At 38.6% G+C, this 144,179-nt stretch overlaps 2 protein-coding genes across 2 annotated transcripts; one reads left to right on the forward strand and one right to left on the reverse strand.

The window, feature by feature from the left end:
• Positions 1–1,046: 1,046 nt before the first annotated feature.
• On the reverse strand, positions 1,047–26,644 carry LOC122449585 (APAF1 interacting protein). Its single transcript, XM_043481359.1, has 7 exons — positions 26,397–26,644; positions 13,819–13,919; positions 8,244–8,292; positions 7,015–7,132; positions 5,204–5,339; positions 1,914–2,081; positions 1,047–1,349 (listed from the first exon to the last, which is right to left on the reverse strand). The coding sequence occupies exons 1-7, from the start codon at positions 26,451–26,453 to the stop codon at positions 1,250–1,252; spliced, it is 729 nt and encodes a 242-aa protein (XP_043337294.1). The 5' UTR covers positions 26,454–26,644; the 3' UTR covers positions 1,047–1,249.
• Positions 26,645–26,756: 112 nt separating this feature from the next.
• PDHX (pyruvate dehydrogenase complex component X) lies at positions 26,757–98,651 on the forward strand. Its single transcript, XM_043481358.1, has 11 exons — positions 26,757–26,957; positions 46,598–46,678; positions 62,117–62,217; positions 72,584–72,783; positions 74,294–74,392; positions 82,091–82,265; positions 83,873–84,020; positions 88,427–88,485; positions 89,817–89,975; positions 94,911–94,975; positions 97,591–98,651. The coding sequence occupies exons 1-11, from the start codon at positions 26,798–26,800 to the stop codon at positions 97,847–97,849; spliced, it is 1,506 nt and encodes a 501-aa protein (XP_043337293.1). The 5' UTR covers positions 26,757–26,797; the 3' UTR covers positions 97,850–98,651.
• The last annotated feature ends 45,528 nt before the right edge of the window (positions 98,652–144,179 follow it).

Genomic DNA, 144,179 nt, shown 5'->3' on the forward strand with positions numbered 1-144,179 from the left:
GGCTACCATCCATGGGGTCGCAAAAGAGTCGAATACAACTCAGAAACTAAACTACCACCAGGGAATTAGCCTGTTTGGCAGCAGCAAGTGCCCACCTGAGAGGTGTGGTCAAAAATCTGAAGTCAGTCAACATACTTGTGCACTTCTTCCCACCAGGCCTTGCTGCTTGGGTAGAGGTGCCAAGAAAGTGGGTCTCAAAGACCGAGGGTTTTGAGAGGTATGATGGAGGGGACAAAATACACGGGTTAGGATGTTTCCAATAATGTGGTGCAAATGCCATCATCTATGCTTCATGAGGAAGGAAGCAAGGATATGAAAGGAGTCATGGACAATGATAAATGGTAGGATCAAGGGACTGGAAGTCTAGATGAGGCTAAAGACTTGCTGGAGAGAAAGAATTGGGGTAAATGAACTCAAATGGGTGAAGATGATTTTGGAGATGCTGCGTTATTTTCTCTCCCAATTAAAAGTATTAACCAAATAAAACCTTATGATCAAGATGATGTTGCTTTTGGCTACATTAAAAAAAGCATTTTCTGATTACATCTCTGGGTTGGTCACGGTTTATTTCATCAGGAGAGTTTGAGTTAATATCACTTGAACTTTACAACTAATATAACATGACTGCTCTACATCACAATATAGGGAAATCTGTACAGCATATAGAGGAAATCTATAAAAGTGATCTGACATCAGCATTGAGTGGTACATCTGGTCTTAACTTTTCATGTAAATTTATGTTACCAATATTAAAATTAAAAAATGCTTATTCTGTAATTTAGTGGAAATTTTTCCAATGGATTCTATTATCATCAACAACTTTAAAGAGTAATAGGAATTCTCTGGGAGTATATACCAAAAAAGATTAATTCAAAGGGAAATATTTTGCCATTAAGGGGTTTAGAAATAAACATAAAAAACATTCATGGGACTTCTTGTGTAAGTTCAGATTCCTCGCTTCCACTCTAGGGGGCACGGGTTTGATCCCTGATTGGTGAACTAGGACCCCATATGCAGGACAGCGCAGCCAAAAAACCCAAAACGCATTCATTATAAAAATTTTATTCCATTGCATTGTCATTTAAAATTATAAGAATGTAAGGAAATATCACCCAGTGTCAGAAAATCTGCAGTGTTTAGTGACAAATCAATAGTTTCATAGACATTTTCAATTCATTTAAAAAGTCATGTCATTTATGTAATAATTAAGATAAACTTTATCTCTTTATATAGTAAACTTCCACTTGACTTATACAAGTTCATTTTCTCCAGCGGGAAGCTGTGTAGGGTCCAGCCCTACTTGCTTCATTGATACGGCAACATCAAACAAATAGTCGTAACACTCACACCTGTTTAGAAAAATAAAAATCAAAAAGCATTTAAAGTGTTTAGTCAGAGTTCTCTACTTCTAATAATCGTATTTTTCCTCTGCATCAAGTGAACCCTGTCCCTGGTAATTTCCGCTCCCCCTCTCAATTATATGCAAAGGGTTTCTTATTTTGTCTCTAACATTATTAAAAAAAGGAATCATACCGTATTATGCCACTATACTATATACTTCTCAGGAAATAAAAGAGAGTTTAAAATATACTACTTACCTAAATTTAAATTTTTTATTATGTGCCATTTTTGTAAATAAATGTAGCAAACCATTCTAGCCCTCAACTGAGAGAACAAGAGCAGTTGCTCCTTCTTTATATCAAAGAGCACAGTGCCTTGCCAAATAACAGCTGATCTGAAAATTATTTTGTAACAAAATAATATATAATACAAATAAAATATCTGGAAATAATAATGATAAACTATCAAATTGGTTTAAATTCAGATTAAACCAATTTGACCAGTGACACCAAAGAAACCATACTTCTTTAAAGTGTGGTGTCTGGCCCTGATGTTCTCTGGTTTACACTTACATGGTTTTAGCCTTCTCCCACGTCTCTCCCCAGACGTAGACTCCATGCCGTCTGACTAGCACTGCGCAGGAGTCTGGGTAATCATTCATTGCCTCAGCCATGCGCTCTTTGAGGTCTTTCTCCTCAGGTGTATTCTCAATAATAGGTACTACTAACATATCATCATATCTGTAAGACAAAACATGCCATTTGTTCTCCTTTTTAAAACATGTATGGATGTGAGAGTTGGACTATAAAGAAAGCTGAGCGCCAAAGAATTGATGCTTTTGAACTGTGGTGTTGGAGAAGACTTTTGGAGAGAACCTTGGACTACAAGGAGATCCAACCAGTCCATCCTGAAGGAGATCAGTCCTGGGTGTTCATGGGAAGGACTGATGCTGAAGCTGAAACTCCAATACTTTGGCCACCTGATGCAAAGAGCTGACTCATTGGAAAAGACCCTGATGCTGGGAAAGCTTGAGGGCAGGAGGAGAAGGGGACGACAGAGGATGAGATGGTTGGATGGCATCACCGATTCAATGGACATGGGTTTGGGTAAACTCCAGGAGCTGGTGATGGACAGGGAGGCCTGGTGTGCTGCGGTTCATGGGGTCGCAAAGAGTCGGACATGACTGAGCAACTGAACAGAACTGAACTGATTCATATCTAAAACTCATAACTTTTTCAAATAATAAGTTAGACATTCTCTTTATATCAGAGAAGCCACTCCAAATTATGAACAAGATGTTGCATGTTAGTCTGTGTATCCTGCATGAACAACTATATCAAAAGACGCCTTGGGAATCTGGCAGGCATTGTTCTAATCCTAAGTAGAAGTGGCAGAAATTTGTACAGGATACCAAAACCTAACATAGAAATTATCAAGATCATACAAGTATTTCAGTGAAGCATAGAGAATCATAATGTTTTGAACATAGGAAGGATTAACAACTAAACTACTTAAAGCAGGAATTTCCCAACAGTACGAAATCATTTTATTCTACCTCTGCAGGACCCCCAAAGTGTCTTGGATAGGCAAATAAATAAATACATGTGTGGTTATATTCCTGGGATAGCAAAAACCTTTGGAGAGAACCATTAAGGGTATGGTAACATTTTTAGAATGTTCTCAAATCTGTGATGTTAGAACTTATTTTTTCCTTATTTTTAGTAAGTACATGTGATGAAATCAAAATATGCATTTTTCGTTTTTTGTTTCTGTAATAATACTTAAGCAAATAATTTGTCAATGGTAAAGTTACAACTATTTCTGAAGTCATTTACAACCAATCAAAACTCAGACATATTTTCCTTTAAACATGAACTTCTCTTGCCTTGTTAATGTATCATCTGCTTTTTCACCCCCTCTGTAATGGCTAAATTTAACCAAAATAAGTTCTATCAATAAACTATCAGAAATTACTACTTTAGGGAAGGTACAGAATAAATAGCAGTCATGTAATAAAGAACTTGGCCAATCATTATCATTAACAGAATGAGGTTGCCCATTATTTCACTTAAGTAAAACAGAGGTAATTATAAAATATCCTTAAATGTGGAAGGAAAAATTGCTAGTCCCAAGTCTTTCCTAGTATTGGCCATGAAAACCACAAACTTATATTTTCCTCTACCATACACCCAACAGTCAGAAATAGCTCCGGGTGCAAAATAATTCCACAATACAAGAAGACCTGAAAGCTAATCCAGTCCGATCTACTCCTTTTACAGGAGCAGAGCCGGGGGTAGTCCTCCAACCAAAGAGCTTTCTTTTCACCCTTCCATAGGCATTCGCCTTCAAAAGGGAGGACAGTTATATTTAACATGGTTACCTCCCCAATAAGAATTAGACATTTGAAAGTTATCATTATTTTTAAGATGCACTTAAAATTTTTTTAAAGTAGAGTAGAAAATGTAAAAACTCCCTCCTTTTTCCTACTTCATCCAGCTTTTTTTGCCACTTCTTTTGACCGGATACTTAGGATTCTACCCAAAACCCGATGAAGTACCACTGCCCAGGAGCTGTGATAATGACCGTTACTGATTTCCCAGCCAGGCTCAACCAGAATTGCAAAAACATCTCAAAAAACTTTGTACTCTTTAAGTTCCAAAACAGTCAACATAATATATAAAAAGTATATACACTGTGATGCATAACAAATTGCATCTTTGCATTTGCGTCATTCTTTTTTCCACAAATTCCAAAGGCTCTCTGCTGTGCTCTGCTCCTCTACCCACCGTTTCACACGTTCTTCTGACCTATTTTTATTTCTTCACTGAAGCAATCAAATGCCGATGAAATTGCTAACACACAAATGCCTCTCCTTCAAGACCCAGACGTGGAAAAGGCAGTATGCGGCTATGCTTTAGTATGTACACTTTCATAATTTAAATATTTAACTTCTGTAAGTAGGTGTTTCCCAGTGCTGAGGAATGCTTTAGGCACACAATAAATATGAACTAAAATCAAGTCAAACGAACTTCTCAGCACACTAGTTTACACACGTACTATCTACTACGTGCCATAACAGTAACATACTGCCATAAGGACACTTGGGTGAAACTGGCACCCTTTTCCGCTCAACAAGAAAAAGTGGATTCAGCCCCTCTAGGAAATTAAGAAAGGTGAAGGTCCAGGAACAAGAATGCCCAAACATTTAGATGAAATGCTGAGCCTGTCCCTCAGTCCCAGGAACATGCTTCTTCATGTCACTATATTCTAGATTGATGAATAATGGCTACATTTTTGTGGGCTGGTAGATTTAGCTAATTTTGTCTAAAGGGCCTCTGTTCTATATTATCTATGTCCCTTTCCACACTGAAAATTATAAGCATATAGAGATCTAAATTAAAATAATTATAAAAATTTTTTCGAATGAAAATTTTCCAGAAATGTATTTCCAGAAATACATGAAATCCAAACGAAGCATAAACTTGAGTCAGAGCTAAAACTTCCTGAAGACAAAGTGAAGGTGAGGAGTGCTTATTCTCGGGTTGTTTCAATAGAGGAACACAGTCTTTCCATCTCTACAGAAATCTCAGCCCAGCCTTTTCTTTTTACTCCAACAAACATTTCGTTATTCATGTTGGCAATTATTTACCAAGGCTGGTTTGGGAATGGGGAGAAGGAAGGGAGGCATCTGATTTGTGTCACCGAGAATAGATCTGGAAGTATAATATTAAGTGGGGTATTAACTAACACAGATCCATAACATCGCATTAAATACATACAAACATCAGGATCCCGTTTATCACAAGAAGGAGAAATACTGTTCAATTTATTTAAGCAAAAAAAAAGGGGGGGTTGGAAATACCTGTAATACCCTCCCGAGGTACATTTCTTTATTCCTTTGATCATCTCTTGATGTGTAATTTTAAACTCCTTTCCTGGGAAGACAAGGGTGGCCATGACAGCAGCTTTAGAGTGGGTATGGATCACAGCACCTGCTCCTGGGGTGGGGGTGGGGGGAAGAATATAGTCACATGCTCAGTGAAAAGTAAATTACCCTTTTTAAAGAGTTTATATATATATATACACACATATATTTATATATGGTTATGGACTTGTTTTTTTTTTAGCCTGGAATAATAAGTTGGCAGTGGGTAGGAGAGGAGGAAGGGAGGTAGGAAAGGGAAATACTAATAGAAGAGTCAGAAAGCGAAAAGAAGAAACATTAAACTGTATCCAGCAAGTGGACAACGCGCGCAATACTTTATACATGCTCAAAAACATTTTTTAGATGGTCTGAAGTACAGCTATTATAATAATGGAGATCATTATCATAATACTATGACCACTCAACTAGGGATTCCTATGTCTCCTTTAAAGATGTTTTCTCTTTGTATCATCACAACAACCATCTCTCCCATTTAACCGTCAAGGCTTTGAGGCTCAGAAATTGCTAAATAACTTGTCCATGGTTATTTAAATACACTGTCCAACTTTAGACAGTAGTTGAAAACTTGGATTTGAACCCAGGTCAGTCTGACCCTTGATCAAGATAGGCTTTGTGGTGTAGGCCACATCTTGGTGACATAAGGGATGACTGGGATTTTAAGATATAGATGCAATGGGTTTACCTAAAAAAGAATTTGTATGCTATAAAACTCAGTAATGTCTATTTTTGAAACTGGAAGTTTATTTATAACATTTTTGCTAGTAAAGATTCTTCAAGCTGGCAGAATGTGTTGCTGAAGTTTCATCCTGTCAATAGTAGCTGGTAATGTCTGGGAACAGACCATAGCATGATTATTCACTGTATACTGATTTCATCCAGGGGCTATACTAAAGCATGGTCTTTATGACTTCATTGCACTGACTAAGTACTTAGTACTGACTAAGTCAGTACTTCAGTTATACTTTCTTGTTTTTATATTGTCCTTTAGGTTCAACCTTTCTAGGTTAGTTTTCTACCACAATTTCTGGGAATTACTAATAAAATGAGTCATACTTTTGTCATATAGTAAATTTTTCAAAAAAGAGAGAACCACTCCCACTGAAGTGAAGAAAAGACCATGATTTTCCCTCCTTTGTAGTTTGATTAATCTCTACCACAAGTTCGCAGAGGTATAACTCTAAACTAAGAGTAGGAATTGGATTGTATATATAATAGTTAGTTGGTTAATTTGACAATCTAGTGGAGTCATACTCATCTAGATTGGAATTCTGGCCCCAATACTCACTAGCTGTTTATTTTGGGAAAATCTTCCCAGAGCCTCTGTCCTCTCATGTATAAAACGAAGTATTAATGGACCTTCCACAGAGGCTGATGTGAGGACTGAATCAATTAACATGTTTAGAATTCTTGCACATAGCAGGTATTTAAGAAATTTGGATTACAACAATAATTGCCATTATTTAGGGGGCAGTTCTATTGTTTAGTCACTAAGACATGTCTGACTCTTTTACAGTCCCATGGATTATAGCCTGCCAGGATTATAGTCCATGGGATTTTTCAGGGAAGAATATTAGAGTGGGTTGCCATTTCCCTCTCTAGGGGATCTTCCCTACCCATGTATCTCCTGCATAAGAGGAGGATTCTTTATCACTGAGCCAACCAGGGAAGCCCATTTAGGGGAGTCTACTCTGCAAATATTCTTTATGTTGAGTACATTCTCTACCAACCTCTCATTGTGTAAGCATTCATGAAAAGAGGAGTACACTGGCTTTTTTTAAGATTCTTAGATGGCGGAGGTCCACTTATGTCCTTTTCATTGATGTCACAAACAAACATGTCTTCAGGCTATTTAGAGAAGTGAAAAGAAAAAACTTCATAAAATATCAATGAGAAATATCTTCTTTCTTGTTTGTCAATAATGTACATATACAGTGTTGATATATGTGTAACTCACTTTAAATATTTATATAATTATAGATTCTCCCTCAAAAATATGTAGCCATTTTGAGAAATAAAAAAATGTTTTCTACTAGCCAAAATAATCTCAAAAGAGTTAAAAAAATCCACCTTTAGAATTTGAAGAAAAAAATTGATATGGAAAATTTAATATGCAAGTATGAGGTTATCATTTCATTGATTTAATTTCTCAGTTTTGCCATGTAATTTCACAACTATATTTCAGAGAGACTTATATAATCACTATTTTAGAATGGGTATTATATATTTTTTTCATATTTCATAATATAAGAGGAAAAATAGAGAATAAAATTTTCTTATTCCTTGAGAATCTTACCTGGTACTCAGAAATGCTAATCTCGATGAGGCACATTATTTTTTAAGTTCTAAGGAATTATGTAGATCCACAGGTTTTCCCTAGTAATACATGCATATTTCTGACTTGTAACTTTCATTTGCCAGGGTTTATTATAAACTACAATATAAATTATTTATTAATGAAGCATTATGCCTTAGAGAGAATTAAGTATTTGTACTTGTTTTAACTCTATTCTGGGCATTACTCGAGTGTTAATACAGAAGGGGTCCTCTCAAAATTTTGAAACAAAGTTTTATAACTTTGGAAGAGCTTTGCCATTATTAAATACGAGTCAATTTGGTCCATTTGGTCCAATCTGATTAACCTATTAGCCTGATAAAGATGGTGTTACAATGCTGCAGTTACAATCATTTTTTATTATGATTTAAGACTACACTATTCACTTTTGCCCTCTAGAGGCTGAAAGAAAATTTAGAACACCTGGTGACATGCAGGATCATTACCACCTCAAAAAAATTTAGTAGTTACTGAACAAATGTTTGTTGATTAGTTATTTAAATTATCACAATATAATTTCCCTTCAAAACTAATATTTCTTTTAATATTAATTCCATTTCACAAAACAATAATCAGGTAGAGAAGAGCAGACATTTAGTTTTAAGAAGGATCCCTTTACCATACCTGAATCCGTTCCTTTTGCACTCCTGAAGGAGCAATGTAGATTTCATTGCTGGTGGTACAAAATATAGAAATTGGTATTTATTTAACTCTATTGTTTTGCTTTTGCAAAAAGAAAAGTGTATCCTTGCAGTACACTCGTTAATCATCTTTATAAATCAAGTCATACAAATAGCAGCTTTATTCAATTAATGGAATAGGCTGTACAGAAAGAACAGCAAGCTACTTTAATGTCTTTATAACGCTGGTGACACAGTAAAATGTTGATAGTTGCTTCTGTCTTCTACATTTTCATGTAAAGTTCTTTATTTCTTTTTATGGTGCAAAATTAATGGTAACCAGGCTTTCATCTAGTTAGGATAAACACAAATCTGAAAACACAAGTCTTTAGCATCTTTAAAAATCAATAAGCAGAGCTGATCTTGCTAGACATGGAACACAGTATTTCTAAAATCCAATCAGAGGAAAATATGCTCACTCAAAGTCTTGCAAGGAATCAGGTTTAATTTTGTCGTCTGAAATGCTCTTACTACAAAACATGAAGTTCAGAGACCTCTGCTGGATGGCTGGTTAAATTACAGCTTTAACCCTGGGCTACTTTTTTGGGTGGAACAGTATGCTTCCTAGTTGAAAAACACTTCCATCTTGTGAAAATACATGGTAATAAAGCTAAAACAATTGCAGAAAGTTAAAAATGTAAAGGGCGTGCTTACATCTGGAGATCTCTGTTATACAGCACTTGTGCTAAGGGAGGGTGCATTACCACAACTTGCCTTCAAATTTGATTTGGAAATTAATTTCAAAATCTTCTCTGAATTCTCTCCACCCTCAACAAAGATCCTCTGGCTCATGTATCAGTTTCAGTTGCTGCTAGAGGGTGTTAATAATGCAAACGAAGGAAATATCAGCACCTGCATGCTCCAGCTTCTGCCACTGAGGCATGGACTAGGGACACTAAATCAGTGTTAACTGTTTCTGAAGGAGACTCCTAGGGCTTCCCAGGTGGCGCTAGTGGTAAAGAACCCACTTGCCAATGCAGGAGATGTATGAGCCACGGGTTCAATCCCTGGGTAGGGAAGATTCCCCTGGAGGAAGGCATGGCAACCCACTCCAGTATTCTTACCTAGAGAATCCCATGGATAGAGGAGCCTGGCGGGCTACAGCCCACAGGGTTGCAAAGGATCGGACAGGACTGAAGCAACTTGGCAGGAACACACACAAGAGACTCACAGACTTAGAGAACGAACTTACAGTTGCTGGGGGGAAGGGTGGGGGAAGGGACAGTTAGGGAGTTTGGACATGTACATACTACTGTATTTAAAATGGATAACCAACAAGAACCTACTGTATAGCACATGGAACTCTGCTCAGTGCTATGTGGCAGCCTGGATGGGAGGGGACTTTGAAGGAGACTGGATACATGTGTATGTATGGATGAGTCTATCTGCTGTCCACCTGAAACTATTTCAACACTGTTAACTGGCTATACTCCAATACAAAATAAAGAGTTAAAAAAATATCAACTGTTTCCCATAGAAAAGGAAGACTGGCTATACTGCATCAAGCTGCTGAAGCTGGGGTTACAAATAAACCTATAGACTTGGAACTGACAAAATGTATGGAAGTTCCTTTAAGGTCTACTCATAAATTAAGGTCTAGAAAATAAATGCTGGATAAGAAAGTGAAAGTGTTAGTCGTTCAGTTGTGTCCGACTCTTTGTGATCCCATGAAACTGTAGTCCACCAGGCTCCTCTGTCCATGTAATTTTCCAGACAAGAATACTGGAGTGGGTAGCCAATCCCTTCTCCAGGGGAATCTTCTCGACCCACGGATCAAACCCAGGTCTTCAGCATTGCAGGCTAACTCTTTACCATCTGAGTCACCAGGGAAGCCCAAAATGTCTGATAAAGAGAGTGAAATCCAAAACACAGTAAGCTTTGTTCAAGCATTCATTTTCACAAAGTAGTTACTGCTTTATAATTTTGTTGCCTAAGAAAATCATAGAGTGGCATTCCTCTAGAACCAGTGGCAATGCATAGGGATCATATTGTTAAAAAGGACCCCTTATAAATACCAGAGATCCAAATCTTCTGTCCTCATGTAACATGAAGAACATGATTGGTACATAGCCCAATCACCCCTGCTGGTAAGTGGACTTGTAGGTCTTCTTGTGCAGGAAAGTATTTATGCAGCCCCGGGAAGAGACCCAGATAAAGTTCACAACAGTCTGCTGTCAATAAGCCCTCAGTAGTGAAAGCATGGAATCCTAACCACTGGACCACCAGTGAATTCCCTGGTATGCTAAATCTGTTTTTATTACTACCTTTGTAAAAGAGACATCAGTTTAGAGTTTGGTCAATTTTGATTAAAAGATTAGCTGAATAGATTTTAGAAAAAAATATATTTACACCTACAAGGAAGGAGATATCCAGATAAAAATACAAAGATGATAGAGCTTTTATTTTGGGAAGGACACATGCTAAAGACTAAAAGTAAAGTATTTCTTGGGACTGTAAGCCACAAACGGAAAGCATGTTGAGTTTCAAGGTATCACGTTTGGGAATTTATTTTCTACACACTCCCTGCTCTTTCACTATGTGGTGAGCAGGGGGACAAAACGCAAGAGTTCATAATACATGTACATGTACTGCTTCTACTCTTATTTACTTAAAAAAATCCTTTAAATCTTATTATGCTTCAATTACCTTATCTACAATATGGGTTTATTAATTCTAATTCTAGTAGCTTACAACAGGATTAATGTTTCTGACACATAAAATCATTATGCTGTGAAAACAGGAAATGTGAAATGTGAAAGGCAGGAGGCCAACCTAAACACAATGGCTGCTGCGTATCCTGGGATAGCCTTGACTACTGTTATCTTCTTGGTCCTCCACTTCTTCTGATTTAACACTCATCTGTGTCTTAAGCTGTCTTTTCTCGTGTGGCACCACACATCAGGAGCATATAAACTGGACTGATAGCAGCCAAACCTTGGACATGTAAGTAATTTCTTTTTCTCCGAACGGCTTATTGCCACACTTACTATGGAAACATCATCTATTGGGTTTGTGCTTCATTCCAAATATATCTGCTCTGAAGCATCAGAAAAAAACTTTCACTAATGTGAAAATATTAATATCATTGATAAAATTATTGATATGGGTCTACAAAGTCATTTAAATATTAGGGATAAAATTCAACATTTTACTACAAATTACTCTATAAAGCACAAATTTAGTAAGATCCTAAATGCACTGACATACCATCGCGGCTGTTTTCACCTGTGACCTCCAGGCGGCACTCCTCACCAATTAAGAATCTAATAACAAGCATTTTACAAATACAATGCAACTTCCCTACAGATTGACTGCAATGCTACAAAGTCAATTCATTTTAAAATGCGCCCCCTCAGTGCTTTAGCATAACCACACACAATTTTAGTGACTGGTTCTACATTTTAAATACATAGTCTTTCATATTTTTATGATAAAAAAAATTTCCTCTTGAGATCTGCAATGGCCCCTTGCTATATTCTATTTTCAATTTTGCTATTTTTTTTAAGAGTCAATTGAAAAAAGTTATTTTAATTCAGTTTGGTAGAAATCTTTGTTTCTTACATATGTACGTGTGTGTGTATGTGTTTAGTTGTGCCTGACTCTTTGTGACCCCATGGACTGTAGCCCACCAGGCTCCTCTGTCCACGGAATTTTCCAGGCAAGAATACTGGAGTGGGTTGCCATTTCCTATTAGTGGGGATCTTCCTGACCCAGGGATCTAACCCGTATCTACTATGTCTCCTGAATTGGCAGGTGGATTTTTTTTTTACTACCGCACTGCCTGTGTATGTGTGTGCACGCTCAGTCACGTCCAACTCTTTGTGGGCCCATGGACTGCAGCCTGCCAGGCTCCTCTGTCCATGGAATTTGTGGACTGCAGTCTGCCAGGCTCTTCTGTCTATGAAATTTTCAGGCAAGAAATACTGGAGTGGGTTGCCATTTCCTACTCCAGGGGATCCTCTCGACCCAGGGATCGAACCTGAGTCTCATGCATTGGCAAGTGGATTCTTCACCACTGTGCCATCTGGGAAGCCCTTATTTGTACACGTACAAACTAGCGTTTCTGTCAACGCAATTAAAAAGCAGGTTACTAACAGCAAGGTTTAGAATATGATTTATTATAAATAATACAGCTCAAAAACAAAATTACTAGCACTCAACTCCTAAATGAAAAAATGAAACAACTATAGTAACAACAAGTGTTGTTGTAGGACTTTGTTGTGAACAGGTCAACCTGAAAGTTTTGGCAAAATACTCTGAAAACCTGTGAAATACTGACTGACACATGAGCACTGGGCTGATGGTAAGCAGACCCATGTAACGGAGGTACCACGTACTACGTGCAACAGGACCTTTGCAGACCAAGAGCCTCCCTACACATGAACTCTGACAGCTGTTGAGTAAGGCCTCTCCTGCCGTTTCCTACAGTTTTATATTTCTTGAGTTTCTTGGTAATTTGAAGCACATGAAGTTTTAGTGGCATCATCTTGTGGTATGCCATAAAGTCCCTTTTGTCCAAAATGTTCTGATTATGGAAACTCCCCTGGTGGTTCAGTGATTAAGAAGCCGTGCTTCCAATGCAAGGGGCGAGAGCTCAATTCCTAGCTGGGGAACTAAGATACTGCATGTTGCGAGGCCAAAAAAAAAAAAATCTTTACTGATTACATTTTACATTCCATTCTTTTCTAAACAATGCAGCCTCCTTGGAGGTGTTACTCTATATATTCAATATCACATAAATATTGTAGTAGTCCAATTTTGTTAAAGAAAGTGAATTAGGATAAAGAAATAAATCAAATTACTCAATTTAATATTCAGCCTCCAGACAATTAGTATTCCTAAAACATTTCAAGAGGAAAAATATTAATCCTGTTCTAGAAACACTTAAGGGAATGAGATTCTACAACCTTTGCTTTCATTGTAAGTAGGTTACTTATTTTTTCATCCTCTTAAAGGAATGACACTGAATAAATCTAATGAACAATTAAATACTATTTATTCCTTCTACTTCAAGTTAAATACCTTTTGTTTTGTCCTGTGAGCAACATGGACCTGCAGGTATTAAGTCCATTAATAACGATACATGTAGTTAGAAAGGCATATTGCCTTTTTTTACTCAAAATGTAACTTTTAGGATTTTTGGATGGTTAACAATCGGTATCTAAGTGACTCTGAAATTCGTTTCTGAACCTTTGAAACAAATCCTGTCTACCCAGAGGGGATCCTTCATAGTTCCAGACATGAACACATCCAGCAGCATGTTCGTTAACTTTGGTACTCCAAAGACTGAGGACCAAATTATCTGGATTACAAATTGTGATTCTGAAGTCCACAGGTGTTTACTATATATGCAACATCTAGAGCACACTTACTCCATTTGGTAATGCAAATACCTATTTCTCTATTTAGAAACTAAATACCTTGAGCACCATAAGAAACTGATCATCAGCTGTTCTTTGACATAATACACGTTAGGCTCTTGGTGGTCTGCTTATATGGAGAATCAGCCGGGAACTTACCCATGCTTCAAGCTAATTCCTCCTCCGGTCCCAGTGACCCAGCCCAAATGGTAGAACTGCTTGCAAAGCTCTGGGATCAGGTATCTTGGATGTTCCTTGTCCTTGAAAAGAAGATAATGACTTCTAAATAGACATTATTTTATTAAGTAACTATTACAATAAGTTACTTGATATCTTACTATAACATATATAACATATAATTATATACTTACTATAATATATACTATATAGTATATACTTACTATATAGTAGATATCTCTAGTAAAAAACCAATTTAAGGAAGTTTAAGAAAATCTACCATAAAGAGGGTACCATGAGAGAGAAAATTATTACAAAATATACTTTGTTTTTAATGTTTGGAAAGTGGATCTACCATATTGTTTGGCAACCTAGAATCATTCAGTTAAGGGCCACATAGTCCAGTACTAAGGAACAAGTTATAACAATGAGGTGGGGAAATGCCAGATTATATTACAAAGGGTCTTACTGGAATGGTTGAAATAAAATAGAATCTAGTGCTGAAAGAGGTACACTTCAGTCTACCCAGAAGATTTCTTTAAACAAAACGTCTTATTCAAAACACCTCATTAAGGCATGATGTACATGATATATACTATGATAGTTATTTGTTCATCTTCTCTGTGTTGGTTCAATTTTATTTATTTTTCTAAAAAAATGTCCTTTTCCCATAGTAATTATACTGTTTTCTATTATTACAAAATCAATGTATACTCATTACGGAATATAAGTCAAGAAAATGACATAAAAAGTACTCAGAAGCAATCATAATTAAGTTTCTAGGCCCCATTCTATGAAGATATATGTTGGGATAACATCTTACTGTTTAAGATGTTATATAAGTAATATATGAGATGTAATTGACATATAACATTATGTTTCAGATGTACAACATGATGATTCCACATTTATATAGATGGTGAAATAATCAGTACCATAAATCTAACTGAAATAAAAGCCCCACTTTTATATATGTCTGGTGATTATTTGTTTAGAAAAAGAAAATAAAGCATTCCCTCCTCTTTGGTAACGCTAAAATGAATGAAAACAAAAACAATAATAAAGAAATACCATGAATTCCATTTTGGCAGTAATGATTTACAATCCTTACCTTGAAAACAACTAAAACAGCTGAATAAATTATTTTGAATAATATTTCAAAATATGCTGCTTAGCTGGCTGGAAAATAAAGTTTCACAAGGGCCATTAAAGAAAAGAGTGAGTCTACCTGGGAGGGAAGTAGGCTCTTAAACTTCCTTGAAGGCATCTGCAAAACTCCGGTGACCTAGTGCTTCAATTTTGATAGCTACAAAAGTCACTAGATGCACAAGATAAAACCTAAGGTGTGCTCCAAGCGGGGCATCCAATAGAAAATTCCTACATACACATGGGACCCCAAGGGACTATACTCTCCAGATTAAAGTGAACAAGAAATAGATGCACTGTGCAACAAATCACAGTCAGAAAACCTGCCTATAGACATCTCAGCACTGGGTAAAGGGGAAAAAATATCTGAGTCCAATTTTAGTATATGTGCTGCCGAAGCGAGCACTATCTGAGTCCAAAGAGGGGTTATTATTGAACCGACAACATTTTCAGCTTCTTATATGAGTATCCGAAATTATGGTATTTTCCCATATTCACTGTTAATATTATACATACATATTTTAGATAAGTATTGCTAATGATAATTTGATGGAGCAGACTTAAGAATATAAAATTAAGGATATGGGAAAGTTGACATTTTTTAAAGTTCTGATTCAGCACAGGCTTCGGGGTCAATCGCTTACATGACCTCGGGCCTCGGTTTTGTTGCTGTTGTTGTTTAGTTGCTCAGTCGTGTCTGGCTCTTTTGTGACCCCCCTGCACTGTAGCCTACTAGGCTGCTCTGTCCATGGGATTCTCTAAGCAAGAATACTGGAGTAGGTTGCCATTTCCTTCTCCAGGGGATCGTCCCTACCCAGAGATCGAAACAGTGTCTCCTGCATTGGCAGATGGATTCTTTACCACTGAGCCAGCAGGGAAGCCCAGGCCTCAGTTTACTCATCCATTAAATAAAAACATGTTGAGGATTAAAATGACATATAATGGATATATCCAATCCCAAAGAAAGACAATGCCAAAGAATGTTCAAACCACCACACAACTGCACTCATCCCACATGCTAGCAAAGTAATGCTCAAAATTCTCCCAACCAGGTTTCAACAGTATGTGAACCGTGAACTTCCAGATGTTCAAGCTGGATTTAGAAAAGGCAGAGGAACCAGTGATCAAATTGCCAACATCTGTTGGATCATCGAAAAAGCAAGAGTTCCAGAAAAACATCTACTTCTGCTTTATTGACTATGCCAAAGCCTTTGACTGCACAGATCACAACAAACTATGGGAAATTCTTAAAGAGATGGGAATACCAGACCACCTGACGTGCCTCTTGAGAAATCTGTATGCAGGTTAAGAAGCAACAGTTAGAACTGGACATGGAACAACAGACTGGTTCCAAATTGGGAAAGGAATACGTCAAGGCTGTATATTGTCACCCTGCTTATTTAACTTATATGCAGAGTACATCATGCAAAATGTCGGGCTGGGTGAAGCACAAGCTGGAATCAAGATTACTGGGAGAATTATCAATAACCTTAGATATGCACCATCCTTATGGCAGAAAGCCAGGAGGAGCTAAAAGCCTCTTGATGAAAGTGAGAGAGAAGAGTGATAAAGTTGGCTTAAAACAACATTCAGAGAACTCAGATCATGGCATCCGGTCCCATCACTTCATGGCAAATAGATGGGGAAACAATGGAAACAGTGACAGACTTTATCTTCTTGGGCTCCACAATCACTGAAGATGGTGACTGCAGCCATGAAATCAACAGATGCTTGTTCCTTGGAAGAAAAGCTGACAAACCTAGACAGCATATTAAAAAGCAGAGACAATACTTTGCCAACAAAGGTCCATCTGGTCAAAACTGAGAGTCAATTCCTAGGCAGATTGATATGAAGTCCAAGGGTCCCTGAGGAGAGGGGTCTGGAATTCTCAAGGAGGAGGAAAGGACAAACTTTGGTGGTTGTTTTTTTTTTTCCTGTACTAGGGATTATATAACCACAATGTATCCTGCTTGAGGACAGTTTCTCCTTCCTGAAAACTTCCTGGCTAATCCTGTTATTTTAAAATGTAAATTATGGGAGTGGGTCTATTAAGATCTTTACAATCTTGAGACATTCTTTTGATTTATTGTAATGACTCATTAAAGTATATAACTCCCTTGCTAACACTAGCGAGGGGGGCACTCTCCATCCCCCTTCTGATGTCTGTGTCAGAAGCTTTCTCTGTCCCTTTTTATACTTTAATAAAACTCTGCTACACAAAAGCTCTTGAGTGATCAAGCCTGATCCCTGGTCCCGAAGCTAAATCTTCTTTGGAGATCACGAATCCAACATCGTTCACCATAAGCTATCAAAGCTATGGTTTTTCCAGTAGTCATGTATGGATGTGAGAGTTGGACTATAAAGTAAGCTGAGCACCAAAGAATGCTTTTGAACTGTGGCGTTGGAGAAGGCTCTTGAGAGTCTCTTGGACTGCAAGGAGATCCAACCAGTCCATCCTAAAGGAGATCAGTCCTGGGTATTCATTGGAAGGACTGATGCTGAAGCTGAAACTCCAATACTTTGGCCACCTGATGTGAAAAACTGACTCATTTGAAAAGACCCTGATGCTGGGAAAGATTGAAGGCGTGATGAGAAGGGGGTGACAGAGGATGAGATGGATGTCATCACCGACTCAATGGACATGAGTTTGAGTAAGCTCCGGGAGTTGGTGATGGACAGGGAAGCCTGGCGTGCTGCAACCCATGAGGTCGCAAAGAGTCAGACACGACTGAGTGACTGAACTGAACTGATAATGGATATAAGACAGGCAGCACAATGTGTATCTCAATGTTAATTTCCTCTCCACTTTAATAAATGAAAAATTTCTGAATTAAAGTGAATAATAAAGCTATGTTGGTTTTTATAATTTTTTCCTTTTTAAATCTAGTCAAAATTGCTGATGCCTTGTATAACTTGCTATTTCCTTTTTTTAGGAATATAAATGATATTTTAATTACATACTAAAATGCAGTCAATGAGAAGTCTCCTGCAGCTTTCAATCCTTAAAACCATCAATTTGGACAGCAAGTTGCAAACATTATAGGTAATAGCCTGTTATTAAGGGCCTCCTGTTTCTCTTTTGTCTTTCCAATACTGACGTATTAGAATCATTAGCCAGCTTCCTGTTACAGGAGTAACAATGATAAGGCAGCTGTTGTTAGTAAAGTTTCATTCAAACCCACAAAATTACAATTTCAAAAAAAATAATCACTTCGCAGCAAGAACCAAGAGAGGTATATTTACTAAAAATGCAGTCATTTAAGTTGCCCAGAATGGTGAGAAAAGTAAAAATCAGAATACCTACTTTGTAAGAATCGATAAGAAAGATTTAGTTAGTATTTACCTTTCCCCTGAATGTCAACAGTATTCAGTTCAGTTCAGTTCAGTCGCTCAGTCATCCGACTTTCTGTGACCCCATGAACTGTAGCACACCAGGCCTCCCTGTCCATCACCAACTCCCAGAGTCCACCTAAACGCATGTCCATCGAGTTGGTGATGCCATCCAGCCATCTCATCTTCTGTCGTCCCCTTCCCCTCCTGCCCTCAATCTTTCCCAGCATCAGGGTCTTTTCAAATGAGTCAGCTCTTCACATCTCGTGGCCAAAGTATTGGAGTTTCAGCTTCAACATCACTCCTTCCAATGAACACCCAGGACTGACCTCCTTTAGGATGGACTGGTTGGATCTCCTTGCAGTCCAAGGGACTCTCAAGAGTCTTTTCCAACACCACAGTTCAAAAGCATCAATTCTTTGGTGCTCAGCTTTCTTCATAGTCCAACTCTCACATCCATACATGACCACTGGAAAAACCATAGCCTTGACTAGATGGACTTTTGTTGGCAAAGTAATGTCTCTGATTTTTAATATACTGTCTAGGTTGGTCATAACTTTCCTTCCATGGAGTAAACATCTTTTAATTTCATGGCTGCAGTTACCATTTGAAGTGATTTTGGAGCCCCCAAAAATAAAGTCAGCCAGTTTCCCCATCTATTTGCCATGAAGTGATGGGACTGGATGCCATGATCTTAGTTTTCTGAATGTTGAGCTTTAAGCCAACTTTTTCATTCTCCTCTTACACTTTCATCAAGAGGCTCTTTAGTTCTTCTTCACTTTCTGCCCTAAGGGTGGTGTTATCTGCATATTTGAGGTTAATGATATTTTTCTTGGCAATCTTGATTCCAGCTTGTGCTTCCTCCAGCCCAGCATTTCTCATGATGTACACTCTGCATATAAGTTAAAACAAGCAGATGACAATATACAGCCTTGACGTACTCCTTTTCCTAATTGGAACCAGTCTGTTGTTCTGTGTCCAGTTCTAACTGTTGCTTCCTGACCTGCATGCAGGTTTCTCAAAGAGACAGGTCAGGTGGTCTGGTATTCCAATCTCTTTCAGAATTTTCCACAGTTAATTGTGATCCACACAGTCAAAGGCTTTGGCATAGTCAATAAAGCAGAAATAGATGTTTTTCTGGAACTCTCTTGCTTTTTCGATGATCCAATAGTATTATTTGTTTGTTATTGTTAAGTCTGATTTTTCACTTAGAATAAGGATTTTGAAAGATATATCTAAAGTTAGCATGCAATCAACTTCTTACAGTACAGGTTCCATACAATTGGGGGGAACATTTAACAGTATTTTGTATATATATGTACATGTTCTTCACTTCATGGCAAATAGATGGGGAAACAATGGAAACAGTGGCTGACTTCATTTTTCTGGGCTCCAAAATCACTGCAGATGGTAATTATAGCCATGACATTAAAAGACACTTGCTCCTTGGAAGGAAAGTTATGACCAACCTAGACAGTATATTAAAAAGCAGAGACATTACTTTGACAACAAAGGTCCATCTAGTCAAGGCTATGGTTTTCCAGTAGTCATGTATGGATGTGAGAGTTGGACTATAACGAAAGCTGAGCACTGAAGAATTGATGCTTTTGAACTGTGGTGTTGGAGAAGACTCTTGAGAGTCCCTTGGACTGCAAGGAGATCCAGCCAGTCCATCCTAAAGGAGATTAGTCCTGGATGTTCATTGGAGGGACTGATGTTGAAGCTGAAACTCCAATACTTTGGCCACGTGATGTGAAGAGCTGACTCATTTGAAAAGACCCTGATGCTGGGAAAGCTTGAGGGCAGGAGGAGAAGGGGACGACAGCAGATGAGATGGCTGGATGGCATCACCGACTCCATGGACATGGGTTTGGATGGACTCCGGGAGTTGGTGATGGACATGGAGGCCTGGTTTGCTGCAGTTCATGGGCTTGCAAGGAGTCGGACACAACTGAGCGACTGAACTGAACTGAATTGATACATGTTTTAATTTAATTGAAGGTTGTTTTACAATATTGTGGTGGTTTTTGCCACACATTGACATGAATCAGCCATGGGTGTACATGTGTCCCCCCTCCCCACCCTAAACTCCCCTCTCACCTCCCTCCCCACCCCATCCATCTGGGTTATTTGGTATATATTAAAAACTAAGGCCTAAACAGTTTTTGAATCTATATTTCATTTCCCCAAATTTTCAATCTAGTTATTGTTGTGACCCAAGAATGAAAGAGCAGATAAAATCATGGAGGGTCTTGAAATGCAGGAACAGAAAAACCAGACCCTTATCATACTTCCCTCCCCTGTGTTTTAACTATTAATGGATTTCAGGTCCTCCTGAGCAGTATAACCTGTCTCCCCTCTGACCCCATAGGAAGAAGGTATTTGCCTTACTTTTCTCCCCACCCAGTATATGTGCTTCATCCAATCAGCAAATGACCCACAAGACCCCTATCCCACTCCTTGTAACCTGGGTATAAAAGTGGACTAAGGACCCTGTTCAACGTCAGTTCTCCCTTGAGCTGGCCGGCTGTTCTAAACAGCATCTCCCACTCTAATAAACTTTATTTCCCTCTCATGCTGTCTCATGTCTGGAAATTCTTTTCTAACCCAAGCCCAGACCACGACAGTTATTTTAAGGAAACCAGCCTCGAATGTCACTGAGATACCTGCTCACAGCCAGCCATGGCTCTAATCTCCTCCACCCTTTCTTTCAATTTAAGCATAATAGAGGTATGTGTTTCTCAGAGGTTTTCCTGGCGGGGACTCTCTTACAATCATAAAATGAACACCTGTGTAAGGCTTTTTAGCCCATCAACTAATGAGGGAATCAAAAAGATCATACAACTTTGTTTACCAAAGAGAACTCAAAACACATACACATGAAAATAATCAGGATCCTGGATTTACAAATAAATAATAAAGAGAAACTGGACAATATCCACTACAGCAATAAATTGAATCTCTATCAGTTCAGTTCAGTCACTCAGTCGTGTCCCGACTCTGAGACCCCATGGACTGCAGCACGCCAGGCTTCGCTGTTCATCACCAACTCCTGGAGCTTACTCAAACTCATGTCCATTGAGTCGGTGATGCCATCCAACCATCTCATCCTCTATAGTCCCCTTCTCCTCCTGCCCTCAATCTTTCCCAGCATCAGGGTCTTTTCAAATCAGTCAGTTCTTCATATCAGGTGGCCAAAGTATTGGAGTTTCAGCTTTAGCATCAGTCCTTCCAATGAATAATCAGGACTGGTTTCCTTTTAGGATGGACTGGTTGGATCTCCTTGCAGTCCAAGAGACTCTCAAGAGTCTTCTCCAACACCACAGTTCAAAAGCATCAATTCTTCAGTGCTCAGCCTTCTTTATGGTCCAACACTCATATCCACACATGACTAGTGAAAAAACCATAGCTTTGATTAGACAGATCTTTGTTGGCAAAGTAATTTCTCTGCTTTTTAATATGCTGTCTAGGTTGGTCATAGCTTTTCTTCCAAGGAGCAAGTGTCTTTTAATTTCACGGCTGCAATCACCATCTGCAGTGATTTTGGAGCCAAAGAAAATAAAGGATCTCACTGTTTCCACTGTTTCCCCATCTATTTGCCATGAAGTGATGGAACTGGATGTCATGATCTTTGTTTTTCGAATGTTGAGTTTTAAGTCAACTTTGTCACTTTCCTCTTTTACTTTCATTAAGAGGCTTTTTAGTTCCCCTTCGCTTCCTGCCATAAGGGTGGTTATCATATGCGTATCTGAGGTTATTGATATTTCTCCTGGCAACCTACATTCCAGCTTGTGCTTTATCCAGCTTGGCATTTCGCATGATGTACTCTAAATATAAGTTAAATAAGCAAGGTGACAATATACAGCCTTGACATACTCCTTTCCCAATTTGGAGCCAGTTCACTGTTCCATGTCCAGTTCTAACTGTTGCTTCTTGACTTGCATAGATTTCTCAGGAGGCAGATAAGGCTGTCTGTTATTTCTATCTCTTGAAGAATTTTCCACACTTTGTTGTGATCCACACAGTCAAATGCTTTGACATAGTCAATAAAGGAGAAATAGATGTTTTTCTGGAACTCTCTTGCCTTTTGATTCAACAGATGTTGGCAATTTGATTTCCCATTCCTCTGCCTTTTCCATGTCCAGCTTGAACATCTGGAAGGTATCGGTTCACTTACTGTTGAAGCATCTCATTGAAGAGATTAACACACTCCTTCTGAAGGCTGGACATTTCTTTGGAGATTTTTGCAAGACTGAAGACCCGTTCACTTTACGTCCCCACTGCATCTCCCTCTCCATTCTGCCTTTCGACTTTAGTTCTTCCTTGCTTCTTTCTCTCTAAACTATAAAAGAACCTGGCATCCAGACCCCAATAAGATGGTTATTTTGAGGTGCTAGCATGCCATCTTCTCAGTCTGTTGGCTCCCCAATTAAAGTTTCTTCCTTGCCTCAACACCTTGTCTCTCGATCCATTGGCCTATTGTGCAGGGAACAGAGCAAGCTTGGACTTGATGACACAAGGAGCCTGGCTTTAATTCTGATATCCACTAGCCAAGTGCCCTATGGCAAGTCAGTGACTCGTTCTGGGTATCGAGTTCCTTCTATTAATAATCTGGATGAGTGATTCCTAGACTTCTGAATTTCACTATCAGTAGCTTTTGATGCTGTTGTTCTTTAAATTTTAGGGACTGACATAAGATTGCCAAGTTATGACATAATATGTAATCGTCTACTATCACATTCTTCAAAAAACAAAGTGCACGTTTAACATAAAAAAGAGTAGGATGTATAATGTCAGAATAAAAGGTAGTCCTTTAAATTGAATGCAGTTAATTTTGTGGAATTCACTTTCCCATCATCCTAGCTTTTCTTACTTTATAATAGTAGAGTGTAAAGCTCTCACAGACTTATATTTGGTGAGGATGAACGTTATCTTATTTGCCCTCTTTGCTACCACTTCTCCATTTCCTGCCAGCTTACCCTTCACTCTATTTTTAGTACTAATATAATACACTACTTTGATCACTTAAACTTTCCTCAAGTCATTTAATGCTCAGATACCATGTCCTGGATCTGTTATTTAAGTCCTTCTGCTTTTTTGCTCCAATTTAACTTTCAAATATTTTCATTTTTACACATGACTCTCTCAGTTCTAGTCCACCTATGTAGTTATCAACCTCCAGGATGGCCCTTAATGATGACCCCAGTTTCCTGGTTTCCACATCCTGGTGTAGAGTTCCATCCCAAATTGTATGGGGCTAGTCTGTGTTAAGACAGACTGAGAAGTGATAGTATGTCACTTCCGATATCAGGTTACTAAAGACTACAGCTTCTGTCTTCTGTGCTCTCCTTTGGATCACCAGCTGCCATGTTACAGGGTATTACCTATGCAGAAGACCATACAGGGAAGAACTGAGGCTTCGGCCAATAAAATGGGAGGAACAGAGGGCTGCCAGTAACTTTGTGAGCTTGGAAGCACATCCCAGCTGCAGTCAAGGTTTGAATATCTGAAGCTCTAGTTGACAGCTTCACTGCCATCTCACGAGAAACTTTAAGACAGAACCCTGAGCTAAATTCTCTTGCATTCCTAATTGTCAGAAACTGTGTGAGACAATGATTGTGTGTTATGCCTAAGTTTTGGAATACTTGCTATGCAGCAACAGATGACTAAGACACATTATCTTGACAGCCAAGAATACAACTTTTTCTCTTTGCACTCTTATTGCTCATGCTGGATCTCCAATTATCCCAATTCTAGCTGTCAAATTCTTGCTTATCAGCCTTCACACCCACTTCCCACGATTCCTTCTCTCATCTTCTCAGACAGAAGTGATTCTTCCTCAAACTCTGTGTCATGGCAATTGCCCTTTATACCTTTTTTGTGTACCTATTGAATAGCCTTCTCATTCACTTAACAAACCTTTACTGAAGACCCTGAAGAAATAAAAATGAGTAAGATGAAATCCTTACCTTGGGGGCTCAAACTCTAGTAAAAGTTGTGAAATCACAAAACAATATATAACAAGATGGTCCAGTGCATTATGGGAGTAGAAGCTACTGGTGGGAGGGAGCAGGAGTTGGGAAAGACCACAGAGGAAGGGATACTGGGCTAAGTTTTAATAAAGGATGTGGTGGAGTACGCAGGTATGTGAAGAGGAGAAAGGGCATTTCAGTCAGAGAGAACTTAAGTACCCGCAACCAGAATTAGGTTCTGTGGGATGGAGGCAGGTAGGGATAAAGACTGTAAGGATCTTTCATGCCATGCACTGGAGTTTGGACTTTATGTTACAGATGGTTGATAACTGCTGAGTCGTTTTAAGTAGAAGATGGTTGGATCACATCTTGTTTTTGAAACATTTCTATAGGGGTAGTAAAGAGAAAAGGCTGAAGGAGGACCAAGGAAGCAAAAGACCAGACCAGACAGCTGTGCAAAACAGTTTCAAAAATAAATCTTAAAGTGTGATGGTGGAGATGGATTTGAAAGGTAAATAAGTTAAAAAGGATAGGCTTTGGGTAAGAAAACCTAAAAAACACAGGCTTCAAGAAATTCTAAGTTTTCAGTTGGCTGAGTTGCTAAGTGGATAGTGGTACCAGTTTTAAGTATTCCTTGCCTGTCTACCATGCATGAAGCACTTCTGGGAATTCAGCCATGAACAAAACAAAGTCACTGCATTAACGGAATTTTTACTCCAGGGGATAGTTTTTAAAAAGCCATGTTGACTGAAAAAAATAAAAGGCACAACCTCAAAGTTAAGTTTAATTGGGGGCAAAATGAGGACTATAGGCAGGGAGACAGGCTCTCAGTACTGAGGAACTGATCCAAAGTGGTGAGAAGGGAGGTTAGTAGGTAAATTATTTTAGTGAAGGGGAGTTACATGGAATCAAGCCCACATTTTGGCCAAAGGTTGATGTTAATCACCAGAAGATTGATGCTAGTCACGAGGAACAGACGTCTCCGTTAATTCTTTTAGTGCTTTTCTAGATAGGAGAAAAATGCAAAAAATTAAGACTCATAAAATAGTCTCTTGAAAACAACTGTCGGACAGCCTGCTCTGCCAGTTTTTCCTAGAGTATCTCATTCCTGATCTCCTCTCTCAACTCCTTTCAGGGTGTGTTGAAAGTCAGTAACTCCAGCAGGTACTGACCTAACCCTTGCAGAGGCAGACAGTGGGCGAGTTTTTAAATGGTGGTGAAATGAGGAATAAACAAACTGTAGTACGTGGGAAGAGGAAAACAAATAAGAGACTTTGCTAATCTGTTATGTCACTTATTCACACAATAATAGTGGCTGCCAAGAATTTCCCAATAAAACCTGCCACATTACTACTTTTTAATTGAGACCTTCAGCCCCAAGAGATAATAACAGGAGAAATAAAGAAGTGAGTTTCGGGGGGGCTTTCCCTCTCTGCCTCTTAATTAAGGAAGGCTTCTCACGTTGTAACTGTTTATTCCTCTAGTTCTCCTCCATACCCAAGGCCAAGCCCTTAATCATCACTCTGAGCACGTGGGTGTTCCAGAATGAAACGGTATGCGAAGCCCAAGGGTGGATTTTCCTTTTCTGCTTAAGGAAAAATCCTTTTAAAGATCATTCCATAATCAATCTAAACCGAGGTAGTCACAGAACAACTGCACAGAGTAAAACTGCTGGCTACAGTCAGGAGAGATGGCTCCGCGGATGTTCCCACTGCCTACTGAGCGGCAAACGAAGGGATGGATGGTCGCCAGGGCGCAGGAAAACAGCAGCAGAGCACAGTCCTAGCTCCAATTCCACTCCAGAGCTTCGCGTTTCCCCGAAGGCCTGTCTTTATGTTAAATGGTTTTGAAACACACTTTAAAGACGCCCAATGCTCCCCCTCAGTTATTTTTCCCTTTTCAACGTTTGGTGCCCAGCCCTCGCCGCCGAAAAACCCCAGCACTGGAAGCACAGCTCGCCGCGTAGGCCGGGGCCTCAGGTCCACACGCGGGGCAAGAGGCGGCGCACGGTGGTCGCGTCCAGTCTGGCGCAAAGCCCCACCCGGCCGGCGCCTCGCTTCCGCCGCCGCCTCGCCTCCTGGGAATAGAGGGCACCGGCGGCCCCGCCCCTACCTGCGCGCGGCACTGCCGTGAGCAACAGTCTCCCTCTGGAGCGTGAGAGCCAGACATGGCCGGGACTAGCGGTACCCGCGCCTTGCAACCTTCGCACGGCTCTGCTCCTGGAGCTCCGCGTGGACCCACGCGACGAGGCCCGAGCTGCAATCAGGCGGCTCTGAGGGCAGCCTGGAGGCGGAGCGAACAAGATGAAAGGCGGGTCTGCGAGGGCCTCTCTGACCCAACCGCGCAGCCGCCTGGCCGGGAGGCCAACCCGGTTGGAGGCGGGGCTAGAACTTGACTCAGAGGCGCGCAGGCCTCTAAGGGGCGTGTCCCCGACTGGGAGGCGGGGCATGGGCGGGCTTTGATGACTGGGCGATCAGGCTGTGCTGAGGACAGCCCAGGAGAAGGCCGGGAAGATGGCGGCCTCCTGGAGGCTAGGCTGTGACCCTCGGCTGCTGCGTTGCCTTCTGGGCTTTGGTAGTCGCAGAAGCTCAGAGCTGGTTAAGGGGGCTGCTAGGTGGTCTGTCGGCCGTGGAGCTAGTTGGAGATGGTTTCACAGTACGCAGTGGCTGCGGGGTGAGTGGCCGGGGCTTGCTCAGCTTCTCTGTACCTGAGCAATGGGCCTGGGGCAGGGGCTTTTTGATCGAGGGCCTGAATCTGGGTGTGGCGACGCCCGGAGCTCACCGTTCCCTAATCCTTTTTTCTGGGAGAGGGTCTGCTGACGCGGTCTAGTGCATGCCGCAAAGGGCTTTTTTGGAAGCTAGGAGAACTTGACTCCATCCCTGGCCGCCTGGCTTCTTCGTGACCTTGCCTTGGAATTTGGGTTCTGAGGCCTGTCTCAGGCCGCTTCCCAGTCATATTTCAGGTGTCTTTAGAGTTGGCTACTTGCCCAAGTTTGCTGACATTCAGACGTCATCGTTAGCTGCTTTTATTCATTCTCCTGGCCCGTCTCAGGAGAACTTCGAGGCCACTGGGATTGCTCTAGGCAAGGACTGGTGAAGGATCCCATTTGTAAATGTCAAGACATCATCAGACATAGGTCCGGAAAAATGTTTTAAGCAAAACATGAGCTTGAAAGAGTGAAAATTTAGGAGGGGAGTCTTAGGAAGGTGTCGACTTAAAGACACAACATAAGAGCTGTGAGTTTAAGTTTTATTCGAGGTCTTACTGAGTTTTATAGCCCGGGAGACAGCGACTCAGCTCTGAGCAGCTACTCTGCAGGGGTGGGGGCGGGGGGTAAGCCAGATTGCATATGAATTTTTTTGGCTAGGAAACATGCAGTCAAGCGTATATCTTAGCAAAGATTACTGCCGACCATAACAGATATGTCATGTTAATGAGTTTAATATTTATTATCTTAGTGTTTTTCTATGGATGGGGAGATGTAAGAATCTAGGGTTATTTAAATAATTCCTGAGATGTCCTTTGAACTATCTTACAGCCTGTTTATCCAAAGCAGAGTGCTTCATCTTGAATTCCTCTCAGGTCTCACTTTTGCTTGGCAACTGCTGTGAGTTGTGAATTAACCCTTGTGGAACTGGGCAGTCCTTGAAATTCCTTTTTCTTCACAAAATTTATTATAGAAAGTTGTCATTAAACACAACACGATTCTCCCAGTATTTAATAGTTTGCAATGTAGTGTGCCAGCCATTATTTTCCTTTACAAGAGGGGCGAGTGCATATGTGTGATGTATCATTATTACCTGCCGATCATTCAGTCCCTCCATGTGATGAATTGTAATATAAAAAGTTTGGCGTGGGCATCGCCTATGCTAAAGTTTTTATATTACAATTCATCATACTCTGAGCTACTTGAGGCCTGGGGCGGGGATGTTACATGAAGTTAATGGCATGGTGAGTGCACTGAGATTTTAAGATTTAAGGGAACAATTTAACTTCTTCAGCCTAATGTTTCATAGCATTCCCTGTCTTCTCTTCCCCCAGTTTGTTAAATAATGAACTTTCCTACAGCTGCCAGAGATTCTGTCTGGGGTGGAACTCAGCAATCTACATTTTACAAACAACCTTTGGTGAATTTTCATGTACAAAATATCAACATTTGGTGTTTGATGGGCTACACTTTGAGATTTGCTCTCTTAGAAAATCATGGAACTTTAAAAGCTTACTGTTAGGAATAACTGAGAAAGAATGTTCTTATTAAACAGATACTTTTGAGAATCTTTGAACATTTTAAACCCTCTCTACTGAGAAAGGGGGCAAGTGTTGCATACTCAAAAATGTGCATGCCATTTCAGGGGTTTTGCTTAGACTCAACTTGACAGTCCTTACCTGAGACATCATGACATTTTACCTACCCCTCAACACACTGCGAACAACTTCTCTGTCTGCTTGAACTTCATCTGTAAGGAATCCTAGGAAAGCTGTGTTAGCTTCCTGATGCTTCCCTCTTTGATGTATACAGGACGCTGGTGATTATATTGGGCCCGCCTCAGTGATCTAGGATTCTTTCCCTATTTCAAGATCAGTTTTTCAGTGGTGGTCCTCAGGAGTTTACCTGGTGAGCCGGTGGTTAAAGGACTTCGCTCATGGCTCAGTGGTAAAGAATCTACCTGCAGTGCAGGAGCTGCAGAAGACACAGGTTCGATCCCTGGGTTGGGAAGATCCTCTGGAGGAGGTCATGGCAACCCATTCCAGTATTCTTGCCTGGAGAATCCCACAGATAGAGGAGCCTGGTGGGCTACAGTCCATAGGGTCACAAAAAGTTGGACACGACTGAAGCGACTTAGCATCCACACACTCACACTAACCAGTAGTTTAGATCACACTTCCACTGCACAGGGTGTGGGTTCGATCCCTGGTCAGGGAACTAAGATCCCACATGCTGTGCAGTACGACCAAAAAATAAATGAATAAAAAAATATGCCAAAGTCATTTAAATTTTTTTGAATAAAGGTCAACTGTTTAGCAGTTCTAATCTCTTTTTCAACTTTTAATTCCCTCTTGCCATGTAACATAACATATTCATAGGTTCTGGGGTTAGGACATCTTGGGTGTGGTGGGACACAGGCATTAGTCTATCTACACGAAAGCTGATTATTGTATGTTATTGGATAGCTGTAGCTTATTTGGAAATCTTAGATTTTTTTCCTAATGCTAAGCCAAAATTTGTGTCTTGACTTTTCACATACAGGCTTTTGTTTTGCCATGATAAATATACATGACAATCCTTGAACTATTTGCTTTACAGAGCGTGGATTACGAGGTGTTTGTTGGTTTTTCTCAAGCTTGGTAGAAATTACAGTTTCATAAAACTAAACAACTATTTGGTAGTCTATAGACTATGAATTTGACACAATTACTGAATTATTTCATCTTTCACTTAACTGTCAAGGATTTAAAAATCAGTCAGTTGTGAAGTCACTTGGAATTTCGGTTTCTTTAAAAGGTGTTTGTTGGCAGCATAATTATGAACTTATAGCATATGCCATGTGCTTAGCCCTTCTTAGAATTCCTTATTCACTTCTCACAACCACCTAGTAAAGTTGGCATTATCTGCATTTTTATTGGGCAGAAGATACTAAGGCTCAGAGAAATTAAGTGGTACTTCCAAAGCCACACAACTATAATGGTAATGAACTGAAAAGGAGCCATGTATTTTTTACTCTGTGTTTAACAAATTCTTAATTGTTTCATTCTCTGAACTGCAATGCAGTGTGTATTGAGAGGGTAGAGACTTATTCACCATACTATTACTGAGTGAAGAAATGAGCCCTAGTTGCAAGGTACCTGGTAGCTGCTAAGAAAGTGGTTGGCCTGCTGAAGGAACAGGTTCTGTGTATTCAGGCACATGGCCCATCTAGTCATGCTTCTGGAGATGGAATGCTGTGTTCTGTCTAGGCTTTATCCTTAAAGTATGGGGAGGTAAACAACAGCAGTGTGGTTTCAGTAGTATGTGTAGTGAGCTCTGAGGGGCTAAGTTCAGGATGATAAGGGAGAACTTAAGAAGGCTTCCTGGAGGTGGCAGCCCTTTCAGGCTGAAAGAGTAGCAGACATAAAGGCCCAAAGGCTAGCTGTATCTTTACAGAAGTGCCAAAGCATTTGTAAACCATTTTTCATCACACCCTAGGCATTTAACTTTGAAGAGTTTCCATCGCTGCCCTTTCAGAGAAAATGGCTTAGTTTGGAATTAATTAATAATTAGTTATTGATTATTAATTAATTAGATGTTAATATTGTTGGTTTTAAGTTGTCTCTGAGGAATAACATGTTGAATGTGAAATAACATGAGAGGAGGAAAATAAATGAGGTTCAGTCTTTGTAGTGCTTTGCCCAGTATCTGACTATAGGCCTTGCATTTGTAGATGTTAAATAAACATATCTGGGGAAGCTAAAAATCTTGAAAGTTATTTTTAAAAAACGGGTCTACAGTATTGCATGTTTGCAGCCAGTGAACCAGTCTGTGTCATTTTAGGAGAAAATTTATTGACAACTTTAAAAACTAGGAACTGTTTATCTAAACAGTCTAAATTTTTGTCTTCCTTTGAAAATTTAAAGTTAGGACCTATATGGTGACAGACGATTGAGACTGAGTAATGACTGTTCTCTTCAGGTAGGAAATTACATACTTTCTAGTTGACCATTTTCTCTTTGTTACCTCTCAGCCAGCAAGACTGAATGTCCTTTGAAATTTGTCATCACCTCTAGTTGTTGTTCTTTTCTTGTACTCTTATCTCTATGGAAAGCAGAAAACGGGAGATAGGTTAGGAAAAATGGGAGAAAAGAGTGTGTGAGTGTGTGTATAAAGGAAGAAATTTATTATAGATTTAATATGAAAATGAAGCATGACTGAATCTGAAGAAACTCAAAAGGTGCTGCTAACCCACTTTCTCCTGTTTCCTCTAAGCGTCTGAGTTTTTGATGGTGCTTCTATAACAAGGAGAGGACGTCTTTGTTAAAGAGTCAATGGTGTGGCATGTTGACCTATAACAGACTTCCAGACATTTCTTGAGCAAAGATGGGTTTATTCGGGATCTGCGGAGAAGAGCAGTTTGGGGTCTGCAACCATGGGGAGCCACATGCTAATCCCCACAAGCTCGGGAAGGAGAACTCTTAATACAGAGGGGCAGAGGAAGGTGGGAGGCTACAGTAAGCAAAGCGTCCACGGCTTTCCACTGGCTGAGTCCTCACCAGGAAAGGAGAGGAATCAGTCTTCTTCCTGTTGGGCTTTGCAGTTATTACAGGGTGTGAGAGATCCCCCTTCTGGTCTCCCAACTCTATTTAATTGAAGTTTCTGTTTATTAATTTTCACAGTTATTTTTAATCAAAGCATAAATACTGTTTTAGGCCTGGCTCTAATTAAATCTTTCTACACTGATATTGTTGAGACTATTACTGTTCTTTGAGTTCTTTAACCATGGAAACAGAAACATACAGACTTGCTGAAATAAAGATATAGGATTTCTTAGAAGGGTAGAACACTAGAGTGTCTGGGCCATATCCATTTCTTGTAGGGCTCCCAAAAGTCTGCTGTCTTTTCTCTGATTTACGTTGGTTTTCTCCACACTCGCCAATCTACTCATGGTTTTTCTTTTTCTATCATGTCAACTTGCTTTGCCTTAATGCTGATGCAGGTCCTTACACTCGTTGCTCTTTCAGTTTAGTTCAAGCACACACCACCATTTTTGTGATCTAATTCCAGATTCCCTGGTCAGAGAAGCTGTAGGTCAGCTGTGGTATAGAACACAGGGTTGATTAAATCAAAGACTGCAGTTCGGACATTTCCTTTAAAAGGGAAGTGTGAGTTGGGAATCAATGACGTCTGTTATTCTGACCACTTGATTAGAGTAGAGTAGTGAAGTCCTTCGTTTTAATTGTTTTGGGGTTAAGTATTGACTAGAGAAAATGGATGATCAATTAAGCAAGTCAGAATAGGCTACTCAGTAGTTGAGATCTGTGGTCATCTAAGGAAAACAGAAAGGGGATGAATGAGATCTTAGAAAAAGCAGCAGGAGAATCTGGTAAGATTTGGATTATCAGGAAGTACTTAGTTCTACTCATTGCTTTAAAACTTTTCATTCGCAATACGTAAGTGGGATATTACAAGGAGCCATTACATACTGAACATTCCCTATTTGCCGGGCTTCATTTTAGATTCTTTTCGAACTTCCCTGGTGGTTTGGTGGTTAACGCTCTGCACACCAATGCAGGAAGCACAGGTTCGATCCCTGATTGGAGAACGAAGACCCTACAGGCCACACCGTGTGGCCTGAAAAAAAAAGATTCTTTACCTCTGTCACTTCTAATCATAAGAACCTTGCAAAGGTTAGTTGTGTTTTATGGGTGAAGAGATAGTCCGTGAGGTTTAGTGGTTTGTCCAAGGTTAGTAAGTGAATGACTACCTTGGAACTATGCACATGATACTATACAGAGGAAGAACAGAGGTCCTTGCTTGTTGGATATCTTGGAGTAGACTGACTGACTAATCATGAAGTTGGGAACTGTAGACTGAATATTTGTGTCCTCCCCAAATTCATACATTGTAACCTGATGGGCAATGAGAGGGTATTAGGTGGGGGCCTTTGGCAGGGGCCTGGGTCGGAGTGAGAGGAGCCCTCATGAGTGGGATTTAGTACCCTTATAAAAGAGACTCCAAAGAGCTGCCTCACCCCTTCCACCATGGGAAGACACCACAAGAAGATGTGCTCTGTGAACCAGGAAGTGGGCCCTCATCAGCCACCATACCAATTGGCCAGGATCATGATCTTGGACTCTCCGGCCTCCAGACCGTGAGAAATAAATGTTGTTTCTAAGCCGCCAGTCTCAGGTATTTTCTCATAGCAGTCCGCATGGACTCAGGCACTGGGCAGTGGGATCATCAACTCAGGGCCCGTGTTCACAAGAGAGGGTTACAGCCGAACAGAATCGGGTCTCTGCCAGCCAGAAAAAGTTGGAAAAGTGGGTTTGGGAACAACACATAGCATTTATTGAGAGCTTACCATGTACCATTCCCCTTTCTCAGCCCTTTGTGTGAATTCCCTCCGTGCTTATGACAACTAGTGCTATGCTTGGGTGATAGAAATCTAGTTTCAGCCCAGGCTGCTTGACACCAAAGCTGGTTCTTTCCCTAACCACAGCCTTCTTCATTGCCAAGTAATAACTTGACTGTAGACATCAGCAGAACAGTGTCAGCGTGCTGAAGGTTTGTTCACTCTGTATGTTTTAGCGAACACCTGCTTTTTTTTTTTTATAAGTGAGGCATTTGAGTAATATCTACATTGTGAAATGTTATTTCAGCAGCAGTTGTGATGTCTTAAGTTATTTTAAATAATGTAAGATACTAATCTTCTAGATTGAGTATAAAGGAATTAGGACCATTCAAAAGTTAAAGTATATGTCAGTGTCCTCTCTGTAAGTTTCTAAGATGATCCACTCTTGAACATACCTTATTGTTATCTTGAGCATCATTTGCCTTTTTGACAAAATGTGTAAATCCCCAAACTATTAGTCATATGTTCATTCTTCCACTACACTCTGGAGTGGTGATTTCTTTTTGCCTTTGTTCCAGGATTGCAAAATTAACTGGGATTCCTGTAGAACTTAAATTTTCTAGTTTAATACCAGGAAGACCAGTGCTGCAAGCTGAAACCTCTTCTGAAGTGTTTGGTTTATTTCGCTCAGGAAATAGTTCTGCAGCCATACTGACATACCGTCGGATCACTGAGTGGGTACTAAGTGTATGGAGGAACCAACAGGTTCTGTAAACACAGGGGGATGTATCCTGCCTCTTTATTTTTTGTATTTGGTAAGCAGTCCATTTAGTGTAGCTGGTGGTCTACTAGATATTTTCCTACAATCATGGTCTTTCTTGTATTAGCAAAACATTTCTAAGGAAGAATTAAGGTTGGTAAATTTATAATTCAGGAGCATTTCTTTGGGAATCTCTTAGCACTGATTTTTTTTTTAGAGGGGCATAAATCTATTTGAAAACTGAAAAACTCTTATCACTTCTTCAGAAAAATGCAAAATTTTGTATGTGATTCCAGGGAACTTGTAGATCTCCCTGTAATTTATCTATAATGCCACCTGGTCTCCGACCTGTTACCATGAACATTTTGGTTATTTCCTATAGAAAATAATTGTGCTACTTTGCAAGGGTATTTACCATATCTGAGAACAAGAAAGGTGTTAAGCAAGAATACTGGAGTGGGTTGCCATGCCCTTCTCCTGGGCATCTTCATGACCCAGGGATTGAACCCAGGTCCCCCACATTGCAAGTGGATTCCTTACTGACTGAGCCCCCACGGAAACCCAGAATACTGGAGTGGGTAGCCTATCCCTTCTCCAGGGGATCTTCCCAATCCAGGAATCAAACCAGGGTCTCCTGCATTGCAAGCAGATTCTTTACCAGCTGAGCTACCAGGAAAGCCCCTCTCTGCTCATGCTGTTCGTTCAAATGGAGTAACCTGCCTGTGGTTTGACAATTTTCTTGTTACTTAATGCCACCCTCCTAAATCTTCTTATACAGTCCTGTCAGGGAATGGATGACACTCCAAAAATGGGTAATTTGACTGGAGTTTAATAAGTGACCATTTTTGTGAACTTAGGGTATAGAGGTGGCACAGTACTAAGGGGCTTTTTGAGTAAGGTGCTGTGATCACCCTCAGCTTGAAGAGGCATGGACAAGGAGCACTTCCTGAACTGGGAAGTGGGGAGCCTTTGTGATCTCTGATGGAGCTGTGCCCTTCAGTTAAAGGATCCAGCCAGGTCAGGTGACCCCACAAGGAGGGAGCTGAGGAAATAATCTGAGCTCACTCTCCTCTCTCCTTTTCAGTCTCCTTATGCTTCCTGTTGGTGGAACCCAGCTGGAGGCCAAAGCAACGAAGCCTGTTAGTGTAGCCTGTTTAGTGGTGTTGCGGGGTTGACGAGTAGATCTGTGAGGGCAGATGGGAGACGCCTTGCAGGCCCACCTGACTTACACCCATTAGTCATTACACTTTATACCTCAGGTTTAACACTGATGCCATCAAGTACGGCTCATGTGTATGTGTATGGCAGGTCTCATGCTAAGAGGGGAAGAGAGTGAGTATAGTTTCTACACTTGGAAAAACCACACGAGGCTTCCTTGGACTGTTTCCCTGGGCCAATGCTTTGCCAAGAGCAAGCACAGGCTCTTCATAACTGACCTGATTTTTAATAGGATTTTTCTGTCTACATTTGAAGAACTGAATAGGAATCAAAGCTATGTAGGCTTTTAGGGCACTTTTTATAGGAAGAAGGATGTTGTTTTTGGAGCAGAGGCATCTAATTTGGATTTCTGTGTTGTTGTTTTTTTTTAACTGGTACGCCTAAATCAAGTCATCCTTGATTCCTAACTTTCGCATGCCACATCTGAACTACCAGAAATTCTCATTGGCTCTACCTTTTAAATGTAATCTGACCACTCCTCCCCACTTGTTCCACCAACTAGCCTGGCCCAGGCTACCACCACCTCTAATCCAGTTTATTGCAGGAGTGTCCCAGAAGATGTCCCCGCCACACCCTTGGCCCGGTACGGACTGTTCTCCCTGCAGCTTTCAGAGTGTCACTTTTAAATTATAAACCAGATCATGTTACTCTTCTGCTGAAAACCCTCCAAGAGCTTCTCATTAATCTCGGAAGAAAATCTGAAGTCCTGACTGTGGTTTCCAAGGCCCAATATGATACACACCCCCCACCTGTATGACTTCAGCTCTGGCCGTGCCTCTCCTCACGCTGAGTCCACTCTGGCACACGGCTCCCTCGGTGAATTCTGAACATACCAAGTATGCTCTCAGCTCATTCTTGTGCTTGCACTTTCCTCTGTCTAGAAGGCCCTTCCGTCAGAGATTTGCATGGCTTCTTCCATTCAGTTCCGCTCACTTTGTCAGAGGAAGGCTTCTCTGATGAACCAGGAAAATAGTTCCTCCCCTGCAACTGGTTCCCCTTACCTACCTTCCTTTTCTCGGAAGGAGCTGGTCCTTTACATGCCTTTTCAGTCTCAGGACAAGTATTCTAAGTCAGTAAAGGAGAACAGGTAACATGTTCATGGATATCTTCACTTTGTATTTAAAATCCCATTATTTTAGCTTTATAGTTGAGACCATCTCAAAGCATGTGCAGTTTTTCTTTTCTTTTTTGTCATTATATCCTTGTGAACATAGCTATGCCTTTGGCACTGCAAACAAGTTCAATTTTTTATTGTGTTTGTTTATTTTACTCACTTAAAATTTTTATTTTCATGCCTTTTCATTGTTATTTATATAATGTCAAACCCATTAACCATGTATTAAAGTGTACTGGAAGGTACTATGGCTATGTACTATTAGGTACTAGTCCCAGCATAGTTTTTTGAACTTACTTGACTCACTTTTCATTTTCATTATGTCCTACTCTTTAGCCAAACTAAGCTATGTTTTCTTCTTCTTGGTTTGCATATGATGTTTCCCTAACCTGGAATATCTCTGTTGGTCCCTCACCATGTTTTCTTTGCCTGGCAGATTTTTTAAAATTAAATGTTATTTTTTAATTGTAAAAAAATATATAAAATTTACTATTTTAACTATTTTTAAATGTATGTTTCCAGGGCATTGAGAGCGATCACACTGTTGAATGGCCATTACTGTGGTCTCCAAAACTTTTTCATCATCCCAAACTGAAACTCTGTACCCATTAAACAGTAACTCCCCATTCCCTCTCTACCCAGCCCTTGGTAACCACTGTTCTACCTCCTCTCTGAATTTGCCTGTTTAGGTAGGTATCTCATTAAAAATGGAATCATAAAATATTTGTCTTTTTGTATCTGGTTTATTTCACTTAGTATGTTTTCAAGTTTCATCCAGGTTATTTCAGGTATCTGAATTTCATCTGTTTGGAGGCCGAATCACATCTTATTGGCTGTATATACCACATTTTGTTTATCCATTCATGTATCAGTGGACACTTGGGTGATTTGCACTTTTTGGCCGCTGTGAATAGTGCTGCTATGAACATGGTTGTGCAAACACCTATTCCTGTTCCTGCTTTCATTTCTTTCGGGTATATAGCCAGAAGTGAGATTGCCTCATCTAATAAATGATCATTCAATGTTTAATGTTTTGAGGAACCATTGGGTTGTTTTTCCACAGAAACTGCATTGTTTTACCTTCCCTCTGGTAGTGCACAAGGGCTCTTAATTTCTCCACATCGTGCCAACACTTGTTTTCTGTGTTTTTGATAATAGCCATTCTAACGAGGATGAAGCGGTACTAGCACACAAATCAAGATTTCCTTTCCTGATCAGCTAGAATCTGGTCTCTCAGCCCTTTGGAGTTCTGACAGCACGGTTATCTGCTACCCTCTAGCACTTGTGTTTGTCTTGACTTCCCATTTAAACTATAATCCTTTGAGGTCAGGATTCTGGTCTTCCATGGGTTGAGGGCTAGGACAGCAGGAGCTCTGTAAGCATTTGTTGAATGCCTCATTTGCCTTTCGCTTTAGTAGGCAGTATTATGAGAGCACCACAGGAGGTACATTTGCCAGTGACGTTCATGAGAATTAGGGTTTCAAATGTGCAGTAGAGTTAAAGAGTGTGCTTTAGCAATGAGGACAAGGCCGGATAAGGTAAAGAGTAGAAAGGAAGCCTTCAAGTTTAGGTTGGGAAGGTGAGAGGAACCTGTGAATCTGTCTTTCCTTACCTGAATGAATTGTGAAGTAAGATTATGTGTGTGTGTGTGTGTGTGTGTGTGTGTGTGCGCGCGCGGGGGTCGCTTCAGTCATGTCGAACTCTTTGCAACTCTATGGACTATAGACCACCAGGCTCCTCTGTCCATGGGACTCTCCAGGCAAGAATACTGGAGTGGGTTGCCATGTCCTCCTCCCAACCCAGAGATCGAACCTGTGGCTCTCATGTCTCTGCATTGGCAGGCAGATTCTTTACCACTAACCACCTATGAAGCCCAGGACACCATCATATAGCTAGCCAACTGCATGCCTTCAGAGTTTATCCTCTTAACCATCACTGTGCTGCCTATTAACAGCTAACATTTTTTGAAACTTAACTTTTTGCCAGGCCCCATTGTAATGACTTGACATGTATAACCTCATTTAGACCTTTTTTTATTAAATAATAGCTTATTTTAATACAATAGTATGTGTGTATAATTTAAATAGGCAAATGGTACTAAAAAGCTTATGGCAACACAGTGGATCTCTGACCCATCTTTTCCTACTTCCCTAGTCATCTTCCTCCTTAGAAGCAACACTGTCCTGTGGCATTTGCTCATCTCTCTATGTTATATATTATCTATGGATGACTTCTGATCAGTCATCCCCCTGTTTTCTCCCCCATTCTCCCAATGTAGTTATTTTTCAATTCTTAATTAAATCTATATTTAGTGTTTACACCAGCCAAGTATGCTTAACTGAGAATTGGTGTGTATCATCCCATATTATGACTGTCACCTTTCTAACTTGGCGAGCGTGTGAGGTGAGTGCAATCGTGCTGCAGTTTGAGCATTCTTTGGCATTGCCTTTCTTTGGGATTGGAACGAAAGCTGACCTTTTCCAGCCCTGTGGTCCAAATTTGCTTCCATATTGAGTGCAGCACTTTCACAGCATCGTCTTTTAGGATTTGAAATAGCTCAACTGGAATTCCATCATCTCCGCTAGCTTTGTTCATAGTGATGCTTCCTAAGGCCCACTTGACTTCGCGTTCCAGGATGTCTGGCTCTAGGTGAGTGATCACACCATTGTGGTTATCTGGGTCATGAAGAACTTTTTTTGTATAGTTCTTCTGTGTATTCTTGCCAGCTCTTCTTAATATCTTCTACTTTTGTTCAGTCCATACCATTTCTGTCCTTTATTGAGCCCCTCTTTGCATGAAATGTTCCCTTGGTATCTCTAATTTTCTTGAAGAGATCTTTAGTCTTTCCCTTTCTATTATTTTCCCTATTTCTTTGCATTGATCACTGAGGAAGGCTTTCTTATCTCTCCTTGCTATTCTTTGGAACTCTCCTTTCAAATGGGTTTGTCTTTCCTTTTCTCCTTGCCTTTAGCTTCTCTTCTTTTCTCAGCTATTTGTAAGGCCTCATCAGAGAACCATTTAGCCTTTTTGCATTTCTTTTTCTTGGGGATGGTCTTAATCACTGCCTCTTGTACAATGTCATGAAACTCCTCCATCCATAGTTCTTCACGCACTCTATCAGATCTAATCCTTTGAATCTATTTGTCATTTCCACTGTATAATCATAGGGATTTGATTTAGGTCGTACCTGAGTGGTCTAGTGGTTTTCCCTACTTTCTTCAATATAAGTCTGAATTTGGCAATAAGGAGTTCATGATCTGAGCCACAGTCAGCTCCCGATCTTGTTTTTCCTGACTGTGTAGAGCTTCTCCATCTTTGGCTGCAAAGAATAAAATCAGTCTGATCTCAGTATTGACCATCTGGTGACGTCCGTGTGTAGAGTCTTCTCTTGTGTTGTTGGAAGAGGGTGTTTGCTGTGACCAGTGTGTTCTCTTGGCAAAACTCTAAGCCTTTGAGCTGCTTCGTTTTGTACTCAAAGGCCAAATATGCCTGTTACTCCAGGTATCTCTTGACTTCCTACTTTTGCATTCGAGTCCCCTATAATGAAAAGGACATCTTTTTTGGGTGTTAGTTCTAGAAGGTATTGTAGATCTTCATAGAACTGTTCAACTTCAGCTTCTTGCATTCCTGGTCAGAGTTATTGCAATGCTATTCAATAGCTATTGAGCTGTTTCAGTGCTAGCAAAGTAATGCTCACAATTCTCCAAGCCAGGCTTCAACAGTGTATGAACCGTGAACTTCCAGATGTTCAAGCTGGATTTACAAAAGGCAGAGGAACCAGAGATCAAATTGCCACATCCGTTGGGTCATTGAAAAAGCAAGAGTTCCAGAAAAACGTCTACTTCTGCTTTATTGACTATGCCAAAGCCTTTGAGTGGATCACAACAAACTGGAAAATTCTTTAAGAGATGAGAATACTAGACCACCTGACCTGCCTCCTGAGAAATCTGTATGCAGGTCAGGAAGCAACAGCTAGAACTGGACATGGAAGAACAGACTGGTTACAAATTGGGGAAGGAGTACATCAAGGCTGTATATTGTCACCTTGCTTATTTAACTTATATACAGAGTACATCATGCAAAATGCCAGGCTGGATAAAGCACAAGCTGGAATCAAGATTGCTGGGAGAAATATCAATAACCTCAGATATGTAGATGACACCTCTCTTATGGCAGAAAGTGAATAGGAACTAATGAGCCTCTTGATGAAAGTGAAAGAGGAGAGTGAAAAAGTTGGCTTAAAACTAAATATTCAGAAAACTAAGATCATGGCTTCCAGTCCCATAACTTCAAGGCAAATAGATGGGGAAACACTGGAAACAGTGAGAGACTTTAGTTTCTTTGGCTCCAAAATCACTGCAGATGGTGACGGCAGCCATGAAATTAAAAGACACTTGTTCCTTGGAAGAAAAGCTATGACCAACCTAGACAGCATATTAAAAAGCAGAGACATTACTTTGCCAACAAAGGTCTGTCTAGTTAAAGCTGTGATTTTTCCAGTAGTCATGTGTGAATGTGAGAGTTGGACTATAAAGAAAGCCAAAGACCAAAGAATTGGTGCTTTTGAACTGTGGTGTTGGAGAAGACTCTTGAGAGTCCCTTGGACTGCAAGGAGATCCAACCAGTCAATCCTAAAGGAAGTCAGTCCTGAATATTCATTGGAAGGACTGATGCTAAAGCTGAAACTCCAATACTTTGGCCACCTGATTCAAAGAACTGACTCATTTGAAAAGACCTTCATGTTGGTAAAGATTGAAGGCAGGAAGAGAAGGACAACAGAGGATGAGATGGTTGGATGACATCACAGACTTGATGGACATGAGTTTGTGTGAGCTCTGGGAGCTGGTGATAGACAGGGAGGCCTGGCGTGCGGCATTCCATGGGGTTGCAAAGAGTCTGACACTACTGAGGAACTGAACTGAACTGAGTTGAACTGACCTTTTTCTGCATTTTTTCAAATCTTTGCCTTTATACTTTTTTCTTTAACTTGCCTGTTTGTCCCACACCATCTAATACCTACCTGACACAGTTTCTGGCATTGTCAGTCACATCAGCTGTTTTCTCAGTTAATATACTTTTGTAGTTTCTGTATTTCTCTAGGTGTGTAGGTTCAACCTGTCTCCCAAAGGTCTTCTCTTTTACCTCTACAGAGGAAACAACCTCAAGTCTTCTGTTGAAGGATGGTGGTGTTACTCAGAACTTAAATAGCATTCACCCAAGTCTTCAAAGGGCCAGCATTTCCAAAGGTCTTCAGTACTGCCAGTTCTTGGACCTTTGGGAAATTCTCATATAAACCAGGTTGATTATCTCAGTTTTTTCCACTTCTGGTTTAGCATTCAGCTTTCTTAGACTCTCTTAGTCAATCATTTGTCTTCCTATCTACATTATTCACTTTTCTGCTTCCAGAGTGTGTTCTGGTGTTCTTTCTTTTCTCCCTGTTCTTATGGGTTTATGTCTGAAAGTAAAAAGAAACAAACAAAAAGCATGTATAAAAAAGCCATCAACTAAAGACAGGTACTGTTGTCATTTTGGAGTGAGTCCTTTCAGTCTTTGTGTACATACAAGCTAAATGGGTAGAACTTGGATTATGCCGTGTGTGTGTGTGTGTGCGCACGTGTGCGCGTGTGCGTGCAGTTGCTAAGTTGTGTCTGACTCTGCAGCCCCATGGCCTGCAGCACTGCTTCCCTGCCCTTTACTCTGCCATGTGTACGTGTACTGTTTGAGGGACATCTTTCATTATGTTTGTTACTTTAAATACTATATTCCCACAAACTATTATGCATATGTTTTCTGTTGTTGCTCATTGACATTTTCAATCTATTCTTATATCAAAATAAGTATTTGAACAAAGACCCATGTGACATCTTTACCTTTCTTTATTCAAAACTGCAGTGTTAATATTACTTTGTGCCGTGGTACTGATTTTGAAATTATTTGTACTTCATATGGCCTTTTTTCATCCAGCCTGCAGGTGGCAGAATTGCTTTATTTAAGCAGAAATTTTAAAGGTCAATTTTATTTAATGAGTTCTTGCGTTAGAAAGAGAAGTGATTAAATGAAAAGCTTTCTATTAGGAAATAAGCAAATTAATGTAAAGAACAGAGAGCTGTGCTAATGAAGTATTGGGTAATTTATTTCTTCAATTTGTCTATCTTCACTTCATGATTTTTGTGTTTGGATTATAGTCGTATTAATGGAACAGAGCATGACCCTCAAGCAGTACCATATGTAAATTGTGGAATTTCCTTAATTGTTAGAGTAATGGAGCTTAGATCTGCTTCATATTAGCCACCAAGCTATTTGTTCTGCCTTTGTATTTTAAGAGTTTGCTTATATTAATCTTTTTTTTTAAATCTAGAGACCTTTTAGAATTGATGTGTAGATCTTCAATTTAAAACTTTTTTTTAATAGGTTTTGCTGATCTGTGAGTGTTTTAAAATTAAAGACATGCTTTAGAGAATAAGAGATTAATGCACTATATTTGAAGTTGAAAACTGAATTATGCTTTAGAAAGATTGGAAGATCAGGTTTGAAGAAATTAGGAATTGTTTAGAAAAACTGCTATAGAGTCAGTGAGTGATTGATTGCTCGTAGGCTCGAATGCCTGATGAAGAGGGTAAAGCAGCAATATACTAAGAAGAAATGCGCTCTAAAAATATGAAATATACTAAGAAATGACAGTGCCATTCTATTGAGGCAGAAAAAGATTAAAACAATTGTGATGGCTTGATGAGACTCTAAAATCAGTATATTTAAATATAACCTGGAAATGTGCATTACTCTAGTTACCTTAAAATATTTTAAATATTGTCTTTAACTGCTACAGAAGGGCAGACTTATCAGCCAATAGATATAGTTTTCAGCTTGATAAAAAGAAATAACACTAAAATGACTACAAGAGGGTTAAAGTTAACAAAATATGGGGCATCTTTTGAGTACTAATTGAAATAACCTGTATGACCAGGGGAATAAAAAACCACATTTCCTTTATTATTGCTATAGTTGTGCCCGTTTATAAATAGGAACTGTAGTTGTTGCCCATTTCAAGGCCGCCTCAGTTTGCTAGGAGAAAGGTAGAATGTACTGCTTATTGAAATGAGAAGGGAAGTGATACATAGCTTCTAATGGAGTTAAGCAATGTTATGTATAGGTTAAAATTCAAGGAGTCTAGAAAAGCCCATACTGTCCTCAAAAGAATTGACGGCAGCCATCAGATATTAGTTATGTGCAGCCCTTCATTCAAAACTGGTATTTTGATTATATAATTACCTTCCCACTGAAAAAAATATATTTGGAAAAGATGTGTGTTATATTCAGGGAGAACGAGGATATACTAGAACGAAATATTCATTTTCATTAATAATACTTCCTTTTTAAAATGATTTTCTAGCATGAGAGTCTGAGGATAGATTGGTCAGATTAATCAGAAAACACATTGCACATTTTACGCTCCATAAGTTGGTATAATCAATCAGGAGATAGTACTGAATAATGGAAATGTCCAGAATGTCTTTGTTTTTTTCTCACCTTCATTTCAGAGAAGGATCATGATCTATTACAGAATTTTTATGTTTTATTGTCATTATTCAGAGAAGCAATTCCAGTTCACCCATGAAGGGTGGCTGTATGAGGAATGATGTTTTACTTTTAAAATATGAAAATTTTTGTGGTTCTTGATGTGGGAATTCATAAAATAATGTGAAATTTTCATAATAAAGTACTTAATGTCAGAAATAATGGAAAATGTGATAGTCTCATAGGTGAGAGATTATAATAGGAGAGAATCGTAAAATAAATATTAGTTGTGTCATGGCACCTAGAACCAAGGTATAAAAACATTGAAGAGAGACTTTGTTTTGAGAAAATCGAGTTCGTGTTTGTCATACATCAGAATCTGGACATAGAATCATTGCAGTTCATTTAGTTTGCCTCCTTGTATTGAAACTCTGTTTGATGTATAAATTTGCTATGTATGTGATTGTGAAGTATTCCATCACATAATGTCAGGCTTGAACTTTTAATAGAGAGGGATTGTTAGGCTATTTGATTAGACACATGAAGAATACTCACGTTTGAATTTCTGAGTGAATAGGCTATAAGTAACTGATGATTAATTAATTGGTGGTCCATATTGTTAAGGATCATCAATTATTGATGAGTGGTAATAGAGTGTAGGAGAGTACAGCCTTGAGAGTTAGGCAGAATTCAGATCCCTCGACCAGGGGCTGTATTTTCCTCATTGATGAAATGGGTGTGTTGACTTAGAATTTGGTTTGGGCTCTGTCGTTGTCGGGGTATTAAGAGTGATGATTCTACATTTGTTTCCTTATAGTTTAGTACCAGTTGAGAAAGAGGCAAAAAGTCAGACGGATGGAGATCAGCGTAACAGTTTTAATGCTGATGAGTTTGTTCAGTTGGAAAATGTGACTTAAGTCTGTGGCCTTCTACAGTTGGACTCCTCAGTACAGCCCCTGTGTAGACTTCGGGCTTTTGTTTGAGAGAGAGAGTTTGTGTATATAAACTACACATCCTGAGTAACTTCCTAGCGCCCACTGGGCCTGCTGACACGGACAGAGAGAGCTGGACTTCCTCTCTGCTTTGAAGGGCAGGTCCCTTTACGCCTAGTGCCTAGGAGAACTGAAGGGAAAATGAAGGCTCCCAGTAGGCAGGCAGGTCTTACAATGAGGAAGACTGAGGCAGGTGTCTGTTCAGATCCTTTCCCCAGTCCTGTAGAGGGGCGTGAATGAAAACTGGAGGGAGGACAGAGGCTTCCTTTCAAATATTTCAGAGACGGAACTCCTTTACCATGAAGCCATAGGAACTCCCCATTTGAAATTACATTAAAATTATTTGTTTCCCAAAGAAAATGTTTAACTTCATTTAACATTTAGTATTAAACCCCAAAACATCAATGGGGAGAAAAAGTCCTGTTCTACTCTTTGCCACATTTGAAATATGCTAGATGTGATATGTTTTGCTTTTTTATGTCAGCGAGTTGAATAATCTTAGGAAGAGAATAAGTTTTGTGGAAGATTTCAGGGAATGTAGTTTGTGAGTGTGGCTGCTGCTAAATAAGCACTGGAGTGGGTAACTATTTATTAGTATAAACTTCCTGTAGATTGTAATGTAACAACTGTGTGCCCTGGTCCTGGAAAGTGGAACTCTTGGGAAGCACACCTGGCAAATACATGAAGTGTCTTCTTTTTTGATACCTGAGGGAAAAGTAGCTCTGCTTTATTGAGAGGTCCCCCTGGCTTGAGTCCATCTTTTTGGATCCTTAATTGAATTCTGGTATAGAACACAATCTCAGATTAATCTAACTAAATAAGTTCTCTTGCCAGATCATCCACAATAAGGCAAACCTCTCCTTTTCACACTTAGCAGCAAGAACCCTTGATTCTTTTTTTTTTTTTTTGAACCCTTGATTCTTGAATAGTATATAATGTTGCTGCTACTGCTGCTGCTGAGTCACGTCAGTCATGTCCGACTCTGTGCGACCCCATAGACGGCAGCCCACCAGGCTCCCGTCCCTGGGATTCTCCAGGCAAGAATACTGGAGTGGGTTGCCGTTTCCTTCTCCAGTGCGTGAAAGTGAAGAGTGAAAGTGAAGTTGCTCAGTTGTGTCTGACTCTTAGCGACCCCATGGCTTACCAGGCTCCTCCGTCCCCGGGATTTCCCAGGCAAGAGTACTGGAGTGGGGTGCCATTGCCTTCTCCAGTATATAATGTTAGATGAAAGTAAAAACACAACCAGTTTCTTAAAGTTTAATCTTGATTATTCTCTTGTAAATCTAATCTTAATTATTGTGTTGTAGGTTATCAGAAACCAGTTTCTTTTCATTTGTCTTTTCCTTTGGTTGTTTTACCTGTAAATATTTTTTGGTAGTGACAAAAGGGGAAGGAGAAAAAGATGAAACAAAAGTCAACTTTTTTTTTTTTTTTAATCTTGTAAGCACATGGCTTGAAAATATGCATAGAGGACTTCGGGGAACGATGAAAAAGGAATCGAAAATATTCTGGAAAAGATTACTGAACACTTAGTTTGACCAGTTGGGTGTCTTTCAGACTGGAATATTTTTTTCCTCAGATTGAATTTCATATTAATTTACTTGAACTTTTTGCTGATGCCTCATGAGGTGTATTACTCTGTGTTTGATCTTTCCTTTTTTCAATTCCAGCTGACCCTATTAAGATCCTAATGCCGTCACTGTCTCCTACAATGGAGGAAGGGAACATTGTGAAGTGGCTGAAGAAGGAAGGTGAGTAAGTGCATCACTAATGCCTGTGTTACTGGATCGTTTTTGTTTTCCCTAATCTGCTGGTTTACACAGTACATGATGTACATAAAATGATCCGTTCTTATGCTTGTTAACCTCTACTGTTTAAATAAAAACTTCTTGTGGTAATGTAGCAGAGGTTTTATGGGGTTAGCCTGTATCTTTTCACAAGCAAGCAGAGAATGATCAGCTATTTTAAGGCTTTTTTGCAAGTTTTAGTTCTTAACACTTCCTTTAGTTTCAGCATCATAAAATTGTCAATTCCCTCAAGTTAGTTTGTTACTTTATAACAGCTCTGTGTATGTGTGTTTTCCTGTAGCTAGGCAATCTGATTACAAACTTCATTGGAAGGAACACATAAGTAAAAATACTAAAAAAAAAAACTTATAAGCAGCAGAGGAGAGTTGTAGACCTACTAGATTTTGAAACACATTATTAAGCCTTTGTAATTAAAACTGTAGTATTGGTGCATAAAAAGACGTACTACTAGAACTGAATAGAAAATGAGGAAATAGACACAGATGCACACCATTATTTAATGTTTAAATAGTGAAGGAAGATGATACTAGATTTAGTCCTTGTGCTGTGTCAGTGATAAATTACAAATGACTCAGTCACTTAATCTACAAAAATGAAACCAGACAAGTACTAGGAGAAAAAAGCTGGTGAATTCCTCTGGAAGTAGATAATTACCCTAACTACAACTCAAACTCCAGATGCAATAAAGGAGCTACAGATAATTTGATAGTGAAAATAATAACTTTAGTATAGCTGAAAACATAATAAATAGAGTAAAAAAGTGACAAATCGGAGAAGGGTGTTGCAGTTTTTAACCACAGAGGATTAATATTTCTAAAAAGTATAGAATAAGAAAACTATCAGCTCAGCAAGAAAATGGACAAGATATAGGAGTAGATGATTTTCAGAAAAAGAATTATAAATTGCCTTTAAAACACGTGAAAAGCTACTTAATATTTTGTGTTAATAAATACACAAACTAATACTACACTGATTTATTATTTCTTACCAATCACTTTTTTTAATAGAAATTTAAAAGTTTGATAAGTTATCCTGTTGATGAGACTAAAGGGAATGGGAGGAAGCAGGCACTCTCAAACACTGCTGGAGGAAATGCGAAACGGTATAAGTCCTTGTTCAGTTGCTCAGTCATGTCTGACTCTTTGCGACCCCCATGGACTGCAGCACACCAGGCTTCCCTGTCCTTCTCTGTCTCCTGGAGTTTGCTCAAACTCATGTCCATTAAGTCGATGATGCCAGGGAAGAAAATTTGTCAATACCTAGAAAAATCACATTTATATTTACCCTTTTGCCAGGCAGTTCTATTTCTAGGGACCCTATCTCAAGGCAAAACTAAGAAAAGACACACATGTGAGGCTATTTATTATAGCAGTGTTTGTAATAGCAAAAGGTAGAAACAGTCCAGCTGTGGTCAACACAGAGTTTGATGAATAACATATACTATATCCACAGCTATAAAAGGAATGAAGAGTATCTCTCTATACTATTGTAGCGTGATCTTCAGGGCAGAAAAGCAAGGTGGAAACTGGTAGATATAATATGTATCATTCACTAAAAAAAGAGATAGGAGTACTAATATTTGGAAATTTTAAAACAAAAAAAAATTAACAAAAAAAGTGGTTATCTGTAGTGCAGTTGAGGAAACAGTGTGGTGAGTGGAGAGAGAAAGTAGAAGCTAGATTTCTCTGAATGTATCTTGTTTGTCTTCTTAACTTTAGAATATACATGTATTTTGCATAATTTTAACACAATTTAATTTTAAAAGACTCCTAACCTTGGAAACCAGATGAAGCAGAAGGGCCTAATTATATACTGACTAACTGATACAACAACCGTGCAGAGAGGGGCTATTTCAAATGTCAGTAAATGTGACTATATATACCTACTGAATTGTAATTGAAAGACAATGACATCTCTAAAAATATAAACTGTTTAGAGTAATTGTATTATAGTGGTCATGTTGGTTATCTTTGCTACTCTAAGGTTTTTTAAAATGTGTTTTATGGGATAAAGCAGTTGAGTGATTAAGCTGATACTATTGGGAACCCAGCCTTTGGGTGTGTTTTAAAGGAAAACATAGGAAAGATAGGTAGGGTTAAGGAAAGATCCTGTGATAACTAATTTTCTAGCTCTTTTCCGTGGCAGGGCCTGGAAAAACGACAAACCTGCTAGCAATGAGCACCCCTAACAGTGAGACTATAGTCTCTAAATGCCATTTCCTACTAAAGTTAACCAGATCTTCTTGGAAAATAGCTGCTTCCAGGTCTGTGGCAGGCAGCGTACAAGATGGAACATGAAAGTGAAAGTCACTCAGTCATGTCCAACTCTTTGCGACCCCATGGACTCTACAGTCCATGGAATTCTCTAGGCCAGAGCACTAAAGTTCTCTTCTCCAGGGGATCTACCCAACCCAGGGATTGAACCCAGGTCTCCCGCATGGCAGGCAGATTCTTTACCAGCTGAGCCACCAGGGAAGCCTGAGAATACTGGAGTGGGTAGCCTATCCCTTCTCCAGTGAATCTTCCCTACCCAGGAATCGAACTGGGATCTCCTGCTTGAACTTACTGTCAATTTAGAAGGCAAAGCAGTCATCAAAAACTCCTGAAAGTGAAGTCACTCAGTCGTCTCTGACTCTTTGTGACCCCATGGACTGTAACCTCCCAGGCTCCTCTGTCCATGGAATTTTCCAGGGAAGAATACTGGAGTGGTTTGCCATTTCCTTCATCAGGGGATCTTCCCGACCCAAGGATTGAACTTTGTTCTCCCACACTGCAGACAGACTCTTTACTGTCTGAGCCACTGGGGAAACCTTTCAAGCTAAGTTCCCCAAAAACTCCTGAGGGCATCTTAATGGACTCAGGACTCAAAAATGGGCCAATTTGAGGATCAGTAAGAATAGTATCTATGGTGTATTTTGAAACACATTAAATATATTTGAATTCAAAGCTTTCAATAATACTAAAGAAAAACACTAGTAGTTGGTCTCCTGTAGGGAATGCCAATAAAGTAACTCATTTTGAAAAAGTGATGATAAGTGGAAAGACTCAAATATTGTCCTTGCCTTTCTTCTACGAATTGTAGCTCAAAGTAACCATGTAGTTGGTGCAAAGAAATTTCTAATTAGTGGCATATTTCCCAATTCTTAAAAGATGGAGGAATGATAGAATGTCACTGTATCACAGTTTTGCAAACTCTAATGAATTAAAGGATATTGCCAGTGATCATCAATGGTGTGCTATTATCACAAAAAGAGTGAAAACCAGCTAGTACACCCCACTAGCTCTAAGATTGTCTTGCAAGAAACTTGAGCCAAATGTGATCAAGCTTATAGTTCTAACACCAATTTCCAGGAGATACAGAGGATGTATTCAGTGGCACCATGAGGAGTATATCAGCATAATCCAGTTCCAATGTAGGGACCTTATTTTATTTATGATTAAAGTAACTAAAACATTTGGGGACATTTGAAAATTACATGTTTAATGAGATTAAGTCATTAATCATTTTAGAGGTTTAATGATACAGTAATAATCATTTTAAAAATTTTATGTCTAAGAGATACGAGTTGAAATATTTATGTATGAAATGACAGTATGTCTGGCATTAACTTCAAAATACCTCTGGTGGGAGGATGAGTAAAGTTGTTCATGAGTCAATTGACAGTTATAAAAGTTTCTAAGTTGGCTTATTAACTCTCTACATCACTTCTGAGATTTTTGTGCTAATCTTTTCTAAAGTTGTACAATCTGTAGCCTTTGGGATATAACTTGGAGTGAGAAACTACTCTTGCCTCAGCTTTTTATAAGCTCAGTGTGAATTTCAAATCTTGTTAGTAAGAGAATATTTGTTATAATACTACCGAAGCTGTATTAATCTTTTACTTATAGCAACCATTTTACCAGAATTTTTAAAATTTGTTTACTGAAGTAACACTGATTTATAACATTGTATATTTCATGCGTACAAACTCACATTTCTTCTCTATATGCTGCAGTGTGCTCACCACCAAAAACTTGTTTCCATCTGTCACCATGTGGTTGATCCTCTTTACCCATTTTGCCTTCTCCTCCTTCCCGTCCCCTTTCCCCTGATTACTAGGTAACCACTATTCTGTTGTCTGTGGCTGTGTGTTTGTTTTGATCTGTTGATTTATTTGTTTTGTTTGTTATATTTTGTGTATGAGTGAAATCATACAGTATTTATTTTTCTTTGAATTATTTCGTTTAGCATAATACCCTCAAGGTCCATCCATGCTGTTGCAAATAGCAAAATTTTCATCTTTTTTATGACTGAGTAGTATTCCATTAAATAATGTATTTAAGTATATATCTCACATCTTTATCCATTTATCTGTTGATGATCACATAGGTTGTTTTCATACAACTTAAGTATTACAATAATTATTGTAAATACTTATTTTGCCAGATTTTAAATACTTAGTATGGTGCTTAAAAAAAGAAGACTAAGTATATGAAGGCCAAAGAGATGAGGATGCTGCAGTGCTCATGGTACAAAAGAACAGAGGAGAAATTACTGTGGAGGAAGTTGGAGAAGGAGACTTTTTATTTTTCTGGCAGCTGGTCTCTTTCCTTTTTCCTTTCTGTTGTCATTGCCATGTACCAGGTACTGACTGTGGGATGGCTTCTTTTAGCCATCTCCCTGTGCTTGACTCCTGCAACATAGTAAACTTCTGGGGAGTTGAATTTCCACTAGGGTGTGTTGAACAGATGTATAGAGATATTGACCAAATGAGTTCCTCATGGCCATTATTATGCCTCAGATTGAGAAATGATAAACCAAGCATTAAACATGGAAAGAGAAGAGGAAAGAGTGAGCCGAGAATGAAGGACATGGTCTGGGAGGACTGACCCCAGAGAGTAGCCCTGAAACGACTTCTGGGGTCCCTGTGTGATTCAGTGGGCACAGATGTCACCCAGACAAATGCTGGTATTGAATGGTCCAGCCTAGTGCTTATGAAGTGGTATAGAGAGAGTTTAGGCGGTGGGCAGGAGTTCAGACTATGACAGGGCTGTGCTGCGATTCCAGGAAATGAGCCATTCATGGCAGTGATGGCAAGTGTTGGGGTTGGGAAGAAGGCTGCAAGTGGAAGTACAAGCTTGGAAGTACGAGAGAAAAGTACCCAGTTTTTGTGGGTAAGGGGCAGGACTGGGGTGCTAAAAAGGCAATAAGATAAATGATAGAATGGGCCTTGCAGCAGGAGTTTGGATCTGTGGATTGGGCCAGTATAGGAGATGGGAGGTATGACACAAGGAGGCTCTTTTGTGACCTCATGGACTGCAGCCTGCTAGGCTCCACTGTCCATGAGGTTTCCCATGCAAGCCTACTGGAGTAGATTGCCAGTTCCTTCTCCAGGGCATCTTCCCAACCCAGCGAGAGAACCCAGGTCTCCTGCAAATTCCTTACCACCGAGCCACCTGGGAAGCCCTTTAAAGCCATATGCTAACAGACAAATATATTTGTTTGACTTGGAATTAAAATGCCTACTCTGTTGAAAATGTTCTCTCATAGGCCTCTTCTCATGAGGCTTTGGGGGTTCAGATTTGTAGTATTTGCATTTTCTGGGAACACACAAGTAGAGGTGAAGCAATCCTGGACTGATAATCTTCCTGGGTTACTTAGCAGATGCCATTGTTCTGGAAAACATAGTCTCTAAGCCAGTTCACACAAGATTCCCAGATAAAGTCCCACTTTAACCACAAATTCACAATTCCAAATTTAGTAATTGACATGGAAGCTGCCTTTTAGGAGCAAAAATTATTAGACATAACAAGCAGCAGAATTAGACCTCCAAGAACTTCAGTTAATTGGAATTACTGCATATATCAAAACATATGTTTGAAATGATGAAACTTGTAAGAGAAGGAATTGAAACTATGAAAAAAGACAAACACAACCCAGACAGATTTGAAAAGGACAAGTAGAACTTCTAGGAATGAAAAATATTGTCTCCAAAATTAGAAAATGTAAAACTCAGGTTTGGGTTAAAGTGTAGACGTGATTGACCAAAGGTTTCATGAAGTCCAACCTGATGAAATTATTCTGCATGCAGCAATGAGATAAAGCAGTAGAAAATATAAAAGAGAAGCTGAGACATGAAGAATAGAATGAGAATCCTCTACTAACCCAATAGGAAGAATTCCACATGGACAAAAAGAGAAAGGAAGAGGTAATAACCAAAAAAAAACTGAGAGACTTTTCTGGAATTTGAGAAAGACAAATGTCATGTAAATGAAAGAACCAGTGCTTCATTAGGAAGTATTTTGAGCCATTGGCTCTGCAGGGTTGCTGCCACCTTTTAGAATAATTATCAGTGTCTAAGAAAGTTCCACCTTTATTAATAATGCAGTCAGTTGGAATCTATTTTTAACTTTCTTTTTTCCTGATGAATTACAGAGCTTTGGCTATTTCCATATTCAGCATGACAGAGTGTTGGTGTCATTAAATAATGATTCAGACACAGACCAGCCTTTTAAGATTATTATAAAAAGATTAAATTTCTTCACACTTGGAGACCTGAGGGGCAAGTATTAATAGATAAGAGGGTTCTTTGGACCACATTTATCTCTTGGTCTTTCAGCTGATTTCACAGCCATTAGAATATGGTGAGTATGATGAAGAGCCAGGAGACAATGGTTTCATCATTCTGTTCTTTTTTAATTTTGGTTACACGTGCTGTTTTCATATGGGACAAGCCAGGATGTACTTGAAGCCCTTGGAGGCTGTTTTCCTTGATGGTTGCTTTTAAAATTCTGTGTTCTGCCAACTGAGGAAAAATGTTTACCAGTACACATAAGTAATAGAAGTCTAAATCCTTGGTTCTCCGTAATTCACTGGCTTCTTTTTAAGTTCATCACCTTTGTGAATTTTTTTTGGTGTGTGTGAGCATAATTTAGTTCTTTATGTATTGTACACATGGGTAGGATTATATATGGCTTTTACATTATACATATGTATTGTACACATGGGTAGGATTATATATGGATTATATAACACTATATATAGTGTTTAGTGCTTGATACACAACTTGGTTCTATCATTATGTATTAAAAGCATTTATATTCTGTAAGAAAACTTTATATACTTTTTTCTTACTAGCTACCTTTAGAAAAATTTTTATATTGAGATCTTTATTGTATGACTACTGTTAATTAAAACATTTAAACTTTCAGACATTTAAGAGGATTGAATTTTTTTTTCATGAAAAAGAATAATGTATGTAATTTTGAATCTAGTTTATTTTTAAGCTAAGGCTAATGATCTGATAACCTTTTGTGGATGGCAGTTGGGTCTTACAAACTGGCATTTCTTGAAAATCGGAGACTCTGTCATTCACAACTGTTATGTGCGTGTGTGTGTGTGTGTGTGTGTGTGTGTGTGTGTGTGGTAAACCAAGGCAATAAGGGTGCAATGGAAAAAACTCTGGCCTGGATTTGTCCTTTTGTCCTTTGGGGTTCCCACTCTGCCATGAAATATCTGGGAGTGAGTTGAACTAGATGATATCTAAGATAAATCCTTGACTTCAGAGTTCTGTGATAACTCAGTTTCCTTTTCTTTTTTGAAGTCATAGTGTTTCATAACCTTTTCAGGAGTTTCCTGAATGCCATCTGAAATCAGCTTCATACATGGAGGGTAGGAAGAAATGGAAGAAAGAGGCTCCAGGTTGATAACGTGGCAAGTTTAATAAGCAAGGGGACTTTCATGAGAGGCCACAGGCTGGGTTGAATCCCACACCACCAGCAAGAATCTTAAAAGTATACAGAGGCCTTGACTGGGCTCAGTCACATACACTGTCCAGGTGATCTCAGCACCAGAATTCTATCTCATGGCTATGTCTGTGGGCACTTCTAGGGCTGGGAAGGCAAGCAGAGTGCACATTTCACGGACAGGGAGTGGGTGAGGGACTTCTGTTCACTCTTGTACAGCCAAGTGGTCACAGCCTCCTGATAACCACTATCATCACATGGAAACATGCAATAATACCGCATATAAATTATTCCCACTTTGTTGGTCTAATGAGTGTTAGAAAAGTAGTTTCATAATGAATATTACAATACTTAATTTCAGTCTGAGGATTAAGTAAAGAATATGCATCATTAAGTTAGTAGAGAAAACAGTTCAAAAGTGCTAGGTAACATGTACAATTTCAAAATCTGCTGAAAGGTGAATTGTACTGCAATTCCACATTTTTATTACAAGCTTGTTATTTGATGGGGGAAGTGTGCATCAGATATTTTTATTTAAAGTGTATGTAGATTATTTTTTCATCAATTTAAAGGTCAAAAATCTGCTGAAAGGTGAATTGTACTGCAATTCCACATTTTTATTACAAGCTTGTTATTTGATGGGGGAAGTGTGCATCAGATATTTTTATTTAAAGTGTATGTAGATTATTTTTTCATCAATTTAAAGGTCAAATCATGGGGTTGCAAAGAGTTGAACATGACTGAGCGACTGAATAGAACTGAACTGGTCAAGTCTGTTAAAACAGCAAAGGAGGAAAATCTTGTTCCCTCCTCTTGTGAGAGCATATTTAAGGGTATGAAAAGCATTGTTTTCTTTCTTGAGATATTTAAGAGCATATCCTGAAACACTGGAACAAAACTAGGCTGAGATACTAACACTTGGGTGAGATACTTGGCCGCATCTGGAACCCACGTAGAACTTGCTTCATCCGCCATGGTACTGCTGCCGCTCTTGGTGCTTGTTATCTGTCAGAAACTGTCATTTTATGTGGGCTTTCCTTCTGTCATGTGACTGGGAATCCTGAATATTTCAAACAATTTTTGAGCAGAACTTAGACTGTACCTAACTAATATAGTGTATAGAATTCAGAAATAAAACTGTCTTGGATGAGTTGATCACTGAATTGTTATTACCAGGTGCTACTGGAAAGTTAAATGGGTCTCTGGCTTTTATTGTAGATGGCTTTGGTTTCTGTTTTTTTCTGGGGATTTGTATACATGTTTGGATGCTAAAATGGAAAATTTTTAAAATATGTGTTTCACAAATAACTGCTGTTTCAATATACTACTATTTTAACAGCTTTTGAGGTATAATATACACATTGTAGTCTTCACCTATTTTAAATGCATAATTCAGTGATTTTTAGTGAATATATAGAGTTCTGAAACCGTCATCAAAATCCAGTTTTAGAGCATTTCTATCACCCCAAAAAACTCCCTAATGCTTGATTGCAGTCACTTCTTTCTCTTATCACTATCTTGATCTGCTTTTGTCTCTAAAAATTTGCCTTCTCTGGGCATTTAATGTAAATAGAATCATGTTTTATGAAGCCTTTTGTGACTGGCTTCTTCGATTTAGCGTGAATTTGCAGTTCATCCATGTTGTAGCATGTATCAGCAATTCATTCCTTTTATTGCTGAATCACATTTCATCATTATGAATAGCATTTCACATTTATAGTTAATATTTCTGTTATGTCAGACTTCTAGAGTTGGTGAGTGGAATTACAGATTATGTTATTCAACAGAGCTTTCTGTGGTGATGGAAGTGTTGTGTGTCTGCAGTGTCCAGTGTAATAGCCACTAGCCACATGTGTGATGGGCATTGCAGTACAATGGAAGAGCCAGGGGATGTAAGGGAGGTTAGCTTTGCCTAGCAGTTTCCTTCTCAAACAACTAGGCATGCCTTCAAGCCCTCAGAGTAGGACTTCAGATGGCCTAGGAGCTGAGTGGCCGGGGTCCTGGGGCATACAAATGGTGTCTTTTCACGTGTGATGGAAAGAGTTGGCAAACCCTGAGGAGGGGCCCCTTCTCCGTCCTCCTGCGCTGCCTGGGCACTGACTGGGTGGGACTTCGTGGCCTGCTTGTTAGTCTTCTTCCTCAGTCAGACTAGAAACTTCTTAAAGCAGGTCTGTTTTATTATTATTTACCATCAGGCCTTGCGCAGTGTCATTCCCATAGGGGCAGCTAGTAAATATTTGTGTTGATAAACAATTATTTTTGTCTCTCATCATAGTTGTCATCATGGTTCAATTTAACACTAAGGCGAGGTGTTTTCTTTAATGTTCATGTAGATGTGACTTACGCGGGCTCCCACCGCTACCACCACACACGCCTTTTCTTAACATTCGGCGAACAGCATTACGTTGCCAAAGTCACAGAATGTGCTTAGTTGATACAGATCACCGGTAACTGTCTGGTCTGGACACACCCAGAATCTGAGAGAGAAAGGGACGCCTGCGTGTACTCCAGTCCTCAGCCGCCCACCGGGACACAGGCTCAGCATGATGACCATGCTGGCGTCGGTGCTGGGGAGCGGCCCCCGGGCGGGCCTCTGCTCTGGCCCCTCCTGGGGCCCGCACTCTCGCTCCGGGCCCGCTCCACCTCGGCTGCTGACCCGCGCGGCGAGGCGATGGCGCAGGGACACGCAGGAACACGCGAGGCTGCCGGCTCCGTCCACAGTCAGCCTCCTCCTCGCGGCAGCTGAGGAGCCTCTGTCGCCTGGCGCCGGCCGTGATGCTCTGTACTAGCCTCTCAGGCTTCTCCAGACCCTGAACTCGTGTGGACAGAGCCACATCTTTCTGCTGCGTTTACACCCCTTGCTTACTGATGAATGCCTTATGTACTAAATGTGTGTTGAACGATCTGTCTGAAATGATAACAGTACGCACACAGTAGGGAGCTGGAATGAATTTTGGTTCCAATGGTCGTTCATAACATATCTAACTTCTTAATCTAAAGATGTTGTGAAGTGCTTTTTGAAGAGGTTATGTGAAGAGTTAACATTGGCAGTTTCATGACTTTTTTTTCCCTAATGGCTGTACATTCAAAATCTTCCTTAGAGTCAGAGAGAGATGAATAAGTAACTTGGTCAAAATTACCAGTAAGTGTCAGGGCTTGGAATAAACCTGTGTCTGTGTTGGAAGAGCTCTGTGTAACTCCTGTGCCTTGCCGGCTCTCGAGTTATAGCACTAAATTGTTGACCAAGGCTGAAACTGAGTATATTTGGAATCCTCATGGCTCAAAATCTTTCTTTGGCATTCACTTTATCTTTGATTATTGATGTGTATGTTGAACCTTAGTTGTGTGATATTAGGGGTAATGTGCCTTACATAATAATACAATGTTTTATACCTTGCTGTGGTTCCTGGGGAAAGTTCACCACATAATTAGATGCTTCTCTCTGTGTTTCTTTAAATTTTATCTCCCTCTCAGGACTCTCATAGAGCTAATATGTATGTCTGTTTTTTGTGAATGGGTGTACATTTAATTAAAATAAAAAGGAGACAGGGTACATAAGTTTTTAAATGTCAGAAACATGCTACAAATCAAATGTAGAACTGAAAGAAACTGTTCAGCTTTGTTTAAAGGACAGATTGATGAATACCTTATAAGGAAATGAGGAATTGTGATAATACTTCAATTTTTTCCTGACATGTTTTAATCTCACACTCATTATGTATGAGGCACTACCTGGAGTCCTAGGAAATGAGGCAGAGTATGAAACACCTGAGGTGCGTCCTATTCCTATTGTGAAGTTCATAGTTTGATAAATAGAGGAAAACCCATTTTTAAAAAATAATTAATAGCAGGAACATAACATTTCATAGTGCAACTTGTGATTAATTACAACTACTCTAGGGATTCAGGAATAGGAACAAAATGATCTAGGTTGATATATGGCTGAGATACAATTTGTGAACGATTTTCAAAGGGTGTTTGGAATTTGAAACAGGCAAGCGCAAATGACTAAACACTATTTCATAGTTTTCCTATGGGAAGAATTTCTTTCCTAGGTGTCTAAAAGAAGGATTTAACTGCTAGGTTGCTCTTTTAGTTGTTTTTTCCATGGTTACAACAGAAATGTATTAGGATGTGATTCCTTTCCTTTTGCAATGTAACCTGTCGTAACTACCCTGAAATGTGTCAGATAAAGAAGTAATGTGAGATTGTATAATCTGGCACAGTAGCTTTCTCTGAGTGACAGACAAGATTGCTTTTTGGGTCTGATTCCTGCTTACTTCACCAGCCTCACCTCTTGTTGCTTCTCTCAGGTACTGTTAGCCAGATCCTTAGAAGTTCCCTGTTCTCTTTTGCCTCAGGGGCTTTGGGTCTGCTGTGCCTTCTGCCAGGATCACTTGCCCCATTACTGGATTGCCTCCTCCTCATCTTTTCAGGCTCAGATTTTTTTTTTTTTTTTTAAAGAAAGCCTTCTCTCACCTACCAAAAACTGAATTAGATGCCCCTCTTGTTACCATAGCATCCTGACTTCCCCTAATCCCACTGTAATTTCCACTTAATTTGTCACAAGATAGTAAGGAAGCTTCATGAGGTCAGAAATCTTAACCATTTTGTTTTTTATTTTCCCCTCACTGTTGAATCCTCAGTGCCGTAATATGTTTTCAATAAATATTGGTTAAGTAGGAAAATCTCTCTGGGGTTAGACAAAGAGCGCCAATTAGGTGTTCAGTAAATACCTAACAGTTTATTTCATTAAAATAGTTTGTATTGGTTGTTCTGAACTATTTTAACTGAGTTATATTATAACCATCTATGTGAAAATCTTGGTATACAGTGAAGGAGTTTTAGTACAGTGAACTTCTAGAGCATATTTGTTATTTCAGCATTTTAGATTTTCCTTCATGTTCTTTTATTGAGAATGCCTATTCATATTGCTATGCCAGCTATTTTTGGTGTGTGTGCAAGGGGGTGTGTTTCTGTTTTATATTTTTCTTTCTCCTTTTATTCTATTTTTGTTTTAGGTCTGTTTCTTATAAGCAACATTTACACAGATTTTGTTTTTTTAATTTGTTTTGATAATCTCTTACTTTGAGTAGGTGGCTTTAATCCATTTGTATTAATTGCAATTACTGGTATGTTTGAACTTCTGCCATTTTTGTGTTTTCTATTTTTATTCTTTGCTTTTTTCTTTTCATGCATCTGCCTTTAATTAGATAATACATTCTGTTATTTTCTATATTTCCTGCTTTTATGAATGCTGTAGGTTGTATTTCCATTTTTATATTTTTTGGCATACACGTTTTTAGGATACATATTTAATTATATTTTGCCAGTGGAATGTAGAGTTATCCAGTATCTTTTTCTCCTGTCTATATCAAAGTTCTGTATGTTTTATCAAGCCAAAAATAACCTTATCCATCTTACTGTTTTTTTAGTGTTTGAATTGTAAACTTTTTTAACCCCTCAGAAATTACCTTTTAAATGATTAGTAGTTAACAGTTTATCCTCTCCTGTGCTAACTTGTTTTGCATAGACCATGAGTCCCCTCTGTCTACTTTTCTTTTTGATAAACTGCATTTTGTAGTAGCTCATCAATAAGTGGTAAATTTTCTTAGCCTCTGTGTATCTAAAGAATACTTTCCCTTCATTCTTGAATGGTGGTTTGGCTGCATATAAAATTCTAGACAGTTGTTTTTCCTCAGCTTTTTGAAGATATTACTCCATTGTGTTCCGACCTCTATTGCAGCTGCTGAGAAGTGTGCTCTCAGTCTGCCATTCCTTGAGGTAATCTCTTTTTTTTCCCTCTGATAGCTTTTAAGATTGTGTTTCTATTGTTGACTGTATGCAACTTCGATACAGTGTATCTACAATGTGGAGTCATGTGTATGCAGTAATTCTCTTTATCAAGGTATTACCTGCACAAAGTGTAAACTCAGTTAATTTTTATATGCACATGTATCCAGGTTACCAACACCTAGTCACAATGCAGAATATTTCCAGCAAGTTCCAAGACTCCCTGTGTCCCCTCCTAGTCAATACATCATAGATCACCACACTGTAAACTCATTCAGTATTCTTTCATTTTGAAGATACATGTCTCTTTTCAGTTCTAGGAAGTTCTCAGCAATTATCTCTTCAGTTACTGTTTCTCCACTATTCTCTTCCATCTCTTCCCTTGGAACTCCTTGGACAAACGTTGCAGCCTCAATTTATGTCCACAACTGCTCTTTTCTACTTAAGTTTTTGTCTGCTCATATTAAGGTCCAGGTAGTTCATTGAAGCTATCTTTAATTTACTAAATCATTCTTTCACTACCTCACCTGTAGAATATATCAATTAACTGTTTTTTTTTTTAATAAGATTTCATTCACTCTATTTTTCATACCTTAAATTTCCAGTTTAGTTTTTTTTCCCCTTTCAACCTGATAATGTTTTGTTTCTGTACATTAATTTTCTTTTTTAATCTCTTGTTCATGTGATGGATCTTATACCTTTGTTTCTGTTTCTGAACATCCTTAAGATTCTTATTTTAAAATCTTTGGTGGGTTGCACTAAACGGATTGCATCTGAAATGAATTTCTGAGTCAATTCCTGATTTCTGTGGTTTTCCTTCTTGGCATTAAATTTCTTCATGTTTTGGAACTTTGTTTTGCCATTTACTTTTGACGAGAATGTTTTTGTTTTAGTTTCAATGTCTTCCCACCTGTTCCCTGAGTCTCCCCTTCCCACCCTCAATCTAGGGATTTTGTTGTTATTTGGTATACTGGCAGATGCACTAATGGAACCAGAGGGTGGCTTGGCTCTGTTCCTGGTTTTTAGGTAGTTTTCGTTCCCTTGTTAGTACCTTATCAGACCCACACTTCTGATTTAAAGCCATAGTTCTAGTCAGAGGTTTGGGTTCCTTGTTTGATCAGTCTCCTGTTACAAGTAGAGCCATGATCCAGCCCTAGCCTTAAGGAGAGAACTGATGTGAGAATCGATTCCTGCTTTTAGTTCCCTTTGCGCCAGAGAAAACCACTATACATCACCCTTCCTCTGTACCACCTGCTTCTAGATCCAGAAGCCAGCAGGTCAGTTTCTGCTCAGCATGTTTGAATATCCATACCATTTCTGTGGCACAGAAACGTTTCTTATTTGACCTTAGCTGTGGCTTTGATTTTCTCTCATCATGCTTCATATGTTTTTATTCATTTTTGCTCTGTGCCAGCAGGGTTTCTGAACTGGCTTAAGATGTTAAAGAGGTACAATTAATCGTAAAACTGTTTTCTTAAGGAATAATAGTCAAAATATATTCAAAAGGAAGGACTGTGGGGTCTGGAATTGATTTGTTCAGAGGAGGATATGCATCCCCTACTATTCTCCATAAAATGTGATTTAATATTTGCTCAACAATCTCTGTAATCACTTTTTATTATAAGAGATATAACTTATGTCATTATTGGGCTTTTGGAAAATGTGACAAATCATACATATACACATAAACGGAAACACACAGAAACATACACACAGTATGAGAATTACTTGTCAGTCCACAGCCCAGAAATAGCTGTTGAGTATTTTGATACTTATTATCATGTTTTAAACACTTTACACCCACCAACTCTCATAACTAGTACTCATATTTAAAAAACAAAACCAACCCAGTCTTGTTTTGTAGGGGAAGCTGTGAGTGCTGGAGATGCCTTATGTGAGATAGAGACTGACAAAGCTGTGGTTACCCTAGATGCGAGCGACGATGGCATCTTGGCCAGAATAGTGGTAAGTTTTTATTTTCATTGCCTTCAACAGGGTGAAGGTTTCTTAACTGTCAAGTTCTTTGAAATTGAGTTAGTGTTTATTTGTACCTCTTTGTTTATGTTGTTATGGTTGTGTGTTGTATTTTATCTGCATATACATTTTAAATCCAGATGTTTAAAATATTTCAGTGTGATGTCTAATAATAATCAGTGATGATCAGACAACATAGAACTATTTCATCTGTGATAAAGATGCTCAGTATTTTGGGTTCTCTAGTGGAAAGTGAGAAGCATTCTGACCTGAGGGATGAGAGAAGTGCTCAAGGTGAAATTTAAAGACAAAGAGAACAATAGTTAAAGCTTGAGCTTGCAGTTTCCAAGTTTGTAATTGGTAAATTTTTTTTTTTAAGAAATGTTGTACTGCAATCTCATGAAAACGAGAAATCTTATCTTCGTCTATCCTCAGGACTTCCAGGCCTGGAAAGTGTATAAAGTCAGCTCATCTCCTTCCACTAGACAAGAATGTGTGAAGTTGTCCTATGCAGAGTCTTGCGTGTGGGTTTCATAGCCACACTAAGTTTCCTGATACCTCCTCATCCTTAGAGTTCTATTCATCCTTTATATTTTTACAATTGTTTAAAATGTAATTGCATAAAAATGTATTTGTGATTATGTGCTCAGTCGTGTCTGAGTCTTTGTGACCCCATGGACTGTAATCCACCAGGTTCCTCTGTCTATGGGATTTTCCAGTCAAGAATACTGAAGTGAGTTGCCATTTCCTCTTCCAGGGGATTTTCCCGACGTAGGGATCAAACCTGTCTCTCCTGCCTGGGCAGGTAGATTCTTTACCACTGAGCTACCTGGGAAGCCCTAAAAAGATATGTATGTGGAATATTTCACTGCATGTTGTTGACAGTCATATCTTTTGATAGCATATTTTCTGTTACATGAGCAAAAGAAAATATGCTGTGGGTCTAGTAAAACCAAAGTCATTTCCTTTTAGATCTAAGTTTTAATATGCTGTAGTAATTTTGAAAACTTCTCTGAACAGTCTTTGCTTTATAACTAATTAAAAATATGAAGCTGTTACTTGGAAAACTTTAGTTGTATTATTAAATGCTGAAGTTAGTATAGCCCTTCAAGAAAAATGTGTAGCAATACAAGAGAGGTTACTTAATTAACAGAAGGAAATATCATGTAGCCATTAAAAAATAATTCCTAGGAAAAAATGTGATTTCATTATAAGTTAACAAAAATTCAAAAAATTTTGGAAAAACACTTTTATAATTATATATAGATGGTGATTACAGTCTTATAGAACTTTAAATAAAAATACAAATATAAACAAGATTAGAATGAAGTGTTATAAAAATTTGAGGTTTGTCTTTGGGTAGTAGAACTAAATGATTCTCCTGCTCTTTTTTTCTGTTTTTCTCTCTATTCTTAATTTTCTATAATAGGCATTTTTTTAAATAGTGGAATGTTAGAGTTTATATGAAAAGTAAGTGAAATAAAATGCATAAAGCCTGTCTGTGGTTACATGGTATACTCACTGATAGGGCGTGTTTGTTTCTGACCTTCTAGGACAGTAAATGGATAGTGTGGTATAGAAGCTAAGATTACAGGCTCTGGAATCACACTGTTACCCGATTCATATAGATGACCAATTCTGCCAGTTATTAGTTATGTCATGATTGGCAAATTCTTTAGCGTTCTAGTAAAGTGGAGGTAGCTGTAATACTGTAGGTTATGGGGTGATAGTAGAGATTGAGATAATGCATATGTGCTCATTACAAGGCCTGCTGCTGCTGCTGCTGCTAAGTCGCTTCAGTCGTGTCCAACTCTATGCGACCCCATAGACGGCAGCCCACTAGGCTCCTCTGTCCCTGGGATTCTCCAGGCAGGAACACGAGTGGGTTGCCATTTCCGTCTCCCATTACAAGGCCTGTCACCCACCAAGTGTTGGTAAACATCACCGTTCCCATTATTATTACACTTATTCGATCAGTCTCGGTGACCCTACCCCCATCTCAGCCTGTATATTTGTCTCATAATTTGTGTTGGCTTCTGTGACTGGACATTAAGCATCCCTTCGTGCCTCTGTAGCGTGGTTTACACAGACACGCTGCACATCTCTTAGTAGTCCCTTTATGTGGTCTCTCTTCTGAGCCACCAGCTCACCTCCACTTTGACCATGGATATAATGTCTTCTTTCGTACATTGTGTCCAGAGACTGTACTTTGGGATGTCATACTTAATATTTTATTTTTTGCATTCTAATTTGTCAAAATTCCTTTCAATTGTTGTCTTCCCTATTGATAGCCATGTTAAAACACATTATTGAAAATACTTCCTAAGAGGAAATATGAATGCAAGACTAAAAAGTTCTGTACCTTTTTAACTAGAAAAAAGTAAATGTTCTTACCAAAAATAGTTTCTTTCACTAATTTACGCTGCATTTTGAAAAGGAAAAACGTTGTTTAAATTAGCACATGTAATAAGCCCAGCTGTGTGTACTTTTGGCAAGCTGTGTCTTTGGCCTCAGTTCTGGATTGTTTGGCTATGGAAGTCTTCCAGAATTGATAATATTTTTCACTCAGGTGCTTAGTAATACATTTCAGATTAATAATGATGTCTTAGGTCAGGAGTACCTATTCACCTGGGCCCGAAAGCTCTGAAAAGGTGGTGTGAGGCGGTATGATTGATAACAGCTTTAGTTGTACAAATAGCTATTTGCTTGCCAAAGGCTGTGTGTATGTGCTTTAGAGCTCTGTGGCTTTATTAGTATTCCATATGCATTTTGGATAATAGGAATGGGAGTATATTCATATCACAGTGTGCAATTTTATAGGGGGAAAAATGGAGGGAAGTTAAGGTGGTATTACTGATATTTTTAAAGCCTTTTACCCCCCTCCATTCTTAACCTTCCATTCGCAAGTTAGAACTTTGTCTTTCACTCTGGAATAATTCTCGTATTAGCACCCATAATAAGATGATTTTTATAGGAATACATGTAAGAGAATCTTACTTTCAGAATCGAGGAGTTGGTTAATTGAGCTTATTAAAAGGCAGGTGATTAAATCCATGGCTGATTCATATCAATGTATGACAAAACCCACTGGAAAAAAAAAATAATAATAAAAAAAAAATAATAAAAAAATAAAAGGCAGGTGATGGTATAAAAGGATGAAGGGATGGAGCCAAAGCAAAAACAACACCCAGTTGTGAATGGACTGGTGATAGAAGCAAGATTCGATGCTATAAAGAGCAATGTTGCATAGGAACTGATGTTGAAGCTGAAACTCCAGTACTTTGGCCACCTGATGTGAAGAGCTGACTCATTGGAAAAGACCCTAATGCTGGGAAAGATTGAGGGCGGGGGGAAGGGGACGACAGAGGATGAGATGGTTGGATGGCATCATCGACTCGATGGACATGGGTTTGGGTGGACTCCGGGAGTTGGTGATGGACAGGGAGGCCTGGCCTGCTGCGGTTCATGGAGTTGCAAAGAGTCGGACACGACTGAGCGAGTGAACTGAACTGAACTGATGATATAAAACTCCAGTTTTTAGTTTGCCCACGTGTTTGAAAGATTAGGAATTATAACCTGTTTTGCTCTTCATAGGGATTTCTTTCCATAGTCTTTGAGAGTTTTTTATTTTCTCCCCAACCCCGATTTGATTCTTTTCTTAGTACTCATAATTTTTACATCTGAGTTCCATTTTAAATATAAAATATTAATTATTATATTTCATTTAGAGCCAGAAAAAAAGCTTGAAAAGAAAAGTGAAGTCGCTCAGTCATGTCCGACTCTTTGCGACCCCGTGGACTGTAGCCTACTAGGCTCCTTCGTCCATGGGATTTTCAGGCAAGAATACTGTATTCTTATTCTTGATGGGAAATGGGTTGCCGTTTCCTTCTCCAGGAGATCTCCCCAACCCAGGGATTGAACCCAGGTCTCCCGCATTGTAAGCGGATGCTTTACCATCTAAGCCACCAGGGAAGTCCTGGTGGCTCATTTAGAGCCAGAAAACAAGCTTAGACACTCTTAATAATATTAATAAAGAATAATTGCTGCCAGTATAGATAATTTTATGATTTATTTCCAATTAAGTTAATGGGAGAGTTATTAAATTCTCATTTAATCACACTGGTAAATTGTCATGTAAAAACCTTAAACTGTTACACATGTATCAGTTCATAAGTTTAGTCTTAAATTTATTATTCAGCAAATTAGATAGCAGATGTTTTAAATGGTAAAGTAATAAAATGAGGGGATTCCCTGGTGGCTCATTGGTAAAGAATCTGCTTGCTAATGCAGGAGACACAGGTTCGATCCCGGTTGGAAAGGTTCCCTGGAGAAGGAAATGGCAACCCACTCCAGTATTCTTGCCTAGGAAATCCTGTAGACAGAGGAGCCTGGCGGGCTACAGCCTATGGGGTCACGAAGAGTTGAACATGACTTAGTGATTAAATAACAATAAAATAGAATATTAAGATGACTTTTTTTGAAGAGTTTAAGATTGGCTTCAAATATATTTAGGGTTACTATATAATTTGTCATACAAGTCAGGATGCTTTTGAGGGTGAAGAAGATGTAAGATGTTAGGATATATTTAAACATAATTTTTTAAAATTTTAGTTTATTGACTGGCAATACAGTCATTGATTTTTATTTTGGGGTAGGCTGTTACTCTTCAAAACAATTTTCAAAAATAGAATTCTTTCTAAATTTTAACATCTATATATATTAAAACAGATTTTTTAAATTCCTTTATTGATTATCTGAATATTGCAAAAAGTAGTGCTCAATCGTGTCCAACTCTCTGTGGCCCCATGGACTGTGTGGCCTGCCAGGCTTCTCTTGTCCTTGGCATTTCCTAGGCAAGAGTACTGGAGTGGGTTGCCATTTCCTACTGCAGGGGGTCTTCCCCACCCAGAGACTGAACCTGTGTCTCTTGCATCTCCTGCATTGGCAGGTGGATTCTTTACACTCGTACCACCTGGGAAACCTATTAGAAAAACAACAACAGATCATAATTGTTTTTGGTACTGTTTCTCTAATTCAGTCAATTTCTTCGCTATATCTCCCTCCAGTACTGTGTCACTGGTGTTTTCTAAAGAAAAACCATGGATTTTTTCACCATGGTTTTATTTTACTGTTAGATTCCCTCCTACCCTCCCTTATTTTTTATTAAGTTGCTTGCAATCTTCTTCAAAATTACTTTTTGTAGTTTGAAAATTATCAGTTGAAATTTGAAGTTGTGAAACCTTTCAGTTGATTCTTCTTCATAGACTGTATTTTTAACTGAGAAAATACCCTCTCAAAGCTCAGAGCAAATTCTACTAAATGGGAAATAGTCTCAGTTCTAAATTTTTTAATATTGAAATGGATAAATGACATTAAAGTGGTAAATGAGTCTGTGTTTCCCATGAACTAAAAACTAAATCATTTATCATCTACTCTTCTTTTTTAAGCTTCCTTGTAAAAATAGCACTGTCTTGAGGTGCTATGTGATCGTTTTGATCATGTGAATATAATTTACAGACACGGCATTGATCATATTGAATGTTGTCTCTATTGTCACACTGCATCTGACTCCTGACTTACTAGCCCTGGGATCTTGAGCAAGTTATTTAGCCTTTCCTTCCCAGCCTCAGTTCCTTATCTATATGTGGGAATAATAATAGCACTTCAAAAGGTTTTTAAGAGCATTAAATGAGTTAATACTGTGTAAGAACAGTGCCCAGCTTGAGTGCCAGGCAAACTGGTATTCAAGGACTTAAGTGTTTCTTCTCCACTCTGCATCTTAGATTGTCGTTGATTTGTTTTCTGCTTCATTGTTTCTTACGTATCTTCCTTTTAAACCACTCTTCATTATGCATATAAGTTAAATATATATATTAAAGAACAAAAATTTCAAACTGTATAATGGTTCGAACTATGATGGGAAAATCTGGACTGGTTTTAAACTAGCTTTTAAGTCAGTCATGTGACTCAACTCATTTCTACTAACCATTGTGTGTGCTCCTTCAGTCCTCACTTAGCAACTCTCAAGCTGTTCTGTTTTAAAGAAGAAAACTATTTAAATAATTTCTTAACTTACTGATTATTTTTTAATGTCAGAATCAAAATAGGCAGTACTTATGAGCACCTTTAATGGCATGAATCCCCTCAGATAATTTCTCTCCTGGCAAGTACTGCTCTAGGTATTTTGTGTCTTCAGTATCTCATATCCTTGGGTATACTGGTGAGCTTACCAGAGGGGCTGTCTTTTTAACACTTTTGCAGATAATACATTTCAGCTTGTGGGGATGTCTCTGGTAAAGAGAACTCATACTAGGGGTCTGGGCCTAGGGATGGAATTCAGACTCTGTGTATGTATGTTTATCGAGAAATACATATCACCACCTCTGTGTCTCACATGCTGCTGTTTACACTCTAGTGTGGCCAGCCTCATGGCTGGGCCTTTTTGTATGAATTTCCAACCTTTAGCAATGAGGGGCACTTCCCTGTAGTTCCTGCTTGATCCATGTTGAGTATATTTTTTGTTTTAAAATAACCCTAACCCTAACTTGGTAAGGTCCTTAACATAGGTCTCAGCTATGATTTTTTGACACAAAAAAGTGAAAGCGACAAAAGCAAAAATGAACAAGTGGGGCTACATCAAACAGAAAGCTCTCTACAGCAAAGAAAACCAGCAGCAAAATGCAAAGGCAGCCCACAAAATGAGAGAGAATATATGTAAGGCATGTATCTGATAAGGGGCTGATATCCAAAATACATAAAGAAGTCATACAACTCAATAGAAAAAAAAAAAGCAAGCAATCCAATTTAAAAATGGGCAGAAGATCTGAATAGACATTTTTTCAAAGAAGACATGCAGACAGCCAACAGTTACATGAAAAGATGCTCAACATCATTAATCATCAGAGAAATGCAAACCTAACCACAATGAGGTATTACCTCACAACTGTTAGAATAGCTGTTATCAAAAAGATAAGAAACGAGTATTGGTGAGGATGTGGAGAAAAGGAGACTCCTGTATACTGTTGGTGGGAATGTAAACTGTTGGTGGTGCAGCCACTGTGGGAAGCAGTATGGAGGTTCCTAAAATTTTAAAATAGAACTATCATGTGATCCAGCAATTCCACTTCTGATATTTACCCAAAGAAAAAGAAAACACTAACTCAAAAAGATATCTGCACTCCCATGTTTCCTCCAGGATTATTTACAACAGCCAAGATACAGAAACTACCTAAGTGTCCATCAATGAGTGAATGGATAAAGCAACTGGAGTATAAATACACAATGGAATACTATTTGGCCATTAAAAAAGAATGAAATCTTGCCATTTGTAACAACACAGATAGACCTTGAGGGCAATAAGTTGAAAAAAAAATGGAGAGAAATAAATAAGTATGTCCATCTATATGTACATAAGGTATGAATTTAAATACATATATATATATGTTATACAAAAAAAAAAAACTTGGAGAAAGACATCACTGTAATCATAATAATAGCATCTTTCCCATCTATGTAGCATTTCCTAGATGTCTAGTACTATTCTAAGTGTCTTATATATAACTCATTTACTTCATATAATAACTTTGTGAAGTAGTTACTATTATTATTTCCATTTTACAGATGAAGAAGCAGGCAGGGTGAGATAAACCTCACCAAGGTCACATAACTAGTCAGTAGCAGAGCCAGCATTGAAACCCAAGGAACCTGTAAAAAATTATGAGGGGAGCCTATTAATTTAAATGACAGACTCTAGATCCAATATTTGAGCATTATTGAGCTGTTTTAGCAGAACTAAGTGTAAAACTCTTTCTTTTAGTATTAAGAAATCAGTGACACAAGAGTAGGAGAGAGTTTTGATCAAGTAAGTCAAATGCCTGGGAAAAGACCTGGGCCTCTGAGGTGTCATTAAACTCCAGATTCTGTCATAGAGCAGAGCACATCCACAGTCCTAACTCAGGGAGCAGTAACAAAGACTCATTTGGTTTCTCAACACAGCTTTGAAAAGAGCATAATTTATTCTTTTGTTACTGAGTCTTCATCAATTTTAAATATTTGCTGACTACAACGTCAGCAAATATCTACAGGAAACTAGCACACCTCTAAAAGATCTCTTACTGCACTAAGGGAACAGAAAAAGAGAAGTGATCTTTAAGTTTGTGTAGTAACTTTAGTGTGGCTTTAAGTGGAACTATAATAGACATTGTTTTATTTGACCTTCTATTAATATATTCAAGTTGTGTGGTAGTATACCATTGTTCATTGCATTTAGTGTTTCATGTTCCATCATGTCATTTTTTAATGGAAAAATATGAGTAGTTAAAAATAAAATTTACTTAATACTTAGATACGGTGAAAAGAAAAATGATACTAAATGCTCATTATTGCCTGCTTCTGAAGATATAAATTGGTAGGGTATGTACAGAATCATTTTTATGATTTATTGCAATAAACGAAGCAGAAGATGAGGTGTCAGTTTCAGATTCAGTATAATATCTGATTTCAGAAACCTGTTGATATCTCTAGGATAAACCTTCCCCTTTTTTTAAACATGCTTTTTATTTGAGTGGTGTTCTTTGAACTTGGATATTGATCCTGTTTCTTGTTCAGTTTTGATAGGAATGAACATCAGATGGACTTCATATCACTTAATACTTTCTTCTATCAATTTTTTAAGAAAATTGGTCATTTTACTTTGTGATTTTGAGTTAGCAGTTCATAAGCAAACAAATAGACATTTTTAAAATAAGAAAAAATGTTAACCTATTAATAATCTTAACTCATCTTTTTGACATAGTTTAAAAAAATGAGCAGTCCAAAGAAGTAAAACTTTTTAGTATGTGACAAACAAATTGTTCTTAGATTGTTTATCATTTTTCCTCAGCTGCTATTCATTAAACATCTTTATTTAGTTTTATATACCAGTTTTTTATATGTATTTTGCTCCATCAGTAATTAGTAAGTTTAGGAAGCTTCCTAACTCTCAAAACTTATTATTTTAATAGTGCACATACTAATAAGCATGAAAATTAGTGTTACTTAGAAATGTCAACCCCATTCTGTTACACTTTTATTTATAATTACTATATTAGTGAACATCCTACAGTATATTATTCATTAAAGTATGTCTCTAATGAACCTTATTTAAAGTAATTGAAAGAGAATAATAGAACATTTTAAAGGAATGACATTTTCTTCCAGTACTGAAAGTATAATATCATCTGAAGATTCTTAGGGACTTCTTTTAATAATTAAATAAGAAGCAACCTTTTCTTTATAAATTAATCCTGCCACAATGCTTAAAATATATTTGCATTAAAAAATCATCTTGTCTTTCTTTATGCATTTAATTGACATTATCTATGAAAGAATGGTTAGCTAAGACATTACCATGTTTCTCATACACTTACAGAAAATCCATGAGGTTTTACTTTATGTCTTAGCTTTTGTAATTATACATACAAGGGAAAGAGAAATGTGGAAAGGACACTTATTATGGACTTCCCTGGTGGCTCAGATGATAAAGAATCTGCCTGTAATGCAGGAGACCTGGGTTTAATCCCTGGGTTAGGAAGATCCACTGGAGAAGGGAATGGCAACCCACTCCAGTAGTCTGGCGTGGAGAATTCCATGGGCAGAGAAGCGTGATGGGCTACAGTCCATGGGGTCGCAGAGAGTTGGGCTCAGCTGAGAGACTAAGCGCACACACACACACACACACACACACACACACACACACACACACACACACACACACACACACACACACACACACACACACACACACACACACACACACACACACACACACACACACTTACTGTTAACCAAAGTAAATAACCAATTCCATCCATACAATGGGACACTTTTTTTCAAAGACTAAGTTTACTGAAAAGATTTCACTTTAATTTTAGTGCATATAACTTATTTGAAGGAGTTAATCCCTTATGAGGTGTTGGAATTCCTAAGCCATTGTGGAAACTATTGGGAAAGACAAATAGTTAAGATATGTAACTACAACTCTTATTTTAGATTTGTACTGAATGACATCAAAAGGAAGATAGTAATGGTAGCTCTTATGTATTTGAAGCCTGTCAGAAAGAGGAGAGTTTCTCTGTTTTTTTTTTTAAATTTCAGGAGTTAGCATTAGTAACGAAGGAGGAGAGTGGTGAAGGAAGGGGTAAGTGAGGGAACATAGGCAAGGAACATGGTAAGTGGAAGGGAGGAGGTAGGCTAGCTCAGATATCAGTTTTAGCTCATTTTAAGAGAGATTTCTAACAGGTACAGAATTATCCAAAGAATAAACTACTTCACGAAATCATGAATCTTTCTCTGCAATTATTTTCTTTTTTAAATACAGGTGGCAGAAGGATCTAAAAATATACGGTTGGGTTCACTGATTGGTTTGCTAGTTGAAGAAGGAGAAGATTGGAAACATGTTGAAATTCCTAAAGATGTAGGTCCTCCACCACCAGCTGCAAAACCATCAGTGCCTCCCCCCTCACCGGAACCACAGATTTCTACCCCTGTCAAGAAGGAACACGCACCAGGAAAACTGCAGTGAGTATGTTTATTTGAATAAATGATAATGAAATTCACTCAGTCGTGTCCAACTCTTAGAGACTCCATGAACTATAGCCTGCCATGCTCCTCTGTCCATGGAACTCTCCAGGAAAAAATACTGGACTGGGTTGCCATTCCTTTCTCCAAAATGGTACTTTCTTAAATCTGTTTTCTGATCTAAATGTGAACATGGTAAGTATTCGTTGCTCAGTCGTGTCCGACTCTATGACATCATGGACTGTAGCCCACCAGGCTACTCTGTCCATGGGATTCTCCAGGAAAGAATACTAGAGTGGGTAGCCATTTCCTTTTCCAGGGAATCTTCCTAACTCAGGGATTGAACCCAGGTCTCCTATATTGCAGGCAGATTCTTTACCATCTGAGCCACAAGGGACACTTATTTGAATAATTTTTTTTTTAAAGATTATATAACTTTTGGAATATTTTAATCATTATCCTATTTAAAACATCTTCGTAGATTAAGTAAGAAGTTGCTGATCTTCCCTTTCTTCTCTTAGGAGACTGAGATCTAGGAATGATTATTTTACCATCATTGTTTATTCCACAGACAAATAGTATTGAATACCTAAATATTCCAAGTACTGTGAAGACCCTATACATCCTGTGGAGAGCAAAGCAAATATTTAGTGTCTGCATTGAATTCCTGAGTTAGGTTTTAAGATTCCAGAATGGAATTCAGTGTACCAAACTTCATATTGTGTTCCTATTTATGGAATCCTAATTACTGTAATGTGAATTCCAATTTCAAATGTATAACTGATATAAAATGGAATTAGAATTCTAACACACATTTCTAACTACCCTGCATTTGAGTTTCTGGCAGGTATTAGAGCTCGATATACAATATATATGTGTATTGTACACATATATATACACACAATGGAATATTAGTATTAACAAGGGAAGAAATGCTGACACATAATATGGATGAATCTTGAAGATGTGTAGGTAAAATAAACCAATCACAAAAAGACAAATAATGAATGATTTCACTTACAAGTTACCTAGAGTAGTCAAATTAGTAAAGACAGAGAGTGCCGTGATGGTTGCCAGGGGCTGGTGGAAGGAAGGAATGGGGAGTTACTAATTGGTGTGCAGTTTCATTTTGGGAGGATGATAAAGTTCTGGAGATGGATGGTGGTGATGGCTGCAGACTGTTGTTACTCTACTTAATCCACTCAATAAAAACACCTAAAAATGCTTCAAATGATAAATTTTACACATATCTTACTATAATAAAAAGTACATGAAGGAACAATATAGTTTCTTATCATATTTTAGAATAGTAATTAAATTTGTGTGAAAATGTCTTATTAGTAAAATAAACCAGGTTAGTACAGATTAACTTATTTGACTGTCACTGTCTGTAGGAGTTGTTTTAGCTTCATTATACATTTTTATTTTTCTAATTATCAGCAAAGCTGTTGACATTTAGAATCAAATGTAAGTGTTAATTGGTTCCTTTGATTTTATATTTTCTTCTTAGGTTCCGTTTAAGTCCAGCTGCCCGCAATATTCTGGAAAAGCACGCACTGGATGCTAACCAGGGCACAGCCACTGGCCCTCGAGGGATATTCACTAAAGAGTATGTGTGTGCTTTTTGTAATACCCAGTTCCAGTATTTATATGATCATCTATTTTTGAAAGTGTTTAAAGAAGGACTTATTCAGTGTAAGATTTAAAAGGAAATTCACTGCTCTTTTGTACTTTTAATTGCTTTTGTCAGCATAAAATTGTATTTTATGCAAGGGTTGTTTTTTTGAATAATTGCAGCATTACTGAAGAACAGTTCTAATTTGATAGCTAAGCCAGAACCTTAGAAATGAGGATAAATTGAGAAAATTAGTGAGCAGAGTGGTGAATCTTTGTATTGTTTTAAGTTCATGTGAGCTAATGATGCAATCACATGTGTATGATCAAAGCAATTTCCATCTCATTTTAGATTTTCTTTTCTATTCCATTGATCAGTCTATCCATGAATTAGTACCTCATTTTTGTTTTTTTGAACCACACTCTTAATTAGAAATATTTTACAGTAAGCTTTAAAATCTGATCAGTTCAGTTCAGTTGCTCAGTTGTGTCTGACTCTTTGTGACCCCAAGGACTGCAGCACACCAGGCTTCCCTGTCCATCACCAACTCCCGGAGCTTGCTCAAACTCATGTCCATTGAGTCGGTGATGCCATCCAACCATCTCATCCTCTGTCATCCCCTTCTCCTCCTGCCTTCAATCCTTCCCAGCATTGGGATCTTTTCCAATGAGTCAGTTCTTCACATCAGGTGGCCAAAGTATTGGAGTTTCAGCTTCAACATCAGTCCTTCCAATGAACACCCAGGACTGATTTCCTTTAGGATGGACTGGTTGGATCTCCTTGCAGTCCAAGGGACTCTCAGGACTCTTCTCCAACACCACAGTTCAAAAACATCAATTCTTCGGTGCTCAGCTTTCTTTATGTCCAACTCTCACTTCCATACATGATGACTGGAAAAACCATAGCCTTGACTAGACAGATCTTTGTTGACAAAGTAATATCTCCGCTTTTGAATATGCTGTCTAGGTTGGTCATAACTTTCCTTCCAAGGAGTAAGCGTCTTTTAATTTCATGGCTGCAATCACCATCTGCAGTGATTTTGGAGCCCAAAAAAACAAAATCTGATAGTGCTATCCTTTCTCTTATTTTTCAATAAACCAGTTTTCTTGTTTTTTTTCTTTATGTTCTTCCAAATGGTTTTTAAATAATTTATCTAGCCCCACTGGCGGGGTTGGGCAGGAAGACTATGATATTTTTATTGGGACTATATCATATTTTAGATTAATTTTAAGTTTTGTATCTTTCAAGAATATATTGAACTAGATGGCACCTGCTCTATTGAAAATTAGTCTAGTGGGGAAGACAAGGATTAATCAAATAGGCATATGAACTAATGTGAAATTGCCATAGTAGTGTATGCCACATTTCTATTAGAGTAATATTAAATTTTCAAATTGAGTTAGCATTTTGAAGCAATAAACTCTTCTCAGTTTATCTAATATTTGATAAGAAATGATCAGTAATGTTGGCTAAAACTTGTTACAAGTTGAGATAGAGCAAAGTTATTAAATTATTAAGTGGCATTGCCTGATCAGGTGACTTTTCTTTCTTTTCATTGGATTATTTTACTCTTCATTGAAGCAGTTTATTGATGGATATTTCTTTTAATGAAAGCTGTATGGCTTTCGTTCTCAGATATCCTGTTATCTGTACGTCAGCCTTACTGATTGGTTTCTTAAGCACATAATGTGAAGTTTGTGCCATACTCATACATGAGTTGGAAATCAGCTGTTCTGACCCCTGCCTGAAAGGCAACAGTAAATCGTTAGTTAAACAACTAACAAGTTTCACTTAACCATTAAAAATTAAAGAATCCTGATAGGTAGTTAAGCCTAGGTCTTTCCCCACATCAATCCTTATTTAATATCTGCTACTTGTATGTTAATTTTGTTAATCTTCTACCAACCTATACCTTAGTAAAAAGTCTCTGTAAAAATGGGTCAAAACAGCTTTCTTTATAACATGATACACTTACCTGTATATCTGAAGAAGATAAAGAGTCTATATTAATTCATCAAATATTGAAGACTTGATGAAATGCCAAGTAGTAATAGGTGTACCATAGAGAAATCAATTTTGCAAATTTGTGAAAGATAAACGGGAGCAGAAGAAGACTTGAGGTAAGGAGATAAGTTAATAGGCTCATAAAGTGGTCCAGGTAGGAGAGAATGAGTCCCTGAACACAGATGAGAATGTCAGTGATGGAGACAGCATTACAAGGAGAAAATCCAGAAGCCTGTAGAGAATGGAGCGGGAGAGCAACGACTCAAGGAGTGTGCTTAGGATCCTGGGCCAGGGGATGTCTTGGCCCCATAAATAGAAATAAGGGATTGGTGGAACCACTTGTCTTGATGGAGTAACTGATGAATAATGTGTTTGGTTTGAAGTTTATTGTCAGTGCTGACAAGCCAGATTGTAGATATCAGGGTCGTTGAGGTGAAGATGCGTCTCGGGAGACAGTTCGGGACTAGAGATGTAGGTTTGATAATAAAGTGGTAAAGTTATGACTGAGATAATCAGTTGGGAAACATTTTAAAAGGCACAGATTTCTGTGTTGGAGGGCATCTAGGAGATGAATGTAAGTCAAGGAGGAAGGGAGAAAAGGCTCTTGAAGTTGGTGATTAGTGAACTTTTAGAGGGCAGATGAGTGGGTGAGAGCAGTGGGATAAAGAAGTAGAGTTTTCTTCCTCTTTCCCTTCTCTCCGTGTGTGTTTAATATATAAATGATGAATAAAGATCTTTTTTAAACCCAAGTTGAAAGTCATCATAGTAGGTCTGACATTTCCTAAGGAGGATAGAATGGTGTTATCTTATTGGGTACCCTGAAGGAAGCACTATTGCAGAGTTATGTTTTTTATATCTTTGCCATCTTTGTCTTATTACCTGATCCTTTCCTTGCCCTTATTCTTTAACTCTCTACCATAAGAAACTCAAAACCTTCAGTCTTCAAACTGTGACATATTACAAAGGATTTTATGAGAAAAATGGATCCTTAAAGCATGCTTGTATACCACTAAAGATGCCTATGTTTTGAGTTAAACACTGAGGTGAGCTTTGGAAAAAATTTTGTCTTCATGTCATCTTCAGAAAGGTTATCTTCTGGTAAGACTGAGAAATTGCAGGCTTTGGCATAAGCTGCCCCCCAAATATCTTATTACACATTGTTGAAATAGTGAGGGGCATCCTTTCTCCTTACTTTGTCAACTAAAAATTCAAATAGAGGAGAAAAGAAGGAGTTACTTCTGATCCGTTGTGTTTATGAAGAAAATCAAAGTGTCATGGTTGCTGTTTTAATGTTGCATTAAGCAAACATATTGCTCAGAATATATATTGTGCAAAAGCATATAGACTTGACTTTGCCTACACATGTAACATAATTTTAAGAAAACAAGTGCCAAGGACGCTGCTGGAGGCAGAACACACTTAGTCTTGGCCTGCAGCCTAGCTTCTTTGGGGCATCTGTGTCTTAAATCATAGTGGCAGCTAATGCTTATATTCATGTCAGCGTCACAGATACAGTATAGTAGGCATGACACTCATGTTGTATGTTTTCAGTGATATTTCTTTTTAGAACTAATTCTTAGCACACCCAGAAGACTTAAGGGATCTGGTAGAGAAGCAGAGAAGGTTCTACCCTAAGTGAATGCCCTAAGCTTCCTCTGCCTTTCTGCAGAAGTGGGTGATGTATCAGTTTTTCTCTTAATTTTTTTAATGTCCACCTAATTCTTCAAGCTTAGACTGATTATTTAATGGATAGAAATCATTAAAGTAATTCTCTGCATGACAGAAACTTAATTATTGGCTGTTATTAACCAATGATTACCATTCATACTTTATCAGGTTTATAAGTATAAAATTAGCAACAAAAGTTTACTGTGAGCCTGTGGCCAGAATTGGTTTTCTGCTACTTGTTTATGATTAATGACTCTTATAGATGAACCTAAACTGCCTTTTCTTGAAAAAATAATAGTAATAGTTATGCTGATAGTGAAATAAAAGTGTATCTATCTAGTCTGACCAACCTTTTTTTTAAGTAGATGTATTTAGGCATTATTTTAGATTTTTTTAGTTTCCTCAAGTATTCATGTTTTTTTGTTGTTATTGTTGCTTTGTTTGTTTTTAACTGATTCCTGAGAGTGCACTAGTGATCCCTGAATGAGAAAATCAGTGTGTTTTATATATGCTATTCTGATGCTGAACTTTAAAACCCAGATTAATAATAGATTTTGTTAGAGAGACGTATTTAATTACCTTAGGTGATGAAAAGGGACTAGTAATGTTAGACTGTGACTTGTAAGAACTCTTAAAAGCAAAATATCTTTTGTTAAAGGCATTTTTTTAAATCAATAAAAGGTCTTCTTTTATATCAGTGCTCACACTTTCATCTATGTGGCCAAAGTTTTGGTTCATGACATATATCCCTAGCAAATATAGGGCAGTAATTTATTTCACATATAAACTGTCACAATTAACTGGAAAAATGGCACTTCTGGTTATAAATACCATAAGTAAGTTAAAGTGAGTGAAAGTCCTTTAGTCTTGTCTGACTCTTTGCAACCCCATGGACCATACAGTCTGGAATTCTCCAGGACAGAATACTGGAGTGGGTAGCCTTTCCCTTCTCCAGGGGATCTTCCCAACCCAAGGATGGAACCCAGGTCTCTCACATTGCCAGCAGATTCTTTACCAGCTGAGCCACCAGGGCAGCCCAAGAATACTGGAGTGGGTAGCCTATCCCTTCTCCAGTGGATCTTCCTGACCCAGGAATTGAACCAGCGTCTCCTGCATTGCAGGCGGATTCTTTACCAACTGACCTATCAGGGTAAATTAAAAGTTAACTTCTAAACACAAAGAGTAAGCTTGTGGTCAAAAGCCTTAAGAGTACATAAGCTCATTCCCTGGGACGCTCAGTCTTTCTGTCATCACCACCATGGTGTGGCTCAACCTTGGAGCACCAGCATTGCCTCCAGTTATGTTCCTGTTAATTTCGTGTGACGGATGGAGGGCCTTTGTCAGGAGTGACAAAGGCCTACTCTTAGCTCCATATATAGACAAGGTAGATAAAAAACATTTCTTCATTCAGTCCCAGCACACATGCATGCTCAGTCACTAGTCATGTCTGACTCTTTACAACCCTATGGTCTGTGGCCCGCAGGCTCCTCAGTCCCAGAATTGCTGCCAGTCTGAGGTAGGCTTATTTCATTCTAGTCTAGTCTTTTCTTATGAGAAAAATTTGTTCTGACTCTGCCTTAGTTTAGTTGGCATACTCTGCATAGATACTAGAAAAGTAGTGGAAAATACAGAGGCTTTGGAGTTGGTCATACCAAGGTTTGGTCCCAGCCCTGGCAGCTCCTAGCTGCCTGCCTCTTCAGCTTCTTCTGTAAAGCTTCTCCACTGTGTTCGTTGCACTCCTTCTACACTGGGCTTTGTCTGTTCTGAGAAGCCCTAATTTCCCTGCCTTTGCACTTGGCTGTTCTCTGCCTCGAAACATGCTTTTCCCAGCTATTCTTGAGACTTGTTCCTTCATGTCCTTCACAGAAGTAATATGTCCTCAGGCCTTCCCTGACCACCCTGTTTTAAAATAACACCTCCTCTCACCCATGACTTTCAACCTTTAAACCTCTGCTTTATTTTCTTCACTTACTATCTTATTCATTTGTTTACTTGATTAATGTTGACTCTCCTATAGAATAACGCTCCTTGGTGTGACGCGTCCGTGTATTTTCAACACCTAGGATAATAGTAGGTGCTTGACAAGTACTGACTTAGAAATGGAATGGAAGCTGTTTGTTCTAGTTTTTATTGGAGCATAGTGGATTTACAGTACTGTGTTAGTTTCAGGTGTACACCAAGGTCAGTCAGTTAGACATACACACATATCTAGTTTTTTTTAGACTCCTCTCCCACATAGTCCGTTACAGTAGAGTTCCCTGTGCTATAACCTCTTTGAACCTACTTACTTATTTATAGATTGGGAGTAATATCCTCTCACATGGGTGGTGTAGGGTTACGTAATTAACATAACCACACTACCTACACAGGAGGCTCATTTTGCCACTTTTATTCCCTCTTTCCTAACCTAAAGGTTGAGGATGATTTGAAATTTCTTTATCAGTCTGACCGATTATCTTAAATGTCAACTCTTTAACTTTGAAGCAAGTAAGTTACTTGCACTTAATGTTAAGTTCATGTATCCCTTTCTGGACCTGATGTAAAAAGAATGGCCTCTCCTTCCTTAAAAATGTGCATGTACACTTCGGGAGATCCCTCCCGTGATGTCCCCCAGGCTGGAGCATTCCTATCTGTGTCACTTTTCTATTGCTGCATGACAAATTGCAACAAACTTAGTAGCTGTTTAAAACAACACCTACTTACTGTCTGACAGTGCTGTGGATCAGAAATCCTGACCCAGCATGGCTGGGGTTCTGAACCATGGTCTCACAAGACTGAAATCAAGGTGTCAGCCAGGAGTAGGGTCTCATCTGCAGGTTGGAGCCCTCTTCCAGGCTCACATGGTTGTTAGCAGAATTCAGGTCCTTGGGTAGTAGAACTCTTACCTTTGTTTATTTGCTAGCTCTCATCCAGGGATTGCTCTCACCTCTTGGAGGCCTCCTTCAGATCTTTTCTATATGGTCATCTCCATAGACGGTTCCTAAATGCCTGTTTGTTTCTCCAAGGCAAATAAAAGAATTTTTCTCCATTAGGATTTCTTTTAGGAATTTTCTCTTCCTTTTAAAGAATTTACCTGATATGTCTGAACCTTGGATAGGTTGCCTTTTGATTAACTCAGTGTCACTGATTTAGGACCTTAATGGATATGTCTACAAAATCCATCACTTTGTCCTCAAAGGCAACCTAATCATGGGAGTGACATCCATCATGTATACAGGCCCAGCTACACTCAAGAGAGATGATGTGGGATGTATACACCAGGAACAGCAACATTGGGCTGTCTCAGAGTTAACACTCTTCCTACCATGTGATAATACCAGATCACTAACTGCATTTAAGAAATTTCAGAAATATAATTTGCCTTTGGATTTGTATCACCCTCAAGTCATTTTTAGATTATGTAAAATCTTTTTTATTTAAAAAAAATTAGGTTTAAAACATTTTTAATGTAAGACATTTTTAAGTACTTTTGAATTGTCAGATTAAAATTTTCAAAAAAGCTGTTTTGTATAAGGAAATACATGACTTTATGCCACTATAACTTAGAATGGATTGAGAGCTTGACATGGTAGTCTAATTATATCCTTTTAATAAACAAAGACACCTTTGTTTTGCAGAATAATACAAAGGCAAATCTGTTACTTGTTTAGTTATTTTTCATTCTAAATGCTTTTATGGGTTAGATTTATTACATTAGATTGTGCTGATAGCATTTGAGCATAATTTTAAGTGGTATGATTTCATGGCCATAAATAGTTGAATTTGCACCAATACTTCCTAATGAAAGTCATAAGTACAATAAGCTTAACACTCTCTGAATGCTATGTGAAAATTATTTCACAAGTACCAAGAATGAGGGTATGGCTTACTTTATGAATTGCTCATCTGCCAAAAGACACCTCCCTCCCGAAAAAAATACTCATTTCCTCTATCTTCCCTTCACATGTAGCCTCCATTTTCTGAACCTTCTTATAGTCCTGGTTGCTAATCATGGTTATCTAACTCCCTTTTTATCTCCAGGGATGCTCTCAAACTGGTCCAGTTGAAACAGACGGGCAAGATCACTGAACCCAGACCCACCCCAGCCCTGCCAACCACTCCCACAGCGCCTTTGCCCCCACAGGCTGCAGCCACTCCATCTTATCCCCGGCCAATGATCCCTCCTGTATCCACTCCCGGACAACCTAATGTAGAGGTAATGTCATCTGAATAGATTTTTATTTTTCAGATTTAACTGAGAGAAAAAATAAGAACCATTACTCTTAACATTTAATGGGTTCTTTTACTAGTCTGTTATGAGCTACTAGTAGTAGCTCAAAGTGATAAAGACAGAAACACTCTGTTTTGCACATTTCTGTAAACAAAATTTGTATATACAGTGCTAACTTCCAAATAGAATTATGATTCAATTTAAATTTGTCACAAGTTCCACAGTGTACGTGCCATGTATCTGCCCTATAATAATGATACTTTCCATGTCTTTTTTCCTTGGGTGTGCTACTAGTTACCAATAGCTGACAGCAGCTCCCTTCTGTAGATATGTTTTATTTTTTGACTAACAGTGTTGATAGGCTTACAGTGAAAAACCTGTAGAAATTGTATAGCTAGTTGTTCTCGCCCTCTTGGATACATGCCCTTTTCTGTTTTCAAATTACTCCGTTTTACCTCTCTGTCTCCCTTTGTTAGTACCTTTTATGTCATTTGCTTCCCATCAGAAGAAATGCAGGATAATCATGTTTGTTTAAAGTTGAATGGGCACTGAAAAAAATAAACCTACAGTGCCTTTTCTGATGGAGAAATATATTCAAATGTAATATTGTCAAAGAATTAGAAACAGTACAAGTTTCATGAGAAACAGATTTTTGAAATGTATGTTAATGATTCATGTCTACATACACAGCAGTTTATGAGTAATCAGATCTTATTTCTTTAAAAAATAAGTTATTCAAATTTGGCAGATAAACTTTAAAATTCTTTCAGGATATAAACATTATTTATTTTATTTGATCAAGTGTTTTGCTAGCATAAAATGTTTGATTCTCTTAGAAAGCATTTGTAAAAAAAAATCAGCTGTACTTTTGACTTTTTTTAATTATCCTAAGTGATTGTTATCCTGCCCCAGAATGACGGACAAAAAAGAAATTAGCCATAATTTAAGGCCCATCATGTTTTTGTTAGAGGTTCAAGGAACAGAATTGAAAAGCAACAGTAAAGTTATAGGAAGACTTTCTCATCTCATTCATACTTTATGAGTTTATTGAAAATAAGATCTCATGTGATTTGTTTTATTCTTTTTTTTTGTTTTTGTTTTTTTTTGTTTGTTTGTTTGTTTGTTTTATTCTTAATTACAAACCAAAATAGAAATAATTTGGGAGATTATCTAGTATTTTGGATTATCTTTTTCTCATGTATGCCATTTTAATAAGTAAGAATTCCCTGTAGTTGTTTTGTTGATATATTGATTTCTTTGAGTTTTAAGAAGTGATGTTTGTAACAAAAGCTACTTACAAGCTTATAGGTAATATCTCGGTAAGCACACCCATTAGGGAATTATTTATGATTTGGTATGTTTCCTTTATTTTTTTTTAAGAAAGTGTGGTCTTTATTCCTGACAGCCACTTTTGGCTGGGCTGTGTCTTCATTGCAGCTCAAGGTCTCTCTGTTGTGGCACATAGGCTTTCCTGTATTAAACTTTATTTTCTTAAGTTAGGTCATTGAGATCAGATTTCTGTTATACAGTTTATTTGCTTGTTTTTTTCAGTTCTGTTTATGATTTAATGGACATGTTATCATTCTTTGCAGGGCACATTCACTGAAATCCCAGCTAGCAATATTAGAAGGGTTATTGCCAAGAGATTAACTGAATCTAAAAGTACTATACCTCATGCATATGCTACTACTGACTGTGACCTTGGAGCTGTCCTAAAAGCTAGACAAAATCTGGTCAAAGGTTAGTAAAACTGAGTTTATTTAATGTCATAAACATGCTAAACTATTATGATATCCTTTGTTTATAAAATGTACATTGTGTATCTTCTTAACTTCAGTTTCATCATCTGGGCATATTTTAGTATTAGAAAAGAATTCTCTTTTCCTATAAGAAATAAATTGATTCCATAGTATTGAATACATCATACTTTTTGGAATATCTGAAGAAGCAATTCTTAACATTTTAGAACATAAAAATATCCAAAACTGATTTAAGAATATTTTAAAGATATCTTAAGATATCACTCTTCTTTATATGTTTTAATTTTTTAGTTCATATTTAAAATGTACTTTCATGGTTTTAAATTTGTATTGTTTCTCTCCCAAATCAACTAAAACTAAGGTTGCTGAGAGACATAAACTTTTTAGTATAAACTAATGTTATTTTCTGTGTTTTTGATAGTAGTCATTTTATGGGTGTATCTCCTTCATTTTTGAAAGATATTTTTGCTGGGTGTAGAATTTTAAATAAACAGGTATGGTTTTTTAATTTTGTTTTTGTTTTTTCAGTAATTTTAAAGATATCATTCTATTATCTTCTGACTTACAGAATATTGGCTGCCATTCTTTTTCTTTGTTATCCTATATATGTGATGTTTTAGCAGTATGACTATTACGTGCTTAAAGATTTTTATTTCCCTTTTTTTTTTTTGACTTACTGCATTTATCCTGTCTGGGTTTCTCTTAGCTTATCTGTTTTGTGGTTTGTGTCTTTAATTAATTTTGAAAACTTCTAGATACAGTTATTTGTAACTATATCTTCTGCTTCATATTTTTTTCTCCTTTGAGCTCTAATTATAAACATATATATAAACATATATAAACAATTATAGACATATAATTATAGACATAATTCTAAAGCTTAGATATAACCTCAGTTCCCTACTGGGCTCAAGAAAGTTACGATTTTGTAGTTTATCTTGCTTTGCCTCTCACCCTGAAGGGCACAGCTTTCTCTTATGGCTTTCTACATCCTAAATGAAAGCAGGACTGGTAAATCAGTTTAGGTATGGACTTTCAAACCTGACAGATTCTAACAGTCCAAGGAACCAAATGGAAAGCTATTTTAGACAGAGTGATCAATAGTCAGAAAGTTAACCCTGGAAGCTCCCCTTGGTCTCAAATCAAACTTGCTTAGTTTTGTATGACGTAGAGGTTATTGTGGAAATAATTTTCCTAGTTCCTTCCTCTCATGAGATAGGAAGCAGTACTATTTCAGTGGAGGTATGGATTCATATAGTATCTGCATTGCCCAGATGTGGTTTTTCCTTTCAATTAGGGATTTTCTGTTGAGTCTTCAAAAAGCCCACATTATCCATGCATCTCTACTCCTCTTTCTTATATGAAGTTACAATCTATAACATTCTATAAGCATGTTTCACACTTTGTTTTGTAACAATATGCAAATGAGAGTATTTGATATTCCCTCACAGTCTGTGTCCAACTCAGTTCAGTTCAGTTGCTCAGTAGGGTCCGACTCTTTGAGACCTCATGGACAGCAGCACACCAGGCCTCCCTGTCCATCACCAGCTCCTGGAGCTTACTCAAACTCATGTTCATTGAGTCGGTGATGCCATCCAACCATCTCATCCTCTGTCTTCCTCTTCTCCTCCTGCCTTCAGTCTTTCCCACCATCAGGGTCTTTTCCAGTGCATCAGTTCTTCACATCAGGTGGCCAAAGTATTGGAGTTTCAGTTTCAGCATCAGTCCTTCGAATGAATATTCAGGACTGATTTCCTTTAGGATGGACTGGTTTGATCTCCTTGCAGTCCAAGGGACTCTCAAGAGTCTTCTCCAACACCACAGTTCAGAAGCATCAATTCTTCGGCGCTCAGCTTTCTTTATAGTCCAACTCTCACATCCATACATGACCACTGGAAAAACCATAGCTTTGACTAGACGGACGTTTATTGGCAAAGTATGTCTCTTTTTAATATGCTGATTAGGTTGGTCATAGCTTTTCTTCCAAGGAGCAAGCGTCTTAATTTCATGGCTGCAGTCACCATCTGCAGTGATTTTGGAGCCCAAAAAAATGAAGTCTCTCACTGTTTCCATTTTTTCCCCATCTATTGGCCATGAAGTGATGGGACCAGATGCCATGATCTTAGTTTTCTGAATGTTGAGTTTTAAGCCAACTTTTTCACTCTCCTCTTTCACTTTCATCAAGAGGCTCTTTAGTTCTTCACTTTCTGCTGTAAGGGTGGTGTCATCTGCATATCTGAGGTTATTGATACTTCTCCCGGCAATCTTTTTTTCTTTTTTTTTTTTTAGTTCTACCACTTATTGCTACCAACCCATCTCCCTCCACCCTCATGCACACATGCTCAGTCATGTAACCCCATGGACTGCAGCCTGCCAGGCTCCTCTGTCTATGGACTTTTCCAGGCAAGAATACTGGAGTGGGTTGCCATTTCCTCCTCCATCTCCCGGCAATCTTGATTCCATTTTGTTTCAAACAGTCTGGCATTTCACATGATGTACTCTGCAAATAAGTTAAATAAGCAGGGTGACAGTATACAGCCTTGACATACTCCTTTCCCAATTTGGAACCAATCTGTTGTTCCATGTCCAGTTCTAACTGTTGTTTCTTGACCTGCATACAGATTTCTCAAGAGGCAGGTCAGGTGGTATGGTATTCCCATCTCTTTAAGAATTTTCCAGTTATGTCCTACTCTGTTCTTAATAAAATGTTAGCAGTGGTATCCTTTCCATATGTTTGAAAGGAATTTGGGGAAAACATCTTTCCACATACTAGGTTTGGGATGCCTATCGGAAATATAAGTGAAAATGTCATGTGAGAAAGTGTGTGTTTGAGACTGAAACTCCAGATACGGAAGGATTTACAATAGAATTTGAAGGACTCATTGTCATATAAATGGTATCTGACTGAAAGAGAGTGAGCAGATTGTGGAATAAAACCAGGAGAGTCTGTAACACAGATACCAGAAAGAGAACATGTTTCAAGATGAAGAAAGTGGTGAAATATAGGAGTATGATGAGGGTGGGGAATCATGTGAAGACTGCCCACTAGGGCCCTAGATTTGGAAATCATCAGCTGGTAGGTGATTTGGGAAGTCTTCACTGGGGACACCTATGAATAGTAGGTAAAATTGGAAGGATGCTGAGATACATGAGAGATAAGCACAGTGAGTTGATAAAAGTCTCTCAGCACTGGAAATCCATTTATTTTTCTGCTCCTAAAGGAGTTTTAAACAAAGATGTCTGTATTTCTGGAAGTCTGAATTATAAGGGCTGTGTATTAGAAAAGCAGCTGACAGTTACTGTGACAGTTTGGCAGTACTTCGGTTTATGGTAATACATCTAATCCCTTTCTGAAATCTTAGCATGCCTTTGGAATGAACTGTTGTGCATGTAAAATTCCATGATACTATAGTAACTGGATTTGTGTATCCTCCACATACCATGACTAGATATTGATCTTAAAGTCTTTTTCTAGAAGCCCATGCAATAAAGAATCAAATATAGTTTCCATTTTCCAACACTTTCATACGCACTGGTAAAGCAGAGGTATAAACCCAATGCTTTTGTTATGATCAGCCCTTTGGGAAGGGAGGGGACCCCAGCTTTATCTTAAAATCATTATGTATACTGGAAGAACATTGATTTAATTGAATTCACCATAAAACTAGTGAGAGACCTCATATCATTCATTGCATTAGGATCCATGCCAGCATTGCTTCATCTTTGGCATTTACTATGTCCTGTTTGGTTAAATTAAAAGTCAGCTCTTATTTAATGTAGTAATTTAAAATTTTTTCATTGCCTGCCTTGTTAGTAAAAAGAAATTTCTGAAAACTCCAGCCCCCTGCCTGTGTGTGTGTGTGTGTGTGTGTGTGTGTGTGTGTGTTTATATATATGTGTGTGTTTATATATATACTTGTTTTTTTAAGGTGATTGTTCAATATAATCAGTATATTATAAAGAGTACACAGGATACAGACATTTGAAAAGGATTTGGAAGAAAATGAATCGTCTTGTAAACTTCCTGACTATACATGCTGTGGACAGACCATTTTTCTTTTTAGAGACACAGGACTTGCTTCTTTTTTTTTCTGATTATGGTTGTCATGTATCTTTCAAGTACTTGTGTATGATATCTGAGCAATTTAGAAGAATTGTAATCAGGACTAGGACTAAACATTTACATTCATGGTTAATATTATTTATCCAAGACCTCATATAACACAAATTTTTCTACTCAAGGAAACCTTATGACTAAGCAAAGACCTGTAGTATTTTTTTGCCATTGTTTGTCAGTACAGTTCATAATTTAAGTTTGAAATCATAATTGTTCATTTTAAAGTTTTATTTTGAATATTAACTATCATATGCTTATTTTTCTTTCAGATGACATTAAAGTATCAGTAAACGATTTTATTATCAAGGCAGCAGCTGTTACACTTAAAGTAAGTAGTAAAGCCCAGATAATTTTGGCTTCTAAAGTAGTCTCTAATTTTTGGGGTCAGACATTTTTCATTTGTGAGGATTTGTTTTGATTTATTTTCTTCTTTCATTTCATTATTATCTCTGAAGAATTTAAAATCCTCTGGGGGTTGAGACTTTATTATTTGGACATAGTGGCATTGTTGAATAAAAGAGTTGAGCCTTGAAAGATGGAGAAGTGAAATGAGTAGTTGAACAGTGATGAAATGGAAACCAGTGTAGCATAACTGTGAGAAACCTAAGTGAAAATTCATCTTAGGAGAGTGGTCAGGAATAAAATTAGAGAGATTGGGTGGAATCAAATTGTGGATTGCTGTCCTTAAATGACGTGCTGGGAGGCTTGGATCAAACTTGGCAGAAAGCAATGAATTTTTTAAAAGAAATTAGTTGTTGATATCCATTTTCAGCATCATTTCCTCTTGCGATAGTTGACAATATTATCAATACACACTGTTTCCAGGCATTTGGTAATTTCTTCTGTTTTTTTTCATCCTCAGTGTAGCTGTGTGTATATTAAATATGTACATGCTCATATATAGTATATGTTGCTGTTTTAGTTGCTAAGTCATGTCTGGCTCTTTGTGACCCAATGGACTGTAGCCTGCCAGACTCCTCTGTCCATGGGATTTCCCAGGCAAGAATACTGGAGTGGGTTGCTGCATTACCATTTCCTTCTCCAGGGGATCTTCCCGACCCAGGGATCAAACCCATGTCTCCTTCATTAGCAGGCAGATTCCTTACCCTGAGCCACCAGCGAAGCCCCATATATAGTATGTAGCGTATGTTAATGAAGCCTAGGAAATCTCTGTTAAATAGAAAGTCATTTATTAAGGGTCTGCTAATATCTCCCAGGGCTCCACTAAGAAGTCAGGTTTCTTTACGCCACAGGAATAATGCGGTTGAATGTCACTACCCCTCTACCCTCTTCTCTTCTCCTCCAAGTCATGTCAGTCATCATATGAGGCAGGAAGGCTCACAAATATTAAATACTCCCTAGCAATTAGGTTTAAGAACAAAAGTCTTTTTCTTAACCATGATATAAAGAGATCAAAACATGTATAAATCATCAATTTCCTTACGCTTGCTTCAAAAAAGATAGTGTTTATTCTTCCCAAACATAAAAGTTATTTAATATAGAAGTCCAAACCACTTTTTTCAAATCAAATTTTTCTTTCTTTCCTTCAGTCTAGCTATATTCACTTTAAAAAATGCATAGCATTAGTTATTTTTCTCTAATAACCTTAGTCTAAAGCTCCTTCTTGAATAACATGTTTTTTCTACTTGTGCCTTCTAGCAAATGCCTAGTGTTAATGCAAGCTGGGATGGAGAGGGTGCAAAGCAACTGCCCTGTATTGACATTTCAGTGGCTGTGGCAACAGATAGAGGTCTAATTACACCAGTCATAAAAGATGCTGCTGCTAAGGGTCTACAGGAGATTGCTGACTCTGTAAAGGTAGGTCTTAAGCGATACTATACTCGCAAAATGTTGGAATTTACTTTCTGGAAAAGACTTGACATGATCTGGTCACATTGTGAGATAGGTATGTGTGTGTGTGTATGTGTGTGTGTGAGAGAGAGAGAAAGCTAGAGAGATTTTTGGTATTTTGAAATGATTATCAATTATGCATATATGTTTTTAAGTTTTGATCCAAATATATTTTAAGATTATTTTGCATTCAAACATTCAGAAATAACATGCATATTTAGGGCCAGCTGCATTCAAGCTATGACTGCTTTATTTCCCAAAGTCCGTAATTTGACCCTAAATATGATATCTTAGATAGATTTTAAAGTTAAAGCTGAAACTGTATTTTTATTAAAGTGCTCACTTTTCACAGCACTTTATTCTTAAAAGTTTATTCATTTCCTCTCTAGGGTTGAGACCACTGAAAGTACTTAGTATTCCAGAAGCAAAATTTTTTGTTTTTTCCCCCTGGGCTCTAATATGTAAGCATCAGCTCTCACCAAAATTACTGCATTGAATAGGCAGGAACATACACAATAGGTCAGCTTTGATAGCCTCAATTAATTTCCAAGGGTAATTTTTGGCAGAAGTATCCCAGGGCTTGAGGGTGTTACCTTTGAAAATTTCAGATTCATTTAGATAAGTGATTCTTTTTCCATTTATCAAGGATAAATGGATGAATAAATAAATAAATTATATATATATATATATATATATATGTAAAACAAGTTATAAGGGGGATTAAAAAGTAGAATGTAAGACTTCTTTATGGAGCTGTATGTAGACCTACTTATCCCAGATAAATAAATGAATGGAAAGTGAAAGTTGCTCAGTCATGCCCAGCTCTTTGCAACCCATGGAATTCTCCAGTCCAGAATACTAGAGTGGGTAGCCTTTCCCTTCTCCAGGGGATCTTCCCAACCCAGGGATGGAACCCAGGTCTCCTGCATTGCAAACAGATTCTTTACCAGCTGAGCCACCAGGGAAGCCCAAGAATACTAGAGCAGGTAGCCTATCCCTTCTCCAGCAGATGTTCCCAGCCCAGGGCTTGAACGAGGGTCTCCTGCATTGCAGGCGGATTCTTTACCAGTTGAGCTCCCAGTGAAGCCCCAGTGAATGGAAGGTAATCTACTTTAAAATGCATAGTTTTGGATCTTGAATTAAATATAATTAAAGGTGACCTTAGTGGAATTTGTATACTTAGATCTTTTTCCCTCCTCTTTGGAAAGATTTGCAGAGTGTTTATATATATAAAAAAGGAACTTTTTTTAAATTGAAGGGTGGTATTCAAAAGTTAAAGTAATAAAGGTTGGATTACTTAGATGCTGCACACCTTTTTTTCATGAACAGTTTTCAGCAGCAGTGAAATACATGTAATTTTAGTGTTTTTGTGGTGTTCATATGAGATTAGATTAAACAGAGTTAGAATTTCCTTTAACTATAGGTGGCTCAGATGGTAAAGCATCTGTTTACAATGCAGGAGACCTGGGTTCAATCTCTGGGTCGGGAAGATCCCCTGGAGAAGGAAATGGCAACCCACTCCAGTACTCTTGCCTGGAGGAGCCTGGTAGGCTACAGTCCATGGGGTCGCAGAGAGTCGGACACGACTGAGCAACTCCACTTCCACGTATAGAGTTAAAAATTAACTGTTACAGGGAAGTTTCCTTGATTCTAACCAGTTTATCAATTTTAGCCCTATAATATGATTCTTAAAGCAGCTATGTTAGCATTCGCTGTTCCTTGCATCCTAAGAGAAACTAAGTTGAGGTGGTGAGGAAGCGGTGTCACACGCCTCCCAGCAGTGGGAAGGGCCCTCCCAGCCCTCGGGAATATCCCAGGGCTTCTGGTGATCCTTGAGCATTTCCTGTAACTCCCAGCAGCTCCTGGGTCTGTTCGCTCTGGCTACTTTCTGAGCTTCCCATTCTGCCTGCCTCTCTCCTGCTTCAAGGTCGGTGATTAACACTCCACTAAGGCTTCCCTCATAGCTCAGTTGGTAAAGAATCTGCCTGCAGTGCAGGAGACCCCGGTTCGATCCCTGGGTCAGGAATATCCCCTGGAGAAGGGATAGGCTACCCACTCCAATGTTCTGGCCTGGAGAATTTCATGGACTCTATAGTCCGTGGGGTCTCTAAGACTCGGACACGACTGAGACTTATCACTTCCTTATCTTATCTTATAATGTACCAGACAATAGGCTAAGCACTTCACTCAATCTTAATAGCTTTATATCATAGTTGGAACCTTAACTTCAAATTGAAGAAACTGAGATTTAGCACAAACTTTAAGAAATTTGCCCACAGTGTTGCATCTAGAAAGCACTAGAAGTTGTTTGTTTAAACCCAGGCATTTCTCAGTTCAGATGCCACTTTCTTAGGCCTTCTGTGGCTTCCATAGCTAAGGTAGGTTCCTAAATAAACAATTACCCTGTTTATTGTCTTTGTATGGTTTATAAGTCTTTGAATTTACCTTGTTTATTTATTTGTCGACCCCTGTATGTTCCGGACACTCTGATGTTGACTGTCTTGTTCATTGCCGTATATCTAATTCTGGATGGTGCTTAGAAGATACTAGTTGCTCAGTGAATTTATTTTAAAAAAAGTTTTCAATAAAAACTATTCTGTTGGAAGTAGTTTTTCAAGGAATTTGTTAGACTGTGACTGTCTACCCATGGATTCCAAGTTAAGAATGCCTGCTCTAAGTACTTCTTGACGCTTAAGAATCGCGAGGTTGTCAGTGTGTGGGACTGAAGGCCTGCCTCAGCAAAGTTCAGGTTTATATTTCCTAAATAAAGTAATACAGTAACAAGGCTTAAATTCCATGCTATTCTTCATTAATTACAATAGTTTTAAGAGACAGAAGCAAAGTTTACCTCATTAGTAGCCAGTAAATTTTTTGAATGAATTAGTAAGGCATGTGATATATTTTGAGCTTCCCTGGTGGCTTAGCAGTAAAGAATCCTCCTGCAATGCAGCAGACACGGGTTCGATCCCTGAGTTGGGAAGATCCCCTGAAGAAGGGCATGGCAACCCACTCCAGTATTCTTGCCAGGAGAATCCACTTGGACAGAAGAGCCTGGTGGACTACAATCCATAGGGTCACAAAGAGTCAGACATGACTGAAGCAAATTAGCATACATGCAGGAGGTAATTTTAGAAATAGTTGCTAGTTAGCTTGTATTATATCCTGTCAACTTGATGGTTCAAGGAACACGTGCTTTGATTTTTAAGTTCACATTACCAGGAAATCCCAATGAGAATTAGTTACTTTTAGAACCAGTGATCCTCATCAGAATCTATCCTTACTCCGTGCTGTCTCTTGAGTTCATTGATATGAATATCCTACTGATATGTTTTGGGTTTATAGAGATTTTTTTAAAGTATATTATGTATGCTGCAGTCTTTTTTTTTTTTTAATAATAAATGTTTTTTGTTTCTTTTAGCCTGGTAACTCATCAGGATGTGCTGTGATCATGTGCCTTTAGAGAAAAGCTTTTAAAGTTCATATGATATGTGCTTGTTGTTCAGATCATGTGAAGTTATATTGCTTAAGGCAGGAAAAAATATTGTTCTATTTTTGGTATTCCAAGTACAAGTCTAAATTCATCTCTTAATTTTTCATTCCAGATCTATATAGTTTTGTAAGTAACTGTATGCTAATAATATAAATCTGTAATTGATGCATTTGGCAGTAAGTCACAATGAGATCATTTTTAGATTTTTAAAGAATGTTTTATTTTTCAAAAATTCAATCATCTATGATTTAAAATTAAATAGTTATCAGTGATAATTATAAATATACCTTTGTTATCTATATAATACATCGTATTGAATAAGCCCTAGATTTGTATCATCTACCCAATGACAATAGCTTCATTTATCCCTACTCTCTAAAATAATTCTTTATTATTCATATGCAATGATTCAGTCTATGTCCCCTTGCTTTTGAAGCATTGAAAAATAAAAATTAAGAGAAGTATGATTAATTGCAAGTACAAGTAGAGGAAAATTCAACTGCTTTTCGTTCTCAGAGTATTGTCTGTCTTTCCTTCTGTAAGTTTTTAGACATCAGCTTTAGGGTGATATGAAATGACTACATTTTTACATCCATTGTAGCAGCGTAGAATAGACTAGCTCATTCCAGAAATGCTTTAGCTATAGGATCAAAAACGACAACAAAAAGTCCATTTTCTAGGGCTTTGTCATTCCACTTCTGAGAAATCATATGAAATAATTCAAAAGAAACAAATTAACCAAATTATCTGACTAGGAAAATGACTGAATTGTGGCAGATGCAATCTTTAGAATGTTAAACAGACATTTAAAAAATCAGTTATAAGGAGTAACAACACTGAAGCTGCTTATAATATTGTGAAGTAAATATAAAATTCTGTTTTTTTTTAACAACTATTTGAAATTAGTCTGTTACGGGTAAAAGAGAAGCAAATGCTGAAAGATGAAAATTGATGTGCTGGTTTTGAGATTGTTGCCATTGAATACTTTATTTAAAAGGTACTAGATTAACAAAAAGGGCTCTTCTAATACTTCGTCTTGCAAGAAAAAAAGTTTATAGGCAAAGCAGAAAGTTGCATTGTATGTATAAAGAACAGTGAAACATTCTGCATAGCATACAAGATAATTCCAATATTTGAACAGTTTTTAAAGGGAGATGATTTTTCTAGAGTTTTGATTCACAGATTTATAGCTTCTTGGATTAACTGTGCTCTAACTTACTCATTTTTAAGTGTGTTAGAGAAAATTATACATATATAATTTTTAAATGTATATGTACATGTATATGTACGTATACTCTCATAAAGTCAAGGCCTATAAAAGATGAGAGTGTACCCTATAAAAATATTTAAAGTGACAAAATCAGCTATATAATGTAGTATTGGTTATCATGCTCTGTTTATATTTTTCTCAGGCTCTATCAAAGAAAGCCAGAGATGGAAAATTGTTACCTGAAGAATATCAAGGAGGATCTTTTAGGTAAAATTTAAACTCTTAATTATTGGCAGCATGAAACAGACATAAGATTTATAAAGTACTTGTCAACCTGTTTTATTTTCTGAAACTTTTTTTAAAATTTAAGCTAAATATCGTACTTTAGACAAGAGAATATGTGAAAATGTTCTTCAGACTAGTTAAGCTTTCGTATCAAAGCTAGTAGAAAGCCATTAGGGTTAGCTGGTTAGCCCATTCAGATGTTCATAGAATGACATTCAGGTTCTGACATATAGTAAGTAGGTTTATAAACCTCAACTATTTTTTTTTCTACTTGTGATTTATTTTAAGGTCCGTTGGGGTTAGGTCCCTCGGGGTAAAATATTAACACTGTGACTCTTGAGTTATCATCAGCTCTATTCTTGCTTAAGTGTAACGTACATACAGTAAAGTACACTGAATGTAGCTGGAATGTTTTACAAAGTGAAGAAATCTGTGTAACCGACCAAAGCGAGAAAGCGAGACTATGAACATTACCTCCATGTCATAAGCCTCCCTTTATCCCTCCTAATTCTGACCCCCTAGAGGGTAACCACAATTCTGAAAGTTATTACCAATGTTTTTGTTTTGCCAACTTTGATCTTTATATAAATACATATTCTTCAGTGTCTGACTTCTTTCATTTAGCATTAATGTCTGTGAGATGAACTATGTTGTGTGAAAGTCATTTACTTATTATTGCACTGTAGCATTTTGTAGTATTCTGTATAAATACGCTAGTGTCCATTTCACTATTGGTGGGCATTTGTGTTGTTTACAGTTTAGTGCTCTTACAAATGCTGGTGCTGATGCCATGAACATTCTTATCAGTGTCTTATTGTGGTTATATATATGTATTTTTTTTTTTATAAACCTGAAAGTAGAATTGCTGGGTTTATATCTTTACTAGATGCTGCCAGATAGCTTTTCAAAATGGTTCTACCATTTTTTGCTTCCATCAACAGTGTATGAGAATTTTTGTTGCTTTGTATTCTTGTTAACTCTTGGTATTATTAGGTTTTAGTGAGTCTTGGGGTTGTAGCCCACCAGGCTCCTCTGTCCAAGGGATTCTCCAGGCAAGAATACTGAAGTGGGTTGCCATGCCCTCCTCCAGGGAATCTTCCCGACCCAGGGATTGAACCTGTGTCTCATACATCTCCTGCTTTGGCGGGCAGGTTCTTTACCACTGACACCACCTGGGAAGCCCAAGGGAAATGAAAATTAATGATGTTGAATACTGTCTTCATTTATCTGTCAGCCATTTGGGTATCTGGTTACTTATCAGGTAAAACACCTGCTGAAGTTTGTGACTGTTTTTTAAAATGTTTTATAGGAGTTTCTTTTTCCCGATACACAGGCTTTTTAGGATATATATTGTTTCAAATACTTTTCCCACTTTGTACCTTGCCTTTGAAACTTTTCTGATGGTGTTTTTTAATGAACAGAAGTTCTGAGTTAATAAAATCCTATTTATCAGTATTTTTCTTTGTTGTTAGTACTTTTTTTTTTCCTACTAGGAATTATTGTCTATCCCAGATTCATGAAGTTTTATTCTTCTGTGTTATCTTCAGAGCTTTATAATTTCTCTCATGTAAATTACTATCTATCTGAAATCAGATTTTGTCTGTGATATGGAGGTAAAGGTCAAAGTTCTCTTTTTTTCCCCCATCTGGATAATTAATTGACTAAATGTCAGTTATTGATACCATTACTACTCTATAGCACTGAGAAGGTAACCATGTTTGGTTCTTTTCTGTATTCTATCTCCTTTTCAGTTGGTCTGTTTGTCCTTTGCTTGCTTAATACAAACTAACTATAATTTTTGATCTATGACAGTGAAAGTCTTCCAGTTTTGTTCACCATCAAGATTGTCTTTCCTGGCTTTATATTTCCAAATAAATTTTTAAATCAGCTTGTCTTTTTTCATACACACATGGCAGTGATCTTGCTGGGATTTTGTTGGGATAGCACTGAATTGTTTGATCGATTTAAGTTTAGGGAGAATTGACATCCTTATAGCATTGAGTCTTCCAGCGAATGAACATGGTATAAACCATTGTTCACTTAGTTCTTTGATTTCTTTCAGCTCTGTTTTGTAATTTTTTGTTTAGGGATCATATATATGTTTTATTAGATTTAGATTTTTTTATACTATTATAAATGATATTATTTTAGTTTTTTCTAATGAAAGCAACTTGTATATAGATACAGATTTTTACATTGACTTATCTAGTGGTTTAACTAAATTCACTTATCTTACTCGTTTATCTGTAGATGCTTAGATTTTCTTTGTACACAGTCAGTTCATCTGCCAACAAAGTTTTATTTCTTTTTTCTAACCCTTATACTCTTCTATTTCCTTTTTTTTTTTTCTATTTCTTTTTCTTGCCATATTTCTCTGCCTGGGGTTTACAGTTCAATGCTGAATATACGTTTATATTAGATACAGTATTTGTGTGTTGTTCCCTGGTTTCTTTTTGATACTATAGTAAATGGTATTCTTTGTCTTTGGTCTTTGGGTAACTGGGCACAGTTTTTCAGCAAGGTGAAAATGTATGACTCAGGGAAAGGGTTCTTTGGTTAAAGACATACCGCCTTCAGAGCTTTTTGTTTTCCCCTAGTATTTCCAACTTGGGGATGTTTGGCATCGATGAGTTTACTGCCGTGATCAACCCTCCTCAGGCCTGCATTTTGGCTGTAGGGAGATTCCGACCTGTGCTGAAGCTCACTCAGGATGAAGAGGGGAATGCCCAGCTGCAGCAGCGTCAGCTCATAACGGTCACCATGTCCAGTGACAGCCGGGTGGTAGACGATGAACTGGCCACCAGGTTTCTGGAAAGTTTTAAAGCAAACCTGGAGAATCCTCTCCGACTTGCCTGATCCTCAAAGATAAGAAGTTGGCCTTTGGCTTAGTTAATTGTATTGCTGTTACTGAGAAACATACACTATAGGAAAACAATTAGGTATTTAAGTATGAAGTGGATGAAATGTGTATTTATTTAAGGTGAAGGAGTTTGACCTGAGTTGTCTTCATTTTCATTTGGGTTTGATGTTATGGAAGTAAATAACAAACTGTAACTAATAGAAGAATGAAAACATTTGGTTAGTCACATGCATTTTTAGTTTAACCACTGGTGCTGTACTAAAGGGATGTTAAACTACATGTAAATTAAATTAGTGTTTGGCTCAGTGGAGCATTTTAGGATATTTGAGGATGTATGATAAACTGTAAAATCAAAAAATTTTAGAACTCTACCTTAACTGTGTTGGAATTAGAAGTGGTCTTCAAAGAGATACCCATTATTGTTGCAGTGGGACCTCATTTTTACAAGCACTGCTCTAGATATACTTGAACAATTTAATATGTACAGAAGTTTATTCTGGATACTAGTAAATAAATAAGAATCGCACTGCATTAGGGGTTGTGGCAACATTATTGAATTTTTTATGTATATAAAGCCATATGTTTTAAAGTGGTTTTTATCCATCTTATTTTACACTTCCATGACACTGTGAACTTAAGAAGAATTTTTTAAAAAATTAAAGATGAAGAAAGAGACCAAAATATTTGTTTTGATAATGAATTATAGTTAAAATATCTAAAACTTCAGAAATAAACTGCTCGCTCACCTTCGTACTGAGTTGGAATATATTAAAATAAATCATGTGATTTCCTGCCAAACATTTTAATTTAGTGTTGATTTGAACACAATGTGTTGTTAATACATTTTAATCAAGTTTATATTATGCAATAAAATATAAGAAAATATAAAAATTTCTATTGTATTTTAAACGTTAGGGCACAGAAGTTTAGTACCTTGAAATAGATTAGTAATTTCCCTGGAATGGCTTCAACGAGATCCTACAGAAGGAGAGAGGGAATTTAAAATTACAGTTAACCCTTGAACAACCCAAGGTAGGTAATTATGGCCCATGCAGTTGAAAATCGGTGTTTAAGTTTACAGTCGATCCTCGTATCCCTGGTTCTGCATCCGGGAATTCAACCAAATGGGGATTGGGTAGTATTATAGTAGGTACTTACTGAAAAAATTCCATATGTTAAGTGGACATGCACAGTTCAAACTCATGTTGTTCTGGGGTCACCTGTAAAACAACATTAGGAAAATAATGGATGTGGATGTAAAACTTCAGAAAGAGTAGAAGAGAAGACCTGTCAAGCAAGTAAGAACTATCCTTTACTATTCCATTGGTAATATGAAAGTTTGACTACTTCTTGTAAAGATTAGAAGAACTTCTTTTAACAACTCTGCTACAGTTGACAAATTAACTGTAACTGGAATTGGATGGATTTAATTTACCAGTGACTACCAGTTACCTGTGGTATAAGTTGTATGCTATGACGTGATGAACTACTTATGCTATAACAAAAGAGCTTTCTAAAATAATTAGAGCCCCATTGTATCAATTGCTAAGATGCTTAATTCAGTTACTCAGCCATTCTTTAAAAATAGTCTTCAAAACTTTTGTCATTTTAACAGTTATACTAAAAATTGTAACCAAATGCTATTTTGAAAATAACTTTCATAAGTCACATTATTTTCAGTTCATTTTAACTGAATTTTTTTTTTCTTCTAATTTTTATATCTGAGGAATGGCACATGAGGCAGCCATAAGTCACCCTTGGCCTGGAGTTCTACATTGCCAGTGGACTGACACTCTTCTGTAGTCACGTCTGATCAAGTAGTCACTACACTGATCTGTAGTCATGTCTCTTTCCTGGTAGGTGAAGTGGGTGATGATACTTGGCCCCGCCTGCCTTTCAGAGCTGTCCTGCCTTCCACAGAAGAGATGCTCCATAAATTGAAGACATTTTAATTCTTCATGGACATCACAGCCAAGCTTTTCCTATAATCAGTTGCTTCTCATGGCTTGAGTTCTCAGCTGTTGGTATAGATGCTCATTCATTCTGACTAACAGTGTTTTCTCTAATATATCTGTACTGCCTAGGTTTATTGAAGGGTCAGAGAATAACACTAATTTGAGAAAGAGGTATGGTGTCCTTGATTGGGATGGTTACAGAGAATGAACTGTGTGCCATAAGAGCAGGCTATCTTTCACATTTTAAATTTATTTATAGTACTGACAGGATGTGAAAATGAAACTTTATACCTGTGTTGGTTTTTTTTTTCCTTTCTAATTTAAATAAGGGAAATGACCAAAATGTTGAGAAGACTGCTAAGGAAAAGGCAACACAAATTCTAGTTAACACTTGGGCATGAAAATATCGGTGAGTATTAGAATTGATAAGTCAAAATGGCCCTGCTTCTCCCTGACTTCAACTTGTACTTAACATTTTCAGGCACAGTTTGCTCACTGACTATTTTGTAGCAGATTAAAATCTAATTTAGTATGCTGCTGGCCAGACTCCTTTGAAACATTGCTAAGAAATTGATATGTACTGGTCTGAGTGTACATGTCAAATGGAACTTCTGTTTTTAGATTTTTTTTTTTTTTTCTTTTGGCATTTTGGACTTAATTTCACACTAAATTGTAAAGGCCAGATATTTGGGCATTATGCTAAAAGTAAAACTAGTTTCCTAACCTTTATGCAAAGATAGGTGGTGCTGTGAGTTAATATATTGTACTGAGAGTGTGGGAGAAAAATAAAAATAACCATTCTTAGTTTTCAAGGAAAATTTGTCCTCATTACACATTGCATCGTGATCAAATGAAGTGATGAAATAAAAGAATGAAGTGTGTTGCAGGTAAGAATTAGCCATTATTTTAAATGTGACGCTATTAATAGGAAACTTGTTGACTTTTGGAAAAGGAAGTAACAGTGCAGAATCACTTTCAAGTTAATTTGGCCACAATATATAAGATCCATTGATTAGATTTTCTGCCAGGTCAGGGGCTTTAACGAACGGAGAACTTAAGAATATTCGACATGTTCATTTGCTGTGGGATGTTACGAATATTTCCTAAAGGAAATCAACCCTGAATATTCGTTGTAAGAGCTGATGCTAAAGCTCCAAAACTTTGGCCACCTGATGCATGAGCCAACTCATTGGAAAAGACCCTGATGCTGGGAAGAATTGAGGGCAAGAGGAGAAGGGGCTGACAGAGGATGAGATGGCTGGATGGCATCACTGACTCAATGGACATGAGTTTGAGCAAGCCCTAGGAGACAGGGAAGCCTGGTGTGCTGCAGTCCATGGGGTTGCAAAGTCAGACATGACTTAGTGACTAAACAGTAACAGCATTATGAACAGGTGGGGTGGGTGTGTGCTGTCAAGTAATGCAGTAACCAGGATGCAGTTTCCCAGTCCAAAACAGAATCTTCCATGGCCCTCATCACCAGTGTACAAATGGTTAAGATTCTGATAAGTTACATACAGCAAATGCTATGTTTCAGGAGACATGTTGACTTTTTATAAATGGGAAGTGCAGCAATCTTCTATTAAAATCATTTAAAATACTTTTGTGAAATTTTAAAATTTGTTTTCTAGCATCTGTATTGATTTCAAGAGAAGGGAACAGCTGGGTTTTAAGGGAAGCATGGTTTGGCTACTTGTAATATTAAAGACACTGTTTAATTGAAATCTAAGGTATAAAGATGTATTTTGAAAAACCATTAGCTTCTATTAGTAGCAATCTTTTATTTCTTTGATCATATAAAATTTACTTTGACATTTTATCACTTACCAATTTTTTTTTTTTTTGTCGGTGCCAGTGTTAGCTGCAGCGCATGGGATCTTTGATCTTCATTGCAGCAGGCAGTATCTGTAGTCGCAGCATGCAAACTCTTAATTGCGGCATGTGGGATCTAGTTCCCTGACCAGGGTTTGAACCCTGCACTGGGAGCTTGGACTTTTAGCCACTGGACAACCAGGGAAGTTCCTTATCTATATTTTTTGCAACAAATCCAAGCAGGCTTTTCCTTCCTAGCAAAGTGTCAATAGCTACTTTTTAAACCTCTAACATATATGGTATATACATATATACATATAACATATATGCTATATACAGTTAAGAGAAACTTGGGTTTTTATTAAAAGTTGAGAAACTATTAGCAAAATCATTGCTTATTCCTGATTTTTCTTTATTCACACCTAGAGTAATTTATTTTTTCTGAGATTTCTTAGTTTATGAAATTACTACTCCTATAACTAAAAAAAAAATGGGTCTTTAAAAGACAAGGCTGTTGTGGTCAGGTTAAGTTATATTAGTCATAGCACTTTATAAAGCATAAAGTATTATATAAACATGTTAAATTTTTAACCACATGAATTACACTTGTTCTACACTTCAAATGGCATTTTTGCTGTAAGGTGTGTGTGCTTAGTCACTCAGTCGTGTTGGACACTTTGCGACCCTGTGGTCTGCAGCCTGCCAGGCTCCTCTGTCCATGGGGATTCTCCAGGCAAGAATACTGCAGTGGGTTGCCATTTCCTTCTCCAGGGGATCTTCCCAACCCAGGGATCCAACCCAGGTCTCCCGCATTGCAGGTGGATTCTTTACCGTTTGAGCCACCAGGGAAGATGGTACTTATTAAATTACCATCCTTCTCAGCGGAGCTACTGGTCTTTAGTACATCATTTCCCACATTTGCATCCTTAAATCAAGAATATTTTAAGCCTAGTTTCAACTTGATCTGTAAATTACTGTGCTTTTGGTAAAAAAAAAAACCTCATTTCTGTGCCTCAGTATTCTCTTACTTATAAAATGAAGAAATAAGAGGGGAAATGAATCACATTTACAGTTATTTATCTTGCTTAATCTCAGTTTTATGAGGTAGGTGTATGCTACTTTACAACCATCATCGCAAGGCAGACCAGGGGAACAAACTCAGGGATTATGTTGTTTGTGGCACGCAGCTCAGAAGTGCCACAGCTGGGATTTGAACCTAGGTCTTTGCAGTGCCAAAATTCAAGCTCCCCACACTGCAGTATATAACTTTCTAGGTGTGTTGTTGCAGCTGGGATAGTTCTGTATTCAGATAACCATTTTACATTTGCAATAGTTGCTCTCCAGCAGACAGCAAAACTATAGGAGCAGGTAAAAATCAAGTTTTACTTTTACAGTTTGGTATTTCTAATGCCAAATATCAAGTTAGTTTGTCCTTTCAGTGTTCAAAATGAATGTTAGCAAAGCTGAGGCCAACTCTTCATCTTCCAGCACCATGTAGCTCTTCCCATGTTACACAGCTCTCAGAGTTAACTAGGTTTCATTCCTTATTAAATAACATACTGTTTATGGGTATATCGTTTTGACACCAAAATTAAATTATTATCTATTGTTGAATTAGCAAGAATATACTTTATCTCAACTGTTAAATAAATACTAAGCAGAATAAGAGTTCCAAGGTATTCTCTTTATACTATGCTTTCGTGCAGCTTCAGAATGGAAATGGACGCTAGGATTTATAAATGTAGCTGCTCTTGAGAGCAAACTCTGCCTTTTTAAATTTTTCAATTTTAGTCATTTTTTTAGAAAAAACTTAGAGTCATTATTCCTTTCAGCTGAGCGTATATGAGCCTATGAATGGGGCAAAACTGGAAACTTAGTATTCAGCGCGTACAGGTCTTTTGTGTATTTTCTTGTTTCCGGAATGAGTCATCACAACTTTGGAAAGTATTAGGAGGAATGGCTTCCTAAAAAGCCTTAAAAATGGAAAAACTGGTGAAAAATAAACCATGTTTTAAAAGTATCATTTGAGAAAGTCTCTACAGGACTCTTATTTTCTAGGCAAAGTGAACTGAAAGCCTGTCAGTGGTGTCCAACTCTTTGTGACTCCATGGACAGTACAGTCCATGGAATTCTCCAGGCCAGGATACTGGAGTGCATAGCCTTTCCCTTCTCCAGGGGATCTTCCCAACTCAGGGATTGAACCCAGGCCTCCCGCATTGCAGGCGGATTCTTTACCAGCGGAGCCACAGGGGAAGCCTATTTTCTAGGTAGATACTTCAATATAATTTTCTAATTACCTAGTTAATTTCATTCCCGTTAAGATACAGACCTTTTCTTCAAACTATACATATGCTCACCCTGAGCTATTTAATAGCTAGCTTATTGTGTTTCAGTCATTGTTCTCAGTTTTTAAATGTAAATATTGTTAACTCAAGTTTCATCACAATCTCGTAAGGTCAGTATTCATATTATCACCATTTCACTAAAGACATGTTGAGTAACTTCAGTGACAGGATTCAAGACAGGCAGCTTGGTCCCAGAGCCTCTTAAGAGATTCCTCTCTCAAAAAATACCAACTTAGCAGTAAATCCTGGAGGTTAGCACATTAAAGACTTATGAGTTGGGAAAACGCCTGTTAACGTAGTGAAAACGACTGGTTGAACTTCCAGGTAGCACCTGCTGCAGGACTATAGAAGTAAGAATATTACAGAAATAAGTCTGTAGCCAAAGCCACAGCAATCTTACTGTCCTCTGGATTTGAACAGTGATGAAAGTAATGAATGATCTATTCCTTTAACGTTCTGATTCATGAGTGGTGGTAGATGGTGTGGATTAATAAAGGGTCCACCAGAAAAACACCTCAGGTTCTTAGTTAGAGGGCAAGTTATTAGCTGAGGACCAAAAAAAATTCTTTAGTTTTGCTATGAGATAACAAGCTATGGAAAAAGAAATGTCTAATAATTTTTTTAACTTAATAAATGTCTTTGTGGTTGAAAGTACATGTTCTTTCTGTGCAGATACCAGAGCTTGGTATGTAGAAATAGCTCCTTGATCTTCCCCAGCTTGTTTTGCAGGTGTATCTTGAATGTGTTTTTCCTTGACGTGTATCGCCTCTCCACCCTACATCCTTACCGTCACCAATGCAGTTATTAATTTGTAAAATATAGCACGAGGCTCATATCTTGTAGGGTGTCAGGCTGGTTGAGATTCTCCCTCTCTTCATCCCTCGCCATCCCTCAGCGTTCAGTCTGACCTTTACCTACCAAACACATTCCTCTGTTACGGACCTGGGGAATCTTGTTGGAGCAGTTCTGTACCTAGGTTTCAAGAACATACCGATTAAGTGAAAATATTACCATTTGTCGGGACTAGCCCATAACATTGTGTTTTCTCTAAGATGTTCTGAGGCCAGTTTCCCTTTTATGGTGGGTAAATATGTGAACATTTTTGTGATGGTAGCATTGACTCATCTTTAATTAGGAGGTCAGAAAGGTCTTTTTGTGCTTTTATATTTTCAACATCGCAAGACATTCAAAAGCAGTTTACCTGAAGACCTCTTATCTGCATCAGTTGTGTTTTTTGAATAATTAAAAAATTACACTTTAATTGAATGACTCTTTAGCAGAAGTTTCTGCCACCTGGTACTCGTAAAAATAACAGATATTTGTTGGACTTTTGCTTCTTTGTATTTAAAGAAAAATTAAGAAGTTAGAGGGAGGATAAGATTGTGACAAATGGAAAAGTACTCGTGTATTGAATAGATTCGTGGACTAGGACACACAAGTAACATGGACAGTCAGAAATCTGATTTGATTAGGAACAAATTTTGTTAAAAGAAAACTTTAACGTTTCATTGCAGTTTCCTCTCAGCACTGAAGGAAACTCCTTAGTGGTGAGTGTTGGCTGTTGGCATTGGCCTGAAGTTTCAAAACAATCAGATTACCAAGCAACAGAATTTTTAAAATTTCTATACATCTTTTTGATGCATGAGTGCTACATGCTGAGTCACTTTAGTCGTGTACGACTCTTTGTGACCCCATGGACTGTAACCCTCCAGTTACGGTCATCTGTCCATGGGGATTCTCCAAGCAAGAATACTGGAGTAGGTTGCCACTCCCTATTCCAGAGGATCTTTCCAACCCAGGGATGAAACCCCACATCTCTTAGGTCTCCTGCATTGGCAGGCAGGTTCTTTACCACTAGCGCCAGCTCGGTTTGATAATTGCATTTTATTTCACCTTTAGAAAGACATGTTTAAACCATAAGCAGTGGCAAAATGTGTAAGAAGTGATGATGTTCGTGTACACTTTTCTTGGTGAACGGTGGAGATGCTCACTGACCCTTGTGTACCAAATGTGTTGACAAAAAGATCAAACTCTTGATTTACTACTTCAACGCCTCTACCCACCTGTCCTCTGCTCCCAATGAGACATTGATGTGGATTCAAGGGGAAGGACGTTTGTTAGGCCATGGTGTCCAGACTGCCTGCCATCAGTTAGAATTCTCCCTTATTTTTCCACATGGCAGGTGTGGTCAGGTCAGCCTAAAGCTGTCTCTACTTGGATGACAGCCTCCTTAGGAAGGGCTGAATTAGGCAGATTCAGTTATCTGCTTTGCATCTTTGGGAGAATCTCATTTGCTTTTGACTTGTGTTCTTGGACAATTCACTGTGTACTTCTTGGCTGGGGAATGGTAAACTGAAGGGCTGAGATAAGGGTGTGGGCCTGTAGGAGAGAACGCACAAAAGCCGTTCAACCTGCTTTTGCTCTTGACTTAGGCCACAGTGCGCTGGCAAATGTTTGAACAGTCAGCTCTCTGGAAAACAAATGTATATACATATATAATCAAAACTGAGTCTATTAGAAATGTTACTGATACACAAAAGATAATATATACAATTTGCAAATTTAATAGAATATACAATGCCATTAAATACAAATGCAGTTCAGTTCAGTCACTCAGTTGTATCCGACTCTTTGCAGCCCCGTGGAATGCAGCATGCCAGGCCTCCCTGTCCATCACCAACTCCTGGAGCTTGCTCAAATTCATGTCCATTGTGTCAGTGATGCCATCTAACCATCTCATTCTCTGTTGTTCCTTTCTCCTGCCTTCAATCTTTCCCAGCATCAGGGTCTTTTCTAATGAGTCAGTTTTTCACATCAGGTGGCCAAAGTATTGGAGTTTCAGCTTCAGCATCAGTCCTTCCAATGAACATTCAGGCCTGATTTCCTTTAGAATTGACTGGTTGGATCTCCTTGCAGTCCAAGAGAATCTCAAGAGTCTTCAACATCACAGTTCAAAAGCATCAATTCTTTATCACTCAGCTTTCTTTATGGTCCAACTCACATCCATACATGACTACTGGAAAAACCATAGCATTGACTAGACGGACCTTTGTTGGCAAAGTAATGTCTCTGCTTTTTAATGTGCTGTCTAAGTGAGTCATAGCTTTTATTCCAAGGAGCAAGTGTCTTTTAATTTCATGGCTGCAGTCACCATCTGTAGTGATTTTGGAGCCCACGAAAATAAAGTCTGTCACTGTTTGCATTGTTTCCCCATCTATTTGCCATGAAGTGATGGGACTGGATGCCGTGATCTTCATTTTTTGAATGTTGAGTTTTAATCCAACTTTCTCACTCTCCTCTTTCACTTTCATCAAGATGCTCTTTAGTTCCTCTTCACTTTCTGCCATAAGGGTGGTGTCATCTGCACATCTGAGGTTATTGATATTTCTCCCCTTGATTCCAGCTTGTGCTTCAAATACAGTACATGTATAAATACAGTAAGAATTCAATAAAAGTATACAGTTTACACACAGAACATACAGTACTCTTTATTGTGAATTTTATATAGCTCACTGATTCTCAAAGAATGCTTTCGTTGAATGCAGTTGATGAGTAAGTGGTTCCCAACATGAATGTTGATTGATGTTTTTCTTAACATGAAAGAGTAAGGTAAAGGACTTCCCTGGTAGTCCAGTGGATAAAACTCCATGCTTCCACTGCAGGGGGTATGTGTGATCTCACATGCCACATGGCATGGCCAAAAAAAAAAAAAAGTTAAGATGATAGTTAAAACAACAAAGATGTCATATTTTGGAATTTGTCAATAAAGAGAGTAGCATGTTTTCTAAAATCAGACAGTTAAATACTTATTAACATTTCCTCAAATTTTGTGCTTTTTCACAATGTACCAGCTACAAGCATGACACTTTTAAGTTTAATCTGCATTATTTGCATTTTTCTCTCACTTTCTTAAGTCTAGAGACAGCGATATATCAATTTCCAGTTTTCTAGCATTTGCTGATCTCCACGATAAAATGTTCTAATCTCCAGCCACCAATGTGTTGTCACTGACAGTGGCGTTGGGAAGAGATGCATGGCTCTGCGCCGTTTGATTGCATTTCCCACCAGTGTATAGACAACAGATGTAAAAATCTCAAGAACGTAGAGAACAGTTAAATGTAGTAAGTGATTAGGACATAATGAACTTTGCATATTAGCTTTGGTTTTGATATAATTTACTGGTGGCTCAGTGTTTAAAAAAAAAAACGTCCACCTGCCAGTGCAGGAGACCCAAGAGACACGGGTTCACTCTCTGGGTCGGGAAGATCCCCTGGTGTATGAAATGGCAACTCGCTCCAGTGTTCTTGCCTGGGAAGTCCCATGGCATCCATGGGGTCGCAAAGAGTCAGATACGACTGAGCACACACACATTTAGTAATAAGCTTATATAATCTAACTTTTGATAAGTATTTGCAACAGTGCCTAAAAATTATAAACAGTCGGCCTTGGTGAGCTGATACAAGCCATCTTCAACACACCACTGACCTTACACTTTACAACTCAAATCAGTGGTTCCCTAATACTAAGAATGCTGGGAACAGGAAAAGACATGCCGGTACACCATGCTTTTTAAAGTAGAGTCCAGGGCCCCACCCCTGGAGATAAGTCTGAGATGAGACTTGAAACTATAGAATGAAGCCATACCTCCCTGGGTGATTGTGATGTGTGACCACATTTAAGAACCGTTCTTCTGGCAAGAGTGCTTACAGTTCAAGCCAGCTCACCAGGATCCATCAGGTCAGGGTTTGCAGCAGGAGTCCCATTAACAGTCGTGTCTGCCTTTGCCTCGCCTTGTTCTCTGCTCGTGTATTATGTCCCTTCAGAATCTTGTGGTGGAGAGAAGAGAAAGCATGGAGGCCGAGGAGAATGAGGTCTCGTGTTTAGGATCCTGGGGCCCAGCCACTTTTCCTACCACTGTTAACACAGGGAATCTTGGCTAGCACCCCTGTGGATCCTACAGAAGTAGAATCTACCCCACTTTCTCAGTTCCTGACTAGAAATCAGACTCTTAGAAAATACTGAAAAAGCAGAACCAGATATGAAAGGCTGTGGGCTAATTAGTTGGAACTAAGATCTTTGGCTGGCTACTGACTCATGGGTAAGTTCTATCGCCTGTAGCCCATAGTTTCATGTCTTTGTTTAGTAAACCTTAGCAGCAAAGCTTGATTGGCTCTTGTGTTGGTGTGTAGGCTGTTCAACAAATGTAAGAGAACAGTAGCCTCCATCCTTTTTTTGAAATTAATTCATGAAAACCTGAAATTAGAACATAGGAGGTGGGGAATGATGTCATCTTTTCAACAGGACTTTTGCTTTATGAAAAACAGAAAGTCACCTAAAAAATACCCTTCAGATAATTTTAAATGGTGCTTGCAAAATCCTCCCTGATATATGTAATAGTAGAAATACTCCTATTGCATTAAACAGACTAAACCTATATTCATTGTGCAGTACCCAGAACCTGTCTTCTTGTGTGTGTGTGCACGTTCAGTCATGTACGACTCTGCAATCCCATGAGTTGTAGCCCTCTAGGCTCCTCTGTCCATGAGATTTTCCAGATAAGAATACTGGAGTGGGTTGCCATTTCCTGCTCCAGGGGATCTTCTCAACCCAGGGATTGAACCTGCCTCTCATGTCTCTCTACACTGGCAGGTGGATTCTTTCACCATTAGCACCGCCTGGGAAGCCCCTATCTTCTTATAACTGTGCAATAGAAAATATGGGCCAATTGGGACAGAGCTGGGGAGAGAATTGGGGAATTACATACTATCCTAAGTGTCTTTGGCAACAGTCAAAACACTATAACCTTTTTCTTTGCTAGACTGAGAGTAATTTGCAGGCAACAGGAGTGAGCCAGCAATTTTGAAACTGCTTTTTTGTCCCTATAACACATCCTGGCCAATGAAATTACTCATGAGAATTAAGGAACCTTAGCTTGAGTGAAAGTTTTAAATTCTTGAAATATCCATCATAAAGCATATATATAGGGGAAAAATTTATGGGTTGTGGAGCAGAGAGGCCAATGCATGAAATCAGATAAACCTAAAATTGCATAGACTCATAAAATTCTATTGTTTATTTAATCATTTTACCCAGAATTTCTCATGGAGAATTTAAAAAGCCAGTGCCTGGGGATGGAGGTGGGGATCTTTCAGGGTTCATTAGAAGTCAGATCATTTTCCTGAGCAATTTCCAAGTCTCCTGACAAGCATTAAGTACATTAGTGCATATGAGCTATGCTACAGATAGAAGCAAAAATAGGAGATGATTAGGGCATTACTTGAGTTTTTATTTTTATCTTTTTTAAGTAATGACATTGCTATCTAAAAGCTTCCTTAAGCTGTATGAATGTATAATTTCAAAGAGAGAATGTCTAACTTGATATGACAGGCAGGCTGCTGTTGGACATGGAGAACAGAGATTGGAAAGAGAAGCAAGCAAACCAGGAGATTTGTTTTACTAATTTTCTAGTAGTGCTTCACGTCTGTGCCAAGACCATTTACTCTTGTTTTCTTCTACCTTAGCTGCTCTGACTTGGAAACCTGTAATAATCTGTGCAGCAGCATGCTCATGGCACAAAGGGATCCAGCAGATCTGACCCCTACCTCCTCCCCTGGGCTTCCCAGATGGCGCTAGTGGTAGAGAACCCGCCTACCAATGCAGGAGTTGTAAGAGACCCAGGTTCCATCCCTGGGTCGGGAAGATATCCAGAGGAAGGCATAGCAACCTGCTCCAGTATTCTTGTCTGGAGAATCCAATGGACAGAGGAGGCTGATGGGCCCCAGTCCATGGGGTTGTGGAGTCGGACATCACTGAAGCAACTTAGCACGCAGCATGCACACACCCCTTCCCCTACCCGTCTACCTGACGGGTCACATGTGAGGCTTACTGACCCGTGTCTCTGCCCCTGGGCACCCACTATCTTCCTGTCTACAAGTGCCATTTACATTGCTCTTTGCCACCTGAACCCCTCATATCATGACGTTTTGCAAAGAGATCCTGTTCCAGGGAGGCTTCCAGGATAATCACCAGCCTGTAACCGTCTGCAGACCAGACTACAGAACAAGCACCGCTGAGCCTAAGGTCACTGCTGTAGGTCCCTTGGAGGAGCAGGCTGATGCCCTACACTGGCACTAACCCCTGACTAGCCTCTGCATACTCTGTATGCTGTCCCTGGGGCCAAGAAGCAATGCCAGATGGAGCTAATGGGCACAGAATCTGACTTTTCAAGAAACAGAGCCCTTCCTGACCTGGCCATGACTCTCCAGCCTCTCCCTTAATCGTGTCCCTCTTATGCATCCACGTGGATCCATCTGTTGTTTGGCCTCCCCTAAAATGACCACTGCTTGCCTTTTAAAATAAAGTTCAGGTCAAGCATCACTTCTTGGCTTTGGGATGTATTCTGGAATCTCCTAGGTAGAGTCAAACAGCCCTCTGCACACCTATAAATGCCTTGTGGATCTTTCCTTAGGACACTTCTAGCTTTATCTAATCATGACCTTTCTTATTTGCCATATTGTGAGCTTTCTAAAAGCAGACCATGTTTGTTCAACTCTGTCTCCCGCACCCAACAAAAATGCCTGACACATAGTAATTCCTCAGCTAGTGGTTGAATGAATGAATGACCTGTTGCATGCCTGGGAATTAAAATTAATGAATATGAAAAGAGAAAAGAAAGAAAAAAGATTGTCTCTCAGCTCAACTCTTAAAGAATTCTAACACCATCCTGTGACCTGTGTGAGTGACCCCCGCCTATGATTGATGTGGGCTGGCAGTCCAACAACATGTGACTCAAGTATTCCTAGGAATATAAAGCCTTGAGAGAGGGCAAACATACCAGTCAGGAAGAGCTTGAAATAAAAATTATGGTTAAACAAACACTGAGGGAGAGCTGTCTTTGGTAAGAAATAATGCCATAAGAATGCCTCAGGATTCAGAACAAATAAATCTAGATAAAGAAGAGATTGTATCAAAAGGAAACCTATTTTATTAAATGGAAAGGTAAGAAGGGTGATTCATAGCTCTCCTGGGTTAACAAAGTCCAGTAGGTAAATCAATGACGTGGTAGTAAAGAATCTGCAGCTTCTTAATACAGTGTGCCTTTAGCTCAGGGGAAGAGAGGTGTTTCATTCAGCTTGACAGCACATATGCCACACAGCCATTTGGTTGATAAGGTCAAAGAAAGTATCAATATTACTTTTCAAGTTGATGGTAGTACATATCAAGGACCACTTAGCAGCCTAAAGCTGCATAAAACAGCATAGTTGTGTTGGTTTCCCCCAAAAGGGCATGTGTAGCTCGTGGATGTGCTATGTTGCATAAGGACAGCTGCAACCAGAGTTATGTGTTGTTCCCAGCCCAGCCCCACCCTGCTCCAAAAGGATTAATGATGGAAAAAACCTGAAGGGCACAGAACCAAACAACACTCATTTTAATGAAACTGTTCTGTAGTCATTAAGCATTGAAAAGAGGCTGAATTCAGGATCTCGGGCCGCAGTGCTATAAGCTTAGAATCAAGATGGTATTATGAATTCTCATCAGTATCATTCTGCAGTGACTTGGCAAGAACTTTCCTGGTAGAGAGTCTTGTAGGGTTTGGGGTTCTTACTGTGCCTGTTTTTATAAATGGTCAAGCATGTTGTCTTTTCCTCTGCAAAGATATTGCTGGACTGGTGTTGGGCTCAGTGAAAGGCACTTGCTTTTGAGGAACCTAAAGCTGGGAGTTCAGAATAGGGCAGTCAGAACCTCAGTGGCTTTGTTTGAAAGACCTCTAGAGACAGCTTATTTTTCTAAACTAGTCTTGAAAGCGGCTCTCTTTGGTCTGGCCTCTTGTGTTCCCTCATCCATATCATTTGACTATTTCAATGCACTGGTAGGTGGCAAAGAGATTCCAAGCTGATCGATGTTTTGTGGTGTTTTTTGTTTTTTTTTTTTTTAATGATTTTAGGCTTTACTGCCAGGATCATCCTAATTTACACCATTGCCGTGAAGTGCTTGTTTGTCTATGGTGATGTGTACACTAAATAATGCACGGAAATCTGGCAGGTGGTAGGCAGAGAGAGCAGGCACTGGCTACCTTTCCTCTTGGCTCTTTGTTCATGCTGTTGACTTTCAGGTAAACTGTCATCTTCACACTTCCTCTCTCAGCTAAGCATGTGAAGAGGAAGTTGAGACCTCCGATCTGCTTGTTACCCTGTATCCGTGGTGGTTACAAGCACTTACCTTCGAGCCAGACTGCCCGAGTTCCTACCCTTACTCCACCACTGCTGTGTGACAGGGCAAGCTGCTCAACCTCTCTGACTTGTTCCCATCTGGAAAACCTGGGGTCACCACTATACCTTCCTCATTGTGTTCTGGAGAGGATTAAATGACTTAATATTTGTAAAGTACTTGAGTGTTAGGTACTGTTATTTTTAAGCCCATTTGGCATGCAGATTCTCAGCTCTTCACCCTTGCAGTTCCAAACGTAGAATTTATAGCTGAAAGAGGTAGGGCTGGTTGTTCCCCGTTTTTAATAAAGGAGAAAACTTAAATCCAAAGAAAAGACAAAACTTTTCCCAAAGTCACATGGCTGTTAGGGATAGAGGGAAGTCAAGCATTTGAGCTCTGCCAACTGAGGCATCTTTTTAGTGGCCCATGGTTTGTGGGCAATGAGAGGATCAGATTTCCATATAGCAAGCTGGCTATTTCTCAGATGAACTAGACTTATCTGCTTAGGCTTTCTGAATGGGCATAAAGGGGACGACTTTATAGTTTAAGAATATAATGCCCGAGTCAGTGTGCAAACTCAGGAGGAGACACAAGGATTTCGGAGGACGAAATTACAAATAGCCAGGGGCCAGAAGACCCCTACTTAGAGGGCCCTGGGACTCTGGTGGGAACTGATGACTTTATGGGGACCAAGGGGGGCTGCACAGGAGGAGGGGAAGGTGGATTTGCCAGCCAGGACTTAGAAAAGAGACCTGTGGTTCATAAACCTATTCAGTTGGGCAACCAGGCAGTAAAATGGGCATCTTTTATTATCTAATCCTCTCTCACACAGTACTAACATAATATTCTTACCATCTCTTGCCCAAGATCCTAACCGTCCTTATCAACCAGAGCAGGGCCCCTCTGGACTGCCTCTTCTGCTATCTTCCCCCATTGGCTCCTTCTTGACCACCCTTAACGTCCATTTCATTGTGCCTGAACCTCAGCCTAAAGATCAGGATGAGGCAGTGTGAACTGCCATGATAGGAAGGAAAGAAAAGTCACCCTTTGGATAAAACTAGTCCACAGGCTTACATTGCCATGGTTACAAAGGGTATGCTTTTGTGTAGGGGTGAGCAGGGTAGGGGGCAGCTGGCAACCTTGCTGGCTGGTCAAGTGGTCTCCCAGAGCCAGGGACACAGGGTCACACCCCAGGACGAGGAGGAGAGCTCCTCTCCAAGTCTGCAGAGCACACGCTTCCTTTATTTTTTCCTATTCTTTTAAAAAAATTTTATTTATTTAAAACAGACTTTTGGACTCAGTGGGAGAAGGAGAGGGTGGGATGATTTGAGTGAATAGCGTTGCAACATATACATTACCATATGTAAAAGAGATGACCAGTGTGAGTTTGCTGTATGGTGCAGGGCACCCAAAGCCAGTGCTCTGTGACAACCTAGACAGATTGGGTGGGGAGGGCGGTGGGAGCGGGTTTCAGAATGGGTGGACACATGTATACCTATGGCTGATTCATATTGATGTATGGCAAAAACCATCACAATGTTGTAAAGTAATTATTTTTGTTGCATCAAGATAGATTCTTCAATCACCTGAAGGGTGAGGATAACTTACTGTTTATCTCTTGGGTTCTCAGGAACTGGCAGGTACCACATGCTGTCAGTTAATTTACTTAATGGAATCTTTATGCCTCCCTGAGCCCTGCAGGTTGAGAAGTATAGTGTTTTCTTTTAGGACTGCGCCTGCTGACCTTTGAAATAGTTGAGGGTGGCCCTGGTGTTGGCTTCCGGCAAGAGGCACGGACCTCCTTCCCTCTGAGGTCTGGCCACCTCCAGTAGACCTGTCTCCCCCTTTCCTTCTAACTAGGATGTTGCAGTTAATGCTGGTGTGAAAATGATTAGCCTGAGAAAGCCCAGCAGGATGTGAGTAAATTAAAGAGTTGGGTTTTTTCCCCTGGGTTTTTAAGCAAAGGGAACCTACAAAACTGAATAAAAAGTACCAACATTAATGAATGTAGGGGCAAGTCCAAAGCCGAGATAGCATTTTTGCTCTAAGTAAATCCACAAAGGGAATTTCCTCCCTTTAAAAAAAGAAAAAAAGCAAGCAAACTATTAGAAACTACTGCATTCACCATTCTCTCTGTGCCTATTTTTCCACTTTCTTCTGGGGTAGAGTGGAGAGGCGGTGGGGACTCTTGGAAGCTAACCAGGGAGAATACTGTCACTGGGTTAGATGGTTCAGGAAATTCATGATTAGCTACTCAGAGCCTTTATTAAAGGGGAAGCAACTTGCTGCAATTGATATGGGTCAAAGGACTTGAAGACACGGCCAAAGTGACACAATAAGGGGGAGACTGCACTGCGGGAGCATACTACTGCGTTACTAAAAAGTCTGGTGGCCCCAATTTCTTAGAGGGAGAGGGCCAAGCTTTGGAGTTGCCTGCCTCAAGCATTAGAAAACATGTTATCTGCTGACTCTTGGCCAGAGCTATAGAAGTCGCTGCCTCAGCAGCCCAAAGTCTAGGTCCCTGTTTGTTCAAAGAGGTCAGCCAGCATTCTGACCCTACTCAAGTTCCTGATTACTTTGAATTAGGTGGCCTGGAAAGCCCCAGAGATTTCACATCTGATATCTGGAAGTCAGTTGAAAGAGAAGCTTAGCAACCCGATCCCCAGAGACAGTATTGTGGGTTCTGGGTCTCTGGAGTTTGTGTGTCTACACAAGGCCAGCCCCACGGGAAGTCATGCATCTCCATGTGGGGCAGGGCACGTGGCATCGTCTGCCACCCAGCAGTGTAGTTTCTGAGATTTGCCTGCCTGAGAGAGACGCTACTTCCTTTATTGTTGTTGCTTTGAAACACAGTTTTCTTTTATTTTGCTCTTGCCATGGAGACTGTAATAAATAAAGAGAAGCGTGATTTCTTAATGGTCTCCATCTTCAGATGTACTTTTCTGTCCGATTACCTCAGAGCATGCAGCTCATGGGAATAAAGAAGGGGGAGAGGAAAGGTGAACTTTGGCAGGAATAGGCAACACATTCAGGGCTGGAAACCAGTGTACTCTCAGGCCAGGTTCTGACATTTGGTGTGTTTTTGTTTGCAGAAGGATATGATATGTGCATTATGCAATTAGAAGCAATTTCTTTTTGAAAATTGAGTTAAATCCAGTTTTTTGTATGTTTTGGCTATCCTAAAGAGGGGTTGGTTTTCAATTACTTCAGCGTAATTGAACTTCCACTAGACTCATTCTAGTGGAATCCAGTTAAATGGTCCGAACACTTTTGTTCCAGAGATTGACATGTGTTTTGATTTACGCTGTGCCTGGATGGACCGTGCATGCCCTTCATTCCTATGGAGGACGTGAGTTGCAACAGAAGACGGGATAGCAGCATCCTTGCTGAGCTATTGAAGGAAAAAAAATAGAAGGATTTTTCTGATTAATTCCAAAATCTAATGCTGCCCTTCAGATAGGTACCATTTCAAGTAGTCAACCCAGTGCAATTCTCAATTCTGGGTCTACAACAGCTTTGCTTGAATGGAACATTAATCCCATCCATCTTATTCTCCCCACCCTCATCACTCCCAGAGAGTCCCAGTGTGTCTTGGGTGGGGACTTTGGGATGGATAACAGGTGCCTTTGAGCCTCAGCCGTTGTTGAGAAACTGAGTTTAAAAATGTAGTTGTTTTTTTTTTTAAGGGTAATTTACTTTAATGACAAATAATTTTAAAAAAACCTAAGGATACAAATAGGAGATCTTATAGAAATAGAAACAACCAAATGTAAAGCAGTTACCCTTCAATTAAAAAATAAAATAAATTTTAAAAAAGACAATGAAATACTGTCCATGATCATAAGGCACCTTTTATAATCTTCCGCCTTATCTCGTGGGCTAATTTGACTTTACATCAAAGTAAGTGCTGTAAAACTATAAAATTCTATTTTGTTATTGAAATCAAAAGCATGGGAAAAAGCCACCTCCATCTATTACAGGAAAAGAGTGCCATTTCACTGGGCTGTATCTGGCCTCACATGCCAAGGTGACATGTATTAGTCTGCAGGTAAGGAATTGTTAATTATCTGGATAGTGGTTGGCTAGTTCCTGGTAAATATAGTCTCAGTTGGATATGGACGCAAGCTTTATGAGGATTGTTCAGTACATATACAACAGATAAGCTGATAACAACCACTTAACCACGTGCTGCGTACTCTTCTAATGCTTTACTTACATCACCTTCCAACATCTCTACAAGGAGGTATCGTTATTCCTGTTTTACAAATGAGAAACTAGGTACAGACATTTGTCCACATTCACTCGGCTAGTTGACAGGGTTTGGAACTCAGATCTGTACGGCCCCCAAACTATACTGCAACCACCGCACTGCTGTGTCTCACCCCTGCCCTGTGGAGCTGGCCATTCTACAACAATAAAGACTGTGGAGCTGACAGCTCTGAGGCTGCTTCAGAGAGAGATGCACAAAGATGTGTGCCTAAGACATGTTATAGCAAAAGGCCAAATATTCTTGTAAACGTGGCAGGGATGACTGAAGAACTTTATTAAGCATGTATTAAGTATGTGCAGTGGAGCATTACCAGCTGTTAAATCTGGGTGGTTTTATTGACCTCTCTATTTTGCTGTATGTTTGAAATATTTCATTATTAATCATTCTTGGACAAAAGGAAATGGAAGAAAGCGGATAAGTTCTGCATTGTGAGCTCTTCAGGTAGTTTTTGCATGAACTGGAGGACGATAATTGCTGATACAACCTCAAAAGAGATAAGGGAGAGAAAGGAATGTTTGCTAATTAGCTACCAAGAAGAGAGAAATGTGAGAAATAATTAAATCACCTGGTTCTGTGTGCTCCTCCAACACATCCTCCCTGTCTCTTCCAACTTAATGACTGAGAGCAATCAGCCAACAATACACTCCGGGAGAAGAGAGATCTTGTTAAGCTTTGAGTTTGATGCCAGTGATGCATGCGTTGTTTTCACAGATTATGAACTCATGAACTGGAATTGCTGCACTTTAGACACTCAAAATTATGGACCAACTATCTCTAGTGGTTGCCTGGTTTTGGAGTGAACCTCAAAGGCGATCCTTGGCTAGGAAAGATTTTTCCATATTCCAGCAGCTTTTGTTCAAAGCATATTTTATTTATACTTCCTTCCAAGTTCAATGTGACACGGATGGTTGTGCTTTGATTTTTTTTTCTTTTTGGGGGTTCATGGAAATTATAAATGAAGTTTAATTTTTTAATCTTGCCCTTCAGAGCAGCTGACACATCTCAGCCAATGTTTGTTGTATGTGCAAAATATAAGGGAGGAAAGAGTCAATTAAAGCCAAAAGGAGTAACAGAAAGGAAATACTTGAGTGCAGAAACCAATAAAATACAAAGTAAATAGGGAAAATGAATAAAATAAATCAGTTTTTTGAAAGATGAATAAGATTTTTAATCCCCTAGCAAGATTTATCAAGGGAAAAAAGCCACACAAATCACCAATATTAGGAAAAATATTATATATTTTTATACATATAATATATACATATATTATATATATACACACACACATAATGAAGGGGCAGCTATTTAAATGGCTATGGGACATTAATGTGGATGTCTTGTTAGTGAGAGCCGTTGATTTTAAGAAAGCTCATCATCATCATTTAGTCTTTTAAGTCATGTCCAACTGTTGTGACCCCATGGACTGTGGCCTGCTAGGCTCCTCTGTCCATGGGATTCTCCAGGCAAGAGTACTGGGGTGGTTGCCATTTCCTTCTCCACTTAAGAAAGCTACTTACATAAATAAGCTATGACCGAGGGAGTTCATCCAAGGTTTAATGAGACATCTTAACTCCCCCTCTGCTAAATTAATACGTCTACTTTGAGACTTTAATCTCCAGGAGAAGTGGCAACAGAAAGGGCAGCTGAAGAAACACTCCTTGTACACATTCACCATGTTTATTTTTACACAATCAACACTGTAATATAATCCCACTTTTATCTAAAACAAAATGTATAAATGCAATTAACACCAGAAGAATATACAAACCAGAATATTCATAATCACTAATTTTCTCTTGAAGATAGTATTTTAGATTACTTTTATTAGATTTTACTTTTCTGTGTTTTCTTACTTCTCTGTATCAAGCCTATATAACCAGTTTAGAATGAGAAGTGAAAGTTGCTCAGTCTGAGCAACTGTCTGACTCTTTGCTACTCCATGGACTATAGCCCGCCAGGCTCCTCTGTTCATGGGGCTTCTCCAGGCAAGAATACTGGAGTGGGTTGCCATGCCCTCCTCCAGGGGATCTTTCCAAACCAGGCATCAAACCCAGGTCTCCCACATTGCAGGTGGATTCTTTATCAGCTGAGCCACAAGGGAAGCCCTTGTTTTGTTTTCTTTGGTCACAGACATGTGGGATCTTTGCTCCTCAACCAGGGATCGAACCCACACCCCTTACGTTAGAAGGTGAAGTCTTAATCCCTAGACTGCCAGGAGAATAAAATACAATAAATGTTTCAGGATCAAGAGTAAAAGAAAATGAATATACACCAATGTTTAAGGGTCAAGAGGAAAAGAAAAATGGATACGCACCTACATGTGACAGCTGGACCATTTCTAGTGATGGAATGTCTCAGGTTTCATTGCTTAATTTACAAATGAGGAGCACAACACCTCTCTGAGAACAGCCACTGAGGTGGTCAGGAGTGACTTCTGGCTGTCCTGCAGCTTCTGCAGTGAAGAGTCTAGACCAATCTTCCTCCCCAAGGAAGGCTTTGAGGAGTGGAAGCTTCAGGAGGAAAGGGCAGCTGTCCACAGGCAAGTCTCCTACCCCTTGCCTCGAGCAGCATAAGGGCAGGACGAAGTGTAGTTGGTAAAACATCTCACGCAGAGCAGGGGCTCAGCAGAGCTGAACGGCAGCGGCGTCCTGGCTCTTCCAAGACACTGTAGAGCAGATACTTATGGATTCACAGAAAGTCACTCAGATGTAACAGCCAGCCAGTTCAGCATCTCCTGGGAGCTTTTGAAAATTCAGCTTTCTGCATTTTCTTCATCACTCAGGGAGATATGGGTTCAGTGTTTAAAGCATTCCAGCTGATTCCTACACTCTGGTTTGTAGGATCTACTGTAAGACAAAGTTTCCTTTTACAGACAGGAGAACTGAGTCAATGGAACTGAGTTTTTCTTTGTTTTATGCTAGGTATTCTACGCAATTGTTGTCCTTCATCAAGTGTCTTCCTTCAGAAGTGCCATGGCTATCCCATTGCCTTTGCTGAAAATATCGCTGTGACTCACTTTTTAGAACTGCTTTCAGAACACGAGGCATTCTTTTAACTACCCTCAAAACTATGATGGCAACACACTTTACAGAAGAGAAAGGAGTGCTAAAGTAATTCGTTATATATTTTGAAGTATTTATTGACTGAGAAAGGTTTTGTTACATTGACAGAATGACAAAAACTCCTGTTTTATTCAAAAACATTTTCAAAAATTATTTCTAATAAACTGAATGTAACGTATATATGTGCAAAAACTTTAAATGTTTAGATACTGATTATATGACCATTAAAAAATAGCAATTAGAATACTTAATCCTGGTACTCACCCTTGTTCTTCAGTTTCTTAGTAGCTTTTATCCTTTAAAATATAAATTTCTGTTGAAGTATATTTGATTTATAACATTATATTACTCTCAAGTGTGTAACGTAGTGATTTGATACTTTTATAGATTATGCTTCCTTTAAAATTATTATAAAATATTGGTTATATTCCCTGCACTGCACATTATATCTTTGTATTTTATTTATTTTATACCTAATAGTGTGTACCTCTTGACCCCCTTCCTCTGCCTTGCCCCACCCCCTCACTCCTCTCCCCTCTGGTAACCACTGCTTTGTTCTCTGTCTGTGAGTATTTCTGTTTTGTTTTAGTCATTCATTTGTTTTAACTTTTTAGATTTCACATATAATCAAAAATATGGAGAATTTGTCTTTGATCCTGGAGGGTATTATGTTGTAGTAGATGGCAAATTTTTCATTCTTTTTCATGACTGAGTAATATTCACAGCAAAACTGAGCTGAAAGTGTAGAGATTGTCCTTACACCTCCTTCCCCCCAACATGCACACATTCCCCCATTGACAACATCTCCCACCAGAGTGGTACATTTATTGAACTGACACACCATTACCACCTAGTCTATAGTTTATATTTGGGTTCATTCTTGGTCGTGTACATTCTATGTGTTTGGACAACTGTGTAATGACATGTATTCATCATTATAGTATCAGGCAGAGTATTTTCACGTCCCTAAAAATCATCTGTGCTCCACCTCTTCGTTAGCCATTTTTAACTCTAAAATGGTGTCACTATTATTTTTCCAAAGAATTTTTTAGTATATTTCTATTTTTGTGTGGATTTTTTTCCTTAAAATTTCTGAGATCGTCAAATTGTAATTTCTGGCTAATTTAAAATTCTTGACGTATTCAATTGACTCTTATTTGTAGTAAAAAAAAATTTTTTTTAATTGAGAAAATAAGATACAGATGCCGGTAAGATCGGGATGATTTATGTTAGATGAAGGATATTCTCAAAACTATTTTTCTATATTGAAATAGCTAAATATTTCAGCTTGAATACTTTAGATACTATCTTTCAGCTTCAATTTGAAGTAACTTTTTTCTACAAATCTTTTTAAAGACAAAATTTACCATAAAGATTGCTTTTATTAGGACTTCCCTGATGGTCCAGTAGCTAAGACTCCCCACTCTCAATACAGGGGGCCTGAGTTCAACCCCTGCTCAGGGAACTAGATCCCACATGCTGCAGCTAAGACCTGGTGCAGCCAAATAAATATATAAGTAAATAAAAATAAATTTTTTTTTTAAAAAACTTTGCCTGTATTTATTATTATTTTTAATGCTTCATCAAATTTAAATGGTGAAAAATCATATGGTTTTTACTTTTACTTCACTCCAGCACACATTATCAAATTATCTAAGAAAAAATAGATGCTCCATCAAATTATTCTTCCTACATGTTGAGATACTCCAAACTTGGTTACCAATTTTCCAAATCAAATCTCATATACTGTTTGAATGCTCATTATTTTACTAGTTTAGTTCCATCTTTCTTTTAATAAGAAGATATTTCAATATCTCCTTGTTGGCAAGCTTTACCTTATTCATGGCAGTTCCCCCCAAATTCCAAAAACTGCACTTTAAAGGCTTTCCATTCATTGCATACTTTAAAGATTTCCAACTGATTTTAAATGAAATTCAACCAAGTTTTAGAGCTCTCATTTCTTAATAAATAAACAGAAGTTTGATGTATTTTTGGACACTAGTCTTAATCACCATCAAAATATCCTACTTCTTAATTCTGTAATATTAGAGGGTTTGGTTTCAACATCCAAATTTTGGAGGACTCATTCCATTTGCTTTCCAATATTAATAGCTCTTTGAAAAAGAACTAAATACTGTTCTCTTTTGGGTTTCCCAGGTGGCTCAAGTGATAAAGAATCTGTCTGCCAATGTCTTGCAGGACATGCAGGCAGGCGACATGGGTTCAGTCCATGGATGGAGAAGATCCCCCAGAGGAGGAAATGGCATCCCACTCCAGTATTCTTGCCTGGAAAATCCCATGAACAGAGGAGCCTGGCAGGCTACAGTCCATAGGGTCGCAAGGAACCAGACATGACTTAGCGACTGAGCGCACACAGCACACACAGGTTGATAAACAAAATAGAAATTGAAAGACCTAAAAATGTTTTATATCTGATTGATTATGAGCAGCAAGGAAGTAAAGCTCATATTACTGTGCCAATGTTTGAGGTTTTTTTTCATTTTCAACATTAAACTTGTCACAAAATTTGATAGTTTAGTTTTTGTATGTGTGTACATATAGTTTGACAGCTCTAGCTTCTTTTTTTTTAATTGGTAAAATACTGTGACTTGTTTGTATAAAATTATGGCTTATGTGTTTACCCATAAGTTGTGATTTGACTCTATAAGCTGTTTTTATTTAATAAGAACACTGTTTTTACTATATGACTATGCTTCACCAAAATTTGCTTTTATATTAATGGAAAAGCAAATAAATTTTTCATCACTGGTAAACATTTCACTTGAATTTATAGAAACATTCAAAAAAACCTTAAGTGTTTCACTATGAACAGGATAAACTTCCAAAACTTTCCTTGAAAGTGAAAGTCCAACTCTTTGCGACCCCATTGACTATACAGTCCGTGGAATTCTCCAGGCCAGAATACTGGAGAGGGTAGCCATTCCCTTTTCCAGGGGATCTTTCCAACTCAGGGATTGAACCCAGGTCTCCAGCATTGCAGGTGGATTCTTTACCAGCTGAGCCACCAGGAAATTTGGATTTCAAAAAGCAAATTAATATCAGAAAACAACTGATTCTCTATATGAAGTATCAAGTGACAGTGGTGGGTAAAATTGGAATTATTTAACTGTTTGCAAAGTTCCCACTTTTCCCCTTACAGTTTCAAAACACTAATTTTAAATGTGCATAAGAAATCTGAAAATAAAAATAAGTGAAATTAATTTAGAAAAATATTCAATCGATTTAAGTGGAAAAGCCATGCTTCATAAAGTGATGTATAAATGTACATTCTGTAGCTGCAGTCATTATCTACAGACACATGGTTTAAATATCCACTTAGCACAAGAGGGAGGGAATATATGGTTATAACTGAGTCACATTGTTGTATGGCAGAAACCAACACAGAATTGTAAAGCAATTATCCTCCCATTAAAAATTTTAAAAATATCCATTTATGATTAAGTAGGTAACGATGGTTCTTCTGCAGCAGATTTGTACCTTCTGGTTTTCAAGTAATTGTGATATCACTATGACACCCTAATTAAAAGGGATATTACCCTTAGTAGTGAGGATTGTCAACAAAGGTCTGTCTAATCAAGGTTATGGTTTTTCCAGTAGTCATATATGAATGTGAGAGTTGGACTATAAAGAAAGCTGAGCGCAGAAGAATTGATGGTTTTGAACTGTGGTTTTGGAGAAGACTCTTAAGAGTCCCTTGGACTGCAAGGAGATCCAACCAGTCCATCCTAAAGGAAATCAGTCCTGAATGTTCACTGGAAGGCCTGATATTAAAGCTGAAACTGCAATACTTTGGCCACCTGATGTGAAGAGCTGACTCATTTGAAAAAACCCTGATGCTGGGAAAGATTGAGGGCAGGAGGAGAAGGGGACGACAGAGGATGAGATGGTTGGATGGCATCACTGCCTCAATGGACATGAGTTTGGATGAACTCCAGGAGTTGGTAATGGACAGGGAGGCCTGGCGTGCTGCGGTTCATGGGGTCTCCAAAAGTCGGACTCAACTGAGCAACTGAACTGAACTGAATGAGGGATTTGATAGTATTTGCCAAACATATTTGTGTACGTTATACTTATCAATTCTCTTGAGACATAGAAGCATAGTATTTAATTGTTCACTAAATGTATACTTTCAGTTTAGTTTTGAAAAAAAATTGGCTCATTGTTGCCTACAAGATTTATTGTAATATAAGTACAAAATAAGATGGTCATAGATTTATACTGAGTGACAACAAAAACCACAGGGCAAGCCTATTTGACTTCTCCCTGTGTACTCTCCAGTAGGATTGGGCCATGTTTGTTTTCTCCATGCATTTCATAAATACCTAACCTATGGTTTCCATTTTCCTCTGACCCCAGTGAATGGTGGCCTGGCATTATCATCAATTTCACAGACTGTGGCAAGACCACACAAAACTAGCTGCTAGTGTTTGCACGGATTTAGCAGCGAATAAAATACCCTACTCTACCAGGCTACTCCAGAAGAATCTGGAATAAATTCTCCCGCCAGTTTGTTAAATTTGCCTGCAGACTCACCGTTGTGTGTCCACTAGCATGAACTGCATAAGGAAATGCAAATGAGCCCCTACCTGGGGAAATCTGAGGCCAGGAGGGAAATAACCTGCAGGAGAGGAAGGTGATGGCAATTAAAGAAAGGATCGCTACATCAAGTGGCGGGCAGGGTGGCGGCAGCAGCAAATGAGTGACTCATCACACTGGAGACCAGAAGGAAGTAAATTGTTCCCAAATTCTTCTATCTGAGCTCATGAGTAAGAGGCTTAAATATGCTGAGTGGAAGCATGATCCCACTTGCATGAAATTCTACAAATTTCATGAAAAAAGATCAGAGCATTTGTTGCCCGCGGGGAGTGTGGACAGAGGTGATTGGGACGAGGCATGAGGAAATTTTCTGGGGTGATGTTAATATACTACAGCCTGGTAGGTTTGGATTAAATAGTTGTATTTCATTTGTCAAATCTCAGTGAATGTCCGTGTTAGTCTTAAGGGAAATCAACCCTGAATATTCATTGGAAGGACTGGTGTTAAAACTGAAACTGCAGTATTTTGGTCATCCAATGCAAACAGACAACTCATTGGAAAAGTCCCTGATGCTGGGAAAGATTGAGGGCAAAAGGAGAAGAGGGCTTCAGAGGATGAGATTGCATCACCAGTGCAATAAACATGAACTTGGGCAAACTCTGGGAGATGGTGAGGGACAGGGAGCCTGGTGTGCTGCAGTCCATGGGGTCGCAAAGAGTCAGACACGACTGGGTGACTGAACAACAACAATGTTTTGGCATGTGCAGTTTACAAAATAAGATAGATAGATGGATGGGATAAACTAAGCATAGCAAAATGTCAATGGTAGAACCTATGTGGTAGATAACACAGTGTTCACTAGGAAATTATTTCAAATTTACTGTTTGTTTGAAAGTGTTCATAGTAAAATGAGGGAAAAAACAGCCTACCTGTGTACAGTGGTAGAAAGGGTCACTTTCATCTGTTCAATCCTATCAGTATCCACAGACAACAATTCTCACTGGTAATACTGTTTATGAATATGTGTGGATGTCAGTATAAATGTAGGCAATATTACATTACTGTGATTATAAGTAGAGTGTCAGGACCAGTGTTGGTAGATCCTGTGATATCTTTTCATTTTATAAATGAATATCTTATGATAAATAAAATTTTTGTTCTCTCTGTGTAACACATATATAAATAAATAAATATATATATATATATATCAAGCATATACATATGCATATGATACATGTATTTAAAGGATATACACCAAAAAGTTAGCCATAGTTATCTTTGGATGGTAAATTATGGGTGATTTTTAAATATATTTTCTTATTTTGCCCATATTTTTAAATTTTTTCTACAATGAACATCTATTTCTTGTGCCATGCTCTAAGTTTTCAAAGATGTTCTTTATTAAATACTTTTAATAAAAGCAAACAAAATTTTTTCATATGAATATAAATACTTCATTTTGGCCTTTTTATCACCTCTTGAATGACATTTCTGTGGAGTATATTGGACATTTTTTCAAATGATGGTAAAATACACATAACATAAAAATTACCGTTTTAACCATTTTAAGTGTACTGTTCAATGATACTAAGTACATTTTCATTGTTGTGCAACCATCACCATCATCCATCTTCAGAATGCTTTTCAGTGTGCAAAACTGAAACTCTATACTGATTAAACAACTCCCTGTTCCCCTCTCTTTCTCCAGCTTTTTGCAACCATCATTCTGCTTTATGTCTCTGTGCATTTTGAATACTCAAAATAGCTCATATAAATGGATTCATATAGTATTTGTCCTTTTCTGACTGACTTATTTCACTCAACATAATGTCTCCAAGGTTCATTTCTGTTGTAGCATATGTCAGAATTTCCTTCCTTTGTAAGACTGAATGGTATTCTATTGCATGTTATATCACTTTTTTTTGTTATCAGTTCATTCATCCATGAACACATTGCTTCCATCTTTTGACTGTTGATAATGAAAGGTTTTTGCTGAACGCTAAGACGCCGGGATTCTTGGCCTCCAGAGGATACGAATTCAATCCGGGGCCAGAGACGAGGCTGGATCGCTCAGAGCTTTTGTGTAATAAAGTTTTATTAAAGTATAAAGGAGATAGAGGAAGCTTCTGACATAGGCATCAGAAGGGGGCAGAAAGAGCACCCCCTGCTAGTCTTCAGCTGGGTGTTACATAGTCACTAGCAGTCTGTTAATGAAAGAAAGGAATGTCTTAAAACTCAGAATGGCACCAGATAATTCATCCCAGGCCATAAAATGATTGACTTGAATCTTGTAGAAGGGCAGTTTACCATACTAATAGTTTCGTTTACATAGATTAGGTGAACAATATCTGAGTATAACATACTGATTTGTCAAGTAGGTTGGCGGAACCAACTTGAAGACAGAGTCTGGGGTAAATGCATAGCACATTAACATAGCTTAAGACAAACATTTCCATAAGAAAAAAATGTATTGGTTAACTCAAGGTTTGAGAATAGTTAGCCTCAGGTGAAACTAGGTGTCATGACAACACAGTATTTTAAGAGAAACCTCCTTTTTAAATTTGTATAGAGAAGGAAAAAAATATCGCTAGTTTGTTTCCTCCTGCCGCTTAAGAGAGATAAAAATGTCTGGTACTTGCAGCCTATTTCCTCCATTTGGAGACCCCTGGCCTTCCTGCCTGTTACCCTCTCAATAATAATGTTGCTATGAACATGGGGGTGCAAATATCTTGTTGAGCCCCTGCTTTCGATTGTTTTAGGTATGTACCCAGAAGTGAAATCACTAGATCTTATGGTAATTCTGTGTTTAACTTTTTGAGGAACTGCCATGACAGATTCCAGAGTGGCTGCACCATTTTACATTCCCACCAACAGCCCACAGGGTTGCAATGTCTCCACATCCTTGCCAACAGTTGTTATTTTCTATTTTGTTTTAATTTCATAGTAGCATCCTAGTGGATGTGAAGTGGTATCTCATTGTGGTTTTAATTTACATTTGCCCAATGATACTTGTGATTTTGAACATCTTTTCATGTACTTATTGGCCATTTTTGTGTCTTCTTTAGAGAAATATCTATTCAAGTCCTCTGCCTATTCTTTTAATTGGATTGTTTGTTATTGAATTGTAGGCTTTTTTCCTATATTCTGCATCTTAACCCCTTATCTGGTATATGATTTACAAATATTGTCTCCCATCCTGAGAGCTGCCTTCTCACTCTGTGTCCTTTGATGCACAGAAGTTTTAAATTTGGATGTAGTCCAATTTGTTTTTTTCTTTTGTTGTCTGTGGCTTTAGTGTTGTATCTAAGAAATCAAACCCAATGTCAAGAAGATTTTCTTCTATGTTTTGTTCTAAGAGCTTTATAGTTTGCTCTTATATTTATTATATATAGATCATATATCATTTTGAGGTTTTTTTTTAATAGGTGACGTAAGAAAAGGTGGAACTTAATTCTTTTGCATGTGGAAACCTAGTTTTCCCAGTACCGTGTATTGAAAACACTGTTCTTCTCCCCCTATATGGTCTGGGTACACTTGTCAAAAGTCATTTGACATATTTGTACTCTATTAAATTGGCCATCTGTCTGTATGCCTGAACCACACTGTTGATTACTGAGTTTGAAATCAGGAATTGTGACGCCTCTAGCATTGTTCTTTTCCAAATTTGTTTCAGCTCTCTAGGGTCCTTTGAGATTCCATAGGAATTTTTTTTTTTTTTTAAGATGGATTTTTCTCCTTCTGGAAAATATATCATTGGGGTTTTAAGAGTGATTTCATTGCATTTATAGATTGGTTTGGATAGTATTGACATCTTAACAATGTTAAGTCTTCTAATCTGTGAACACTGTCTTTTTATTTACTTGTGTCTTTAATTTCTTTCAGTAACATTTTGTAATTTTCAGTGTATAAATCTTTGGCCTCCTTGGTTAAGTTTATTCCTAAGTATTTTATTGTTTTCAATGCTATTGCAAATGAAATTATTTTCTTTTCTTTTGAATTTTTTTTTAGTGTATAGAAACAAAACTGATTTTTGTAAGTGATTTGGGGATAATTTTCTCCTTTTTTGGAGTTGAAAATGTTCTATGTTTTAATATGAGTGGATTACACTGGGGTACACCTATATAGAAATTCACTAATCTGGCCAGCTAAGATTTTTGTGCTTTTCTGCATGTAAATTAATCCTAAACAAATGGAAATTTATTATGATATATTCCAAACATCAAAATAAGTGTGTAGGGTTATCCTTCCACGGAACACTTTAAAAACCAAGCCAGCTGAAGTCTTAAGTGTAGACAGGTTCTTTATCACTCTATCCCATCCCAAGTAACCTCCAATCTGAAACTGCTGGGTATTATTCTCTTCATATTTATTATAATGAAAAGTTCACATTATGGGTTCTCTGCCCAAATCTGGAAATCCTTATTACTTTTCTATTTGAAATTTTAAGGTCAATTTAGTAAGCTCAGTGATGAAAGTTATCAGAAGAATATTTTCCTGAAGACTATTTTTTCTTAGGAAAAAAAAAAAAGAGAGACAGAGAAAAGCAAAACCCTCTCCAGTTAGCCTCAAGTGTTGTTCAGTCAAGTCTGCAGATGGGCATGGGCTGTTGGTCATTTTCTGAGCCAGCAGGACTGTTACCTGACCATTCTCCTCAGCCTTTTGCTCCAAGTCACACTTCCACTGGCACAAAGCCTCTCTGACCTCCATGTGTTGGCAGCATCTCCTGCAGCTGGATCTCAGATGTGTCACGATCATGGTTTGTCTTAAATCACTGATTCCCACTTAATTTTTTCCACTTGTTCTTCCACTCATTTCTTTCATTTGAACATTTTCCTGTTTCCTGAGGCAAGCTTGCATCACTATAAACTTTCCTTTTAGAACTTTTGTTGTGCCCCACACGTTTTGTATCATTGTGTTTTTATTTTCGTCTCTAGGTATTTTTTTAAATTCCTTCTTTGATGTGTTCAACGACCCTTTAGTTGTTTAGTAGCATTTTGTTTGGCTTCTATGTGTTTGTGTTTTTTGAAGTTTCTTTTTCCTGTAGTTGATTTCTACTCTCACAGTTTTATGGTTAGAAAAGATGCTTGATATGGTTTCAATTTCCTTAAATTTACTGAGGGTTGTTTTGTGGCCTAACACATGTGACTTAGCACTCCTGAGAAACCTGTATGTGGATCAAGAAGCAACAGTTAGAACCTTACATGGAACAACAGACAGTTCAAAATTGAGAAAGGAATATAACAAGGTGGTATACTGTCACCCTGCTTATTTAGCTTATATGCAGAACACATCATGGGAAATGCCAGGCTGGATGAGTTACAAGCTGGAATCAAGATTGCTGGAAGAAATAGCAACAACCTCAGATATGCAAATGACACCACCCTAATGGCAGAAAGTGGAGAAGAACTAAAGAGCTTCTTGATGAGGGTGAAAGAGGAGAGTGGAAAAAGTCGGTTTAAAACTCAATATTAAAAAAATAAGGTCATGGCATCCGGTCCCATCACTTCATGGCAAATAGGGGGGGAAAGTTGGAAGCAGTAACAGATATCCTCTTCTTGAGCTCTAAAATCACTGCGGATGGTGACTGCAGCCATGAAATTAGAAGACAATTGCCTCTTGGCAGGAAAGCTATTATAAACCTAGACAGTGTATTAAAAAGCAAAGACATCACTTTGCCAACAAAGGTCGGTACAGTCAAGTCTATGGTCTTTCCATTAGTTATGCATGGATGTGAGAGTTGGGCCATAAAGAAGGTAGAGTGCCAAAGAATTGATGCTTTTGAACTGTGTTGTTGGAGAAGACTCTTGAGAGTCCTCTGGACAGCAAGGAGATCAAATCAGTCACCTAAAGGAAATCAACACTGAATACTCATTAGAAGGACTGAAGCTGAAGCTGTAACATTTTGGCTACCTGATGCAAAGAGCTGACTCCTTGGTAAAGACTCTGATGCTGGGGAAGATTGAAGGCAGAAGAAGAAAGGGCAACAGAGGATGAGATGATTGAATGGCATAATTGACTCAATGGACATGAGTCTGAGCAAAGTCCAGGAGATAGTGAAGGACGGGGAATGTTCCACGTGCACTTGAAAAGAATGTGTCTTCTGCTGTTTGGGGATGGAATGATCTATGTCTACTAAGCTCATTGGTCTAATGTGTTGTTTAAGGTCAGTGATTTTATGTCTGGATGATCTGTCCATTGATATGAGTGGGGTGTTAAAGTCCCATATTATTATTGTGTTAATGTCAATTTCTTCTTTTATGTCTGTAAATATTTGCTTCATGTATTTAGAAGGTTCTATCTTGGGTGCATATATATTTTTAACTGTTTTATCTTCTTCTTGAATTGATCCCTTGATAATTATGTAATGTCTTTCTTTGTCTCTTCTTACAGTTTTTATTTTAGTCTGTTTTGTCTGATATAAGTCTGCCATCCCCTCTTTCTTTTTGTTTCCATTTGCATGGAATACCTTGTTCCACCCTATCACTTTCAGTCTTTGTGTGTCTCTAGATCTGAAGTGACTTTCTTGTAGACACTGTATAGATGGATCTTACTCAGCTACTCTGCCCCTTTTGATTGTAGCATTTAGTTCATTTACATTTAAATTTATTATTGACAGGTATATAATTCTTGCCATTTTGTTAATTGTTTTGGAATGATTTTTATAGTTCTTTTCTGTTTCTTCTTCTTTTGCTCTTTTCGCTTGTGATTTTATTACTATCTTTAGTGTTGTATTTGGATTCCTTTCTCTTTTTTGTCTGTGTATCTATGATAGATTTCTAGTTTGTGTTACCATGAGGTGTGAGTGTGTTTTAAGTTTCTGATCTCTTAAATTTCAATACATTTCAACAACCTTGCATTTTCACTTCCTCATCCCCACATTTAATGTTTCTGATGTCATATTTTACATACTGTGTGTGTGTGTGTGTGTGTGTGTGTGTATTCCTTAACTACTTATTGTGGATATAGATAATATTTACTACTTTTGCTTTTTAACCTGCCTGCTGGCTTTATAAGTGGCTCATCTACTACCTTTACTATATATTTGCCTTTACCAATGAGATTTTTTTCTTTAGTAATTTTTATATATCTAGTTGTCACTTTTTCTTTTCTGCCTAGAGAAATCCCTTCAACTCTTCTTGTAAAGCTGAGTTGGTGGTGCTGAACTCTTTTAGATTTTGCTTGACTGTAAAACTATGTCTTTCCATAAAATATGAATAATAGCTTTGCTGGGTAGAGTAATTTTAGTTGCAGGTTTTTTCTTTCATCACTTTAAATATATTGTGGCACTCCCTTCTGGCCTGCAGAGTTTCTGCTGAAAAGTCTAATGATAGATTTAAGGGAGTTCCCTTGTGCATAATTAGTTGCTTTTCCCTTACTGCTTTTAAGATTATCTTTAATTTTTGTCATTTTAACTACAATGCGTCCGGTATGGAACTCTTTGGGTTTATACTGTTTGGGACTCTGTGCTTCCTGGACCTAGGTACTTGTTTCCTTTCCCAGGTTAGGGAAGTTTTCAGCTATTATCTCTTCAAATTTATTCTCTGCCCCTTTCTGTCTTCTTCTGGGACTCCTATAATGTGAATGTTAGTATGCTTGATGTTGTCCCAAAGGTCTCTTAAACTGTTCAAAAATTTTTTTCTGCTCAAATTTTTAAAAATTCATTTTTCTTATTTCTATTCAGTTTGAGTGACTTCCACTACTTTTGCTTCCAGTTTGCTGATTTGTGCCTGTATATTATGTAATCTGCTGTTAATTCTTTCTGCTGTTAATTTTTATGTTGTGGCTGTGTGCTTCAGCTCTGGTTCTTTTTTATATTTGCTTATTGTTAAACTTATCACTGGGTTCTTCCATTCTTCTCCCAAATTTATGAAGTATCTTTATTATTATTACCTTGAACTCTGTTGGGTAGATTGCTTATCTCCACTTCATTTAGTTCTTCTGAAATTTTATCTTGTTCCTTGATTTGGAACATAGGCCTCTGTTGCCTCATTTTGCCTAATTCTGTTTTTATTTCTATGCATTAATATTTGGTAGGTTGATTATACCTCATAATCTTGGAGAAGTGGTTTTATGTAGAAGATGTTCTCTGGGGCCCATTGGCATACTGTCTTTCGGTCACCAGAGCTATGTGCACTGAGAGTCCTCCCTGTGGGCTGCATGGCCCTTCTGTTGAGGAGGACGGACTACTGTGAGCATGCTGGTATGGGTGTGACTGGCTCCTGGTCTGGCTGGTTGCTAGTCCCTCCCTGATGTGAGGCTACTAATGTGCTTCTAATGGGTGGGGCCAGGTCCTGGCTCAGCTGGCTGCATGACCTGGGGAGTCCTGGTCCTGGTGCTAGTCCGTTGGTGGGCAGGGCTGTGAAGCTCTAGAGATCTTGGAACTAGTTCTGGCCCACTGGAATGCAGAGGCAGGTTCTGGGGTCACTGACTGCCAGGACGGGTATTCTGAAGCTAGTATCAGCCTGTTGGTATGCAGGGCCAATTTCTGACATGGCTGGCTATGGAGTTCAGGGTGTCCTGGAGCTGGGGTCAGCTCACTGGTTAGTGATCCATGTCCCCAGGGTAGTTGGAGGTTCAGGGGGTCCTGTGGCAGCTGGACTGTGATGGATAAGTCTGTCCTTACCTGGCTAACTGCTTTGCCTGAGGTGTCCCAGGACTGGTGCCTACCAGCTGGTGGGCGGGGCCAGGTCCTAGTGTTAATAAGCTAGAGAAAGTATTCCAAAATGGTGCTTACCAGCACAAGTGTCCTTGTGTTAGAATGAACTCTGAGAAATGGCTGCTGCCAGTATCTGTGTCACCTGTCCAAGTCCCAGTTGCCCCTACCTCTTCTTGGGGCTCTCCAAGATCAGCAAGGGGGTCTAACCCAGGCCCCTTTCAAATTACATCTGCCCTTGGTCTCAGAGCATGTGAGATTTTGTGTGTGCCCTTTAAGAATACAGTCTGTTTCCCACATCCCTGTGGCTCTACTGAAAGTAATCCCCACTGGCTTTCAAGGCCTTATCTTCCTGGTGCAGGAGCCCTGGGCCAGGGAATTCAATATGGGACTCAGACTCGTCACTCCTTGAGGAGAAGCTCTGCAATTGTAATTATCCTCCAATTTGTGGGTTGCCTGCCTGGGAGTATGGGTCTTGACTATACAGTGTCTCTACCCCTCCTACTCATCTCACTGTGATTCCTTTATATTTTTAGTTGTGGAAAATCTTTTCTGCCAGTCTTTTTCCACAGGTCATTTTCACTGATAGGTGCTCTGTAAATAGCTGTAACCTGGTGGGCCCATGGGGTTAGGTGAGCTCAGGGTCTTTGTATTCTGCCATCTTGGCAACCAGAGATGTATGTTGATTTTGTATCCTGCAACTTCGCTGAATTTGTTGTTAGTTTTAAGAGTTTTGTGTATGTGTGTGTGTGTGTGATTTTTAGGGTTTTTACAGAAAAGATCATGTCATCTGCAAATAGAGATAATTTCACTTCTTCTTTCCCATTTTGGATGCCTTTTCTTTCTTTTTCTTGTCCAATTGCTCTAGCTAGGACTTCTAGTATTATGTTGAATAGAAGTGTTTGTTACTGACCTCACAAGAAAAACTTTAATCTTTCACCATTTAATATGTTAGCTGTGGAATTTTTATATGCAGCTCTTATGTTGAAGCAGTGTTTTTTCTATTCCTACTGGGTTGAGAATTTTTCCTTTGTCATGAAAGGGTGCTGAATTTTGTCAAAGGTTTTTTCTACATCATTTGAGATGATCATGTGTGACTTTTTAACTCCTTCTGTTGTTGTGATAGTGATTACTTTTCATGTGCTATACCATCCTTATCAACAGAAATAAACCCTATTTGATCCTAGTGTAAAATCCTTAAAACAAAATGTTGAATTCTGTTTCCTCATGTTTTGTGGAGAATTTTGGTATCAACATTCATCAGTAGTGTTGGCCTGTAGCTTTCTTTTCTTATAGTGTCTTGTCTAGCTTTGATATCAGACTAATGCTGGCCACAAAGAATGAGTTTGGAAGTGTTTCTTCCTTTTCCATTTTTTTTTTTTTTTGTAAGAGTTTGAGAAAAATTAACATTAATTCTTCCTTCTGTGTTTGGGAGAATTTACCAATGAAACCATCTGATCCTGAACTTTTTTTTGTTGAAAGGTTTTAGTTAATAATTCAATCTCCTTCCTAGTTATAGGTCTGTTCAGATTTTCTGTTTCTTCATGATTCAGTATTGGTAGGTTTTGTGCTTAGTAATTTGCCCATTAAACAAAAATGTTAAACAGGGTAATCAATGGTATAATCAGTGAGAAATTTTGCTCTCACTTTTATCCTCATCAATTCAGTTCCTTTCTTCCTCCACAGATAACCAATTGTGTTTATTCCCTGGGTAATGTTCCAGTGTTTTATATACTGTTACTATGGATTGAAGTATATATTTACTTTTCCTCCTTTCTAAAACAAAAACATCTTTTGTTTTTCTTTGTTTTCTATTAAGAATGTATTATGTTTCTCTCCATTGTGTGAATAAACTATATATTATTATTGAATGAAAACATATCTTGGTTTAGAATATTAAAACAACAAAACTGTTGCCTCAGTATGTCAGAGATAATGATTTCATTGTTCTGTGGCATGTATTGTTGTTGATAAAAAGTATTCAGTCATTTTTATTTCCCATTATTTTTCAGGTGATCTTTTTCTTCAGGGCCTTCCTGGTCACTCAGTGGTAAAGAATCTGCCTGCCAATGCAGGAGACGCAGGTTCAATGCCTGGGTCAGGAAGATAGAAGATCCCCTGGAGAAGGAAATGGCAATACACACTAGTATTCTTGCCTGGGAAATCTTGTGGACAGAGGAGCCTGGTGGGCTACAGTCCATGGGATCACAAAAGAGTCAGACATGACTTAGCAACTAAACAACAACCACAACATAATAACAACCTTTTCTCTTTCTGGTTGTTTTTCATTGACTTTGGTATTTTTCATTTTCCTCAAAAATTTCTTAGTTATTTTTATTTATACTGTCTATGACTCTTCTGTACTTGTTCTGTCTGAAAACTGAGAACTTGAATCTTTCTTCTGTTGTGGAAATTTCTTATCTATTATCCTTTTTCAAATTATCATTCATCCCATATTCTCTAGTCTTGCTTTCTGAATTCCCATTAAATAAAGTATGTCATGTTGTAAAAGTCCAAGCAACACCATCTATATCAGATGTCTTATGAGTAGTAATCTTTAGAACTATACAACATGGCAGCTTGATTTTATATCTGCTAGCTTTTTTCAATCTAGCCTCCATATTTTCTATCCATTTGTATTTGCCATCTGTTCTCTGTGATATATTCTAAGTCGTTTCCTCAGTTTTATTTTACATTTCACTAATTCTTTATTGACTATGCTAAAGCCTTTGACTGTGTGGATCACAATAAACTGAGGACAATTCTTAAAGAGATGGTAATACCAGACCACCTTACCTGCCTCCTAAGAAAAATGTATGCAGGTCAAGAAACAACAGTTAGAACTGGACATGGAACAACAGACTGGTTCAAAATTGGGAAAGGAATATGTCAAGGCTGCATATTGTCACCCTGCTCATTTAACTTATATGCAGAGTACATCATGTGAAACGCCAAGTTGGGTGAAGCACAAGTTGGAATCAAGACTGTTGGGAGACATGTCAATAACCTCAGATATGCAGATGACACCACCCTAATGGCAGAAAGTGAAGAGGAACTAAAAAGCCTCTTGATGAAGGTGAAAGAGGAGAGTGAAAAAGCTGGCTTAAAACTCAACATTCAGAAAACTATGATCTTGGCATCCAGTCCCATCACTTCATGGCAAATAGATGGGGAAACAATGGAAACAGTGACAAACTTTATTTCCTTGGGCTCCAAAATCATTGCAGATGGTGACTGCAGCCATGAAATTAAAAGACGCTCCTTGGAAGAAAAGCAATGACCAACCTAGACAGCATATTAAAAGTAGAGACATCACTTTGCCGACAAAGGTCTGTCTAGTCAAAGCTATGGTTTTTCCAGTAGTCTTGTATGGATGTGACAGTTGGACTGTAAAGAAGGCTGAGCGTTAAAGAATTGATGTTTTTGAACTGTGATGCTGGAGAAGACACTCAAGAGTCCCTTGGACAGCAAGGAGATCGAACCAGTTAGTACTAAAAGAAATCAACCCTAGATATTCTGTTGAAGCTGAAGCGCCAATACTTTGGCCACCTGATGCAAAGAGCTAACTCACTGGAAAAGACCCTGATGCTGACAAGATTGAGGGCAGGAGGAGAAGGGGACGACAGAGGATGAGATGGTTGGATGGCATCATTGACTCAATGGACATGAGTTTGAGCAAACTCTGGGAGATAGTGAAGGACAGGGAAGCCTGGTGTGTTGCAGTCCATTGGGTCGCAAAGAGTCAGACACGACTGAGTGACTGAACCAAGCAGAATTTTTCTCAGCCGCTTTCTATAGTGTTCTGTTTCTTCTGTTTAGACTACTAAAATGTAGTCTATTTTAATGATTTCATTTCCTTTCTGTTCTTCGTCAAGCATGTCTTATTTTATTATCCTTGTCTTTCATTATGGATCATGTTTCTTCCTCCCATTTCTTAAAACGTCTTAAGTTTTTGAAAATACTTATTGTCTCTTATAGATTATTCTAGTAGGTCCAGCTGCTAGGGGGATGACTTTTTCATTTATGGTGGCTTATGGCTCCTGTAGTAGCTTACTTACTCACATAGTTTTTCAGTTTGCTGCTTTTGATGTTGTGAGGTTGTCTTCAGCTGGAGGCCCATGTGCTCTGGATTTTGAGAGGGCTTTCAATAGTTCTGCACCAATTTGATGATAATTCCTTGGATAGAAATTAGGGCCAGTAGTTTAAATCCAATCACCATAACCATGTTTTCTACAAGCTTGGATTATTTATATCCCAAGTGCAAATTTATTCATCGCCTATGACCTTGGCAAATCATAAGCTTCCTTTCTTTTCTTTCTACTTTTATACAAATTATTGTACTGTCACACAGTGGATAAGTTCTTGAAATTTTTGTTGAACACCAAAAATCATACTTTAAATGCAATGCTAGATGTTTTTTAAAAAGTAAGCAATCACCTTCTTATCTATACCAAATATAGTATATAAGGACCCAATGATTAGGATGTTGCTTTAAATTTACTTTGGTATTGCCCATTTAAAAAGTGATTAGGCCATCTTGATATATTTCCCTGTACCCCTCACACCACCCCCCTACAAAGCAGAAAATTCAGCAGAAATCTGAGTGTTGTTCAGTGACTCTCAGCTGTCGTTGAATACTGTAGTTAGAAATTCACACCCTCCACAAACAAATGAACTAAGGGTTTGTGTTTGCATATGAATTCAGAGGTCGCCTGGGGATTGGGGGTTTCCTAACTGCGGGTCCCCTAAGCCTTCTTTTTGGTGATACTGCCGGCTTCTTGTGAAAAGTCAAAATGCCTGTGTTTTGGGTGTGGCTCCCAAATTTGCTTCTGTAAGTAGTGTGACTCATTTGTTGGGCTCACTTAATATAACGTGGTGGGAAGTTGTGGGAAGTGAGCTACTTACCAGGAGAAAAATATAGTACTTTGGGGGTTTCTAATGGCTTTCCTGAGACGAGGTGTCTGATGAGCTGAAGTGGCATTAACACTTTGAAGGATGTGTTCTGTGTCTGGAAGAAGACCTGAAGCTAGGGTCATCTGATGACGTCTACTGGGAAGGAAAGAAATTGACATAATAGATTGACCATCCATTGTATGTGGGGTCCTGAGCCAGATGCTTTGCATTAGAAAATATTATTGTTTTTTAATCCTCAGTAAAACTTAATTTGATAAACAAGGGGTCTCAGTCTTACAAAGTTGGAGTCTTATTCATGGTCACTTAGCCAGCAAGTAGTTAAGGTACCTGGGACTTTAAATTTCATATTCTTTCTTAATCTATTTGGCCTGGAAGGATACACAGGCATGTTTGATTTAGTTGACTAGTCAATTCACTGCTAGGAAAGTATGTGAAGGGCTAAAATCAGCAACCTTACCACCTTAAGAAAAATTAAAGAGAAACTCTGTGTGGTGAAGGGAATTTTTTTTCTAGTAACAGTTTTTATCATTTCCTTTGCACTTCCTGTGCCTGATGCTCTGTCTTCGTGCTCAGGCTGGGCCCGGCATGAAGTCCTTGTGCTCCGTGTATATTGCTTGTCCCTAATATATTCCCTCAGTCCTTGTATGAGGCTGAATTCTGATGCCTGGAATGAGTCTCAGCAGACGTCAAACTGGTGTGTCATTTTATGAGAGCTCCTGAGCTAACTCCCATGAGCCGTGACTCATTGGGCTTCTAATTATAACTTGTCATGACTTCTCAGATAATGGGTCTGTCTCAATGATTTCCAAAGACAGATTAGATCAGTCCTACATTTTGTGGGTCTTGGGTGTTCAGCCAACTAGTGCTGTTCTTTGTGGAAATAGAGAAGAGGCTGACACGCTGTCCACAATTTGAGTGGTGCTTCTGAAGTTTTCACAGGAACTTGGCGTCGCCTCTCACCAAGTGTTCCCAGGGTTCAGATGTCAGAGGTGGAGTTTGGCAGTCTTGCTTCAGGTCTCAACACAGGAGTGTACAAATACTGAGAGAGTTTTGGCATCACAAGGACATTCATACACCATGGCTGTAATGGTGGTGATGGGTGGTGAACTTTACACCCCAAAGAACCAGCAACCCAGGGAATACCAGTAGACAGGGCAAATGGAAGGGAGGCCCAGAAGAGGAAAGAAAAGAGTGTCGTCTGACCTGTGGAAGCTGACAGAACATTTACTTGTGGGGCACTTTCTGATAACTTTTGAGAGTAACTGGGGAGACACTGCCTGCTGTTAGTGGCCCTGAAAAGCAGGTGACAACAGCCTCTGAAACACAGGCTACAATGACACTCAACGGCTTGAAGGGGACCCGAGAGGTCCAACACGTAACTGGCACACTTTACAGACCAACCACAGCACAGAAAGACTGTTATTTTCCAGCATTACACAGCTTCTTAGAACCCTTTTCCATCCCCCCAATTAGCATTTTTGATGCACAACAAATATCTAAGTTTTTCCTCCAAAATTAAAAAAATTTTTTTTATGTCTATGATTCAGTTGACTAAAGCTAGGATAGGGGTTGGTATTTAATAAAACATGGACAGTGCAATTCAACTGCACATTTTCAACTGTAGGATCTTCAGAATACGACATGATGTGTCAAGCTCTGTATCTATACAGTTCACTCAGAAAATTTTCTAAGAAGGCTCAGAGCTCTGGATTTGGAGGATGAATCGACACTGAGAGTTCTCCTCTCCTGACACTGGTGTTGCCCCTGCTTTACTTCTGCACTTCGGATGCCTCATCAACCCTGACCAGACTGCTGAGACAGCCCATGATGGGGTGGGGATGAAGAGGGACCAGAAAAAACGTAACAGGGACCTGGGGGCAAATCTCAGCCTGAGTCAGATTTGAAAGAGACCAAGACCACATGCCAAGTTGAAAGGGCCAAGGTCAAAGTAGACCCAAACTAGGACTTCCCTGGTGGTCCAGTGGTTAAAACTCTGCACTTCCACGGCAGGGGCACGGGTTTCCTCCCTGGTCGAGGAACTAAGATACCATATGCTGTGTGGTACAAGCAAAATAAAAAGTTTTTTTAAATAACACAGGCTTCTTATATTTAAAAAAAAAATGTGGACCCAAACTTGGGAGCAGAGTGGAGACAAGGTTCAAGGAAATAGGGGCTAGCAAAGGAGAAGGGTCAATGGAGGGAACAGCAGAGAGATTTCCTTTCACTTGCAGCAGAGAGAAATCTGTTTTGAACCATGAATGCTGGAGGGCTGAGGCTGCTGCTGCTGCTAAGTCGCATCAGTCTTTTCCGACTCTGTGCGACCCCATAGATGGCAGCCCACCAGGCTCCTCCATCCCTGGGATTCTCCAGGAAAGAATACTGGAGTGGGTTGCCATTTTCTTCTCCAGGGGGCTGAGGGGATGCTCTCAAAATAATGTGGATTTCATAAAAGTAGCTTCCACCTAATCCACACTGGCGCTAAGTGGGGGCTTTTGTTTAGGACATTTAATTGTTTTGCTCTCTGGTTATTTTTAGTCTCCAAACTTTTGAACACCTTTTCTCTGCCCTGGAATTGGGGGATGGGGAGACGGGAGTGAAGAAGCTTTGACCATGCAGGGTTGAACCTCAGATAGTGTAACAGGCTTTAGTGCGTACAGGTGGGGGTTGAGGGTGGCGTGACCTCTTCTCTGAACCCTTGTTATCCTATTGGGACTGGCAGCCTGTGAATCCACAAAGAGCCTAGGAGTCCACCACTCACTCCAAGTCTCTTAACCAGAGCCTTTGTTCACTCATGTGCCCCATACTTTACATTGAAGAGGGGAGGAAGTTTTCTGTTGTTCCCATCCATCCCTTTAAAATGTATGCTGTCTTGCTATTTTTTCTCTTTCTCTGTCTTTCTCTGTCTGTCTCTTTCTCTCTTTTCCTGCCTCTCAATATTTCTGCCTTCAATGCTGGTCATACCTTGTTTTCTGAGGATTTAAACCTCTGTCTTCCTCTCTAAGTCAAATCCAATTATTAGTCTCAGCAACTCAACTCTCAGATGGCCAGCTGTCTGTTCCTAGTTCTAGGTTCCTCGACGCCCTCATGACCAACGGCCACCCTTCCACCCCACCTCAGTCACCCACTTTTCTTTTCATTGTCATCACCAGAGGGAATACAACCTTTGGAATCTATTAACACCACTCTTCCTGATTATCACCTCTGACCTTCCATCTTACCTCTTCGACCAGAGATATTATACTTTATCTCAGAGATAAAAATCTTTTTATTCTCCTACTCTATCCCTACTCAGGAGCATTTTCTGCAGTGCAATGAAGTGAGTCCACTATGTGTATTACATATACTCCCACCCTTTTGGATCTACCTCTCTCCCACACCCCCGCATCCCACCCATCTAGGTCACCACAGAGCACCGAGCTGAGCTCCCAGACAGCGGGTTCCCACTAGCTCTCTGTTTTATGCATGGCAGTGCACATATGTCAATCCCAAACTCCTAGTTCACCACACCCTCCTCCCAGGCTCTGTGTCCACTCATTGGTTCTCTGCATCTGCATCTCTATTCCTCCCTGCAAATAGTTTCATCTGTACCATTTTTCTAAGATTCCACATATATGCGTTAATATATGATATTTGTTTTTCTCTTTCTGACTCACTTCACTCTGTATGACAGACTAGGTCCATCCACGTCTCTGTACATGACCCAATATCATTCCTTTTTATGGCTGAGCATGGAAACACGAAAAAGCCCTTATAGCCAAAGCAAACTTGAAAAAGAAAGATGGTGATAGGACTGGTCTCTGCTTTTGTGTCCCCTTCATGGAGAGACCTTCTCTACTTACTCTCTGCAAATATGCTCTCATTGTCTCTCTCATGATTCCCCATCATTGCACTCTGCTTCTTTGGTCCCACCACTCATTGTAGTTATATATTATTTGTACGCTTTCCATCTCCCACCTCAGACTGTAAGTCCCATGCAGGCACAGGTCACGTCAGTCCTGTTTACTGTGGTGCTCCTGGTGCCTGGCACAGGGCCTGTCACGTACAGGCAGTGGTCATTTGACGGAGAGGCGGATAAATGCATAGCACTTAGGATGATTGAATAATTTCAAAGACTTCCCCAAGTCCCTCGCTGATGGCGCACACTGCAATTTGGGAATAAGGATATGAGTAAAGGAAGGGAATTTAGCCACAACCAGTTTCATCAGCGCCAACTTGGTTTGTCTTGGAAAAAAGGAAATCCTAGCTGGGCCACCACTGTGTATTCCCTAGTGGTGAACTCGCCTGTCCCAGGTCAGGCTTGTTTTTTCTGGCCCCAGTTATCCACCACTGGCTAAGTCCTTGGGTAGCATGGTTTTTTCCCTTTCAGTTTGTGGTTTGTAACTTGGGGGAAGTGCCCCATTATCAGTTCTGTTGGGCCTCACATTCAGGATGTTAGGAAACAGGAATCAAGTATAACTCCTTTGGAGCCGTTTTAACAGCTGTGGTTTTTGAGAAAGTTTGCCCCTCCCAGAGCCAGACCCAGGAGAGAGGAGACCCACAGCAAGGATAGTATTCTGACCTTCTTGTAGAATCACATCATTCCTGCCATCACATGTGTGTGTGCCTGTGCATATGTGCATACATATATACTAGAAGCGGCCTCATCATTTCTAAACCTGGAAGAATCTTCAGGCAGTGTTTAGCATAACCTCATTTGATGGAGAGAAATTGAGGCCTCAAAGAATCCACCTGCGATGCAGGAGACCTGGGTTTGATCCCTGGGTTCGGAAGATCCCCTGGAGAAGAAAACGGTTACCCACTCCATTATTCTGGCCTGGAGAATTCCATGGATTTTATAGTCCATGGGGTCGCAGAGTCAGAAACAACTGAGCAACTTTCACGCCACACTCAAATAAAATAAAAAAATTGAGGCCTCGGGAAATTTGACTTGTCTAATGTTCTGTACCTAGTTAGTAAAAAAACTGGAGTCAAACAAAAGTCAGGCCTTCTTCCCTCGCATCTCACTGTCTGAAAGGTTCACTTCAGAACATAATGTTTGGTTTTTTTTCCTGATTATGAAGTAACACAAAGAGGAAGATGCCAAGTGCTCTGGATTCAGCTGACCCTTAGTAGGACCATCTCCAGCTTCCCTTCGAAGCCGTGGCACTCGGGGGAGGCCATTGTCAGCAGGAGCCTGTCTCTAGGTAAAGTCCCAGCCTTGCCCTCTGACCTCAACCCAACCCTTGACCTCCTACTTTGTTAGTTTCTTTGGTTTCAATTGTGACTTATCAACCACCAGCCAGCCTGTGGGGGTTCTTCCTCCAGCCTGTTGCCTGTGGTCCTGCCTTCACCACCTGGCCAATCCCTACCATCACTCCAGCCCCCTTATCTGGCTTAGTTCTTGCTTATCCTGAGTACATATTTGTTGTTGTTGTTATTTAGTTGCTCAGTCATCTAACTTTTTGTGATCCCATGGACTGCATCACACCAGGCTTCCCTGTCCTTCACTATCTCTTTGCTCAAATTCATGTCCATTGAGTCAATAATGCCATCCAATCATCTCATCCTCTGT

This window comes from Cervus canadensis, chromosome 11 (genome assembly GCF_019320065.1).
Source record: "Cervus canadensis isolate Bull #8, Minnesota chromosome 11, ASM1932006v1, whole genome shotgun sequence".
Lineage (NCBI taxonomy): Eukaryota > Metazoa > Chordata > Mammalia > Artiodactyla > Cervidae > Cervus > Cervus canadensis.

What these genes read in the sequence shown, in the direction of transcription:
- LOC122449585 (XM_043481359.1), bottom strand. Translation starts at nt 26,453, where the DNA reads ATGTCTGGCTCTCACGCTCCAGAGGGAGACTGTTGCTCACGGCAGTGC. An exon ending in TGCAAAAGGAACGGATTCAG is followed by an intron (nt 7,133 to 8,243) that starts GTATGGTAAAGG and finishes TTCTCTAAATAG; the next exon opens with CCTGAAGACATGTTTGTTTG. An exon ending in ACCTCGGGAGGGTATTACAG is followed by an intron (nt 2,082 to 5,203) that starts GTATTTCCAACC and finishes TTTGTCTTACAG; the next exon opens with ATATGATGATATGTTAGTAG.
- PDHX (XM_043481358.1), top strand. Translation starts at nt 26,798, where the DNA reads ATGGCGGCCTCCTGGAGGCTAGGCTGTGACCCTCGGCTGCTGCGTTGC. An exon ending in GAAGTGGCTGAAGAAGGAAG is followed by an intron (nt 46,679 to 62,116) that starts GTGAGTAAGTGC and finishes CTTGTTTTGTAG; the next exon opens with GGGAAGCTGTGAGTGCTGGA. An exon ending in CAGCAGCTGTTACACTTAAA is followed by an intron (nt 88,486 to 89,816) that starts GTAAGTAGTAAA and finishes TGTGCCTTCTAG; the next exon opens with CAAATGCCTAGTGTTAATGC.